This window comes from Clinocottus analis, unplaced genomic scaffold, assembly GCF_023055335.1.
Source record: "Clinocottus analis isolate CAN_PGR_092001 unplaced genomic scaffold, fCliAna1.0.p SCAF_4, whole genome shotgun sequence".
In the NCBI taxonomy this organism is placed as follows: domain Eukaryota; kingdom Metazoa; phylum Chordata; class Actinopteri; order Perciformes; family Cottidae; genus Clinocottus; species Clinocottus analis.
In genome coordinates this window covers 4,765,427-4,905,109 of record NW_027176153.1, presented here as the reverse complement: position 1 = coordinate 4,905,109, position 139,683 = coordinate 4,765,427, and the positions used below count along the sequence as shown (strand labels likewise).

Here is a 139,683-nt window from a genome sequence, read left to right as displayed (position 1 = left end):
AGAAAGTGTGTGTTCCTGTGTGGAAACAGTGCACTAAAATAACCACGGGAATGTGTGCGTCCTGGACCATCTGCTGTTGGAAGCAGCTCCGCTACCTCGGACCCTTCATGGGGAGCTGCGTCAGATATTTAGTGTTTATATTGATCTAACAGAGTGAGCTTCTTACAGTTTGCAGATATACAGAGGGCCTGCAGCAGCCAGGCTCTTATGTAACCCTGAGCTGATCACCTCACCATATGTGCACTGTTCCCACAACGCAGAGGCAGGGACTGGGAAGAGAGTTGAACATGAACAATTCAATAGGCCTAGTGTGTATGAGACGGCCATATAGAAGCCCGGAGAATTCCCCGCAGAGCAATCCATCACCAGAGTAGAAGCCTACAGTGCAAAAAGTCACAGTTAACTTGTTTTCTTTTTATGGAGAGTAAGAGGAGTGTCCTTGCACGTGACATCACACGAAACTTGAAACCGTCACTTTTAGCAGCCCTCCTACTCCCGGCCTGCTCCCACATTTGCTCCCCTCTCTTTAACCTCTCCCCGAGACACTGTGTGCTTCTCTGCAGGGCTCCAAAAACACGCCAGTGTGCCTATCCTCTGAGCCCAAACTACACCTCTGATCCCAGGATTCACCACACGGCTGCCCCTCTGCTTCAGCGTCTTGAGGGTCTGCTTCAGGAGGAACCGGTAAGTCCCTCACACCATTCTTAGGTGGAGCTGCTCTGCTGCCACGTGGGGTTGGCTACTTGAGGCAGATCTGCTCAGGAAGAGTGAGGACCCGAAGCAGAAGAGCAGAGCTCTGTTCAGCAGTGCTCAGAGGCTTCGGTTCTGAAAGTAGTTGGATACTCTGTTTCAACAGCTGTGCTCCAGATGTGGAACAATTCCAATAAGATCATAGTAACCCCACTCAAAGAAATGCACTTGAGAATGATTCAGAATGTTCTAATCCTTTAACAATTAATTACAATAAGTATTATTCTCCAAATGAATTATCAATGTACCTCTGGTACTGAAGTCAGAGATGCACTGCAGTAAAACTTTAATGCCATTTCAGCTTCTGACAGTTTCTAAGACTTTAAGTTATGAATGGTAAATGCCAGTTTCCATGAATAAATTATTTTAATATATATGTGTGTGTGTGTAAACTACTACACATAAAAGTAAAAAACAAAACAAAACAGGAGAAACACCCAAACATGAGCCTCAGCTGATGCTTGATGTCATACAGTAGAACTCCAATAGAGCACATGTTTTAAATGGACACATAAAAAAGGTGACAGTATTATATAAGATACACATCTACACAGTCCATGCTTGGAAAACAGGGCCGGGCCTAACTCAGGCACACATTGTACACTTTCTGTTCCCTCTGAGCTCGCTGTGTGACAGACTCTGTACCGTCCCGGTGAAGACTGTGTTTGTGTGCTGTGTTGTTGAAGGCTTGATTCTGTTTCTGCATTGTCACAAAGATTCATTATTTTCCCAAAAATTGTCTTAAAAGTCTTAATTTCAGAAAGGTGGGTTGAACAGAGAGAGTCCAACATGTTCCTTAAAGGAATTCAGCATTTGAGGAAACACGTATTTATTTTCTCTAGAACTGTGATATCCAGATGGATGTCACACTCACGAAACACAAATGGAAATGTGATAAACACAAAAGACATTAAAACATTACATTGTCGGGTACTATTAACTTTGGACAAATCCAGGCTATAAAGTTCATTCTGAACATCTGACTCTCAAAAAGAAAGCAAGGGTACTTTAAAAATGTCAAACTATTCCTTTGTGTCTTTGCCTACTCAACCTTTAGAATCTATTCAGCTCAGTGTATTTATGTCTGACGTGTGTTAAACCAGCTGGTTTCATAGTGGCTACGTTGGGTTAAACCCTCGTGTAGACGGTGTTGTAAGTCATACAGTTAGAATTCTACACTCACACACTCACAAGGTTTGGCCGTTTTTTTTTGTGTGTGGCATGAGTAAGACTTAACCGATGACCCAGTGTAAACACATGCAACACCACCAAGTCTAAAATAAAAGCTTCTGTTTACAACTGTAAATACATCTTTAGCCAAAAGAAATTGGCATCAAACTCTTTAATCTGATTGGTGCACAGGGTGGGTGGGTGTACCTGCATCACAATGAGGTGCATAGTATCAGGTGAGCATGTCACTTATCTGCTTAACTGTTTAGGACCTTTAAATTGGGATGTTTCCCTACATGGTTAAACTGATTGACTTATAAAAAGCAGGTTTAAACAACTTTTTGATCATGTGTGAATGTTGCTGAGCTACAAAAATGCATCACTCATCCAAGTTAATGATGTTGTGATGTGGTTGCAGTTCAAATTTAAGAACCTCGATCAGTGTCTTTATAACATATTGGAACACGTTTGAGAATTCTGCAAGAAGTGTCAAATTTAAACTTTTAAAGTAATGCTTTTGAGCACACAGACCTCATTCCAAAGTGAAGGTATCTAGAGGATGATGTGTTCTGATTGCCTTGTCACCTAAACTGTGAAACAACAGCGTGATACGTTCAAGCATATATCTTCGATTTCTATCTGTGAAACAAGAATACAAATATAATAATGCCAAAAGTGCATGCAAACATAAAATGTGTCTCTGTTTAGTGTCAGTATTTACAAATAGAGTCCATGTGACGACTACTGTACAAAATGTCAATGTCTGAGGAACCAGCGCTGCAGTGTTTGAACAGGAAGGTCATTCTCAGCTGTTATCAGTGTGTCTGTCGTTCATTAGGCCGACAGGGACGAGAGATCACAACTGGAACCGTTCAGACTTCACCCAGGCCACTTATCTTTAGAGACACGTTGCTTTCCACTGGGTATTAGGAAATACATTATTATTATAGATTATTATATAATATTGATTTTATGTTTATCTGACTTTTGTAAAATAACTAAATAGAAACCACTTGTTAATAATACAGTTTCCAGAAGTAGATTCCATACCAACTTTAGATTGAATAAAATCTTGTTAAAACACCAGGGCCAGGTTCATGCACCTGCTGCAGGTTTTTTGTACAGAAAGCTTATTACCAGGGGAAATATGGCCGGTACTCTACACATTGAAAGATTCAGTAACAGGGGACAGCATCTGCCGGCCAAAACCACGTACATCAATTACGATTGCATTTAGAGACTAGCTGGTTAAAATAGTGGAGCATTTAGCAGTTAGAGACAGATAGTTCCTCAGGAATTTGTGGAGACCAAAGTCAGAGCTAAACTAGAGAGATTTCTGGATTAACATTTATCAGGTGACACATATCCTAATGAATCATGGTGTAGCTTCATAATTGCCTTATGATGGCACTGATACTACAAACATCAGCAACTCTACCTACAGCTTCGAGTTATCTCTCGTGATTAGATTTGTATGTAAGGGGGCACAACAACAATGCTTAAAAAAACTAAACTAATAATAGTTCTACATTTGCTGGTCGAACAATAGACTAGGCAAGCTCAAATCGTGGCACCGCACTGGCATCTACGAGATGCGCTGGCATCTACGAGGCGATGCGCCGGCATCTGCGAGGAAATACCACGGCATCTGAGGTGGGAACTGGAATTAGGAGAGCAGGGCGTAGAAGTTATTCCTCTCTTCCATTGAAGAATCTGCAAGGTTCTTCTGCAGGTTAAAGTTGGCGGAGTACGGGGCAAGTTATCCACCAGTAGAGCAAGCTCAAATCAAGCTCAAATCGTGTCACCGGCACCTCATAGAGGCATATTCGGTTGTACGTCATGGCACATGCATCTCTGACATGCCTCGGCATCTGTAGTGGGAACCAGAAGTGCCGCTACGTAATTAGTGGCATCTGAGGTGACGTGCTGCGCCGTGCAATGAAGTGCAGGTGCCACGATTTGAGCTTGCTCTTACTGGCGGATAACTTCCCCCATACGCCAACTTTAACTTGCAGAAGCAAGATTCACAGAACTTGCGGATTCTTCAGTGGAAGAGAGGAACAACTTCTACGCCCTGCTCTCCTATTCAAGTCGACAAGTGCAGCAAGACCACAGCCTTTTAACAGAGATTATCTATTCTGTTCATTTTTTCCAAAGACAGTTTAAAACCAGTATGTCTCAAATGTATAGAGACCCTGGCAAATCCCAGTCTGGGTAGGCCAGGATTGGGTGGACTCATTAGCCTGTCAACCAGGCGAGACTCCACGGCACTGTGTTCCAGTCTCCACTGGACAAGTACTTTAATTGAAAGCTGACCACTATTGGTGGCCCTTGCCATGTTCTTGTTGGATTTCTGTTTGACTCTTTAGGACTCTCTATTAGCTGAAGAGAGCTCGGACCTAAACTCTGACATGAACCACTGGAGACGAGTAGGGTGACATGGATTTTTTCATCCGACCACAGCTGAACCACCGGTTCTGGACATATTTCTTTACCTCTTTGTACAAGGGCTTGGAAACTGAATTGTAGGATGTTTTGTCATTTAAAAAGAATATAAATTATCATTTATTAACCCCCTTGGGGAGATTGGTGTCTGCATTTAACCTATCCTAAGTAATGAAGGAGCAGTGTGCTGCCGTGAGGCACCAAGGGAGCAAGTGGGGGTTCAGGGTCTTGCTCAACGACACTGAGACATGCAAATTATGTGGAGACCAGGGATCGAACCGAATACCTTGTGGTTTCAGAACAACCACTCTTCCCATGAGCTACAGCCTCGCCACATTTAGATGGATTTTCAGGTGCAAGTTTGGAATGCAACTAATGTCCGAATAGTCCCTGGCAAAGACATCTGTTTCTTTGTACAACATGTCTCAGACTATCTTTTGTTCCTCCTCCTCCAGGTGTGACATATCAACAGGTGGGTGCCATCTCTGTTTGGACTCCCCTTTCACTCGTTCTCTCTGCTGAGTATGTGTTTACAGTAGGATGGGACATTAGCTCTGAACCACCTGGGAAACAGTTTACTGTCCTCTTTGTGAGACAGATATCTTGTTTAGGGGGGTTCCGAATAGGGATTTTATTTATTTATTTATTTGTGTGGACCCTCTATTCAATTAGTGGAACATCTACTAAAGCTGGAAACAGCTCAAACCCTTCAGCATTGTCCCGCCCCCTGGGCCATTTCATGACTCGACACCTCACCTCACAAATCTGCCCTGCAGGACTAGTTACACCTCTCTTTCCTGTCCGCATGGCATGATCACTTACAAGAACATGGCCACCATAATCATTTTTCTATAGCTTCTACAACGTTACGCACACACACACACACACACACACACACACACACACACACACATGATTGTTTGTTGCTTTCAGGTAGTATGCTTGTGATTGGATAACTATTTTGACTTATTGTTTTTTGTCTCTTCATTGGGACATCCAGACACGTGGCGTGCCCAAACACACTCTTCATGTGTCTGTTTGGCTCACATGTGAACTTTGATACTGATGACATGGGGTTGAATGTAGTAACAGGCAAACACCACAACAGGTTTGTTCCACAGGCCGTCAGACACATAATGTACAGAACAACCACTCTGTAAAAGCCCTGTTAAACTCAGTAAAATATATGTCATAATAATATAATATCCACTGTACCTGTAAATTCTCTTTATGTATATATATATATAATGCATGTAACATTAAATGTAAGGTGTACATGTACATATCATCACTGTCAAATATTAATCTAAACATATATTCGATTTACTCTTGTATGTCCAGATGAGTCCTCATTCTATTTATTCTTGCACCCTTTGCATGAACCGGAACACTATTGTCCGAGTACATTGTGTTTTTCTTTCTTTTACTTTTTATGAAATTGATACTTGTAGATAGTTGTGAAATGTTTTACCATTCTTTAGTTTTGTTGTACTTGTTTTTAACTGTAGGTCTATTTCTGTGTGTGCAGTGAGAGTAACAAAAACCAGAGACAGAGACCTTGAATTAATATATACTCTTTAGCAATAATATTCCATATCCAAATCAGGGAATGTAAGGATAGATGGTGTAATATATTCTACAGACTGTAAAGACCATCTCTTTGATTTCAGATTTCATGAAATAAAGTTGTCTTGACTTGAAATGGAACCTTCAGCATACGTTATAGTCAATAATGTTGGGTGTCTGGTTCTAGGTCCAGGTCTGGTTTTGACAAACACTAATTTAAACACGCCTATTATTTTTTCACTGTGGACCAAAACCAGAGTGGCTGAAAATAAACAGTAGCAGTCCCCACCCAGTCATGTATCACAAGGTTTTCAACTGTAGTGGCTGAACACGCGCAACACATTTTTTAGTTCCAGCTAAAGCTTTTGTTAAGCAGTTCACATGTTGATGAGGTCAGTTTTCTACAGTCAGTATGACACGAAACATTCTGCATGAGCTGCTTAACAAGATGCTTGAGTGACGCTTTGTTTCTTCTTTTGCAGATTTCCTCTTTCAATCCCCGTTCCTTCTTTAACAAAATGCCAACTATCTGACGGACTCAGTCCACCTATGTCCCTGTCATAAGTATGGAGCTGCAGAAGCTAACGAATGGAAATCACCACCATGACGCTGCTGGGCCTGTGGAGGGAGGGTATGCTTACTGACTCGCTGTGAACACTTGCTCACCCAACGATGTTCATATCACCTCAAGTTGTTTTTTGGTTTCTGATGGATATTACAGAGTCGCACCAGAGGAAGAAAAGTTCCTGCAGCAGAGTGATGGATCAAAGACTCCTCAGTTCACAGACGTGAGTACGAGGCCATGCATGAGTCCATTTACACAGTTGAATGCAGAAATGTCCTCTGTCCTCTGTCTTCTGTCTTCTGTGTTCTGTTCTCTGTCCTCTGCCCTCTGTCTATTGTCCTTCTGTCCTCTGTCCTCCATTTCTGCCAATTAATCGCCCGAAGTGTTACACAATGTTTATTTAAGAGTAGTTATCTTTTTCAATGAATTCAACTTTATTCAACCTTGTTCATATTGTAGTATGTGCTGTGTCATCAACATATCAAATAGTACATTTTGTAGTATTCTACGATCACCATATTTACCTAATATTCTGTGTTTAATTGTTAACTATGTGTTTGTTTTTCTACCATTCACATATTGCAGCAATAAGTCACCTTAACTGTTGTTTACATAATAATAATAATAATAATAATAATAATAATAATAATAATAATAATAATAATAATAATAAAACAGACAGCACTGATTACTCTTCAAAATAGAACAATAATATACAAGATGTGCATGTCAAAGAATGTTGTAGAGGACATTGTAGCAGGATTTATGTGTTTTCACTACACACTAATATACATGAATTGTGTTGTCAAAAATTGCATCGTTATTGTTTCTTAGAAGTCTTGCATCTTTTCCAGTTTGAGGGTAAAACCTCCATTGGGATGTCCGTCTTCAACCTGAGCAATGCCATCATGGGCAGCGGCATTCTGGGTCTGTCGTACGCCATGTCCAACACCGGCATCGTCCTTTTCCTGTAAGTACCGCAAATATACACACTTTGGGACAGAGAGTTCAACTGAACGTGGTGCACACACCCACACACATTCTGTAGCTTAGTGGTTCCCTGAGAATGTCTGTCAGTAGACAAACAGACACGAAAGGTGACATGGTCTATATGACGAAACTACGAGAACGAGAGGGTTGGATTTAAGGAGCTGAAAGAGGTTGAGGGAGGAAAGGATGTGGGGATGAAGGGATGTAGAGGAGCAGGAACAAGAAGGGTGGAAAGAGGAGTGCGATGAGAGACCGCTGGCGTCCGGTGACTAGAGGTTTTTGTGGGGGTGGAGACTCGTGGCTGGGGGCCGTCTCTTCAGTGGTGGTGTTTCTAAACGAATACAAATATGATTGATAACTTTGAATCCTGCACGCAAGATCTCTCCCTCGTGCTGCTTCTCTGGCCTTGTGTTTCTGACCTACGATGCACCAACATGCTGAAGATTCATTCCTGGAACTATTTAGAGCAAGAGACACTAAAAGAAAAGACTCTGAGGACAAGGACAACATTTCAGTCATGTAATAAAATAGGCTTATGTAGAAATATCTTAGGTCTAAAAATCGAAATTAAATTTAGATTTAAACGTCAAAAATGTGCTTCACAATCTTTCCTGTGGCTTCTCAAACTCTCAGCTGCTGAACAGTGCATAAATGTGTTGATCTAAATTTTATGTAACAATCTACAATTTGACAATTTATGTCAATCAACCTCTGATCCTCTGCTTGTAAGACGGACATGCAAACCATTGATCCACAGACGCAATTGATGTGAGCACTGATATTATTGCCTTGGAAGTTGTTAAACATGGATTACGTCATGAAAGTGGCGTCACAAACGTGTCACAAAGTAGAGAATCTGCAGAGGAGAGCCCAGGCAGATACACAGAGGGCTGATGTCTGAATCTTTGGTCTTTACGTTTCTAGGTAATTGTTGAAAGACCTTAAATCAGAGTTTATCATCTAAAAACCTTCACCAATGATTTAAACATAGAGAAACATTATCGTTAATTATGCGTCATTATTCTGGGATTTCACTGGTCCCGCCCACTTGAGATCAAAACGGGCAGCATGTGGCCCCTCCACTAAAAGCAGTTTAACACCCCTGTTCTACGAGATTAGTTGTAGACAGACATAGAATTGCACGCTCACTTGCATACTCACATGCACACATGAACAATGTTATTATCTCCTGGCAGAGATAATAAGCATGCTGCTCATTTCCAATGTGTGCTCCTATTGAAATGGCACCATGTTGATGGTTCAGGGCCGGTTCAGCCTTTAACTCCAAATGACGTTGCCTTTCAATTGGGGTGCAGAGAGAGAGAGAAACTAATGTATGAACGGTATTTGTATTACAGTGTATGGTATAACACTGTTTGTGTTATTCAGGATCCTGCTGACATGTATCGCCGGTCTGTCCTGTTATTCCGTCCATCTGCTGCTACGCAGCGCTGGAGTTGTGGGTGAGGCTTTATAAATGTGGAACATATTCAGAAATCCCCTCTCTTGCGTCAGAGGCCAAGTCCCCGAGCAGTGCTGTACATATGTCACAATGTCCGCAGTCAGTTAACAGGGTTCCTTGTTGCTCTCTTCAGGTATTCGAGCCTACGAGCAGCTTGGGATGAGAGCTTTTGGTCATCCAGGGAAGATCATAGCAGCTGTCATCATCACACTACATAACATTGGAGGTAAGACTCCTGTATATATGTAACTGTCATTGAGTAGGTGGGGATCAAACATCATAAGGGAACCAGATGTTGTTTTATTGGAGCATGTAAAGACATGTGGCCATGTGCACTATCAAACAGTCTTTCTTCAGGCTGTCTATGTTTTCCTCCCCTGCAGCCATGTCCAGCTACCTGTTCATAGTCAAGTCTGAGTTACCGCTGGTCATCCAAGCTTTTCTTGGCCAGTCGTCCAGCTCTGAGTGAGTACAGCTCAATTTTTTGAAATCAACAAATTGCATTCAATATCAGCTTCATCTGCGTGCGCCCATTCCAGACATCTGTTCAACAGAAAAGATGAAAGAGAAAAAACAACAATGTGCCCGTCTCTCTGTATGTTTTGTCAACCCTACTCACTCTCTCATATTTCACAAATATATAGTTTATAAAGTAAATTATGCATTTGTGGGGAACTATCTTTAGCAGCGGATTGCTCCACATTTGTTTCTATAATGACAAGTTCAGTCAGCCAACTTACATATAATCATAGACTATATGTAAGAAGTAGACGTAGTCACTGCTACATCACCCATTGGTTTGTGGACAATGGTTTGGAAGCTTTGAGTTTGGCCGTCACCATCTTTTCTTGCAACCAGAGGTGACAGAGGTACAACCCAACAATCATTACGAGATTTTTAGGCGACCAAAATGTTAAGATAAACTTTCATCTCGTGGAAACACACAAAGAATGGGTTAAATATCTCAAATAAAACATAATCCCAGACACCTCCCAGACTGGAGAAGACCTGTCAGTCACAAGGTAGCACCGCCCTAAAGCATCCCCTGCTGTTTGACTCTAAATGACCATAATTTACTAAATGCACATCATGCTGTACTGAAGAAGACTCAAAACTAGAGATTGAGACATAAACTCATGTGTACAATGTTTACTGAGGGAATAAATCAATAGAGAAGTAGAGTTGTGGCTCAGGAAGCACTATGAAGCGCAGCAGCAGGTGACGGCATACGTAGCTTTCAGGTGAGCGGTAAGTAGAGCGCCTCATGAGCAAAAGGGTGCTTTAAATATATATAGTTAGAGGAGAATGTCACGTGAACAGCAGCGGACTTGACTGTCGAGCTCACAGGCTTCCCCTCGCTTCCTGCAGCCGGATGGTGTATGAAGGACTGAGTCAACATACGCTACATTGTGTGTTCACGGGGTGAAGGATCCTGGCAGTGCAGCCACATAATGGAGTTATGTGCCGTAAGACGTAACAGGCTTTGATAGACACACAATACTTGTTAGTAGATACATTCATGGTGGCTTGAGTCTGAGCATGAGAGATCTTATTAACATATTACAGATTATCTTTAGCCTTATCCTTTAACATTTGTAGAAATAGATATTACATTCTGCAAGCATACAGTCTGAAGAACATCTCTGTGGGCCTAAAGACTGTGTGCAGCATCTCCTGCCCTTAGGGGAGACTTAGCTCATGTCACATGTATTTGAGGTGTACTCTGGAGCAACATAATTCTGAGATATAGATAGCTTGTAGCTCAACTTGTGTTGGACACCTTGTTGTTATCTCATCAGGAACAATACGGTGACCCTCTCCTGCATCTTGGGTTCTGAAAAATAATGCTAAACCTCAGTACTAAACTCAATGGACCAAAGAAGTATGTGAACAATGACTCTTGTGTATGACTTGGTGTATCACAACATCACAAGGCTGCACTTGACCTCTCAATGCAGTTTGAGTCTTTTTCACATGTTTGTTTTTCTGTGTGTGTGTGTGTGTGTGTGTGTGTGTGTGTGTGTGTGTGTGTGTGTGTGTGTGTGTGTGTGTGTGTGTGTGTGTGTGTGTGTGTGTGTGTGTGTGTGTGTGTGTGTGTCTTGTGGCCTTCCAGCGATTGGTTCATGAATGGAAACTACCTGATCATCATCGTCACTGTCTGCGTGATCCTCCCACTGGCCCTGATGAAACACCTGGGTATGATCATACTCAATATCTCCTCAGTTGTGCTTTTGACAAAGTCATTGATTATTTCAAGAGAACCTAACCCCTTTGTTCTCTGATGTAACCTAAACTTAACACAACCTTCACAACTTTGTCTTTGTCTGGATGTGCGTTGTGTCACTTTGTGGTGTGTTGCTGTGGCGTCTGGTGAACGAGAGCCCGTGTTCACGTGCGACGAAAACATACTTTATCAGAGTTATTATCCCGTTAACTGTCAAAATATTCTAAAATAAAATACTTTTATTGCATCACAGATTTGTTTTGTAGTGAACATTATTTTAGTTACAAACAAAAAAAACAATCATGAATAAAGAAATCGTAAATTCATGAAATAACGCGACAATAAAAAACTCCTAATGCGAGTTTTCTTTCATACATGACAATTTCTGTATTTTTAAATCATGCTCTATTTTCTACTTCTCTACCATTGGCACTGTCAAGATTATCACTTCACAATTAGTGTGGCCAAAATGATTCAAAAAATCACACAGCACATACATCAAATCTGTTTTTTGTAACAGATTGCCTAATCATTTAATTTATGTAGTATAGCCCAAATGTGCCTCAGAAGGACAGAAAAGGCTCCTCAAAAAACCCTTTGACAGGGAGAAAAGGGAAGAAGCCTTCAGGAGAGCAACAGAGGAGGATCTTCTATCAGGATGGGCAGAAGCAATGTCATGTGACCAGAATGTGTAGTCTCGGTGTGTCTGAGGTTGTCTTCTTGCGTCCTGCAGGGTATCTTGGTTATACCAGCGGCTTCTCTCTGTCCTGCATGGTCTTCTTCCTCTCGTCGGTGAGTCTGTGGGTCTCGCATTACTTTCTGGCCGTTGTCTCGGCACAGATGGTTCGAGAGAAATGTTCCGGGATCGTGTGTGGTTGTTGCCACCATCACTGTGACACTAAACCATTTATAACACTATATGTATCCTGTTAAAGTTATACTTCAATTCAATTCAGAACATTTTATACAGCCCAAAATCACAAAAACAAATTTGCCTCGTGAGGTCCTGGGACAACCCTGTCCCAGGACCAGGAAAAACTCCCCAAAGAATAGTACAAACCTTTCAGGGGACAAAAGAAAGAAGCCTCCAGGAGAGCAACAGAGGAGGATCCTTCTCCCCGGATGGACAGAAGCAATAGATGTCATGTGACCAGACGGAACAACGTTATTGTTAATACAAAATAATCATTTAATATATCATTATTCATTATTATTATCATTAATATTAATAATAAATGTACAAACCTTTAAATGTAATTCTGTGTATTATAACAATATTCACAAGTAGCTTTCTACCTGCTGAACAAATATTTCCCTCTCGAGTTGTTCATCCAAATTAATTGTTATTCTGTGAGCTGGATGCATAAAAAAAGGTTTGCTACTAAACAACAACTTCATGAAGGGAATCATTTCAAACACGTACTCAAATGCTTGTATAACTGATGTCTACTGATGTCCTTATCTAGAAAACTCACAATCGATCATTCAACTTTCAAGTTATTCTGTTGGAATACATTGTTTTGGAGAAAAATGAGACAATCCTGACAACTGTACAGTAATGGTGTCAGCTAGTCCTGCTGGCGGCTCCAGCTGTGGACAGCTGCTGCAGTGCTGCCTTTAGGAAGGCAAACAGTAGCTGCTGGAGACAGACACATGCAGAGAACAAAAGGAACTAAAGCAACATGTTTTGGAAAGATTCCAAAATAGATCTTGTTTTGAAGGAAGAGGTTTAACCAGCTTCAGGCTCTGGTCCGCGTTATGGAAGGCAGGAAAGGGAGCATTTGTTCTCCCTCCTCAATCTCTCTTTCTCTGTTCCATCAGGTTATCTACAAGAAATTCAACATTGCTTGCCCTCTGGAAGTGTTTGGGAACTACTCTGTGAATGCGGCCGTCTCAGAGGACTCGTGCACTACCAAATTGTTCACCATCAACCAAGAGGTCAGAGAGCAACTCCCTTCATGCACACACTTAAATTACCATTTGCATTTTAAGTGTTCATTTACGGCGGTGTGCCCTGAAGGAACTATTTGTGGGCACATCCTATTACGCATACACGGCTGGGCACGGCGCATGCGCTTCCTGGAAAGCCACCTAGTGATTTGACTCTGACTTGACTTGCAGACGGCGTACACCATCCCCATCCTGGCTTTTGCTTTTGTATGTCATCCTGAAGTGCTTCCCATCTACACTGAACTGAGCAAGTAAGACGCGCACATTGATACGTTCCACATTCCTCACAGACAGTACGCAGCACACTTACACAGCACCCGTGAAAAAACTTTCTTGACTGTAACATAAAGACAGAATGGAACTTTGGTGCTTGCCCATTCTTGCTTTATCACACAAAAAAACTAAAATATTACCCAAACTTGCCGCTTAAGTCGTATAATAAAAATATAATGAAATCTGGGAAAATGGCAACATTGCTAAAAAAAAAGTCAGATGGTTCCAGAAACACGAGCAGCAGTTTATCTAAACCAGTGAGAGTACTTCAAATCTCTAACTTGGGTGTTTGTTTCCCACCTTCCAACTGTATCTTTAAATATCACCCTCGAGAGAAAAAAAAAACCCCTGTAGCAATAGCCCTGCTTCTCTCTCTTGAATGTGTGTGCTGTATTGCTACAATCATCTGCCATCTTGTTTCCCAAAAGCCCAACCAAGAGAAGAATGCAGAATATTGGCAACGTGTCCATCCTGGGCATGTTCATCATGTACTCCTTCACCGCCACATTCGGCTATCTGACCTTCTACGGTGAGAGCAACGTCTCTTTAGGTCAGCTGTACGATGAAGTCCAGTCTAATGACAGTGAGGACTCACAGGTTGTGTGTGTGTGTGTGTGTGTGTGTGTGTGTGTGTGTGTGTGTGTGTGTGTGTGTGTGCAGAGAACACAGAAGCAGAGCTCCTCCATACCTACAGTAAGGTGGACCCTCTGGACTCTCTGATCCTGTGTGTGCGTCTGGCCGTCCTGGTGGCCGTCACCCTGACTGTTCCCGTGGTCTTGTTTCCTGTGAGCACACATTCAGCTGACATACTCTCTGACACCCACCTGAAAAGCCTGTGCCTTTTTTTTTTTTTTTTACATTACGTACAGAAGTGAGGTGTAATCCTCTCTTCTCAACCATGTAAAGGCTAGACTCTAAGGGAGGCCAGAACATTTAGAGGAGGTGGACATGATTCAGTATGATGTACATTTCAGCACTAATTCAGGGAGTACAACAACATGGATATGTCCACATCCATCAACCTTCCGGAGATGTTTCATATTTAAAGACTACCAGAAAAGGAAGGGAGTGTAGCCATTAAGCTGCTGGAAGGCTTTTAATGTGAAACATCTGTGCAGGAAGATACTGCTCTCGTTCACTAGAAGTGAATGCTTCATGTGTTGAAGCTGCATTTTCTCTTCAGACCATCAGGGAGCGACTCCTCTGGGTGTATAGAAGTCTGTGCTTTATGTGTTAAAGCTGCATTCTCTCTCGATACCACCAGGGAGCGACTCCTCTGGTTGTATAGAAGTCTGTGCTTTATGTGTTAAAGCTGCATTCTCTCTCGATACCACCAGGGAGCGACTCCTCTGGTTGTATAGAAGTCTATGCTTTATGTGTTAAAGCTGCATTCTCTCTCCAGACCACCAGGGAGCAACTCCTCTGGTTGTATAGAAGTCTATGCTTTATGTGTTAAAGCTGCATTCTCTCTCGATACCACCAGGGAGCAACTCCTCTGGTTGTGTAGAAGTCTATGATTCATGTGTTAAAGCTGCATTCTCTCTCCAGACCACTAGCGGGCGACTATATAAGTCGATATAAATGACTCTACTTCTCTCTTGATGTATTCCCTCAGTAAACATCGTAAACATGGGTTTATGTCTCAATCTCTAGTTTCAAGTCTTCTTCACTACAACATGTTGTTTATTTAGTAAATGATGGTCATTTAGAGTCAAACAGACCTTAAAGCAGGGTGTGCTTTAGAGCGGGGCTACAAGGTGATTGACAGGTCCCTACCATACCAGAGCGTACACGCTCTGTCACTCCGCAACTATTCACATACGGTCACTTCCGTTTGCTGTTTGCAAAAAAGCTAAGATGGTGGCGGCCAAAACGTTGAACTTAAGGCTTCAAAACGGCATTCCACAAACCAATGGGTCACCAGGACTATGTTTACTTCTTAAATAGGCTGTGATTTTGACATGGTAGAAAAGCACAGGTGTATTTAATAACATTGATGACAGTGGCATTCTACTTGGTCACTGGGATAGTTTACTGGGACACTTACGGGAACTGAGCCACCGTTAATGGTATTCATTTCAACTGCCTTTAAGGTGTAAAATCTGAAATCTAATTAAAGATTTGTTGCATTAAAGTAATATCAGAATCATTGTACAGCTAAAATACAAGATTTAAAAAATCTATTGAAATCTTTTGTTGTCATTAAGAGATAAGTCATAATTATGAGATTTGGAAGCCATAATTACAACAGCCTTATGTATTTATTTGGTGAATGGTATGCACTGGATTCTGCTGCTTGTATTACCAGCAACATGTCTAATAATCCTGATGACTCATCATGAGTGATATGTAATATTCCCCTGCGGTTGTACTGTTTGAGCAGCACTATGCGTCCTGACGTGTGTTTCCTTCAGATCCGGCGGGCCCTCCTGCAGCTGCTGTTTCCAGGGAAGCCCTTCCACTGGCTTCGTCACATTGCCATCGCCATGTGTCTGCTCTTCACCGTCAACCTGCTCGTCATCCTCGTTCCAAACATTCGAGACATCTTCGGCATCACTGGTGGGTTCTTGTCTGGCTTCTTTGGTTTAAAAACAACGAGTACACGAGTACGGAGTTAACCGTCAAGTGAGGATACATCATTTTTACTGATAGGTAAATGTAGAGGACTAATAAAGTCAGATACATAATTCAGTAATATCAGTCACACAGCAATAACTATCTGGAGTCTGCAAACAGCAGACATTAGCCTCCATAAGCTACTAGTCATACCTGACCAAGTAAGACTAGCAGGGTGTGTTTTATTTGTTGTAAGCAGAGAATTGTGTTATCTCTTCTTTCAAAAGAGATATAGTATCACTGTAAGTTAAAAGCCCAAAAGGCCAAACCGAGAACAAATCATTCCACAGTGGCCGGAGCACAGATTCACTTTGGCTCGCTCTTTACAGGCAACAGCTTTATCTGACATTAATTCGGTTTTGCAAGGAAATGATTTATTGTGCCTCCTCTGTGTCTAGGGGCAACCACTGCTCCCAGTCTGATCTTCATCCTTCCTGGACTCTTCTACATTCGCATCATCCCCACTGACCAGGAGCCCATGAGCTCAAGACCAAAGATTCAGGTAGGTGTAACCTCCCTCTGAGGGAGGAGGCGGGGAAGGGTGGTGGGGGGGGGGCAGCAACAATTAAGACGGAGGTTCTGGTTCCTGCACCTGGTGATGTGGTCCCAATAAGCAGAGCATCAGTCCTCTGTGCTGTCCACCTCAACCTGCCTTATCGGGGGAATAGTTCCTTTGTGGTTTGACCACATGTCGCTATAGACGGTCTCACATCACCCCCATACTCATGTCTCTATAAACGGTCTCACATCACCCCCATACTCATGTCTCTATAGACGGTCTCACATCACCCCATACTCATGTCTCTATAGACGGTCTCACATCACCCCCATACTCATGTCTCTATAGACGTCCTTACATCACCCCCATACTCATGTCTCTATAGACGGTCTCACATCACCCCATACTCATGTCTCTATAGACGTCCCTACATCACCCCCATAATCATGTCTCCATAGACAATCTATATTCATGCTCTATGCCTGCTTTTAATCTGCTTTTAACATGTGATATGAACACATTCCACCTACTTCCTGAAGAGAAGGAAAGGCTGAGTGGGCCTGATGGTTCTACGTTGACGGCTCTTCTTTGGGTTTTCAGGCTGCGTGTTTCACAGCGCTGGGCTTCATATTCATGACCATGAGCATGACGTTTATCGGACTTGACTGGATGAGTGGAGAAAAGCGAAATCTGGGCGGCCACTAAAGTGCCACCCCCAAAGCCCAGCAGCCCGATGCTGCCCCCCCCTCCTCCAGGCCTTTGGCCAGGAAGCAAGACCCCACCTCCTGCCAGAAGGCTCAGGGCCTTTGTTGGACTGCTTCTATACATTATACGGACACGCCAGTCCTCCAGTGATGAGAGGAGCCCGTCTCCGCCTGTGACCACCTGCAGGTTGACATATACAGCATCCGTCCCAGGTGGGGTTTAGCTGCTCTCCATGAAGAGCTGACACAATGTTAATCATGAAAGCCCTTTAATCATTAAAAACATCTTTAATTTCGACTGACATTTATTTGATACGTCCTTGAGGAAATTGCTATTCAAAAATAGATCCCATCCTAGTTTTATCATTGTAGTGCAATTAGTTCTGTTCATCTGACCGTATGAGGTTATTATGCAAATGGTTAATAGCAGTATTTGGCAAATTGTTAAAATGATTTTGGTTTCCATTAGCCATCGTCAGACATGATCTGTATGCAACTGTGAACCAATTTATTTTGAAATGAATTTGTGAATTTATTCTGGATAGCATATGTGGATATTGTTTAATAAAAATTCCCAAAGGATTTATTGTTTCATACTGTATATTGCTTCAATATCAGTATATTGTATTATAATGTTTGAACTGTATGATGGTAATCACATTGCATAGGATTTGAATATACATTAAAAAAATACATTTTGTTTCACATGCGTTCAAATTTAGAATTCTTTATCAGGTAGTATGGAATAATATTCCATGTCTCTACTCTGCTGGGTGTATCAGGGAACAACTGTTTCCTATTGCCATCACGACTTGTTGTGCTTGGCTCGTGAATGATTCACCCTGAGTCCTGCAGGCCTCGTGCACCAGAATGAGCCGTTAGCATGCCAATTTATTGGTGCGCCGTGTAAATTGCTACACCGAGGCAACTCGCTGTCTCTGGCTCCTCCCACTGTGCGGAACGTTCCATCCTGTCTCCTTTTCAACCGTTGGACCAAGTGGGTTCAAAATGGTGTCCGTGAAGACAGCGGTTTTGCTTGCCGTAGCCTAGACAAAGCGCTGTGATTGGTGTGATCCATGATCCCGTGCATTAGGCATGTGTACAGATTGATACAGTATGCAGCAGAACCTCACTTTCATCCTGAAGGATAGCGTTGTGCAACCCCATAGAACACTTTCTCCTCTGAGGAGTCCATTTTATCTGAACAAAACTCAAGGTTTAAGGCAGGGTGACCAGTTATTTGTGTCTTGGCCAAGCCCCACATGTAAAAGCCCGTGTCACTGACAGTAGGGGCTATTGACCTGGCTACATTTGATAGATTTTATAAGTTGAATATCACGGCACAAACTTCATTCCCCAGTGTGAGTTCCTTTTAGAGCATAGCTCCTGCCTTGTGAAGTTACACTGGGACAGTCGCCTTCTTCACTGGCATGTCTGGCAACCGGTAGTCATTATTTTTTCCCATCGTAAGTCATGAAACAAATGCTACAAATGTTATGAAAGACAACTTCAGGGTATGGATATAACCCCAGTTCTCTGAGGAGGAGCATGAGTCTCACCAAACTGCCCTCCTTGCTATGGAAGCGAGGAAGAGGTGAGCTGGCTTTGAATGAGAGCTGACACACACAATACATAAAATAATACTTTAATTTCATAAAGCACTTTTTTTTCATGCAGAAAGCCTTCCCATAGCAAGTCTCACTCATGTTTATATCCATAGCCTTAGGTATGAGGTGAGCTTGCCGTTTGAGGTAGAGCTGAGGGAGTGGTAGCAGAGGTTTACTACTCCCTCTGCCTCAATGCAATGGACAACAGTCACCTACCATATCCAAATCTGATGGAAACCTGACCAGCACGAACCCAGAGAAAGATAGATGGTTTTAAATGTTTGCAGAGGAGTGATTTCACTTGTGTGTGTCATTTCGGCGGCAGTTGCAGTGCAGTATTCCGATGCATTGCCCAAATAATGTGTTTCATTTTTGTGTGGGGCTGTCAAGTGCCTACACCTGTTTTGGGCCCATGTGGGAGGCGCTGAAGGAGAGGACTTTTTCTTCGTGTGCACAGTACAAACAGTCTCTGTTCTAAATGCTCACATCTGAGACGAGGTCTATTACAGTATCAGTATTTGCTTCTGGAGAGTGGAACTCATCCAGTTTATGAATGGCAAATACCAGTAAAACAGCAGATGTATACAACGTAGAAAAGCAATATGACACGTTTAGTGAGTTGGATAGCAACGGTCAGTCGAATTGTCCATGTCCATATCCAAGTCCATGTCGAATTGTTGCCCTCAAGTGAGACACTGAACCCCAAATTGCTCCCATTGGCCGGGCCAGCACCCTGCATGGCACACAATGCAACACATTCTAGACGCTCTTGGTCCACTCATGTCAGAAAGGTGCTGCTCCATTTCTAATCCAAGCATTTATCCATTTACCACTTGGTTCATGCTGCTAGAGAGGACAGACTGCTTGAGAAACACACCGGCATATGCCAATCGAACAGCGGCTTTCACCAGTGAATCAGAGAAAATGATATTCTTCAATACATTACAACCTAAATATTTGCAGACACCTAATTGGTGTTAAAAGTGCAACTGAGCATTGTGGTGTAGATGATGTCAAAAAGAGTCGGCCCTCTCACCATGACCAGCGTCTTAATGCGGACAAGAGCTGCTCTTCAAGTTTGTAAGGCATCTTTATTCAAGCTGGTACCAAATACACAACAATACTTTGCTGATGTGGCTGGACAACATTATTAATGGACTACATTCAAATGTCATTCACTCAACATATTCAGTTCAAATAGAATCATGACAACAAAGGAACTGCTAATGTATGAAAATGGTGGAATAATTGCCATAATAAAAATTCCTGAACAAAGATTTCAGTTTAATCAAGATATCTTATGAAAACATTTCAAACATCATATGAATGAATTTACATGAGAACAGAGGTCTGACAGCTCCCCCTGCTGGCCACCGAGGGCTTTCATCTGGGTACAGAGCATCAGACCAGTGCATAGACCCTCAGAGAGCAAGTCCAGCCGTAGAAATCAGTTTGAAATTAAACACTAGTCATCTTCATCCATTTATACAAGTTGTGCATTAAAATGCCAGGTTAGTTCCATGGTTCCAACATCAGCTAGCCTTTCTACAGAAAAGCAGGTCTTCAATGGCAACAGAGGGCGGTGTGTATGAACAGCGGTCTCTTCAGTGTGAAAACTGGAGAGCTGTTTCCATTCCCATTCACGTCCATAGGGATCCAGGTTCTTACCTCTACCTTGGCCTCAGAAGGCAAGCCAGGGCTTCTTCAGCCTTCTCTGACTTTGGCAGCGAGGGCAGAGTTCTCCTGTCGAATAGCCTTGTAGTCCTCCAGGATCCTCTCCAGGTTAGCCGCCGTTTTACTACCGTTTTCTGTATCGATCTGTGGAACATTCAAGATGCCAAAGATGAACGTACTTCCCTGAACAGTAAATCTCTGAACGTGCTGCTGCATAAAAAAAGAAAGAATACATTGTTTACATGTTTGGTCGAGCTTAGAATTCTGGTTTACAGTGGTTAAGAAATAGAATATGGAGAGGAAGGTGAAAGTTCACAGTTTGAATGGCTGATGGTTCCAAATTCAGATCTTTAATCACATGTTAAAACTATGAGCATGTGGGACAATAACTGAGTAGGATGGTTTTGAAAAAGAGATGAAGCCAGATTTTCCACAGTGATTGTGTTGGTAGAGTCATTTTAGTGTTTATCTAATGCCTTTGTAATAAAGTCAGAATCCTCCTTAGTGCTGAGTTTCCCCCTAACATCAGGTGCAGAGGGACTAGAGTATTGAAGAGTTGAAAGACGTGTTGTGCTGACATGAGACATTACACAGGAGGACATCTTCTTTAGCCTTTGTGCATCACAAGGAACAGTTTGGCTTTCACATTTTTCATAATTTTGGCTGTTAATAAATGAAATGAATGTTGGAAAGGGAGTGAGATTTATTTCATGTAATGCAAAACAAATACTAATCATTGTAATAACCCAGAATATACTTGTTTTGTATACAGTATACAAATATATATATATATATATATATATATATATATATATATATATATATATATATATATATATATAACATGCATTGTGTAAACAAACAAGTATGTAAAGGGATAATAATCTGGAAAACAATAAATATGTGTTAGATGTAATCAAAACAGAAGTTGGTCAAAAGATTCCATGAAAATGTTTTTGTAGTTTGTAGTTTGTAGCGCAGACATCTCTGGACATCAGAGCAGCTTGTTTTAGGAGGAAAAGGTTACGATCTCTTAGCAGCAACGGAGATAAAAGCTACTCTGAGACATTTGCTGGACGTTGTTGAAGACAACAAAGTGCTATGGAACGACTCATTTGTTCACGAGCTGTATGAAAAACGGACGGCTTATGAAACCAATCCCAAAGACCAACATCTTTGTAACAAGACAAGACAGCGTGGTACACTGCAACAACACGCATCTCATTTGTTCAATACACATGATATATATGTCAACACGATGGCATTTGAAGGGCCACTTCCAGTCTTTATGCTAAGCTAGGCTAACCACACCCTGCTCTCATTACAGTGTACAGAGAGATGAACTGAAAATCCTACCTGCTCCTCTAGATCTCGGATCTCTCTCAAGATTGTACCGGTGTCCTCGATGGTTTGGATTAACTGATTACAGTTCTATCAAAGAATGGAAGACGGAGAAATGACATGTCACATATTCTGATAGGAGCAACGGATAAGAAGAAATCCAAGACTCAGAAAAACATGATGACATACTTCATGCAGGGCAGCCAGGTACTTGTAAGATTTGCGGACGGATTCATCTTTTTTGGCGTCCTTCGAATGTCAAAAAATAAATGAATTAAAACAGGAAAAATTCAAGAATCCTCAGGTGTAAAGATGACACATACTGGTTCTTTTGTAATGAAGAAAATAGACTTCGCTACCTTGAAGACCAGCTCATCAGTGACAGCAAAGGTTCTGTCCAGTTTTCCTGTCAGGCTGTTGATCTCCTTCTGAAGCTCCTTTGTGTCTGACAAAATCTGCAAAGAAAGTGAGCAGAGTGGTGATGCGGGGCTGAACAGCTACAGATACGCACACAGCCTCTCCCTTACTCTTCTCACAGACCACGTCAATAACCATGGCTATGTCACAGCATTAAAGAAATCCTCATCTTTGCAAAGAAAACATAGATTTTAATGATTTATTTTTCCAAAAGAGGGGGCGAAAGTCTCAATAACCGCTGAAAGTTGAGTCTTGCTCTTTAGATGCCGAAGGTTACAGGATACACCTGACTATATTAGTGGATGCTAGCATGGAGCTAGTGGATTCAAAAAGGGGAAAAGCTTTTATTACAAAACCTATTTTTTCTCTGACAAAAGCAGTCAATGAATGGGGTCATCATTTTCACTTTTCATGCGTGTTTTTTTCTGATGATTCATTCTGGTGCGTCTGTGTCTCAAAATGATTTTGGTGATCCTAATGATGCTTGTTTTCAATATTGTGTTATCATCTGGCTCACTGACAGGAATGTCTTGAAGCCAGGATACGTCCCCTGGAAACATGAATTTGCTCTGTTTTTGATGGTCAATGCTTTCGTCTCGAGGAGACTTCAGGCTTTCAAACAATGTATTACATATGGAGATGGAGCGTTCCTGTGGCCGCATGAGGTCACGTGTAACAGAGCCACCTACATCCTCGCATGTGCGCTATCAAGCACAGCCAGTCTGCTACTTACAGATAGCAGAAATTTACAACTGTTCAATTTGTGGTATTACCACAAACATATAACAATGTGTATAACTGTAATACCCACTAATAATGCCAAATATAACTTTGACACCAAGTGGAGCGGATGCTTCAAATGTCCTTTTTGGAGTTCCACCTGGATCTTTTCATGAATATAATCCTGTAGAATGGTCCTACTTTGTCCCATCTAGTATCAGTGAGGCAGGTGCTCACTGACAGTGTAGTTACAGCCCTATACTGCCCTTTACCTGTACAAATACAGCCAAAGCCACTTATCTATACTGACAAGTCTTCATATTGCTGTGCAGAGGATTTGTGATTTTTTTTTCATTGACGACATAGAAATCAAAAGATGTCATATTACATCAAGTCCACTGTCTGCTTAGAAAGAGGATCTCTTCTAACCAACCAGCATTAGCTTGCTTACTTTATGCATTAGTTATTTCCGGTCATTTGTTATGAATTATACCTTGGTAATTTCCTCCTTCTGCTTCTTGATGTTGATGACGATCTCCAGGATCCTCTGAGTGTATGCTGACCGAGACACGTCCCGAGGAAGATTCTCCAACTCCGTTACCTGTGTCGGAAGAGAACAGAAACGATACAAACGGTCACAGACACATGTAGCACACGACTGATAAATACATGAATTAATGTTGAAACAAGCCTGTGTCAAAAATGGAAGAAATACACCTGTGCTAAAAAGATAAACAAAAAGTTATTGGCCAGCTTTCAAAAGCAAGTAAATTCAGTTCATTACCAGTTGTTTGTAGATTTCTTCCTTCTTCTTGGCCTCCTCTGTAGACACACGGATCTTATCATGCAGAGACTTGATTTCAGACAGCTTTCTGGATGACTCCAGCTAAGGAAAATAGAGACGAATGATCAGAAACCACAAGGTGTTTTAACTGGAGCAAATGAAGACACAAATCTGTTGAAAGGCACCACTTACATCTTGGTTGCTGCAGATTTCTTTGAGTCTGCGGTGCTCGTCGATGAGTGGAGCGCGGTGCTTCTCCCACTGAGAGGCCAGGTTCACCACCCGCTTGGCACTGGCCTCCACCAGAGCCTGGAGGAAGAAACATACAGGTTTCCACTCCATCCGAGTACCCTGCTGGGTTTGATAACTGCTCTTCAGTCAGCAGTTTTCAGAGGTCTCTCACAGCCCTCTTACCTGAAGCTTCAGCAGGTTGTCGTCTGCGTCTGGCAGCAAGTCGATTGTTTTCTTCTTCACCAGCATCTTGTCCTCGTTTTCAGAGTTCCCTAGATCTCTCTGCTTCAGCTCATCTAATACCTGGACATACAACACATCACATGTATGAGACAATAATCAAATCAGATAACCAGATAACCCACAGACCTTGTTGGGGGAGGAACTTTCATGGAGGAACTAGATTTGTGGATCAAAGTTTCTTCATGAAACAGTTTCAACCAATGTGTTCAAATGAATGCTCATATTCACGGTTGGAAGCCAGAAATCTTATCACCATGTGAAGCAGCATATCTAACATTGGCTGGTTTACACCAGCAAACGCACAAGTTCACAGCTGGGCCACATCAAGTCTAGGCTACGTCACTGGCCCTCTGTGTGCATTACCTGTGCATTGGTGACACTCATGTGCTTCATGTCTGCTGCTAGCTGTTCAACGTCACTGCAGAGCCGCTGGAAGTGCTCCTGGAGGGAAAGCTGCTCCTCCTGCTGGCGGAGCTGGATATCACTTTCTGACTGATGGCCGGCGGGGATGGAAGGGCTGGTTGCTGCTGCCGCCTGCTGCTGGACGGACGGACAGACATTTTGACAACTAACACTTGAAATGATGAAGGCACTTGCAAATGACAAAGTGTACACACACACACACACACACACACACACACACACACACCTGCGTGAAGGTGAAGTTCTGTGTGTGAGTGAAGTGGGTGCCCTTGGTCAGGATGTGGTCAGAGGGGGCAGAGCCTCTGAAGGCCTGCAGTATCTCAGACAGGTCAGAGGTGGATCGAGGACCCCCAAAGGCACTTTCAGCAGTTGGCAGTGCAGCAGAACGCAGCTGCTCCTCGATGCGTTTATGCAGCCGGGTCAGTTTCCTGGAGCCATACTCCTGTTCAACAATAAGACAAACTCATTCCATAAGGTTTGTAATAAATGTTACATCAACACGACAGCTTCTGCTAGGTATAGAGAATCTAACGTGCCAACATCATGTAGTTTCTACGGTACTAATCCCACAGGACTAACTGCATCACTTCTATGATCACAAAAACCTCTTCACACTTACTAGACTAATTAATACAAATGGAACCAAGAAACGAATAACATCAGCGCAGGGTTCCGGCACATCCCTCCCTACAAGACAGGTGTGTAAAAGAGATTGGATGGACACTGCAGTAAGTAAGAAAATCCGAAGGGACACAATAGGGCTACTCTCATCGTTGTTATCGTATATAGACTGTCAATCAACTTGAGAAAACAACCATTTCAGATGCATGTTCAGAGGGTCGAAAGCACAGCAGCACCAGACAGAACTGTGTGAAGTGTAAATGAGGATGTACCTGTGGTGTGAGACGAGACAAAAGTCCCTGACTGTTCCACTCGTTGTCCCACTCCTGAGCAGCACTCAGCTCAGCCGTGTGCTGCTCCAGTATGGACGCCACCACTGAAGCATGATGGGAAGGCTGGGCGGTCACAGGGGGAAGAATGTCTCGCTGGTAGTCATCCACCTCTGAAAGCACACAAGCGCTCATTAGTTTGTGGATGCCAGTTTGAAAGCCTCAAGTTCAGAATCAGGGGGCGACTCCTCTGGATGATTGATCCGGCTGATGATCGATCCGGTTGTTCATTTTAAAATGGGATCTATGGGGATTAATTTGCTTTTGGAGGTAGCCTCAAGTGACTAATTTTCAGGTTGGTGCCTGGGTGACACAGGGAACTGGAATCATGCAGCATGTGCTGATGTGCAGTAGGAGGCCTACCTTTTAGCTGACTCTTTCCTGGACCTTTAGAGCAGTGTGGCAAACTGAGAGGCTGGACGTGGAAGCTGTGCAATGCTCCTGGACTCTGAACAAGAAAACAATCAATTACATGTCAGGAAGCAACAGACTCTCTCTGGTCAGGTTACATGTTATAATAAACATGTTAATATCATGCATTCAGAGGACAGTCAAAATCAAGAAACAGTCATGGAACTATTAATAGGAACATCCCGACCTCAACTCAAGACATTTCCTACTGGTTATGTTCTGATAAGTTAAATCCAATGTTTAAATTTGACTTTATGTCTTACAGACTTCGACTGCATTAAGCCTTAGTCACCAATAAGAGTAAAATGTAGAAAAAATATATAACGAGCATGACAGCTTTCCATGGTTTTGTAACATATGTGTATTATGGAGTTGAGCAGATGTTTAATATCATAAATATGCAAAGTATTTTAACCGCTCTAAATTTCTATTCCAAAAATTCAGGATAATTATGTTACAGTGGAATTAGATTATTAAATGCCAGTTTGTATTTCAATAACATTTCTGAGAAATCATATTTTTTTCCCATCGGTTTGGTATGGCAGATGACTATCTGACTACAATACTCCATCAACCTCAGCCCCTCTCTCCTCTTGCTGATAGACTTGACACATCCCCACATTTTATGTATTTTTTTGTATGCATGTATGTATGTATGTAAATCACTTTTCAGAAATAAAAATGCAACTTTAAAGAGTTTACTTGTGTTTCACCGTGCAGTGGCAGTCTGCAGTTAGGAGGCAGCCAGGGAACGACCAACTGGGCTTTAATTGCAGCAGCGATGGCTCTCTGGAGGACTACAGATTTACCTACAGGAAGAGACGACAGCCTTGGATGACTCTTCAGTAAGTGGTAAGTCGTGGCAAAATGCTTCGTCATGCCTCTGAAGCGGACAACATTTCCTCATTTCTGCAGGACTGTGTTACTGATTCTAACTCTTTTTCTTCATGCGACAATGTTTTCTTTCAAACCTCCCAACATCAAACCGTGCCACTTTCTGTGGTGGGTTTTGATGAATGATTTATGATATGTGACCGACTGGTCACCCTCAAATCAACATATAGATTATGCTCGTTCTTATGCATTATGACATAGGACCCATAGATAGGGACCCATATATACACAGGGACCCATATATAGATCAAGACGCCATATCTTGATCCATGTCAATTATGTGTTGTTGACTCACCCAAAAAAGTGGTACTGTAACAAAAGCTGCTCACTTGACAAACACCAATCTTTGTTTTGGTAAAGAGGGATTAAATTCTACTTGAGGCTTATGGCTTATAGTCTAGTTGTTAAAAAACTTACTGAAACAACCATTAAGCTTAGATGCAGTTATTCTTGATGAAGGGTGCTTATTTATGTGAATCAAATGTAATCATTAGTGCATAAGTGTCATATTACATCATAGCTACAAACCAGGATTATAGTATGTATCTCAGGTTATGGCACAAATCCCAGCACATGTAACAATACACATAGTATATTTCTGTCTCTGTAAAGACAGGTGACATGAAACTGTGTAGAGGACATAGACTGGTGCTTCCCGTACCTGTCGGCTGGTCTGAGGCCTCTGCACTTTCTCTGGGTAGCTTCTCCACCAGGAACATAAGCAGGGACCGGATCTCTGGCTCGTTGCTGTATAGAAACGTCTGGTAGCCGATCTCTCCTTTATAACCAATGTCCTGCAAACCAATGGTTTGACGTATTAATAATACTGCTGAGGAACTACATGCATTGATTTGGGGATTCTATTGAGCTAGTATACTAGCTACAACAGACCGAACAGAAACAGTGCTGATAATGTCCACTTATGTTCTTGTTAAAGTGGATTTATTGAGCTAATGCAACCCATGAACGTCTCATAATTAAGGGCTCAAAAAGGTTTTCATTGAACATACTTTTAAAAGGTACAAACTTTATTTTAGGAGAACATTTCATTTAACAAAACTTTCAATTCAAGCTCCACTTAAAAGCTTATTACTAGGGTTTTCAACTGCACTTCATGGTCTTTCTCTGTTGATGTAATTTGCTCAGTTGGTCAGCTGTCATTTACAACTGACAACATAACATCTAATGACAAACACCATGAGATGTGGCTGAAAGCTCCTGAAAAACATAGTACATGGACTCCTTAGGGCAATGAATGACATCATGTCAGTCTACTTGCAAAGAACTATTTGTGTACACTGAAGCTTCTTATATCTGTTCACCACATATTGTATAGTAAACGTCCAAAGGTTGGCGTTGATTGTTATGTATTGTATCCTTCCAACCTGAATAAGTTTGGGCCATAACTCAGAGGGGTCTTACCTGACAGGCCTGTGCCAGACTCATGCCCACCCTGAAGCGGGCAGACATGCCTGGAGGGAGGGATGTGGGCAGCGGGCTGCCCAGGCCTGGATCGATCACCCGGATACATCTGACCACCGCCTCCACTATGAGCTCACTGCTGAACTGTTTGACACTGTGCGTCTCCTCGGCCACCTCTCTGTGGGTCACAAGTTCAACACGAGTTCCCCTCTGACAGTCATATTCACCGCCAGCTCACACCCTTGGCCTCCACCAGCCCGCCGGTCATGTGACGGGTTGTGTGACAGCGGGCTGTCACCAACACACTCAACAACACGTCAGTTCAACCACTCAGGCTCAGGCGGCATTGTACACAATTCATGAGACGCTGCTGATACTTACGTGCCGACTTGTTTGAGGGCATGAATCAAAATTTTGTCAACTTCTTCCATCGCTGAAGTTGTTCTGTAGAGATATCTATATCTATATGTATATAGATATATAGCTAGCAGGCTGGATGACGGCAGAGCCCCTGAGGCTGTGCATTAACGTCAAGTGAGCTAGTATTAGTGAGGGACTCCCATGGCAAGAAAATTAGCTTCCATCTTCTGTTAGCAAACTTAGGAACGAGCTACTAGTTATGCGCCAGGCTGCCACTCCTAACGGTCTTCACGGCGCATAGTAATGACGCAATGAACAGTTGTTCCGCGTGCCATACTAACCGACGCTGACCGTGGAGAGCTGCTACACACCTAACAAATCTGACACTTGTGTGGCTTCACTGGCTTGTTCATTGTGGAAATGAAGTAAAAAGGGAACTGAGCAAGGGTGTTCTGGGATATAGAGTTTCATTTCGAAAGGAACAAGTGGTAAACGAGCCATCTAGAAATACACTTCCCAGCATGCTCCAGCAAAGGCGATCTCATGACCGGAAAGGTGCTGGACAGCCGGATGGATGCTTGGTTGCCTGGTTGGGATCAGGATCGGACTGTCAAATGTGCTCATTTACATCGGCGGCTCTTATTTTCTTCTATAGAAACACTGTTTAGCAGCATGCAAAGTCACCACTATCACACAAGTTCTATATTCTGTTTCCAATTTTTCTTTAAAAAAAACTAGTTTAATGTCAACACTTGATGACATTTGTCTGAATTTGTAAGATTAATCTCCTGTCATTTTGATTATGAAAGTCTAAGCTCTCTGTGATGTAGACGGTTCATCCTCTGAAGTCCATTAGTATTAATTCAGTCAAACAAACCATCTTTAAAGTGGGTGGAATTATACATATTTCCTTATGCAGCAGTTGCGGCAAGGTTCTGGTGCCCACAAATATTTTTTTGGTTTGCAGGGATGATATTTTGTCCACGTTCAGGTCCTGTGTCTGTCAATGTGTTAAACTACAATAGTAGTAGATTGGAAGGGGAAAACAGGCAGCCAGGTCGAGTAAAAAGCAATGAGCTTGCAGATATGTTTAACCTTTTGGAAACCACGCAAAAATCCTCCCGCACCCATTCTAAGTCCCAGCATCCCCCAGACAATCTTTTGGCATTAAATATGTAATTTGTCCATTTTTGAACCCATCAACACAGTTTGTTTTGACTGAAACTCCTTCGTAACAGGCCAAGGCTTTGTTTTATTGTGATTTTTGTTGCAGATCCTGATTCTTTAGGTCACACTAACAGGCCGACCGCGGTCCGGATCCGGATGAAGGACGACATTTTGACTAATAGCCGCACACATTGTTATGTTGTCACCACGTTGTCCCAGGACGTTGATGATGGCACGGTGTACGATGATATTTCTGCCGCGGCCGCTTGTTTTTGTAAGGTTAAAACCTGCCTCGTCCACATATATTAGCTCAGGATTTACTGCATCTGCATTTAGCTCCATGACTCTCTGAAAGAAACAAGACATAACAATTTAGCACATTACGAAAAGATGGATCAGTCTATATGATGTAGCACCATACACTTCCAGATCCAGTACCAATGATAGGATAGTACAGCTTACCTGCACATATTCATATCTCAGTTATTTTACACGGTCTGTGTTTTTTTTTTCAAAAGGGACTCTGTACAGCTGCTTCATTCTAATCCTATTGCGTTTCAGTAGACGAGACAGTGCAGAGAGACTCACTCTGTTGACGTTTAGGAATATGGGGTTGTCTGCTAGTACTTGGGCCTTCAGTTCTCGGAGTCTGATGCAGTTATTTGCAATGATCATATCCTGCTCTGGGGTGAACAGTCGACCTCTTTTGTTTTGTTGCAGTTCTGTAAAAACATTTACGTAATGGTTTTAGTGATAGATTCTTTTCATTATGAAAGTACAGCACATATTACTGTACCAGTCAGTCTCCAGCACTCACAGGTACTTACCGGTTCTCATTTCAAAATATCCTGATGATACCTGCAACAGTATAGCGGCTCAGATTTGGTTGAACCCGTTGCCCAGCCTCCCTCATGGTCATCCCATGGTTGACAACATGGTCAACCGCAATCGCTCTGATCTCATCGGTTATTGTGTTCCTGACTCTCCGTCCTCTTCTTCTTCCCCGTCCTCTTTTTATCCCCCGTCCTACTTCATCTCTTCGTTCTCTTCCTGCCCCTCCTCTTCTTCCTCCTCTTCCTCCTACTCCTACTCCTTCTCCTCCTCCTACTCCTCCTCCCCCTCTTCCTCCTCCTCTTACTTCTTTACGTCCTTGTCCACCTCTAATTCTCACCCCTCTTACTCTCTGTCCAATATTGGCCTCCAATGTTGTCCAAACCAAATGTTTACCTGTGGCCTATTTATAGTGCTCAAGCTCTGATTTGCAAGTGAACTAATTATCTAAAAGTGTTTTTATATGTGTCAATGTGGAAAAGCAATTGATAAAATAGTGTAGTAATATAGATAGCTACCAATGTTGGCACTCTTGGTTAAGGCCTTGGCTAAAAGTGTTGATGGTTTCAGAAATCGTGCTTCAAGAATCACTGTTAGTGTTGAAGCATTCAGAAAAAACTGTAACACACACGTTACCTGACATGAACCCCAGCACGTTGCGTGGCCTCTGGAGTGACCAGCAGGGGGCGACAACGGACTGCCTGTAATACTTTAAGAATATTGACTGAGTCTCACTTTCACTGGAACTTTCATCTCATCATTTCATTTTGATATCTGCAATGACTCTCAAATGTTTCATTGCTCTATTTAGGCCGACAGTCTGTACCTGACAAAACTCTTTGAGCCGGACCTCTGTTGCAAAGTAAAAACACAAATGTATGGTGTAGTTATTTTCTATTTCTTTACTTTGTTATGCCTCTCCAGTGTTGAGTTATATTATGTTCATTTATAACTAAGCTACAGCAGTGTTATGAACATGATTCATTAATTAAGATCCCACATTGTTTCCCCCTTATATATAAAGGTCACATCTTGTTCCCTTGCACCTTCACGTATGTATCATTACCTTCTGTTCTGGTACACCATCAGTAAATATTACAAATGTTTATGAGTTCATTTGAATACAATTGGGAAGAATTATACTGCACATTGCTGGCTGTTCCTCCATTTTATTTATATCAACATGTAATATTACAAATATTAATACTTGCCAGTAATAACAGTTATACCCTTGAGTCAAATGGAAATTAAAAAGATGTTAAATATACATACATTTTGTCATACATTTAATTATATCAGAAATATTATGATATTGTTTCTAAAATAAGGACATATCTAGAAACATATTCAGTCAATAAACGGTATTAATACTGTACATACTGTATTCTATGTGACAAATGAAATACTTTAAAACCTTCAGAATGACTATTTCTTGTTAAGCCTGCCGTCAGTCTCCTTCTTGCTTTCTGAGCAGATGACACAGGTGCTGACAGCTTCCTGTGTGTGGGAGGAGCTTCCTGTGTGTGGGAGGAGCTTCCTGAACCCAGCAGCACAGAAGAAGCAGATGGAGACAAACTACGCCCACTGTGCTGGTGGGGACGGGACGGTCCTCGTCCTCTCGGCTGGTGGCGTCGTGGGGGAGGGGCAGGGAGGACCGGACTCACTGGGTCTCTGACTCTCTGGGGTGCTGAGAGGGTTCAGAGGTCTGCTGTGGGTCTGGGTCGTCCTGGGATGACGGGTTGGTTGACCTCCACCCTCAGCTGCCCCGAGAACGAGACCTGAGGAGGCCTGCCCTGTGACACACAAACACAAGAGATAAATACTTTTGAACTCAACTACACAAACTTTACATTGTTGTGTTAAATGGCCTCCAATGATGGAATCATATTTCTGATACTTCTGTACTCCTGGAGAGGGATTACTTACTCAGCCACTGGAAGAAAGGCGACCGCCGCTCTCCATCTGGTCCTGTCGTCCTCCATCCTTCTCATCTGCTCCGTCTTCAAGGAGACCCTGGATGCTGCTTCCTGTATCACGGCCATAGATACCTGAGTAAAAGAGACTTGGAAACTTTTCTCAACGTTAGTAGTTTTTACTGCACATCTGTCTGGTTCAGATTCACCTAACTATACAAATAAACAGAGACAGTAAAATGATGTTCCTGGGATTCTTGACTTTTCCAAACTCCCAAGTCCTAACTCCAAAGTACAGAACTGGGGGTGGAGCTTCTTCAGGACGTTCCGCACCAAAACCTCTGCTGCAGGGTGCTACCTATTGCCAACCCCGCCAGACGCGAGGGAAGGCTGTCTGGTGCTTTATCAGTCCTGCCAGACACAAAGGTTTTACAATCCTGCAGCAAACAGGCTGTCGGTCTCAGTCCGAGTCGCTGTCCTCATCCCTCTGCCAGTATCTTCTGAAGGATCCGAGGTCTGACATGGAGGGTGCAGACTCTTCTGACGTCTGGGGCACTAGTGGCACCGCGTCATCTTCATCTTCTTCTTCCTCCTGCTCTTCTACCACTTCTTCATCTTCTTCAGGTCCTCTTCTACCATTTCTTAATCTTCTTCTTCCTCTTCGTCCGCTTCCTCTTGTTTCGAGAAGGAGCCGTAAGTCCAAACTCCAAAGTACACAACTGGGGATGGAGCTTCTTCAGGACATTCCGCACCAAAACCTCTGCTGCAGGGTGCTACCTATTGCCAACCCCACCAGACGCTTTATCAGTCCTGCCAGACATAAAGGTTTTACAATCCTGCAGCAAACAGGCTGTCGGTCTCAGTCCGAGTCGCTGTCCTCATCCCTCTGCCAGTATCTTCTGAAGGATCCGAGGTCTGACATGGAGGGTGCAGACTCTTCTGACGTCTGGGGCACTAGTGGCACCGCGTCATCTTCATCTTCTTCTTCCTCCTGCTCTTCTACCACTTCTTCATCTTCTTCAGGTCCTCTTCTACCATTTCTTAATCTTCTTCTTCCTCTTCGTCCGCTTCCTCTTGTTTCGAGAAGGAGCCGTAAGTCCAAACTCCAAAGTACACAACTGGGGATGGAGCTTCTTCAGGACATTCCGCACCAAAACCTCTGCTGCAGGGTGCTACCTATTGCCAACCCCACCAGACGCTTTATCAGTCCTGCCAGACATAAAGGTTTTACAATCCTGCAGCAAACAGGCTGTCGGTCTCAGTCCGAGTCGCTGTCCTCATCCCTCTGCCAGTATCTTCTGAAGGATCCGAGGTCTGACATGGAGGGTGCAGACTCTTCTGACGTCTGGGGCACTAGTGGCACCGCGTCATCTTCATCTTCTTCTTCCTCCTGCTCTTCTACCACTTCTTCATCTTCTTCAGGTCCTCTTCTACCATTTCTTAATCTTCTTCTTCCTCTTCGTCCGCTTCCTCTTGTTTCGAGAAGGAGCCGTAAGTCCAAACTCCAAAGTACACAACTGGGGATGGAGCTTCTTCAGGACATTCCGCACCAAAACCTCTGCTGCAGGGTGCTACCTATTGCCAACCCCACCAGACGCTTTATCAGTCCTGCCAGACATAAAGGTTTTACAATCCTGCAGCAAACAGGCTGTCGGTCTCAGTCCGAGTCGCTGTCCTCATCCCTCTGCCAGTATCTTCTGAAGGATCCGAAGTGAGACTCCCCGTAGTCCTCTTCTCTGGTCCTCTTGGCGAAGGATCCGAGGCCCGATGAGGCGGGTGCAGACTCTTCGTCGTCGTCTTCTCTGGTCCTCTTGGCGGAGGATCCGAGGCCTGACGTGGAGGGTGCAGACTCTTCTGACCTCTGAGGAGCTGGGGGCGCCACGTCATCTTCATCTTCCTCCTGCTCTTCTACCACTTCTTCATCCTCTTCCTCCTCTTCGTCCGCTTCCTCTTGTTCCGAGAAGGAGCCGTATCCGGAATCTTCGCTCTCCCAGAGCGAAGACTCGTCTTCCTCGTTGTCCCACCAGTGTCCGTTATCGTCCTCTTGCTCGTGGTCCTCTTGCTCGTGGTCCTCTTGCTCGTGGTCCTCTTGCTCGTGGTCCTCTTGCTCGTGGTCCTGTTGGTGTTCACCAGGGAGGAGCTGACGGATGAACACCCCCTGTTGCCAAACACCAAACACCATCTCACCGTTCTCAAATGCAATGTCAAACTCACCTTCATTACCTTCATCATCAAATGCGATCCTGAAGGGGACGCTTGCAGGCTCCATGATGTCATTCACACCAGCTGAGAGGGGAAGGTTCAAATGTAAGCATTTCCCTTAACCTTAAATATTTTTGAATAACATTGCGCAATAATCAAAGTTTAAAATAGAAAAAAACGAGAGCAAGAAATTTATTCTGCACCCAACACTTGTTAGGACATCAGTGTGTGTGAACAAAACCGATCGATAGTTTGCAATAAACGGCGTGAAGGAATTTAATTTACATTGAGCGCGAGGGTCATGAAGCATAGTGAAACATGATGATATTAATCCAACATGACCACAGTCACCTCCTTCGTTTATAACTTATTATTCTCTCAGTTTATGAGATGCATATCACGCGCACATGCAGTCCCATAATTACTTAACAGATCGCTCTCTCGTCCCCGAAAACAAAGTATATCTCAACAACGAGCAAAGTGAATTTCAATGTTAAATGTTCAATAAATCGTTTATTTAATATGACAACGTAAAAGGAGCAGATGTTCGTACAATATGTCACGTTTCCACAGTCAAAACAAAACAACTCAGTCACCTGCAGGTCACGTGCCGCACGTATGTATTAAGAATTCCATAAAATTGGCTCAGGCGCCATTTTGTTTTGGACATTTTAATGATAAACTTAGACGTTTTGGTACCTTAAACATAAAATAACTGGGTTTTCGAACCTCTATCATAATTGTTTACACACTCTACACATCGCCTGCTATTGTTAAGAAAATCTGTCAATTAAATATGATTTAATTTGTATTATTATTTAAATCTTTTTAACCCTGAGACTTTTAACCTAGAAATTGTTGATTTCTAAACCGAGAACACTTTTAAGAATTTAAAGGGATACATTGGCAATAAAAAAAGATGTTTTTACATGTAAAAGTGGTCTTACCTGCACAGCTCTGGTCCTGCTCACAGCCGGGTCGCGTCAGCAGGGCTCTGTCTCTCTCTGGATGTTCAGACCGCTGAAGTCCTTCAGGGTCCTGTCGCTCTCGAGAGTAGAGTTCTGTTCGCCAACAAGTTTCCTTTCTCTCAAAGTCTCTCTCGAAGTTGTCTTTACAGTTTTGGGCTCACGGGAGGTTTTCAGCTGCTCGTGTCAAAGTCCAAAGTGTAAAGGGAAGATCCAGAACCGCCGCGGCCCTGAAGTAGCCTCGGTCCGGTTTCCATGACAATTACTGACAGGTTGCGTCCGTACGTGCGTGCGTGCATGCGTGCATGCATTTGATTGCGCAATACAGAAAGAGAGACATATTAATTATTTGTTGTCATATTTGTCAAATATATATATATATATATATATATATATATATATATATATATATATATATATATATATATATATATATATATATATATATGAGAGAGAGAGAGAGAGAGAGAGAGAGAGAGAGAGAGAGAGAGAGAGAGAGAGATACCTTTAATTACCTGCCGTGTTTAAACAGTTTTTCTTCTTTGTATTTATATTTTTAACTGCAACGTCTAAATTGTTTGATTCTTATCTTAAATTATCTTTATATATCTTTCTGATCAAAATGTTTACTGTTTGTATTTTTAAGTTAAACTTAAGCCTACTTACTTTTATTCATAAATCTTACTAATGCTCCTAATGGCTATGGATGGGTTAAATGCAGAGCATAAACTTCATGTATGTAGATAATGTAAAATGACGACGTAATAACGTTTATTTTACAATATTAACACACATATCGGAATTCTGATTGATCCTTACTTATTGTTTTGCCTCCGCAATGTAAACGTGTGATTGTCATGCCAATAAATTCCCTTTCAGTCACTGTGAAGCGGGTCCCTTTCCTCTGCTGCTGCACTGCAGCTCATCGTGAGTCTGAAGGTTACGATGCAGAGCCATAGCTTCATGCAGAGCAGACATTATAGGGAAGATTTGTTTTTTGAAAATATCATCACAATACTCTCATTAAATTATGACAAACAGCTGCTAATTAAAATAGACTTTTTTTTACCGTGCAATATTGTAGATAATGATAGTCCCGTTGTATTAATCACAACATTTGAAGCGTTGTGTGCTTTACTTTGTTGCACATTGTTCTAGCTTGTTGTTTTTTGTTCCTTCTCACATTGTTGAAACCATCATCTCCTCTCTTACTGAATTCGTTGACCAACTCCAAAACCACCAACATAAAAGCTAATTTCGATCAGGCAAATAAGGAAAGGATCATTGTTTATTGTTAACCGATGATACAGTCTCAGAGACTTTGGCGCTTAACTCTCCAGGAGATCTGTGACTGAGGGCCGTCTGCCCGATCGGCAACACCATGAATTCCGCGTGGAGTCCAGACCTGGAGGTGATGATGATGATGATGAGTCAGCAGAGTCCACCTGGTCCCAGATCAGCCAAAAAGCGAGCTTGCTGGTGGATTATGACTTGCTGGTGTTCTGATGACACCTTTCACACAGAGGATTACGGGAATGTGGTGAGTGAAATGCTGGCTTTGTAACTTTTTTTTTTAACATGTGCAGTCATATTTAATCATACACAGCGTTGCCGCTGATGTGCTGCTGTTGTGCTGTTGGGTCCGACCACAGCAGCTCTGCATGTGTGTGTGTGTGAGTGTGTGTGAGTGTGTGTGAGTGTGTGTGTGTGTGTGTGTGTGTGTGTGTGTGTGTGTGTGTGTGTGTGTGTGTGTGTGTGTGTGTGTGTGTGTTGGTGTTCGTTAGCTAAGGCAGTTCAAAACTAGTATGTCTCCATGTGTTCAGACGATTATTAAAATAGTATATAATAATATAATTATAATGTATATTATATAATCTCTATTTTTTAAATCCAGCCCATATTGTAATTTAAATGAGAGAAATGAGAGAGAAATCTTTATACACATGGGACTAAATCATAGCACAAGTTGAACATTATTGTGATGTACCGATCTTTGTATGAGGACAATTCCTCAAACTGGAGCTTGTTGAACATTAGTTTAATATCACTGCTTTAGGTCATAATCTTTCCAAAAGGGGTCTTATTGACCGCTCGAGGAGGTACTTTCGGAGAAATCTACCTTATATGATGCTGGATGTTCGTAGTCACGATCAAAATATCTTTTAAAAGTGATTTTTTATACAGATATATATATATAAATATATATATATATATAAATATATATATATATATATATATATATATATATATATATATATATATATATATATATATATATATATACATATATATATATTGGGAATTGGGGTTCCTAAAATAAGTCAAACACAGGGGAACACGGGGAAAAGGAGGTCTGGAGCCGAATTTGTTCCACAGTTTTACTGTGTTGGCACAAATACCATATTAACACCCAATATTTGAGCATTAATGGCGACTTTTTAAGGCAATAAATGACAATAAACACATGTATCTGCTACTTTTCAACAACTGCGTCTGATTTTGATTTCACCACTTTCCTTAACAGGAGCTGTCTGTCTTCAGGGAGACTAAAGGAGGACAGAAAGACTCCAGCAGTGGAACGACACGATGCTATAGTTCTACTGATGAAACAACACGTGACCCTCTTAGTCCTGTCATGATATACCGATGAATAGACGTGTGTGTGTGTGTGTGTGTGTGTGTGTGTGTGTGTGTGTGTGTGTGTGTGTGTGTGTGTGTGTGTGTGTGTGTGTTATAAGAAAGTGACTAAATAGGCTACATGTACTCAAGTACTGTACCTAGTACCATTTTTAGGTTCTTGAAAATGTAATATTTCCATTTTTTGCTACTTTAAACATTTACTTACACCTCAGAAAGAAATATTGTGTTTCATTCAATTATATGATTAAAGAGATTTAGTAGTTAGGCCACTAACTTTGAGATTGAGATTTTAAATAAAAATCACATAATCTGTTTAGCTTTGATTAAACTACGCAAATGAGTCACAATTAGCAGAATATTGGCCTGTTTCAATTGAAAATGCATCCTCATAGGCCTGACATATAAACAGCACTCACAGGACCCATTTTACTGTAATATGAAAACGTTTACTTTTATATTTAGGTATAGTTCTTCTGTACTTCATTTAAAGTTTTTGAATGCAGGACTTCAGATTAAACTACTCTTGGCATGGCTGCCTGCAGAGAGCTGTGATGATGTGAGGACACTCAACTACCTTTCTATATATATATGTATATATATATATATATATATATATATATATATATATATATATATATATATATATATATATATATATATATATATATATACACATATGTATCTATCTATATATATGTATATATATATATATACATATATAGTACATACTAGTTAAATGTTAATGTTTTAATGTTGATGCTTAGTTTCTGTGTTTTACTCTATCATCTTAAATTTTTTATATTTATCTTGTTTATTTGTTCGACGAGGGCAATGTGAAACTGGAGTCAAATTCCATGCATGCGTAAACACTCAATGCCAATAAAGCTGATTGTGATATGTCCAGTAGGGGGCGGTAATGCAGTAGTAAACCGTCTGTCGAATCAAAGCAGAAGAAGATCACGAAATAACAGAGCAGCTCAGCTAGTGCTACCCCCATCATGTTATTGATCACCATGTCGGTGTAGAAGGAAAACAACTCTCACGACAACCACCCGGTTCCGAAACGGAGGCTTTAAAATGGCAGGCGAGGAGGAAAGGGGGGTGGTTCGTGTCAAAGTCAAGGTAGGAGGATTCAGTCTGAGTAACAAATAGTCTGACAACGTCCGCTAGTTAGCTAGCAGCCCCCCGCGATGTTGTTTTTTGAATAGTATATTCAGTGTTTGTTAACACACGTACAAGTGCTAACCGTCGACATGAAGATAGCCAGGTCTGCAGAGCAGTGTGTTTGGACAGACAGCCTCCCTGCGGCGACCCACGTATGGATACATGTTGTTTATCGCCAGCATTTGTTGTCGCTCTATGCTGTTTATGACAGCTGGAATTTGAAATCTTTAATTATGTTTAACACAACAACTATTTGCACCTCAATTTGACCCTAGCGGCTAGTTACGACTGACAATGATCTATTTAAACACTGTATCAAGCGAATCGAAGGCTAGACCCAGTGAACCCATACAGACTTGCGCTGACGTCACCTGCCTGCCCAGCAAATGCGTGCGTGTATGCACTCGACAGCACGACGTGACGTCACATGATACCTGAAGAAGCATTTCTTGTGCTTTATTTTATTTAGTGCATGTTGCAAAATGGTACAGATTGATCTGAAATAAGATCATGATTTTTTCTTGATTTCGTCAGAATTATATTGTGATTATATTTACATATAATTTAATCAACTACACAATTGTGTGGTCTGTATGAAAAATGAAAGACAAGCCAGTAATTCTAAACCAACAAAATCAATGATGTTAGTTTTTGTGAAGGTTGTTGTCATGTACTTTTAAGCGCTTTGAGTTGTCTGAAGACTAGAGATGTGCGACCTCAATGCAAGTCCATATACATTTGTATCATCATAATATTTATTTCATCCATCACGCAGCCCTACTATAAACAGCCAGCATGTGTTAATAACATATACTTTAAATCTCAGCGTGCAGATTTAAAACAGCTCTATTTTGTTGAACGCTGTTGTCCACGGCAGTACATCAATTATTCTCTTCGCACCACCAAAATAGAATATTTTGTTGCCACCCCCCAACATTTTCTCCCTCAGAATCATAATTTTTTTTTCCGGGATATTTTGCTTCTCAGAAATGTGATGGGGGGCTTCCTGTGGAGTTCCGCTCCTTTGCTGTTGATCCTCAAATAACATCCCTGGAGGTCCTGCAGCACATTCTCATTAGAGCCTTTGATTTGAACGGGTAAGAATCATCACCTCAGTTAAACTGTTTCAAAGACACATGTGTGTCAGCATTTTCATCTTCTTTGTCTTTCAAACTAGGAAGCGGAATTTTGGGATCAGCTACCTGTCTCGAGATCGGACTGGTGCTGAAATGTTTCTGTCTCTGCTGTCTGACGGGGATTTGGATGTTGCATTTGTCAGTGCTGCCAAACCATATCTACAGCTCAAGATGGACGTAAAACCTTCAGAAGACAGTAAGAACGCCAGTGTATCCTTGAAGCAAACTTAAAGGGAAATATGCTAAACTGTATTATATTTTACCAAATACAAATCAAAGACTAATGCTTTTTCTTCTTCTAAGGATTTAACTTCTGTATTTTACGATGGCTTTTTGGAGAGAATGACAATAACCCTTTACTTTTATTAAGGTTCACAATTTTTCTCGTCTGGTGTCCATATGAACATTGAAACAACAGGTTTAGTTCACTGAAATATATCCTCATGTTCATACTTGCCATTAAGCAGTTCCCTCTTAATGCGTTTAATGTAAATGATGGATGACAAATCAACACAAAAATACGTTCCAAAGTTTATCTGTAGGCAATATTACACTATGTTCAAATTTGCGGGACGACCTACATCGACTCCCAAAGTCCTTGTTGAAGTGTTGCTCAAGCGTTTGTTGAGTAATCATTACAGTGTGCTTGAATAAAGAGCAGCAGGAATTCAATTCAATTTTTTTTTTATAGCCCAAAATCTCAAATTACAAATTGTCCTCATAAGGCTTTTTTATTGGCAATTAATGTTAATTCCAGTAGGTGTCAGGCACGACCACGGTCCAGATAAAACCACGATTCATGTGATCCTGTGAGGAGAGAAAGCCCAAAGACACTGGGGAAGAAGCAAAGTTAGTAATGTGCATAAATGGTGCATTCACCCAGAAGGAGGTAAAGAAGAGGAAAGGAGCTTAGTATATCCTAAGATGCTAACCTGAGCCAGAACTAATTAAAAGCGCTATCAAAGATAATATGGTACTGTGAGCTCTCTAGTGGGGTAATATGGTACTATGAGCTCTCTGGTGAGGTAATACGGTACTATAAGCAAAAATGCATCATTCTTGGAGCTCTCTAAAGCGTTGGATACCGACTAACAGCCTTTTATTTAGATGAAGTGAAGCCAGGGGAACACTGGCACTGCTGACGCCTCATATAATACACAGATAAACTTTGCAATACATTTTTCCTCAGAACAAGGACCATGGATTTTGTCCTCGGTTGTCTTGAGAAATGTAGAACCTATCTTTTAATTAGAAGTATAAGAAAGAGGTAGACCTGAATTAGAAGAATTAAGTCTGGTGTTTTTTCTTCAACTGCAGGTCCTGTTATGGAGGACTGGGACATCATAAGCCCCAAAGATGTGATTGGCTCTGAGCAGCTTCTCGCAGAGAGGACTCGGTCTTTGGCAAATGCAGCTCTTCCCTTCACCCAGTCTCTACTTTCCCAGGTTTCCTCACCTTCTTCAGCCATCATTATACAGTCTCTTTTACCTTCTATCCTCTGTCAGTCAAGGTCTTAGCTTACTGGCTTGTTTCACTTACTTAGGTGGGCCGGACCCTGTCAAAAGTCCAGCAAGCCTTCAGCTGGTCTTATGGGGAAGAGATCAAGCCATTCAAGCCCCCTCTGAGCGACGCAGAGTTTCACCATTACCTCAACGGACAGGGCCAGTTGACACGCCCTGAGGAACTCAGACTGCGCATCTACCATGGTGGTGTGGATCCTTCACTGCGCAAGGTAGAGTACCTGTGTTGTTTCAGCCGTGTTTCAGCTGTGTTGTTTCCCATGTTCTGCACAACCCCATACACAGGCTTGGCTGTTAAATTGAATTAATTTTGATTTTGATTCTGCTTGTCAATTCTGGTTCTCATTGAGTTCTAGTTTTGGTTCCTGGCATACAACTTCAGTAAGAAGAGAACCAAAATGTGTTGTAAGAAGAGAGCCCCTTTAATTTCAATCGACTTCGCCTGCTATTAATATTGTTTGTCATAAATGATGATATAACCTGGAATTATTGACAGGGTTTTTACCCTCTATACATCAAAGAAAAAAAGTTCCCAAAGTCTCTACCTGTGTCCATACACACACTTAATATGCGACTTGAACTTCTATTTAAAAATCATACATTTGACATATAACATTACATCATTTTTATTTTCTGACTGTTAACTGCTACATTGTTTGTTGTGGTAGGTTGTTTGGCGGTACCTCCTGAACGTCTACCCTGACGGACTGAGTGGACAGGAAAGAATGGACTACATGAAGAGGAAGACGAGGGAGTACGACCAACTGAAGAGAGAGTGGACGGCCCGGGTCAGCCGCGAGGACCTTGAATTTATTCGTGGCAATGTTCTTAAAGACGTCCTGAGGACAGACCGGGCTCATCCATACTATGCAGGGTCAGAAGACAGTCCACATTTGACCTCCCTCACAGACCTGCTCACCACTTTTGCCATCACACATCCACAGGTGTGTGGAGATGTTTCATTGTATTTTTTTCTAGAATCTGAATCTGCTTATTAAATTGTCCATGTGTATCCTTAATGTAGAGGTTTTGAAAGAGGCGCCTCACTGAGGGGAGGTTCTAAAAACATAGTTATATTTTGAGATTCACTGTGGCTTTCATTTTTTTCTGGATATCGGATGTCCATTGCAAATAAACTTCATAAAACAGATTCAAATCCTAACAAAAGAGGCTCTTCATAAAGTAATCCAGTAAGCTTGTACATCCAAGCGTACAAACAAGAACTACTAACACCTGATTCAACAAATAAATAACAAATGTCAGCTAAAACTGCTGTACTCTAGCTGTTGTTAATAGAGTAACCCACTGAATCCATGGCAACACTATGCTTCTTGACTACATCCCTCAAAGCATTATGGATGCTGTAGTTCACTTATATACGGATATTTACTTCATATTGAAATCCTATAAACATACCTAGAAAGACCCCAGCTGATACATATAGACTGATTCTGGCCTCAGGAACCTCTATGCATTATGGGAAACCTATTCTTCTAGTAGTAGAGTTACATTTCTGCTTATTATTACGTTCTATTTTGGTTTTCCAAAAACTTACATCGCAGACCATACTCTAATTGGGCCGAGAGAATCTGCACTAGCACATCACGAGACATCATGCACAGACCCGCCATCTTTTAGTGGCCATGCTCCTGACCAAGGACATTCCTCTGTTTGGTTGTGATTGAGGATTCAGCGAGAGAACACTGTTTGTGTCATGGCAGCTTCTCGTGGTGTTGCTATGACAATCAGCTAAGAATCGTGCCACATTAAGGGAGTACTATCTGCAGTGGAAAACCAAGTCAAGAAAAATACCAGGATTGGAATCGAGCACAGCAATAGTTTATCTGTCCATCCGTTATGATTGACAGCTGATTGTACCTGTATGTTTGGGTCAGAGGGGTTTTGTGGTCCTCGTGCAAATGTATGCACATTCCAAAGCAGAAGATGAGATTGATAAATGACAAACTTTGCATAGAAATGAGCTATGTTTTTCCTTGTAAACTGTAGACTAATGTAACTGTGTGGATGTGTTGTTTTTCAGATATCATACTGTCAAGGCATGAGTGATATTGCCTCCCCTATACTTGCGGTAATGGACAATGAGGCACACGCCTTTATTTGCTTCTGTGGCATCATGAAACGCCTGGAAGGGAACTTCCGGCCAGATGGCCAGCTCATGTCTGTTAAGTTCCAGCATCTAAAACTGCTCCTGCAGTACTCGGATCCCGAATTCTACTCCTACCTGGTGTCCCGAGGAGCTGACGACCTGTTCTTCTGTTACCGCTGGCTGCTTCTGGAGCTTAAGCGGGAGTTCGCGTTTGACGATGCTCTGAGGATGCTCGAGGTAACTTGGAGCTCTCTGCCCCCGGATCCTCCTGAAACCGCAGTGGAGCTTCAGGGACTACCAGTTGAAACTGATGAAACAACGTCGCGCGAAGACAACAACAAGACAGTTGAGAATTGCCTCGGAGAAGATAAGGAACAAAAAGAGAAGCATCGTAGACGACATATGCTGAGGCCGTCCAGAGAAGAACCAGATATGAACATCCATGCTGTCCTAGAAGGAAAAGACAGAAGAGATGTAGGTGCTGAAAACGGGAGCGTGAGAGGTGAATATGCTAATCCTCAAGTGAGCATGGAAAAGGCTGATATGCAGGCTCCTCCTGTTGAGAGGAAAACTAGTTTTGGGGAGTTTAAATACTATACTGCCCGAAATGAAGACAGCTTTCATATGGAGGATGCTGAGCAGCCACAGGGTGTGATGTCTTCAAAGTCCGTAACGATCATCCCACGGCGCCAGTCCACCGTTGAAAGTGAGGAGGACACAGAAGAGAGAACACCTCTCATAAAAAACTGTGACAATGGTTTCTCTCCAATGTCGTCGCCCCCTTTCTCTTCTAGTGGCCTACCAATCTGGAAACCCGACGCTTCAGTGTCCCCGACATCTCCAGCTTCATCCTCCAGCTGGCCAGAAGCCTCTCCAGACTCTCCTCCAAAATCCACATTCCTGTCCAATGAATGTGAGGCCTTCCCAAGAACTGTCCCAAAGGTATTTCCCACCTCTTCTGCCCAAATGCTCAGCAGCATAGGCATTAACTCGCCCACGACCCCCACTGTAAAAACATCAGTTGCGTCTCCAACCCACAATCGATCCCTGCTCTCTTCGCCCATTCTGTCCTTCGGGAGAGGCCCATCGCTGTCTGGCAGCAGGTCGACCCCGAGCACCACAGCTAACACTCCCAGTTCTTTGAAAGCTGAGACCACCAGCATCAAACCCTGTTCTCTGCCGCCTCCTCAAGAGTTCGGCAAAGGCAATCCCTTCATGCTGTTCCTGTGCCTGTCCATCCTGCTGGAGCACCGAGACCACATCATCAAGAACAGTTTGGACTACAATGAGCTGGCCATGCACTTTGATCGCCTCGTGCGACGCCACAACCTGAGCAGGGTGCTGCAGCGGGCCAAGGCATTATTTGCAGACTATTTGCAGAGTGAAGTGTGGGACTCAGAAGAAGGGGACGAGGTTAGCTCGGACTCCCCGACAACAGCTACCGCCGGTCAACACTCCCCGTCTCCAACCATCTCGAGCAGGCCCGTTTACAGCCCCTTAGCGTCGCCTCAGCCATCGTCTCCCAACTCAACCTATAACCTGGCCACCACCATACCCTCTCCCACAGCTCAAGTTTTCCTTTCTCCCAGTTCCTGATTGCATCATACGTCATTGGTTTCCCATCCTCAGTAGACTGTGGCCCGTTAGAGGTGTAGACCTTTTATAGACTGTCCTCCACATTGATTTAGGCTGTTAAGGTTCTTCTCATTCTGTGTATGCTTGAATACATATATACAGTATATATATATATATATTCCTTATGTCTATAATCCTAGTTATGTTTCCTTTTTTTCATCGGCTTTCAAGGTTAGCCATTTAGTTGTCTGTCCTTGAAGAGCTTAATTTCTCATATCTTGCTGATGCATGAAATGTTAGACCCTGTGATTCTGGTGTCTGACTGTCAGTTTGGCTGGTTTGCCAGAACCGACAAATGTTTAGCCGCTTTGTGCATTTCGCCTTTTTTGTCTTTTTGATGAACTTTGTTTACAAGTTCTCGTTCTGTCCAATAAGCCACACAAGTGTCTTAATTAAAGCACTCAAGTTACGTTAGTTCTATACAAATGGTAATATCCAGATTTATTGTCAGTCTGTCACAAGGTAAACTGTATACACTTGGAAACAAGACAAGGCCAGCACCCATACTGTACTAACCTTCCTGACCCAGCCTGTCACCATGAACCTTAAGGCTGAATCAACACTACGTTCACATCGTGAAACATAACGTAGACTGCTGAGGGCACCAATGGGGCGAGCGTCGCCCCAATAAGTGAGGTTTTGCCTTTGGCAGCAATATGAAACCTCTGCTGTGCAGTGCGACCTGATAGCTGGATAGCTGTGGTACTGTCTAAAAGCTTCACAGGGATGAGGCAGGAGACCTCTGGTCGAATGAGGAACTCTATTGACATGATGCTCACTTACAAACTGCATTAAGGTAAACACCAAATATTTAAAGGGAGCTTATGAATCTACTTCATAGACAAACAGGAAAATGAAAGCACTGGACTTCCTGGGTTCAGTCAGAGACTCATTCCCACAGATGTGATCCATGCATCCGTTGCTAGCTTACGGCTAACATTTGTATGTTCCTAAATTGGCCCAGCACTCAAACTCCTGCGAAGGACACAAGGCAAAACAGGTGCTTCATTTTCTATCTGCACACACATTCAGAACATAACCCTGACAATGCGAGGGTCACGTTCTCTTGAGTTCTCTCTGTTTGGAAACATGGAGACTACAGATGTATGAGGCCACCCTCATTAGAATCTGGGGTTACACAATGTATCTTGCTGGGAGGGTTGCATTATGGGAATTGATGGATTCAGTGTTTTTTTTGGAGCTTAACCCAGTTACTAAAAGTCTCTACTGTCTGCCTCTGCTGCTTCCATTTTAATAGTTCTTTTAAAAATGTCTCTCGCATGTCCCCTAATTTTATGACAAGTGCAATATAGACATAAATTCAACATGCATTGCCTCAAGCTGTTTGGGAACCATGTTGTCGGTTGGATTTGTCTTTGTACTGAATCTGGACTTGGTGGCATAATACCCAGACATATGGGTCAAAACAGAACAATGTTGCCGTGGCTCATATATTCCACCACTTCCACATTCATATTGTTTATGTTTTATGCTGGAGATGAGCCAAAATGAATTAATGTTTATCGTTTATCTTTAACCTGTCATTGTGTCGCTATGAGCTTGATATTCTTGAATTTCTGCTATCACCAAAACCAAACTTTCTAAAGGTTTAATGTTGCTTGAATGCTTTTCCTGATTACTGCTTTGGTAAGGAAGTGGTTCCATGATTGACATGTTTTTCCTTAAGATCACCATATTTAGGGTGAGGTAGAGATGACATGAGGGACGGAGGTCCACGTCACCATAGATTTGGGGTTAATTTTCTAACTTTGAATGTGACTCAGCCAATCACAACTGAGGACTGCCAACAGCAGTTTGGTGTAGTCCGACCCCGAGCCGACGAGGCTGTTGGTGAAGTAAAGAATCTGACATGTTCCACTAAGATGGATACGTGGATACAGTACCGTAGAGATCAGTCTGGAGTTGATCTCACGCGTACCTTTCTGGCAAGATAGCGTATGTGCTGGACTCATACATTCAAACTACAGCAGTAGTAAAGTAAGACCTGTACAGTATTTAATGCTTTGTTGTGTCATTATTCAGAGATGTATCATTTTAGCACTTTGTTTTTCCAAAGACTCTTCGTGTTCTGTTTTCTGTGTGGTGATTCAAAGACTTCATGGACGTGTTTCTGTCAATGAGGCTAATTTAGGTTTCACTAACTGGTGCTCTTTTTACTAGCTTTGCGTGGTTGCTGATGAGAAGGGACTGCTGTATAATTCATATCTTTACCATCATTTTTTTGTGTGACGGACCTCAAAAAAAAGGAATATGATGTGATGCCACTTGGGGGGAGGCGGGGCGGGGGAAAGCATGCAACGTTTTGGCAGAAAAGTGCCTCACTTGTTTAAAGCCTTGTTTGTATTTCCGTTGGTGCTCTTACCATCCGTCTGCAGAGAGTCACCGTGGGCTCACAGCCTGTTACCAGACTAACGGATGTTGGAGACCAATGATTGGTCAACGGGCTGTGGCTTGGCTCTGGCTGGCGGGCTGTGGCTAACCTCTGGAATTCAACAGGAGTGCGACTGTATTGTTTCACTGATTGTATGCTTAGTGTCCACGGCAAAGGAAAGGTTATTTTTAACCCGTAGTAAATATCAGTACATACGTTACCGTTACTACATGAATCAACATTTTTAAAAAGCCGATTTTCTGCTAGGAAGTCTGACAAAGTGGACGTGTCTATTTTTAAAAACAATTTCTAAGTAAAAACACTTAAGGCAATCAGTCAAAAGTATGACATACAAAGTCTAAAAGAACATGGATAGAGACAAAATTATAAGATACTACATCTAAGTGTGTGTGTGTGTGTGTGTGTGTGTGTGTGTGTGTGTGTGTGTGTGTGTGTGTGTGTGTGTGTGTGTGTGTGTGTGTGTGTGTGTGTGTGTGTGTGTGTGTGTGTGTGTGTGTGTGCGTGCGTGCGTGCGTGCGTGTGTGTAATTGACTAATGTAACACATTCATACCAATTAAACTTGCAACACAAGAGAGCCACCAGTCGGCAACGATATGCTCATGTTGAACAATAAGATTAGTTTTTGTTTATTTGTCTGTTTCTTTCCAAGGTATGAACATGTTGACAATGCTCAGCTAAGGTTGTAGCATCGCAGAGAGGATGGAAACGCATTCATAAACATGAATGAAGTGTTATTCCAGGTTGAGCTGCACCCCCTGGTTCAGTGATAGTCCCCATGGATCTCCCAGCTCATTGTAACATGGTGCACCAGAACAAAGTTAGGGAATGTATGTTAATATTGTCAAATTGCATTATTTGCTTTTCCCAGCATTGTTGACCTGTGAGACTGTATTTATGGTTTTAAACAGGAAGTGTGACGTTCCTCAATCTGGGAAACCCCTCTGACAAGTGCTTCTGTTTTAAGCAGGAACTGAAGTACTAGTCATGTCTTTGGAAAGACCCGTATGGATATTGCGGTTATTACTCTTACATTTGGTTTGGCCTCCTTTTGTTTATCAGTATTTAATAGCATATTTAAGAAGAACTGAAGTATCTGGACTATGAGCTAGCAACATGTGCATTTACAATACAATTTAAAACATAATTGTTTATCTCAAATGATATATGTGCACAAAAGTTAAACTTTTTAATCATACAACACACAACAATGTTATGGATTGTATATTGGACACAAATAAATAATCAATGCAAGCCATTGGGTGAAGGATGATTGTGTTTTTCAATTGACTGAAAAATGCTATGAAAGGCTGAGTAGTGTGTCATTTGGACATCGGAGAGGTGGGCATTCAGTCATTGGGACTTAGGAGTCTCTGTTTTGATGAATTGCAATTTGCAACTTGACATAAAATAAATGACTTGAGACATGATGACTTGTATGTGTTCATGACTACCCTGTCAGTCAAGCTCCTGCAGCGCTCCCTGATGGTCTGAGGATCAGATCAGACTAGAACCCGGAAGAGGAAGTCATCAATACAACGCTCTCTTGTTCAGTTCAGTCTGGTGTGACCTGTAGCTCACAGTGGCTCATGTTTGCTAATGTCACTTAAGATAGATATTACTGCATAGCTGATAATACTGAGTTTGTTCAGTCTTTCTTGCTCTTCACCACTTGTTCTACTACTACACTTGGTTTTGGCATTTCACATGTCCTAGTTCAAACTGTTCTCATCCAAGCCCCTCCCATGCTTCCTAAAGCAATGTGCTTTACTTCTTGCTAAACTCAAATCTGTCAAGGGGATCATGAATAGTGTTATATATACTTGTCTTGTACTGCAATTAGCCAGTTCTTGTGCAGACCTGAGCAAGAGCATGCTACACCAGGAACAGAAGTCAGTCTTCTGCAAAGCATGATGGAATATACTGACTAAAGACAGGTCAGTAGCCTTTCCATGTGTATTTAGTGTACTATGTTGACTGTTTCACCACATAGATCAATAAAAAACAATTGGATTGGCTTATCACATGATCTACACCACATTCCTCAGGGTACATTACTCTCGACCACCTCTTGGTGGCAGTAAATCATCCCTTTGACTTTGAGGAAATGAAGAAGAAGAAGAGAAGTTGAACTCCTGTTTCCGGTTCCGGGTCAGTACTATCCTTCACAAACAGGAGAAATGTTGACCCGACTTTCGCGGTTCGGGCCCGCTCTGCCCCGGTTACTTTTCAACGCACCGGCCCGGTTGGTCTCCCAGTCCAAACCGACCGGGGCCGTCGGTTCCATCGCGGTGACGGAGCTGAACCCAGCCGCGGACACCGCTGAGCACAGTGAGGTCAGCCCGTTTGTCAAGGTGAGTTCTCTCCGTCACTATCGAGCCTCATAAGCCTTTTACTAACCGAATCAAGTTTGTGTTTACGTCATGTCATGTATGACATGTTACGTCTTATCGAACATGGATGTCATGTTATGTCATGCTGTGTCATGTACGAAGACATGCAGACGAGGTTGTTACTAGACCGACAATGAAAAGATGTTGTTAAAAGTTGCTCTGAAATGCATAACCCGCAAAGATACGTATCAAAGTACATGGTATGTAACCTCTATATAGATATCTATATATCGATGCAGAGGTTCCATACTAGGTACATCAGTGTACAGTAGTGTACTTAAGTGTACAGTAGTCTACATCAGTGAACAGTAATCTACATCAGTATATATCATTGTACAACTGTGTACACTACTGTACATCAGTGTATGGTAGTGTACAGTAGTGTACTTCAATGTTCAGTGCAGAGCTGCTCTGGCTATTGACTCCTTCATTGTTGGTTGCTTGAGGCTTCAATTGGTCTACAACTATCACTGTGGAGGTTGTCTGTTCTTTTTGACACGCATATGAGTCGTACACTAATATCACATAATTACTAATTCATTTAGTTTAAAGCAGGCTAATCTTTTTTTGTCAAGATACTGAATCCAAACAAGCTGAGCCCAGTTTGTGATGCATTTTATTGTGAACAACACCACATGAAGCACACGCACTAAATTCAAACACAACATGACAAACATTTACATTAGAGATTTAAAATGACAGATGTCAGTTATGGTATGTAGCCTCTAAACATTATTAATCACTTTTACACCGTCACCATGATGTGCAATGGATTATGTGTAATCTTCCTCATTGAACGTAGCACTCGGTGTGCTTTAGTCCCGGCTCTCTGGAATGGACCTGTTTGAGCCAGAGTCTGTCCCTGTCGGGGACGCACAGACGTTCTTATGAAGTCATGATGCTCACACACACCGCATGCACCACGCAGATTCACAGAGGTATACATTTTCCCATGGATTTATGATTGCCTTTCTGCTAGACTGTCAATATTCAGCCCCTTGGAAATGTTCTTCTCTAATATTATTTGTCAGTAAACTTGTTTAGAATATTCCTTTGACGGTCTAATGACGTTTTGTCAGGAAGTTGACTAAGTTTCAGTCAGGTCTTTTAGATACAGCCGTGTTAAACCTAAAGCCGCTTGTCCCACCTTGATGACACTAAATTCACCGTCAGTCTACTTATTAATAAGGCTCTTCGGGGATCAAGGGCCACATTTTTCTTTTTTAGTGCGTCAGAGCTGAAGAGGTAAAACACTCATTTATTATGAAGGTCCGTACTTTATCTGGGGACCCAGTTGCAACCCAATTCACATCAGGCATTATTTATGAATCAGGGAAGAGGATGTGTGCATAAATGATTATTCTGTTTGTATAACTGAGAAGAAAAGAAAACTCTACCTAATGCATTCATGGTCTAATTTAGTATTTAAGATGTGTTTTCAATAGCACATGCTGAAAATGTGATTTATATGAGGTGATGTGAATAACGTTCAAGCTCCCTCTTGTGGCTCAAAGGTGTACGGCAGATGGCAATGTTAAATACAAGACATGTTAGTGACTGCTGAAGCTGATGCACCTCCTGTAATTGTCAGAATCCAGATTACCATGGCTTCTCCAGAGACCCCGTGGTGGATGAGTGGAATATGAGGGTGGCCTTCTTCTTCGGCATCTCAATGGCTCTCGTTGTTGGAGGAACATTTGTCCACTATTTACCGGACCACGGGTGAGTTCTCAGTTCTTCTCTCATCTGCTATAATTTTTGTTTTCAAATGTAAGAAGACGTCTTAGTTCTGCTGAGCCATGGTTTTCTGCTCAAGGACAGGGGGAAAGGGTCGTCTTCTTCTTTTTCATGTTTTTTTGCTTTTCCTTGACACAGAAAATACTTGAACATATCACCTGACTACATTTTTCATAAGCAGACTCGGCACTAATCCCATAGTCTTGATGAAGCAGATTACCTGTGGGTTTTTTAAAAACTTTTTAATGCATTGTACCTGAATGTGTTTCTTTTAAAACATTAAATTGTTGCTTCATTCATTCATGCTTTTCAGCTTTTTAGCATAGTCCTCAGCCCCAAGAGGCTCCCTACCCCCAGTCCATCTGAGGTTTATTATTATTGAGGTTTAACATTGAAGGTTTCTCTTCTGTTTCGGCCTCTCTCACTCCCTGCTTCTGTCTTTTCGTTGTCTTCTCGTGGTCTTGTTCATTCCAGCATGCGGCAGTGGGCCAGAAGAGAGGCAGAGCGTGTGATCCAGCTGAAGGAGAAGGAGGGTCTTCCTCTCATCGACGAGAACTACTATGACCCAAGCAAAATTATTCTGCCCACAGCTGGAGAGGAGTAGGATGTCCAACATCCACCTGCTCTATTTCATGATTAATGTATTTCACTCTGACAGAATAAATGATGAATTGTGTAATTATTCTGTGTGGACAGTGACTTCTTTAAACAACCGTTTGATTGTGTCTGAATATTTCCAACTAGATCCACTACTCCAGTCCATATGAAGAATGTTTTCACTTTCATTTATGTGTCCCCACACATTTCCAAGTATCATTTTAACAGGAAGAGAAGACTTATCAGGTCAACATCTTTATGAAATTAAATAATTATTAAATGAATACATTATTATTATTGGACACTTTTTAAAAACATTGTAATTCTTCCAATAGCTGACACATCAACACAATAAAGCAGGAGGTGAAGTAGAATCATTGTAGTTTTTCCTGCAGTGCTGCTGTTAGACCAGCTGATATTAATATGAGTAACTGAGTCCCAGCACACACAAGTATCCTGTGTGTTTCTGTCTGCTTCCGCCTTCTGGAGCGTTACACATGTTTGTATGTGCTTCTGGGTATTTGGCTGATGGGGCTTTTTAGTTGTTGGTGTTTTAATGTTTTCAAACAATAAAGTGAAAGCACGTATTTAGAAATTGGCCTTAATTCATCTATAAACAGGCTAACGCACACTTCTTTTTTTAAATATAAAAATATGCACTGGATGTGTCGTAAATGTCATCTCGCATACGGTCAGGCCTGTCGCACTGCCTGCCTGGGTCAAAACGGTGCTTATTATTCTGTGAGCATTGAACGCAGCAGAGGTACGTAGTCAAAACGCGCATGCGCAGAACGGTACTGAACTCTGCAAGCTGGCGCCAAACTCAGTCATGTACAGACTAGAGTCGAGCAGCACCGCTTCTCCGAGTGGACTGAGGAAGTCACCCGTGTGTGTCCGCTGACCTGCAGCCGCCATCGGCCTCACAAAGGTCGGCCTCGCTCGCGCAACGCTAGCTTGTCTGTTGCGGCTCGCGATGCCTTCACTAACCCTGAACGGAGTCACGGTAAACTTTCCATTTCCCCCATATGACTGTCAGAAGGACTACATGGCCAAAGTGCTGGAGTGTCTTCAGAAGGTAACGTGGGGTTCAGGTTGGTCTTTGTGCTGAATGTGGGCTCTGAGCTTCATGACAGTCCTCTGTGTGATGGGTGCCTTTTCCACTCAACACAGGATCACTAGTAATCTGATCTGTGATCTGTTTCTGGTTCTGGCAGAAGTTAACATCTGCTGATAAGCATGAACACACCCGAATTTGGCAGATCCCCTCTCCATATATGAACCTTTCTGTGTGCCTGTTTGTTTCAGAAGGCCAATGGGGTTCTGGAGAGTCCCACCGGTACTGGTAAGACTCTGTGCCTGCTGTGTGCCACCCTGGCCTGGAGAGAGCACTTCAGGGACACCATCTCTGCCCGCAAGATATCCGAGAAGTTAAATGGGGCGGAGATGTTCCCGAACACAACCGTGTCCTCCTGGGGCTCTGCTGCTACAGACGGTGCCACACCAAGTACGTTCCCGTCATGCCACAGCTCATGCAGTCATACGTGTGTCTGGAGGCTGATGCTCAGGACCCAGTGTTGGGTTCTACAAGGAAACCACATGCATCACTACTGCTGTCGTGCTTGAATGAATGACTAGGATTAACAAATGGCTCACCCGTGGTTACACACAGTGGGCTCCTAAGTAAGGGGTCCTAATACATGCTGCCTTTCAAACTCCAAAACAAGCAGCAACGTATGTAAGCAATACAACACGTCATACCATGTTACTAAGAGCAGAATGAAACGGTGAACGTGAAGCTGGGTGCATCCTCTGTAATGTCATGTAATCCTCCGGAGGCAGAAGCTCCATGTCTGTGTGCTGACTAACGGAACTACACAGCACCTCTGTTCTGGGTTCACATCTGCCTTTTATTGGGCGTCAACCTCACATCTTTGAGCATCTTCACAAAGAAATAGACTCGGTCTAAATAAACGCTTCAGGTCGGGGTTACGGCTGTGAGACGGAGGGGACTTGGTTGAGTCGCCTATAAGCAGTTGGTGATAAAACCCTTTGAGTGGAGCATTTCAGTGAACGCGCTGAGGAGCACGCACTGATCTCTGTCCACGTGACCGCGCGCAGCGCAGATGATTATGCACGTACACAAAATGGTCAACACTGGTCAAAGGAGTGGCTTTGCCCTCTGGTATTCCTGTAACTCTTGTAATTATGATGTGCTGATATTGTTTTCCCAGCCTACTACACGGATATTCCCAAGATCATATACGCTTCCAGGACCCACTCTCAGCTGGCACAGGTCATCAATGAGCTCAAGAACACCTCATACAGGTGAACCATGTGATTCACCTCATGCAAGTGACTACCGCGTTCTGATACAACACACTTGAGCCCAGTTTGCTAATGTCTCTATGCTGGTCCAGTCCTAAGGTGTGTGTGCTGGGGTCAAGAGAGCAGCTGTGTATCAACCCGGAAGTGATGCGACAGGAGAGCAACCAGGCCAAGGTGAGCAAACTGTTGAGATCCCAAGCGCGGTGAGCATATTGTGGGACCTTGTGGGGTCTCTGAGAAGACATGAAAGGTTGTGGTTCTGCCATTGCAGATAAAAGGGGGTATTGAACTCATGTGTATAGACTGAATATCTCGTTGTGATTCCATGCTATCACCTGTTTTTCAGGTCCATATGTGCAGAGGAAAAGTTTCCGCCAGGTCATGTAGCTTCTACAATAACGTGGAAGGTAATGTTATTACACTTTTAACAGGTTTGAACTGCATACAGTCGATATCAGAGAGCAACACGAAGGGGAGGACAACCACAGAGCGTAATGTAGATGTTAGACATTGCAACATTATTACATAATAGAAGAACAGCGCTAGGGGTTGGTTCTTTCCAGCAGTGATGAGGTTAATGTGTTTCCAACATCTGGTTTCCTCCTCCAGACAAGAGCACTGACAAAGATCTGGTGAAGTCCATCCTCGACGTTGAAGACTTGGTCAAATTCGGCAACAAACAGAGGTGTTGTTATTTGTGTCTTCATGTTCTCCTCCGCTTCACTAGCGTAGTCCAGTGAGGCAGCTGCTTCATGGTGTGTGAGTGTCGGACTGCAGTCAATGATCGTTTTCATAATCCTGTCTTTGCAGATTATTTTCAGTCTAGAATGTAGGAAATACTACAAATATATGTTTTTTAATTCACAATTGCAGCGTTATGAAACCTAACTACATTCATTGATGTCTTCTGATAATACAACGACGTCCAGAGACTCACTGTGACAGTCCCCTAACCCTAATGGCTCATTTGGAGCCAATCCCTACCAGCCACCTAAACACTCGTGACAGCATAGCAACCCCCTCAGATCATCCACTCTGAACTGGAACTGGTTTCAATAATTAGGTATTATATTTAGAGAAGAAACCAGAGGCTGTACTATGAAGCAGGGTTAGAGGTTATCGAGGTACGTTCAGGGTGACTCTGGGTTTTCAGTCCTGAGACGGAGGTTCACTCTTTACTGGGATGGATCACCATGGACTTGTATTAAAAGCCCCGCCTCCTGACCAATCAATGCTCAGCACGTGGGTTCTTAGATAATATTCCACAAGTGCGAATAAGTTATTCACATCAAATATTCACTTGTGTATGTCAGCATTTTAAGCTAGCTCGCTGTTGTAAATATGCTGCAGGTGCTCTTGAAGCTTTATTTAGTTGGTATGTCTTTGTGCTGCAGCTCATTGAACACGAGTAAGAAGACTGCTCGCTCTCCTAGCCTTTACACTCCGTACGTTTCATCTAAAAGCTGGCGTTCTCCTGCAGGGTCTGTCCTTACTACCTCTCCCGGACCTTGAAGCAGCAAGCAGACATCATCTTCATGCCTTACAACTACCTGCTGGATCCAAAGGTGCGCCGAGTCTCACGTGTGACTGCTGTGCATGGAGAGCGTGTGCCTCCTGGTCATAATGATGAATCATAATGAATTTTGTCCCACAGAGCCGCAGAACTCACAACATCGAGCTGAACGGAGCCGTGGTCATCTTCGATGAAGCGCACAACGTGGTGAGACTCTGTCCCGGACATTTGATCTGAACGGCCACACTGGGAGGCACACATGTATGTTGTTGAATTAGTCTCAAAGCTGCTCCATTTCCCACGGTGCCAATTATATGCACATGCATGGCACGGTATGGAAATAGGGGTGTGTGTGTGATCTCTCTGATGGAATCACAGGGTGAGTTTTCTGACTCTCCTTCTCCTGGCAGAGTCAGCCCTACAAATGATGGCATATGCAACCTGGAGCTCCTGAGCCTGTACGGGAATAACACTAATATTAATAGAGGTTGTCAAAGAGGCGAATATACAAGCAGGTGTTTCTGATGTTGCAGGAAAAGACCTGTGAAGAAGCCACATCCTTCGACCTCACTCCCTACGACGTGGCCTCAGCCATCAGCGCTGTGGACCGGCTGCTGGTGGAGCAGGCGAAAGACGCCGCCGTCACGGAAGACTTCAATGTCGAGGGCCTCAGCTCAGGTCAGCAGGCTTATGAGGTTGCACAATGTATTTGTATTCTTACATCATATATTGAAGCAGGTCATGTTTTCTTTTTGTTTCAGGTCTAAAAGTAAACATCGAAACCATTGCTAAGGTCAAGCGTAAGTATGGTTAAAGCTGTAAAGAAGCTTGATTTCAGCACTTGCATGATTATCTCATGAGCTGGATGAGTCACCGCTCTGGTGGTTTCGTGTGTGTTGACAGAGATACTGCTGGACCTGGAGGCTGTCGTCGATTCCTACGACGTTCCAAGTGAAAAAGGCATCACAAAACCTGGAATGTATGTGCGAGTGGTGGTAGATAGTGAGCTCCATTGGCGGCTTAGTGTGTCATTGGATCGTCCTTCTGTCGAACTATTATTTAAACGCACACGTTAAGTCAAACACTGCTTCTTTGTACACGGTAATAAAGAGACAGTCAGGGATTATGATGTAAAAGAAGTGAGACAGGCTCCATTTCACATTTCTTGGGGAGATTGCCGGGATGTTTGACATTATTTAACACCTCTGCTTCTAAAACAAGCGCCTTAGAATCCACCCGAGTCAGACTCCAGTGGACATCCCCTTTTGGACTTTCTACACAAGTGTCGTCTGTCTGTCTCAGCTTCATCTACGAGCTGTTGGAGAGAGTCCACCTGACCTTCAACAGCAAGACGGCCGTCTGTGAAGCTCTGGAGCAGATCATTGGACACCTTACAGGACGTCAGTATGGCTTCATCTCTTCTTATTTGTTGTGCTACAACACGTCAGAGCACACATACGCAGGAATGTAACCAACAGACATGTGTGGTAGTTTGTGTAAAGCGTGATGTGTGTTGCTCCTCAGAGCCAGGAATATTCCTGAACACGAGTGGACTGCAGAAGCTCGCTGACATCATACAGGTATGCTACAAGTCCACTCTTTACTCCTGAGAGTACGTACACTCAGGAACGGGTTAGCCTAGCTTAGCATGAAGACTGGAAGTAGGGGGAAGCAGCTCGCCTGGTTCTCTGTCTGTACAGATCAGCATCTCCAAAGGCCATGTTCATTTAATGTTTACACAAATGCCAAGAGAAACGTATGGATGATGGTTTTAGGGGAGATGCATGTTTGACATTATGTTTTGATGATCCTGCACCACAGCCAGACACATGAAGGCATTAGATTCATATTAATCAAAACCCCCAAAAAAGGTAGAAGATGCGATCCATTCAGTTCCTTTCTTTCCTTTCCTTGTAGCTGGTGTTCTGTGGTGACCCACCGGAGAAGGAGAGGCAGCAGTGGATGCAGACCAACACGGCTCAGTTTAAGGTGCATGTTTGTTAAAGTTGTGCGTGTGCGTCTCCACACACTTGTGTTCACAGTGATGTCAGTGTTCTTATCTGTCTGTCTGGCTCAGGTTCATATCCATCGGGACAAAAGCTATCACAAGAAGCCACAGAGCACTGATGTGTGGGCTTCCTCTTCCTCTTCATCAAAGAAACAAGGTGATGAGTCCCGGCCGGTCCCAGAGTCCCACCCGACGGCTCTTACTCTTACTGAAGTTAGATTTTAGAACGGATCGATCCAATCCAATGTATCCCAAAACTAAACCCTAAACATTGAACCCTCTATTTGATTTTAATGTTTTCAGCTGTTTGACTTGTCTAAATGAATGAATGAATGCATGATGTTGTCTCTGAGGAAACCTGGTTAACTGGTCCGTGTGTGTCTGTGTCTTTGCTGCTTGTAGGTAACGTGCTGAGTTACTGGTGCTTCTCTCCTGGCTTCAGCATGCAGGATCTGGTGGCTCAAGGTGTCCGCTGCATCATCCTGACCAGTGGGACGCTCTCCCCCCTCTCCTCATTCACCTGTGAGATGAGGATGTAAGTCACCTGTCGCTGCTCAAAGCTCGTTGGACCTCCAGAGGTGTTGTCGTATTTTGTATGTTGTATTTCCTCACCCCGGACATTAGTGGTCTGAGTGGTGGAACACTACAGCTGACCCTGAACTACTTCTGCAGTGTGTTATGAGACCAGGTGAGGTTCTCGCTGACCTGCGTTCTGAGGAATTTAAAGGTTTTCACCCTTTCCACCTCTGTCCTATGCAAAGGCATGTGTGCTACATCCTCTTCCTCCTTGGATCGACAATCATCTTCTTGGTCTTGTCTGCGTTTAAGGAGAGATTATTATCTCGTCACCAGGCCACAAGTTCCTCCACCTCTCTTCTGTACTTCTGAACATTGGTGCTTTTACAAAACATTTACACAATTTACCTATTTTATAAATATGTGTGTCGGTTATATAGGATAAAACTCTTTTTTTGAGTCTTTATTTATTACAACAAATCTTCACAACGGACACAAGTTCCTCTCAGCTGAAGAGCTTCATTACGCAACCTTTCATGTCTCGTTTCAGACTTTGAGAACTCGTCATTAGTCACGTTGTTAGGCCTTGATTGTGATCCCAGTGTGTTGCTGTGTGTCTGCTGCAGCCCGTTCTCAGTGAGTCTGGAGAACAGCCATGTGATTGAGCGGGACCAGATCTTTGTTGGCATCATAGAACGCGGCCCAGATGGAGTGCACTTGAGTTCAGCGTTTGATAGAAGGTTGGTATTCCTTCTACACTCCATCCTCTACTTTTATCATTACAGTACATTGGTGTGCCGCTCGGTGTGTGTCTCTCAAACACAAGGGAAGTCACACGACTCCCTCGCGGTTAATTTATGAGGCAGAGTTACTCCATTCTTTTTGTGTTCTGTCCTCCTTGTGAAGTAAAACATTCTGGCCTGAGCATCCAAAATAAATCTGTATTGTCCTCTTTGGATTTGTGTTGCTGAGCTTTCTGAACTCAGATTGCTGTCTTTCACAGAAATATCCATCTCAATACAGTTCATCAGATTTGAGTAATAGAATACTACTCTATGGATGCTTCACCATCTTGTTGAGACGATGTATATCATGTGATCATCTTTCCCTCTGACAGGTTTCTTCCTGAAAACATGGCATCTTTAGGCAACACTGTTGGTAAGGTCACACTACACAGACATTCTCACATGTTTCTGAAGACATGAACACTTTAGCCATCAACGGTACTTATTATTTCTGCCATTGTTTTGAATTGTGCCTCAGCCAACATGAGCCGTGTGGTTCCTGATGGTCTTTTAGTGTTTTTCCCCTCCTTCCCTTTAATGGAAAAAACCCTGGACTTCTGGAGAGTAAGTAGAACGTCTGCAGAACCACATCTAGGAAACGTCATTCTCATATTATATCTTATATTTGTGTGTGTGCGTCCAGACTAACGGACATGCAGCCCGCATTGACAGCATAAAGCCCCTGTTTGTTGAACCTAAAGGAAAAGGCACCTTTAATGAGGTGAGTTTATTTATTTAATATCTAGAGGAATTACTTTGAAAACCTCATGTAGGAACATTTCTAGGTTCCTTTTAAAGAACCTGCAACAAGGAACTCCACTGGTGACATTTGCTTTAGATGTGATCCTTCTGTCTGTCCTCAGGTTATTGACGGATATTACAACAAAGTCAAGGATCCAACATCCAAGGGGGGGACATTCTGTGCTGTGTGTCGAGGCAAGGTGAGCTCATGTGTGCCTTTTTTTTAGAGCTGGGAATAGCCCTAAAACCTTGTATCCAAAAGCTCAGATGGAGCATTTTAGATTATGGATAATTATGACATCCAGATGTATTTTTGCTTCCTTGCTGGAAGAAGTTTGCTTCATGTTTACTCTTCATCCAGCAATTGGAGATTAAGTAAGTAAATGAAGTGTCTGAGTTGTGGAAGTTAGTTGTAGTTCTCTTTGTCTACGTCCGTCCTATTGCCAGCATTGTCTCCTCTTCCCACAGTTCTAAATGTAGTGATCACTGCGGCAGTCACAGAGAACAGTGTAATATGTTTACACGGATGCCTTGTGTGTCTTCCTGGGCCAGGCAAGCGAGGGTCTGGATTTTGCAGACACCTTCGGTCGGGGCGTCATCATCACCGGCCTTCCGTTCCCTCCAAAGATGGACCCTCGAGTCATCCTGAAGATGCAGTTCTTGGATGAGATGAGTCGGAAGAAAGCTCCTGGGGTAAAGGTGAGCGGGAGTCACTGGAAAGGCTGCTGTGGTTCAAGTGGCTCAATCATGTCCTGCTGTGATTCTGTTGTTGCTGTGTGTGTGTGTGTCTGTGTGTGTGTGTGTGCTCAGTACCTGTCTGGACAGGAGTGGTACAAGCAGCAGGCTTTCAGAGCGGTGAACCAGGCCATCGGTAGAGTCATTCGGCACAAGGAGGACTATGGAGCCATCCTGCTGTGTGACCAGAGGTCAGACTTGTTCCTAGATACTTTGGGCCTCATGCCAGAACCACTCATGAGAACTGCTTTGTTCTTTTAAAGAGGCTGAATTTAATATTCAGAGCATTTATTTAGCATCTATGAAAACACATGAAATAATGATTGGCTACTGAAGTCAACTGATAAAAGAGTTAACTTTAGAAGAAAATCTGAAAAAGAAAATCATTTGACTCGTTAAATCTTCATGTTTTCTCCACTAAGGGCGTGGCTCGCTGGCATCCTGGTGAAGACACACACACACACACACACACACACACACACACGAGTGAACTTGCTGCTTCATGGCACAAGTGAATGATGACTGAAACCCATGGAGCCCGTTTTACAGCAGACAGTTGGGAGACAATGTAACCGATTGTCCCCTGTGTCTCAGTGGTAGACCAGGCTCTTCCTTCACTCAGAGGATCGGCGGTTCGACCCCCGGCTCCACTAGTCCATGTGCCCTTGGTCTAGACACTTAACCCTAAGTTGCTCCCGTAGCTGTTGTGTGACATCATCTGGGTTTGTGATCATGAAGGACAAAGGTGGTCTAGAATAACAAGACTTTTCCCGCAGGTTTAAGGGTCCAGGGGCCCGGGCTCAGCTTCCATCCTGGCTCCGGCCTTACGTGCGTCTGTATGAAAGCTTTGGGAACGTGATCCGGGACCTCGCTCAGTTCTTCAGGGTGGCTCAGAAGATGGTAGGTTCTCGTCTGGTTGAGGTTGATGTGGTAAGGCTGGTGGATGTAACACCAGTACTCTGTCCTCAGGAGGCCATGTTTGTTTTTGGTGCTAAAAGCGGGAAAATATATATTAATGTTTTGAAAAGAATCAACAGCAACATCTATTAGCAGAAAGTTGATGGACTTTCTTATGAAGTCAAGTCAAGTCAAGATTCAAGACTGTCGGGTTTCTCATGCCGTTGCTTAAGCATGAGCTCCAGTGTTGGAGAGCAGAAAAAAATGTCCTTGTGATGAATTAGAGACCACTGCAACAGGAAGAGTCTGTCCTACAGAGAAGTCTTACTTTTAAGTTATGTTCCACATAAAAAAGACTTTGTAGTACCTCCACCTGGAGAGGGAGAGAGGCGGGTGGAGATGGTGACGGGTGTACAGCTTGTTTGACTAAGATGTCTCTGTACGATGAGAGGCCTGTTCGTAGTAAATATATCTAAGTAATCAACCTCTGTGAAGTCTCTTATTTGTACGATCCTCCTTTTAGTGCATATGCAGTGAGCGACACCATAATGACACGTAAAGTGACGATGCGGCCTGTGTGTCTGTGGCACAATGTGTGTTGGCACTGCATTGTGTGTGGAAGTTCATCCCAGTTGAAGTCACCTGCTGGTACTCACTGACTGTGTGTTTGTGCCAGAGGCCTTTGGTGGAGAAGACGGCAGCAGCACAGAGCTGTGGGACCGTGTGCTCACCAGACACTCGGTCCTCGGCCGTCCCTTCCTGCTCGTCTTCCCAAAGCGTCCACCCACAGAAGGCCAAAAAGCTGGACACCCACCTTCCCAGCCTGAAGAGGAGGAGACTCAGTGAGTAGAAGGACCAAGGCAGGGTCTCTACACCATTTTGGATCCACAGGGGAAAGGTTAGTCCTTCCATTGATTGGTTAACTGTTGTCTGGTCTTGGTGGTCAGATGATCACTCTGGAGCCAATGGGATGGCCCGGCTCTGCATTGAGTACGAGTGTGAGGTGCAGGAGAGTCAGAAGAGACCAGTCAACTTGCTGGATGCTCTGGAGCGAGGGGACCACCGCGAGGAAGAGGACGACGATGCTGTCGTGGGAGAAGAGAAGGTAGGTTGACTCCTGTGAGCGAGCGGGGTCTGTCCCACTAGTTTGTAGACGTGTGCTGGGTCGTGCATGTGAAAAAGAGAACGCCTGTGTTTACTGTGGTCGAGATCTTATACAGTGCTAGCTTTGGTGAGACTCTACTGTGCATCATCAAGTTAGATGTTAGTGGGCCAGGTCCACTCTGGCTGATGCGTGTCATTTGAAGAGGACTGTGCTTAATTGTTCAATTCGTTGTTTTTCTTTTGAAGGCCAACCATTTGTCCACGCTGTCTCTTCAATGTGACAAGAGGATGGATGATGAAATGCGGGGAGGAAAACGTAAAATCAAATTGGTCCAAGAGCAGGTACATGTTGCATCAAACACAGCGGCAGGTTTTGAATGTGGTATAAATTTCAACGTGTAACGCCACTTTTAATATTCACAAAAATGTCAAATTACACAGTTAACACCTAACAACTGGCCAATCAAAGCTCCTCTGCTGCTTTGTGGGTTGGACTTGATACAAATACAGTGGAGGAAATAAGTATTTGATCCCTTGTCAATTTTGGAAGTTTGTCCACTTCAAATAAATGAACATCTATAATTATAATTATAATGGAAGGTTTATTTCAACACTGAGAGACAGACTATTAGAAAAAAATCCAGAAACTCATATGAAAGTTATACATTTCTTTGCATTTGATTATGTAAAATAGGTTTTTGATCCCATCGCTAAACTCAGACTCAGTACTTGATGGAGAAACCGCTGCTGGCAGCTCAGAGGTCAGTTTCTTGTCGTTGCTCACCAGGTTCTCAGGAGGGATGTGGTCTGCTCCTATTTCAGATTTACATCTGGTCCCTGGCACTCTTGGACAACTCTTCGGTCTTGCACATAGTCCATGGTGGAGTGGTCAGAATCTGATTGATTAATTATTTGGATTCTGTTAATTCTATGGACAGGTGTGTTTTATACAGGTTACAGTTTGGGATTTGCAGTCCTTTCTTAAAGCGAAGGAACTAATCTAACCAGTCTGTGGAAGCCAGAATTGTTGCAAGAGGATCAAATACTTCCAGCTCTGCACACTGTTTCTGCATCTTTATAGAATAGAGAGCCGACTTCTTGAAAGCTGTCACAATATGGAAACTATATTCAATTCAATATAGTTTGTATAACCCAAAATCACGAATTACAAATTTGCCTCAGACTAATTATGAAGTTATACAATTTATTAGATTATACGTCTAATTTAATATATTCAATTATATCATAGAATTTGATGTAAAGCACAAAACTACTAACTATTACGTCATCACCATGCATGCCACACTACACAGGAACCAGTTGGTAAACCATGTCCTGCTCTTGTTTTCATTTGCGTTCTGAATTAATACATCTATATGTTACATTTAGATGTTTATTTAGTCTTTGCAGATGATTTATATCAATGAATTTTGAAGTCATATTCATGGTGTTTCAGATTTGTTTTTTGTTTCAATCAAGTTTATTTGTTTGAATCATTGCAAATATCAGCAGTGAGTTTTTCTCCCTCCTTGTTGAAGAAGTCGTGCAGGTCTGAGGATGTCTCCGGCGACGGTTCCCCCAGCAGCAGGGCCAAGAGTTTCCTGGCAGAGATGAAGTCACTGAGCCGGATTAACTTCACCCGCATCATGCAGGCTCTGCAGAACTACAAGAAGGACGACCGGCTGGACGTCCTGCTCGCTGAGGCGGCCGTCCTCACCGAGGACGCCAACACCCACGCTCTGCTCCGAGGTGAGCCAGCAGGTCACTTCTTACTCTGCTCGGGGAGCTTAACGCGGGATGAGGAAGCGGCCGCTAAGAGGTGATGTTCAGCAGGGACCCGTCTCTCCTGAGAGTTTGTGTTCACCGTCTTTGGTTGGTTATTTTTTGTTATCTTATGGTATTAACATTTTGCGTTGATTTTAACAACTATGGGATGGATTGTCATGAAATTTGGTTTGAACATTTATGTTCCTCTCAGGATGAATTGTGATAACTTTGAGGTTCTGACTATTGATCTAGCTTAGCGCCCCCATCTGGTGACAATGTGAATGCTTGTTTTATGACCTGGTACCTGCTATAAACTCCTGGACTTCTGACAGGACGAATTGGATATATTTCAGGGTTAAGATGTTCTGCTTTACATCGCTGTTATGGAAACCCATGAGCAAGGCAGGATTAACGGTCCCGGGCCGTCCTTCTGTGGGGAGTTTGCACGTTCTCCCTGTAGCAGCGTGGGTTCCCTCCACGTTCTCCCTGTAGCAGCCTGGGTTCCCTCCACGTTCTCCCTGTAGCAGCGTGTGTTCCCTCCACGTTCTCCCTGTAGCAGCATGGGTTCCCTCCACGTTCTCCCGTAGCAGCGTGGGTTCCCTCCACGTTCTCCCTGGAGCAGATCGGTCATTCACAGCTTGGTCATTCACAGCTCGGTCTCCGCTCCACGAGCCTGACTCATTTGAAGAGCTGTTGGTTCATTCTGTATGTCTCTGTAGCCGTCAGAAGTAACCCCTCTGTGTCATAGGCCTCTACCACTTTCTTCGCCCGCATCACAAGAAGAGGTTTGATGAGAAATGCCAGCAGCTGACTGGACAGGGCTGCGGATACCAACCCAGTCACTCGCTGTCTGTGGACGAGAAGAAAGCCCTGGTGCTGCAGAGCGGTATGAAACCCCACACTGAGACACCTCCAACATATGAAGAAGCAATCTCAGCCACCACACGTGTTTATGATGATATTGGACATTCTATGGCATAAGGAACAGCACTGTGCTGAGGGACGCGGATAAATGCTCAAACTTTTGCTGTGTTCAAGTCGCCATGTCGACGAGTTGGCTAACTGTACGGTAGGAAAGAGAGTCAACATCTGTAGCGCTGCTGTTTCCTTTTCTTAAAGCTCCAGCCAGTCGGCCTGCTGCGGGTCTGACCTCCTCTACCTGCAGCCAGCTGAACACACAGCAACTGAACAAAGGAGGACCCCACCTAAACCAGCAGGGACTACGAGGACCTCAGACTGGTAGGACATCACATCCTTCTACCTTTTGGCTAATTGTCACTTTGTATATCTAGATCCTCATCTCCTGAGCGATGGTGATGTGTACTTATAGTACCCACAGACATAAAGCTCAGGCCATCCCACTTATTTCACAAATGAACTGAGTGAACTGGGATTTTTACCTTCATAACTAAATGTACATTTGAAATGACTGACGAGGCAAATAATCTTCAACTGTTTCTCCTGTGAGGAGAAGAAGAAGCTCCTTCACCCAACTGGTGGCTGCAATGGAGCCCAGCTCACTTGGAAACATCTCACCATCTTTTTTTAAAAGATAGTTTAGGATTTATTATGACTCAGAAACAGATACTTACTCATTTGGCCTACATAGTAATTTATTTAAGATGCATGTAAGTGAGTAAGTGTGATGTTTCCCAGGTAACGCTCATCTGCCTTAATAATGCTGTTTACACATTTTATATGATTCCCTTTTTTTAAAGCTACAGCCGGTCGGCCTGCTGCGGGTCTGACCTCCTCTACCTGCAGTCAGCTGAACACACAGCAGCTGAACAAAGGAGGACCCCACCTAAACCAGCAGGGACTACGAGAACCTGGTGGAACGTCTGGTAGGACATCACATCCTTTGACGTTTGTTTTCCTTCCCTAATAAAACATTGGGACTACAATCTAAATGTTGTGCAATGACCATTAAAAACCCTTGTGACCTCTTGTTAGTGCACTTGTCATCCCTCTAGATCTTTATCTTTGTGCTTGCTTCAGGTCTACTTGTGTGACCCATAGACTTAATGTAGCACTCTTACTGGTGGGGTACCAGCAGAAAGCCATCCCTCTGGTAACATGAACAGCTGTCCACTATCTAATGATATCACACAACTGAATAATCCATATAAATGGATATAAACAAGCAAGTTTGAGTGTATTTTGGTTTGCGAACAATGTAACCTGGTTATTCAGTGTGAAATAAATATCACTAATCTCTTCTCGTGTTAATCAGGTTCTGCTTCAAAGACTGACCTCCACACGGCCTTTCTGGCGGATGTGAAGAAAGCCATCGGAGCGGAGAAATCCGCTCTGCTCTTTCGGGCCATTAAGAGCTACAAGAAGACCGACGGCTATGACGAGCTGGTGACCACAGTGGTGAGCTTATTCACGGAGAGAGATGAGGACTTCAAGCTTCTAATCAGTAAGTTCTTTCAAATCACTTCAAATAGGTACAGTGCTGGAGTGGACGTTGTCTCTCTTCTCTCACTTTGGACCTTCTTCTCTCAGGATTTGGCCTGTTTATCCCCACTCGCCATAAGAAGCAGTACAAAGAGATGTTGGATGCTTTGATAGGTCAGTCCGTCTCTGCTGCTGAAGTTCCTGCTGCGAGTGAAGAGCAGCAAAGACAAGGTGAAGAACAACGGGATGTATATCAGTGTTTCCCCTATGTTAGGGGGGCGCTCCGCCTATAGCGCCAAATCACAACAGAAGTGATTTAAGGTTCCCTTTCCGAAAGAACCTTGTTCTTTTATTAAACAAACTAAACATACTTGTGTAGATAAGATCAATAATACAACGGCATGTCATTTCTGTCTCTCCATGGTCGCGTTAACACTTCTTCTCTGCTCTGTGTCGCGCATGGCGGAGGTCCGCCCCTTTTGCCAAAAGTCCAACTCCGTGTGTTCGACTTTTCTACTATTGCGTCTCTCAAAACAAAATACAGATCTCAGCTCAACATTGAGCATGAACCCCGTTTTAAAAAGGTGTGTCGAGGAAAGCAGCTCACTGCAGCCACTGATACGTGATGCTCACACACTGCACTCATTCTGTTTTGTTTTGCAAAAAAATATTTAGTAGTACCTAAATGTTACTTCTTTTTTGCACAGACAGAACTTTATTTGCATTGTTCTAACAAAGTGACTCTATCGTACTCCTCAGAGAAGGAAATAGACGGAGCCATTGAGCCCAGCGGTACTGAGCCCCTCTCAGAACTCAACGATACTGTAGAAAGACCACTGTAGAATTATTTGCGGTTCAAGTCATCTTTGAAATCATCTGCTGGGAGATCAGTGATGTGGAGCAGTGTGTTTGGGGTAGATATGTCAGGCGGTGTAGCAACCCTCATTTATTTCTGCCACTGTGTCTCCTTTCATAAATTATTTCATTATATTAATTTGTTGAAAGTGTCCTACTTATATTGTTTGCATTTCAACCGTCTATTGGATAAATATTAACATTAACACAATGAGACCTTGTTATGACTTCTTTTACTTGTTGTTTTTTCCAGTGTCATCATCACCGCCTCGACAAAGCAAGATTTCCAGCCAAAAAAAGTAGAACCTGAGTTCCAAAAACATTGTGTATGCATTTAAAATATCTCCAAAGTTCAGCTGATATCATGACGGAGCTGCTCTGCCTGGAGGCAGTGTTCTTTGTAAAGTAACTGTACATGAGCCCAACAGCCTGTTCACTATTCAATTGTTCTTTTTTTAACTGTCTTAAAAATGTAATATGGATGTTTTAATATTTATTTTAGCTAATTAAATTCATGAAAGTACAGATGTGTCCCTGATTCCGTAATGTAGGATTGTTTTTCTCGTCACACCTGGCATACGTGTGTTTGTACACGTCCCTTTAGAACCAGTTTTAATGTTGGACATAATAGGCTTGTTAGAGATGAGCCAGTTCTGTGCAGAATCGATCACAGCGCAATGCATGCTGGGTAGATTTGAGACTTGGTACCGACTTGCTCTGACATGCACACGTGGTCAACGATACTCTCACCACAGGCACGCAGCAGCAGTAGATCTTCACTGACTGCGTGGCCCAGTGCATGATGGGATATACCTGCTGTCGCCATATCAGAGAGCTGATTAATCTGTAACGCTCGGTGGTTGACACTTAGTCACATGTTTAATCTAAAAATAGTGTGGTTAACAATAATAATAATAATAATAATAATAATAATAATAATAAAGCGTATTTATAACGCATGAAAACGAATTACACAGGCAAGAACATGGATGCAACGACACACATGTCTACATAAATATTATTTATAAACGCATAAGAATAAATCCAAACGTGATCTGCAAACTACAAGTAGCCTAAAGAACTAACAGGAAGTCCTTTTTCTGTGACTTCCTGTGTATACTTTGAAGGCAGCTGAAAACTGTCTGACTTGACCACAGTTTATTGTCATTGCCTCCTGCTGCTGCCGCTGCTCTCTCTGGATTGCAGGCGAGAAGCGGCTCTTTGAACGAGCCTATCGGTCCGTGGACATCACGTGGTGCCCCTGTCGGTATCGCGATACTAGCAGCTGCACAGTACTTCCATCATGGCAGGCAGTAAGTTGGTGCTAGAAGGTAGAGTAAGTATACAGACATTTATTTTAGGGCTCAGCGTGCTTGTAATCCCATTGATCAGAACGTGGTTTGGACATTTCGACTGGGTCTTTGATTATCTGACGGAAACTTCTGGGAAAATAGTGATTTGTCTCCACATTGCGGTGATCAACGGCCTCCTGCTCCTCGTATACAAGGGACCTCTGTACAAGGTAAGCGCTGCTGCTGGCTTCCTGCTGCTATTCTGGGCTCTCCTGTGGAGGGAAGCGCTTCCCGCTCTGGCTGTTCGCGATATCGTGCTCCGTCTCCACCTCGCTAATGCTACTGCTAATGCTAGCTAACACGACTAATCTCCTTAACTGGAGAGGACCCGGACAGCTGACGTGCCCCGAGCGCCTCAGGAGCCGCCTGACAGCTTATGTCCCGCGGACACACTGACACTATCAGACCCCGACAGGGCTTCTTCTCTGCTTGCCTCCACAACACAACTTCCGGCTGCTGCTACTAGTTCACTGACGACACCAGCATGACTGCCTCAGGTTGACCTCAACTTTTAGAGTTGGTCTGAATTTGAAGTATGTGGGGGGAAACAACCGATTTTCAGAGTGTACTCTCTGGTAAAATATCTCCATAATAGTAAAGTATGTGGTTTATTGACATATTTTGGTTCTGCTCACCCAGAAGATACCAAACCCAGTCATCCTTACAGGAACGATATAGCGGAGAGGAAACCGATTTAATGACCACATGAAACACATTTCTGAGAATATTTTCTAAATACTACTCTATAGCCAAATGTTACACATATGGATGATGTGCATCCTGAACGCCATTGTTCATTCTTATCCATACTGCAACTAATAATGAAATTACTTTGAAATGGCCAAATAGACCAAAAAAGAATATTTACATTTTATTTTGTTTTATTTACTGATATACAAACATTCTTTAAGAATACATTTTACTAATGTAATACATTTGACATTGTCTGAACAGAACATTTTGATAAAAAAATGTCATCAGCTAATTCAATTGAGCAACTCATTCCTATTTTTCTTGTGACAAATACGTCACACTGGTACGTCACAGCCATTTTGGAAGTGATGTCATGTTACACATTAACTCGCTGTCACATGACCTCACCAGAATGTTCAGTATGTCACTTCGAAACGTCAAGTTAGAATCAAGGTTAAAACTGTATGAGGAACTTTCCAGGATATTTAAAGTGTGTGTGACGACTGTGTCATGCGTTGTAAAGGTTTAGGGTCTGATCCGGGATAATCATGTGTCCTTCATTGTTCCAGGTCGCCGTGAGAGCCTGTTTCCTGGGAGTTACTTTTGGCTGTGGCTTAATTATAAGCTTCTCTGAAACCACTTGGACACATTTTGGCTGGTACGTATTTAGTATAATCTGTTTATTATCTTACTTCACATGATGCTGTGTAGAAATGTGTTGTATTGTTGTTTTTTTATAAATTGATATTAAGTATTTTTTTGATGTGTTTAACCTTGTGTCCATGTATTTGCAATCCATATTTATCCAATCCAAATGTATAAGCACATTTATAAACAAAAGTTGGGTAAAGTGTTCTATGGGGAATGAGGAAAATAATATCTAATGGCATAGTGAATTAAAAGCCAGAGAATACAAATTGGGTTTTAAAACAGGATTTGAAAACAGGGCGTATAGAGGCCAGCCTCCTATGAAGAGTAAAGTGAACCCCCCAAAGTAAAGTTTGGGGGGTTCATTGGCAAAGGCCTGGTCTCCACTGGGCTGCAGTGATCTCGGGACAACGAAGAACGACAGTGATCAGCTGACCTGAGTGACCTTGATGGGATATATGCTTGTAAAAGGTCATATAGATGAAGCTGACCCATTTAAGAATTAGTTAACAACCAAGTAACTCCAACATAAAGGGAAGTACGCTAGTCAAGTATGTTCAAGATAAAAGCATTCTAGAATTCTCATAAAATCTCAAAATAATAAAAAGGACTTAACCTGAATTACTGATGTGGAAAAAGTTAGATTCGATCACATTTATCAGCTATTAAATTCATTAATAGCTGATAAATTAAAATGAATGGGATCCAATTGGGAAAATCTTCAAATCTTCAACTTTAACAGCTTACAGCTTACTTCTGCATACATTCAGCAAAAAACACCATTTAACTTTTAAAAATGTTGACAAAACCTTCAGCAATCTTTCTATAATTTCAGATTTTTTAAATATTTTATACTGTTTAAACCGTCTGCGTTTTAGTGTTATGTTTTTTTGCCGCCTTTTTTTTCTTTTACATTGGTGTGTATTGCGCAGCTCAGAGTGCGTGATGTCATACTCAGAGTGCAGAGCGACGTCAGAGCTTGTGGAATTTTTTTTTTTAATTTGCCGTTAACTCCGTACCGTATACTCTTTGGGCATAATTTATAGCTCAAAACGTTGAAAATCTTGTCTTGTCATAAACTGCGGTCGATAAGAATCCAACAGATTCAGACGTCTTGAAATCGGACTGAATGTGAGAGCAAGTCCACCTCGCTCTGCCATCCGCCACCATGTTAAATCTCCCTCCAAAGCCACGTCTCCCCTGAAGCTCATACCTGATTTGTAAATCGCCCGTACAGACACATGTTTTATTGTACAGACTCACCAGTCACAGTATCTGTTAATCAAGTCTTCCTAACGCTCTATATGCGATATCTAAGCAATAGGGGCAAGTATAAGTATCTTTTTTTGAAATAGTTTGACAGGAGTTCCCCAGTATTAAGGTCTATCATAAGCTCTGTGTAAGGCAGTCCCTTTGAAGTCATCACTATGGCAACCTTTGATCTAGCAACCCACAGGTGTTCTTGTTAGGGCAGTTTGACAGACACTTATAAACGCACACACAACGCAAATGACTTCTGTCTCTCTCTAAGTCTGTCCATCTGTCAGTCGGTCTGTCTGTCTGTCTGTCTTCCCTTTCAAAATAAAAGCCCCATACACTAACTGTATCTTAACATAAAGCTCAAATAAGGATTTTTTAAATTAGATATTTAATGCTCGTACTAATACTCTGACTACTGCTGCTAATATTTTGACAATTACAACTACTGCTAATCATACAACTACTAATACTACTGCTAGTATTATGAATCTCTCTCTCTCTCTCTCTCTCTCTCTCTCTCTCTCTCTCTCTCTCTAAGACGATGCAGTTTTCCATTTAACTTTTCCAATTCTACATTTAAACAACAAGGATTTTCAGCAGTTCAGTCAAATGCTTTTGGGCTTCGTTTTCATCAAGTTTTCTATATGTTCAGCTATATTTAGCTTTCCTTTAGCTATATTCAATTATTTTCAGCTGTATTCGGCTATTCTGTTATTTTCGAATATATTCAGCTTTTTTCATATATGTTCAGCTGTTTTGTTATTTTCAAATATATTTATCTGTATTCACCTTTTTGCATATATATTCAGCTACTCTGTTATATTCGGCTTTATTCAGCTTTTTTTATATATATATTCAGCTATTCTCTTATTTTTAAATATATTCAGTTTTTTCAGCTACTTTAAGCTATATTGCACTATGTTCAGCTATATTCAGCTTTTTTTTTCAAACATTTCAGCTTTAAACTTCAGCTTTTTGCATTCCAACGCATTTTCCACAGGAAATGCTCTTTCTAGTTTTCATTTTCTGTTTTTCTTATTACATTTACGCAATTGACTCACATTTGACTGAAAACCATACTTTTGTTAATTCCTTGGATAATCAACGATTTTATAGTGAAACAGTGAACCAGGACATTTAAGCATTTCACACTCATTTGAATTACAAGAAAAGTTCTACAACTGTGGCTCAGTGGTGAGCAGGGTCGTCTTTCAATCAGAAGTTTGATTTCCCGGCCCCGCCAGTACATGTGTCCTTGGGCCAGACGCTTAACCCAAAAGTATGTAGTATTAAAGAGCTTTGAGTCAGAAGAATAGAAAAGAGAAAAACAAGTAGAGTTTATTGGTCATTAGAAGAATAGAAAAGAGAAAAACAAGTACAGTTTATTGGTCATTACTACATTTAGACAACAGGATGAGTATTCTGTAAACCAGGCCACAATGAACACGTAACGTGTCTCTCTGCAGGTACATGTGCTCCTTGTCCTTCTTCCATTACTCCGAGTACCTGGTAACGGCAATCATCAACCCTCACAGCCTGTCGCTGGACTCGTTCCTGCTCAACCACAGTGTGGAGTACACGCTGGCTGCTGTCTCGTCATGGGTGGAGTTCACTATAGAGAAGCTGACCGTTCCAGGTGGGTGTGGCTTTACATGGTGATTGACAGATTGCTACCACGCCGTTAGCTAGACTGGAGTCGGGTGTCTGTCTCCATCTTAGATCTTTAACCCTTTCAATGTGGCTTTTAACTTCATTGTAAAATGTCTTAAACACTTGGCTCCATCCCATTGTGTCATTCCTGGTTGCAGAAATTAACATTTTAAGTCCACAAACCAACGGGTGACGTCACGGTGACGACGTCCATTCCTACAGTCCATGGTGCATCGCTTGCTTTGTTACAGTGCAAGTATAAAAGCTCACAAACGAGACATACGAGCAGAGAAGAGTGAAAAGTGTGTTCCTGACCTTGGAACCGGTTCTTGAAACTGAAATGAATTTGATTCAAGTTGAACAGAATCCTCAGTCCTTCAGGGTGCTTTAGAAGGATCCATGACTCATCCGTCCTTCATCTGTCCGTCCTCTCCCTCAGAGCTGAAGCAGCTGAACTGGCTGAGCGTCGTGGGCCTGCTCCTGGTGATGTTTGGCGACTGCCTGCGGAAGGCGGCCATGTTGACGGCCGGCTCCAACTTCAACCACATTGTCCAGAATGAGAAGGCCCACAGCCACGTGCTGGTCACCAGCGGGGTCTACTCCTACTTCAGACACCCCTCCTATGTGGGCTGGTTCTACTGGAGCGCAGGGACTCAGGTGAGATCAACTCATTCATGACCAATAAAAGAATTCTGATCTTCGACTTCAACCTCGTCTGTGGCCTGTCTGTCGCATTCTCTATGTCCAATGTTCCTCTCTCGTAACGCTGACACCTTTTCAGACGCAATGATAGGCGTGGTCTTAATTAGTGAAACATCCAATAATAATTTCTAAAGTTTAGCATGGCACACAATTGTGGTGCTATTTGAATGTAATAGTGAGATAACAGGAACAATGTGTCCCAGTGCTTCCTGTTAGCGCCTCCAAGTCGATGCAACATGGTGTCATCTAGAGAGAGCGTTGGTGCGATACAGTGAGTGCAATGTAAAACTCAGATTCCAGAGAGTATCCGTGCCGACCCTGCGCTGCCGATAGCATCCCTCTTACGGCGGACATGGGTCGTTGTTGTGGTTGGCAAGATGTCTTCCTGCTTCCTCTAGATGGCACAGCAGAATCTCAGCCCAGGGTTACACTGGCTCACATTGAGTTAAGATCTCAGCGAGGCATGTGGACACAACCCGCACCTTCATCAAACCCCCAGAGGAGATCCTTTACCAAAGAGATAGGAAGACAACTGGAGCCTTAGACCTGCTTTACAACATTTAATGATTTAATTGCTTTAAATAAAAGCTTTTAAATGACAAATAAGGGGGACGTTAAAGGTAATGAAATGGATTAGCGGAGCTTTGTTAGCAGCTATTCTTGATTACATGAAAAAGAAAAGGGGAACTTATATTGCGGAACATCTTTAGGACATTAAATGTGTTTATTCACTGTTTTAGAGAAGCTCCTTTTGACCACAAAATGTATCTGATCGAAGTGTGAACAGACCTGATCCGACTCAGCCGATGAGAATCAAAAAGACGGAACCACAGCCTTGGATGATTTGGGTCACAGAAGCATCTAAACATGTGTATAATCCAACACTGTTGCTGCTGCTCGGGCCTTAGTGATCAATAAAATGATGATGGTGGTTTGTTCTGTGTAGTTAACTGATCAGACTGTTGCATGTTGCAGGTCATGCTGTGTAACCCGGTGTGTATTTTGGGCTACACGATAGCCAGCTGGCGGTTCTTCCGGGAGCGGATCGAGGAGGAGGAGCTCTCCCTTATCCATTTCTTTGCCGAGGACTATGTGGAATACAAGAAGAGGGTTCCCACCGGGCTGCCCTTCATCTCAGGCATCCGTGTCAACTAGTCCCAGCAGCTGGAAGCAGGACGTGACAGACTTAAAGCACTGAGGCAGGTCAGGCCTGGTGGGTGTTTGCCGTCTGCCGCGGCGGCGGCCCTCCAGAGGGAAACCCGGCAGCTGGTTGCCTGTAGCTCACAGACATAGATCCTGACAGCTGGGATGGCGGCAGGCAGCTGGGCTGCTGTTTTTCTACCAACTTCCAGACCACACAACCTCCACTGTACTACGTGTAGTCCAATAACACCCGCTCCGTCTGTTTCTGTTTGCATGCTTTCACCATGCTTCATGTTTCCACTGATGACCTGTTGTCTTTTACTTATGATAATCAATATTATCAAGAATTGGCCACCACTATATGTCCTACTGTGTTTGAATCCTCTGGGCCATTTTGGAACTAGTTTAGTTTTTGTAATGACCTCAGAGAGAATCTAGACCCCAGACATTGTGCTGGAGGCCCTTGAAATGAAACCAATCAACAAATAGCTCCATTAAATTTAAAAAGTTTCAAATGGTAGAGCAGTCGCAATGCGCATATATAACCATATGTAGAATTAAAATACTTTGCACTAGAATATCATGCACCAACACTACTAAGTACCCATATACATTGTTTTTATGTGGAAAAAGTGGTTTTCCGGTTTAGTTGCTCCTTAAGCTGGTCAGGTTTGTGAAGTGAAACCTCTTCCCTGTCGTCTTTGAAGGCGTCTCTATTAGGCCGGACTCCTTTTTTAGAGAGGGTGCGTGCTGCAGTCATCGAGTCTCAATAGTTACCCAGAAGAAATGAGCCAAATATTCATAGAAACTTATTGAATAATCCACTGCTCCGAGTTTCTCGTCACCAGGGCTGAATGCACTTCTTCATGTCATGCCATCACATCACCTCGTAGCTCCAAAGCTCCGCCACGAGTTCTGGCTTTAAGGTGGGGGTTGATCGAAAGAACCGTTGAACATACAATTCCAAATATTGTCAGTAGTGTGTCTTATTTATATGTATATTTTTAGAATAGACCATGGACATGAAGCTGTCCGGTGTATACAAACAGTGGTGATGGGAACAATAGTTTTTTTTTTTTTTGTTTGTTGTTTTTTTAAAGAATTTATTGTCCAAAGCACTATTTAATAATAATAATAATAGAATAAATACAAAGTGTAAAGAAAGATGAGTTTCTATCAGGTTTTAGGGACTGTTTAAATGTCATTTACATTAGTGTCCTCTGGCTAAAATACAAATCACATCATCAGTTTAAATGAAATTTTGTCAGGTTGTTCATGAAAGAGTTTATTTATGAAGCTGCAGAAAGTGTCATTTATTTGTTATGTCTCTGTTATTTAGTTGAGACGTGTTTTTGTACATTTGTGTCAAAGTCCGCATCCTGAACAGTATTTATTACTATCATTTCATCACTGTCATGCTCCCTTTGTGTTAGAAACCAACCAATTGACTGAGTTGTATATTGAGCTTGATCTGTCTGAGTATCTTCACAGTGCTGCTATCTGCTCTCCACACACGGATCTCATTGTGTGTTTGGGAAATTGGTAAAAAATAAAATTAAAGAAAAAGTCAATGAAGATTTTGGGGAGCAAAGATGCTTTGTAGGGAAAGCAATTTTAAAAACGAGAGTTTTTGACCATTAGTGGTGCTGAATGGCCACGTTTGAATGACTGTGTGGCTTCACTAAGCAATGTTCAAGAAAATAAATCATCCTATTCCAAATGTTTAGTTACACGCCATGTTTTTGGAAGACTGTCCCATTGCTTAACATCAACATTACAGTTATTCTTATCCAGGGACGAACAAAACTGTATAATCAGAGGTATATGATATCATTCCCATAGAGAAATAAATGGTCGGATGGTGGATAACCAAGTGTCTGAGATATGTTACGATGGTTTCGGATATTCTTCCTCTTCTGGAACATCTTAAATATTTTATTTTGACAGAACAGTATAGAAATGGGGAGAGAGAGAGGTATGACATGCAACAAATGTCCCACGTCTGGAATCAAACCCACAACATTGCAGTTCAGGTTATGTTCTGCAACAATGTGCCAACGCTATGAATCTGATTTGACGACTTGCCTTACCCTCCTTGATTCAACAGGCTAGAGACTTTCCACCTTGGAGACCTGCTGCAGATGTGGTTATGTCTTTATTGCATGTCTTCCTTCATCACTCGTCAATACTCGACTATAGTGGCAGTCCATCATGCCAAACAGTATTGAAAAGAACTCGCATAAGAACTGGAGTTACATCCAGTTAACTATTATTTCTACTTCCTATATGCTGCGTCTAAAATGGTTTGGTTAGTTAAAACCTAAGATGGAGACCGTAGAGATGAGATGTACTTCCAGCTGGGCCCAAACCAACACGGGTCCCAACCTCACCGTAAATAACAGAAATCAGTCCGGGCACCGATTTCGTGATAGTCTCGAACCAAGCAGCTGTCCAAGTACACACAGGAGTCGGAGACGATCTCCACTGGCCACTAGCATCTCCATGCCCAAGCATGGTTGTGCTCTGAGCCAAGTGGCTCTAACGTCTAGTTAACCAGTCTGACATGAATACCCTACTAGCCACTGAGGCATAATGTGGGGGTCTTGTGGGTGTAGAGGAACCCGAGGAAGAGCCGACATCACGCATAGTCTTCCCTTCACTCACTTTACCAAAGTAGAGGGGGCTTTCTCCTCTGACCCAGTTAGAAAACCTCTGTTGACTATCCTTTACGGACAATATCGCATAACTCACATCTGATCAACCTTTTAAACAATATATGTAGTGCCAGAAAAACACTCTTGGAGGGCACTTATAATGTATGCCCTTTTTGATGGTGGCTGCTGATTGCTGCCGCCTCCAATAGACGCAGCAGCATAAAAAGGCCCGCCACCCTATTGAGAGCGCTAGCTGCTCGGCTCGGAGACCTTGTAGGTGGTCTTCAGCTTCTGGATCCGTGCCTGTATATTAGGGCTGAAGAGTACGTCTGTGTAGAGAGTGGCTTTTTAGGTGGAGGTGTTCATTTTCCTTAAGGGAGGAGAGGTCCAGTTGGAGATGTTTGTGGCCCGGCTGAGCAGGACACATGACACCTCCACCATTAACCACACAGCCTGCAACATGCGGAGAAGAGCGGCGGACATCGTCTCAGTCAACTCAGTTCTCTGGTGTGCTGGCTGTTGACGGGCTGGTCCTGGAGCTCGTCTTCATTTAGGAACTAGCTGAGGTCAGAGTATAGTACCCTGAGGTCAGAGCATAGAACCCTGAGGGCAGAGCATATAACCTGGAGATCAGAGAACCGAACATAGAACGCAGAGTTGAGATCAGAGAACCGAACATAGAACGCAGAGTTGAGATCATAGAACCTTTATGTCAGAGCACAGAACCCTGGGAGCATAGAACCCTGAGGCCCGAGCATAGAACCCAGAATTCAGAACATAGAACCTTTATGTCAGAGCACAGAACCCTGGGAGCATAGGACCCTGAGGTCCGAGCAGAGAACCCAGAGTTCACAGCATAGAACCTTTTAAAAATCTCTTTGGTAGGATGGCTCTTTGCTTACGGCCATACCACCCTGAACACGTCTGATCTCGGAGGCTAAGCAGTGTTGGATCTGGTCAGTACTTGGATGGGAGACTGCCTGAGAACACCAGGTGCTGTAAGCTCTACCATCAGTCTAAAAAAACACTGCGTATGTATCCCAGCACAGAGCAGGAGGTCCTCGGGTTCAACCTCAACTGTGCACTTCATCTGCAGGCGAAATATACAGTATCCACTTGGTTCTCGACATTTGTCTGAGGGAGCTGACATATCATCTGATAGTCACAGTTGACAGGGAAGATATAGTCAGCCAGATGGAGGAAGGCCCGGATGCTGCAGACTCCCCACACATCTATATCTCGGTGAAAAGAAGGCCAAAGGCAACTTCTGGAGCTCTGAGGAAGCAAGACAAGTGCAAAAGATGAGAGCTCTTGGCAAGAGTTGATGACCAAGAGCACAACATGGATGCTGAGAAGAAGGAAGGATAAACACACTTGTACCCAGTCGGCTGAAGCGTCATTTCTGGCTTAACTTTAGAGGTAGGAATGGCTTCCTCAAAGTCTATTAATTTCATCTTAAGGGGCTGATCCTGCAAATAAACAAAGATAACATTTTCAAGTTTGATAACTATATGCAGGATACCGAGACCCTCGAGGGCATCCAAGGCCACCAAAAGCTGCAAGAAGATACATTTGGGATTGAGTTTTCCATGTGCTATCGTATTTTTTTTATGTTCATTGATTAGTAATTGCTATATAGAATAATACACAATTGGTTCCATACAACAATAATACATACCAGCTTTGTGATTGAGCAGATCTCGTTCGGAGCAAGTGGTTTCTCAATCTCCAACCATGCCATAAAGACTCATTTCTAGAATCTCAAATGCCAGACAAGTCTGTCCCTTATGTTCAAAGCGCTCAAAGAACTTGACCACGTTGATGTGATCTTCCTCCATTATAATGTAGACTACAATAATAAGAAATAATACAGTTATGTTAGAATAGCAACGACAGTATTACTCAGACACTTAGTGCAGTGTATTCTGAAGCCCAACAGATGGCACTCCATCCCCACACATAGTCACCATAAGACTTGAATTATTACAAAATGGGGAGATCCATTGAAAACTTGCAGTATATGAAATAGTATAGTATGCCATGAAAAGTGTACCAGCACTGTGTCTTGTTAAGAAATGTGTTTGTCGATACAACTGTGGAGAAATGTTGAAAGAATGTCAGATCGCTCTCCAGGGAGCCAAGGAATTAATGTTCTGTGAATTTAATGTGATGGCTTTCTTTATTCCACCACTCCATCCTCATGAACCTCTCATGTCGAAGTGTCCTTGAGCAACACACTGAACCCTTAATTGCTTTTCAGCAGCCCACTGCTCCTAAATTGCTTTAGATGGGTTGAATGCAAATTTCATGTAAAAAGTATGTAATATGACAAATAAAGTTTCTTTTTTCTTCGTCTTCTGACTGAAGGGGATTCCTTCACATTTGCGACTTACATCCACTTACACTCAAGGCTGAACTGATCAGAAGTTGATGTTCAAAGGTCAAAGTCTCTGTGACCTCACAAAACACGCTTTTAGCATGACTTAAGAATTCATCACAGCAATTTTACACAAATGTCTAATATGAAATAAAATGATGACATCTTGAAATGACTAACATGACTACTTGGCAGTGGTATACTAGCATCAAGTATTTCTAGTTTATGACATTTTTTTAATGATATTTTGATTTAGCATACAATGATCCTTTTATGTAGTACTGAACTGTGACATTTTAATAACATTCAATTAAATTCATGACATCGGACATGGATCGTGATTATCTGGATCGTGGTCCATGTCTACTCCTCATATGAATCATTTCTGACATATTCATGTAATGTGCTGTAACTCTGTTACATTGCTCATTCTGGTCACATGACATCTACAGCTTCTGTCCATCCGGAGAGAGAAATCCTCCTCGGTTGCTCGCCTGAAGGTTTCTTCCTTTTCTGTTTTTTAGGTTTGAGTTTTTCCTGATCCAATGTGAGGTCCTGGTACAGGGATGTTGTATGTGAAGATTGAAGAGCCCTACAAGGCAAATTTGTAATTTTGGCTATACAAAATAACCTGAATTAAATTGAACGGGGATACCTGTAAATATGTGTGTAGTGTGTATGCACATATAAGTTCTAGCAGCATATATATATATATATATATATATATATATATATATATATATATATATATATATATATATATATATATATATATATATATATATATATATATATATATATATACGTTATAGCAGGGACCAGATAAAAAACAAAAAGGTAAAAGTGTGAACACAATTCAGTTGTTAATCAATCCCAGATGCATGGATTCAATCCATAGTTTGGCGTTTGATTATTACATGTTACGCATGCGCACAGCCTCTTCTCCCTTTCCGCTAGCTTCTCCGCCATGGCGCCTATTGTAAGTAAAGTCGCGTGTTAACAAATCGACTAGAATAGATAAAATAGATGTAGATTTCCGTTGTTAAAACCAGAGAAAACGAGCGGGGTTAGACGACAGTTCGGGGGAAACACATGGTCCACATGCAGGGTTCGTGTTGGGGTTTGAAGGTTTTTATGAGCACACAGGTCTTGTTTTGCGGCCTACAGCTGCCTCCTGCTCGCGGTAGCCGCACAGGGTGGATCGGTCCTAGACCGTCAGCCTCCACGGTGGTAGCCGCTAGCTTGGTGGCTACATGACAGCAGTTTAGTCGAATAAGTTGAACAAAGGCTATGGCTGATACCCGACGTCATTGAGATGATGCAACGGTTAGCACCAGCACGTTTACGCCAGGTCTAGGACCTGTATTCAAGTTAGATCCAACTTATGCTTGCTTTCATCATGAAGTCAACGCACACAGAGCTCGGAACGAATACATTGGTTTATTATTATGGAAGTTCTTCATTAGGGTTGTTGACTTCCTGTAACGTCACAGCTTGTTATCAACCCCTGAAAACACGTTGTTGTCTTTAGAGACTGGTTCTGTTTTTTTGACGAGGCAGCCTTCCTGTCTATAAGGCGCCATGTTGTTTTATAGCAGACCCCTTTATGGTAAATGTGTTATAGCTGACCCCTGTATCGTAAATGTGTTATAGCTGACCCCTGTATAGTAAATGTGTTATAGCTGACCCCTGTATAGTAAATGTGTTGTTATAGCTGACCCATGTTTAGTGAATGTGTTCCTATAGCTGACCCCCTGTATAGTAATGTGTTGTTATAGCTGACCCCGAGTAAATGTGTTGTTTCGTTAGCAGAAGAAGCAGAACACCAGTAAAGGTGGTAAGAAGAAGAAGCAGGTCCTGAAGTTCACGCTGGACTGCACACATCCTGTTGAAGATGGCATCATGGACGCTGCCAACTTCGTAAGTCCACTCATCGGAGTTCCTCAATTAGCAGCTAGTTTGGTCTGTTTACGAGATGAAAACATAATAATTATTGCTGATTTCCGCACAGAAATGACAATCCATCCTATTTAGACTTAACTGTTGCTGGTATGAATATTTGCCACAAATTGTCGATATTGAATCTGAACATTGTGATTTTTAGTGGTGTGTGATGTTTCCATAAACATGTCGTTTCCAGGAGCAGTTTCTTCAGGAGCGCATCAAGGTGAACGGGAAAGCCGGCAACCTGGGTAACGGCGTGGTCTCCATCGAGAGGAGCAAGAGCAAGATCACAGTCTCCTCTGAGGTGCCCTTCTCTAAAAGGTCAGTCACACACTTCATCACCTGCTTATGTGCTTTACTGGGCCATAGACCTCTTTAAACTGAACACAGCTTTCCAAGTCTGAGACATGCAGCCTTGTGATTTTATAGAAGTACTTTATCAATCCCTCATTGGAGCATTTTACACTATTATGTATTACTCACATGCACACACAGCGATCTGTGGAGCTATGTCAGAGGGATGGGGCTGCCATAAAGTAAAGCTTAGTTTTACACTTTAGCCTCAACAGATGGCACGCCAGCTTCCAGCATGAATATGTTAATCACGCTGTTCATTGCATTATTGTCCAAAGAGCGAGAGAGTGTATAAACAAAATGTACTGTGAAGAGGGCGCGTGCAACCAGCGGACATCATAAACCAGCCTCCAAAATGCCGAGGAGGGCACGTAATTATCTGTAAGCTCATATCTCATATTCATGGCCTCCTTTATTAACCTTTGTACAAGATAGATCTGTAAAGAAACAAGTAAAGTATTTTATGCATTATAGAAAAAAAGGTTGATTTGGCAGCAAAATATTTACTGAAATGCGCTCACATAAATACATGACTAAGCGCCGGCACCACTTCGAGCCTCCATGCAGGTCGTGATTCTGTCCTTCTCCCTTTTACTATGTAGACCACACACTAGGCTTCATGGGTTCAGTGCCTTTCCATAAGGCTGCATTTACACTAATGTTGCTGTAATATAGCGCAGTGTGTGTCACTGAATAGCTGACGTGTTGTGTTCCCTCTGCTTGGGTTGTACAGCTCTGGATCTCTGATGACATGACTAGCAGCATGACGTCGGGTTTCTACAAACTTCAATTCTGAATTTGATGTTTTCACCATAAGCTTCTGTGTTGTTGTTGTTTCTTTTTTGCTGCCTCCTGCGGTCCCAACCATGCAGGTTGAACACACGAATTACATTCAAATGAATGGAGGACTAGAACTGTGTCTGCCGGGTCTGATATGGTATGAATGCAGTATATAAGAACTGGAACCCAGTCCATAATCTGCTAGACTGGGCCAAGTCCCAAGAGAGGTTTTGGAGTCTTTGGGGGACACTAGTGCATCCATGTTGGCCTGCACAATCCCACAATATGCTTGTCCTGAGCCCAAAGAGCCCCGCCTGGGACTGACATGCAATCTGTGTCCAGATAGCCGATAGAAACTCCTGTTAATGCAGGTAAATGCAGCAGAAGACATAATTCGGGCTGCAACTAATGACTATTTTAATAATCCATTAATGTTTCCAGTAATACTAGTAGTAATTCACTAATGACAAAGAAACCTGGGCTGGCAGCTCAGTGATCCATCACAAAAACGACAGAGGTCGATTTCGTCTGTTTCATTTATTTGTGAATTAGAACCTGTGATCATGAGTTTGCCTTTGTCTTCTGTCTTGAATTGTTAGTCTCTGCTATTTCAATTCAAGGGTGCTGTATTGGCCTTCTGCAACACAGGGATGCACAAAGAAATACAGTTGGAGACCATCTGTAACACACAACAAACAAGAAAACCAAAGTAGTAGTAGGAGTAGTAGTAGTAGTAGTAGTAGTTTTCTTTCCCTGTAACCGAACATCAGACAGCCAGCTGAATGCTGGGTAGTGGAGTAGCCTGAGGACATAGCTGTGTTAGCATATAGCTTTTATCTGGGGTCTCCTCTCTGGTATGGCTTGGTGGCATTTGGTCCACCAGGTCTGACTGGTTGGCGTAGACTTCATTTAAAAAAGCTCCTAGCTGTTATCTTTTCATTTATTAGTTAATTTGATGCTGTTAAATATAAACAAACAGGCTTTAGTTTTCTGTTCTCAATCCTTTTAGAGATCATTGTAACTGATAATAATAATAATAATAATGTCACATTGTGATTTTCTGTTACTGCAGAGATCAACGTTAATGTTTTAGTTTTTTACTTCCCCAGTTGGAACAGTGACTTGCTAGATTTAGTAGCCCGGCGTGGAATTTGACTTGCCCTACCTGCAGTGTGGCGTGAGGCCGTAGGCATTAGCAGTGTTCAGAATGAGGCAGAGAGATATGAGCTACTCCACTTCAGCCATAGTGCAGGTTGCACTGTCTGTGTGGCTGCCATCGGACACACACAAACGAGAGAGGAATGCTCATGAGTGAGCAGTTGCTAGTTTCCAACATGTTTCCCAAACTATTCTTTTGAAATAAGTCTCACTGAGAAGAAAATCAATCCCAAAGTCCAGTGTGCCTGAGCTGTGTGCTTCTCTCTGCATACCGCTGTCAAGTAGAAAGTAGTTTTTAGTTTCCGCCGCAAACTAAAAACTCACCTTTTTCGACTATACCTTGAATAAAGACAATGACGGAAGCACTTAGGCAGCACTTTGATGGCTCCTACTGATAGCACTTAGCAGTTTGACTTTATTTGAGAAATTGTTCTATCTTGATTCTTATTGTTCCTACGTCGTACTTACGGTTGAAATGCACTTATTGTAAGTCGCTTTGGATAAAAGCGTCAGCTTCATGACCTGTAATGTAATGTAAAAAGTAGAAACTAGGTGTTTTTAGGTTTTAGAACGTTATCGGGCAAAACCTCAACGAAATGATTCTTTGACAGATGGATCAATGAGGAAAAGAATGGAGTAATCAGAGTGGGATTTGTTAAACTGCTGCTTCATATTGGATTGCACTAAGCTGTTCGAGAGGTGTAAATCACTGAGAACCAAAGATGAAACTACTTGCTGAAGCTTCAGTATTTGTAGTATCTAGTTGTCTTGGATGTGACACTGTTTATCTGTTTTACAGATATCTGAAGTATCTGACCAAGAAGTACCTGAAGAAGAACAATCTTCGTGACTGGCTGCGCGTGGTGGCCAACACCAAGGAGAGCTACGAGCTCCGCTACTTCCAGATCAACCAGGATGAAGAGGAGGAGGAAGATGAAGATTAAATTGACAATTCATCAGATTTTGTACATTTAAATAAATGTTGTTTTACAGTACAGAATGGGTGTCCCAGTGTTTTCTTTTCTGTCAGGGTGTGACGGAGCTTCAGGACTGCCACAGACCAACGAGGTTCACATAAGAACCCAAATGTCACACGTTGGTGCGTAAAGGTTTTATCAGAAACATGTTTAAGATGGCCATAAAGAAAAGCCTGCAGGAGTACAGATACTGTCCCACTCAAGTCAACTGTTGAAGTCCAGTATGAGAAATGTGAATTTTCCGTCTTGGGTGCTAAAAAGACGTCTGAATAAAAGCATTCATTAAAAAGTGAAAGTAACTGATGTTGCAGCTGAGACGCTGCAAATACTGAGCCAGAGCAAAGCAATTCAAACGTGACGAGACATAAATGATGACCATCAGAGTAAGAGGCTGCATGGTACATGGATTAAATGTTGTTAAATTAATCATGGTCATGTTATCAGTCTGCTGATGAAGATAATGACATGTGGGTGAAAGCTCTGGGCTTTTGAGTTGGGCTTCAATTGACGCATGAGTGAATGAATTGGGCCTGCGATAGTCCGGAGACATGATGGATGAAATGACAGTTGGACGATGTCACAGACTGCTCAGCGATTCTAGTTTGAGGTAAATAAAGCACTCAGAGCTGTGACCCGACAAGACTCAACACAACTTGGTGGCTGAACACTGGTACAAAGATTATAATGACTTCTTGGTGGGGCAAATCCCCGCCTCTAGTCCACGTTTTTGGTTTAGACACTTAACTCTAAGTTGCTCCCTTAGCTGTGCCTCCAGTGTGCTGTGCCTCCACCTGGGCAGGTGAGACACCATGCACCTTGAGGGCTTTGAGTGGGTGGAAGACTAGAAATACGAGTAGTTTATTTGCAGCTTGTGAAGTTAAGACTAAAGGGAGAGAGCACATTGTGTCAGAAGTGAGGACAATAAAAAAAATAAATCAATATCAATTCACATGAATCTTTATTTAACCATTTCAATGAAAAAAAAAACAAGTAACCCAGAGAAATTTCACCATAAAAAAGAAAGCAGTACAGGTAGGAGGAAAACACCTCTGCCGTTTTTAAAACAAGAACATGCCTTCACTTCCAGCACACCTTGCTATATTTAGAGACAGTGCATTTATCGGTTCAAAAGGTTCTGACTTGCTTGTGAAACCGCTTTTAGCGTTGGAATAGTTAATAATAGCAAAGACGAGATCTAGCAGACCCTGTGGTCTTGGAAGGACTGAGGTGTGCATACTGGATGCAAACACTGAAGAAGATAAAAGGAATGTAACCGTCAAGTGCACCAACTAAGAACATCACGTTCAAATCCTGATTGTAATCCGTGGCAGCAGCACGCACCAGCTCAGACTGCCATACCCACTGAAGCTGAGGCGTCAGCTGACCCTCTGAACGACAAACAACACTTCCATATCCTGAACATACACGTAGAAAAAGGCACAGATATGGAGCATTGGTCTTTGAAAAACCCTCAGTAGGAAAAGACCGAGGGTCCTGTCATAGCACCCGTAAATGTGACAAACGCTATTTTATATACTGCAACAAAGAAAAACAACAGAACAAGACATGAATGTTTGGCTGTATTATAAAATGGAACGGGGTTTTTGGGAAGCACACCTCTACTAGGTGTGAAGTGCTTGGAGCAAACTGTTGCAGGTTCACTCAAGGTGGGAAGTGGAGATATCTTGACCATTCATTGTGAGAGCTGGACCATCCAGAGACTGTCGTCTCCGGTCCCATTTTCTCTGATTACACTGTCCAAATCGTTAGAGCCCGTTTGCTGGTTGTTGAGATGTGTGGAAATCCTTCGGCCTTGTGAGCGCCTCCCCCCTGAACTCAACCATCCCGCTATGACACCAGCAGTGACTAAACAGGCCAGGTGTTCCTGATGAGCGTCGCTGGTCTCTGCTCCGGTGAAAAGGGGTTGAGGTGTTGCTGTCGGAGGCCCGATCAGATTGTTCGGGGGTTGTACTCCGGCAGCTTTTTCAGTCTCTCTTGTTCCTGCTCAGTGTCCTGTCTGGCAATCACCAGAGAGTGACAGTAGCCCATCACCACCTGCAAAAACACCAAGTGTCACTCCATCTTTCCCCAGAGGGCAGTGCACCTCAAACAAGCGCAGAGCAGACAGAATAGACAGCATTGCATCGGACAAGACACAGACATCCCTTGTAAACCAATGTCTTAACTCATCGCTGCTCAAGTCTGAACCAAACTCAAAGTGAAGTTCAGATGTGTGACAGCAAAGAGACAGTGTGGAAGTCCTAAGTGGTGTATGATATGTTGATCTTTTCCTCTATTAGACACTGACCAGAACTTTTGACTGGTGTCTATTTACCTGCTCAACGTAGATGCCATCCAAGGTCTTGACCTCCTGGGCAGTGGTGGAGGATTTGGGTTTGTTATCTCCATATCCCTGAAGGACAAAAGAAAACACTCAGCTCCTGGCTCCATCCCCACTGACAGAGTTCAGCAACTATGAACTGTGTATCATGTACACGGTAGAGGCCTCAGGTCTTACCAACTCTCCAAATGTGGGCGAGGGGCCCCAGCTGATCGTACTCTCATCTGCAGCAACAATGATGCTGCTCTTCCTGTTAAACACAAAACACACTCAGTCAGCTAAAACCACTGCACATCAATGTAGAGCAAGAGAGGAGCCACGGCATATCAGATTGTCCAACTGTGTGCTGAGGGCTTCAGAGGCACTCAGGGTAAAATATCGCTTTAAACACTCAGAGGGAGGACTGAAGGGTCAGGCAGCACTCACCCACATGACAGACTGCGGACCTTCCACCCACACAGGTCCTGCACAGCTTTGGGGTACATGGTTGACTCTCTGGAAGTGTTTGTCACCCCCCAGAAAAACAGCCCCCCTGCAAATATAACAGTGGTCAGACAGCTTCAGTACAGCAGCACACCACCTGTTTACTTGATCACTTTCACCTGACTCCACAGGAACTCAGCATCTAGAGCCTTATCCTGAAAAATAAACCATAGCGAGTGGGACTGCATCCACAGGGTTTCTTAAACCACAATCTTTTCTTACCCATCTCACTGACAGCGAAGGAACACTGGTAGCCTGAACAGATCTGACTGGCGCCGCGCCCAGGAAAGTCAAACAGCTTGACCAGTCGAGGAACCATCTCGTCCTTCTGCTCCGTGTGACCCAGACGCCCGTAACCCCCAAACCCCCAGCTGAACACTCGCTTCTGAGAGTCCAGCACCAGCTGAAAGTGTGAAGACAATGGCATTAGTTTGTGAACTATGGAAAGACCGCTGTTTAATACGATTGGGTTCAGATGAAAGTAATATATGTAGCTTCTCACCGTGTGGTTGGACCCGCAGGCCACATCTCGGACCACCACGTTGGGGACGGGCATGACCTGGCCATCCTTTGACTTCTCAATGAAGATGGCGACACGGCGAGCGATGAGTTCACAATCAAACTCGATGCGCTGGGCGCGAGCTATGAACTTGCCGTCACTGTTGTGACCTGCAATGGGAGAGCGATTGAGTTATACAGAATAAGCCACGCAAACGTTAAGGTCGTAGAGGAGTTTTAAAATATAAGGAAATACTTAACAAAAACAGTGTGAAAAATGAACTTCTCAGTGCTTTCTGGTGGACAAACTGACACTTTCTAAATGACCTCAGATGTCTGACATGTTCCTACAGCTGACAGGCGGTGCTGATGTAAAGCATTGGTTTGGACTTGCATCATTCATCAGCTGAAAGCAAAAACCTCCTCCATCGCCACGTTACTCTAACACACCAACACAGCGGTCACAGTAACAACGGGTGCGTCTGCACATCCTGAGCGTACCCAGCTGTCCGTACTCCGGGCAGCCGAAGGAGTACAGGTTTCCTTTGCAGTCCACCACCATGCTGAATTCAGCACCACAAGCCACCTTCACCAGGGGCTGGCCGTTGTAGGAAATCTAAAGGGAGGAAGAGAGGAGGACCATTCCTATCAATTACTATAGTCTATTTTTGTGTTCACTCAATCTATTTTTGCATACTCTCTGGTCCGTAATAGGGATGTAATGGTTCATGCATTCATAGCAATACTGATGGAGTCTGGGATTCAACAGTGGTTGTGGATTGCGGCACGTAGCACAAAAATATAAATTATACGCTCGCTTTGCACTTGAAAGCGTCTCGCTCCAGGCTGGTGGGTCTAGAGTTCAAAAAGCTGATTGGCGTATTTGGAACAAACTTTGGAGACCCGAGCTGGAAGACCTGACTGCAGGTTCCCAGTCAACTACAGAGAGGAGAGGGGGTGTAAGACAAGGACGGGGATGTTAACAGAAACACATCAACCCCATCACCCAGATGTGTTGATCACCAGGAGGATAACTGGGATGCTTAATAACTCATCGGTTGCATCACATTTAATTTAATCTTACGAAGCCTTCTATGCCACTGACTTCCTGTCTAGAGTAGCCGAAGCTTTACTAAAACCAGAGCTGCAGCCACGTTTTAAGAGTCTTTTACAAACAGGCGCTTGCCCCAAAGTTGATGACAACGTAGGTCGATGCTCACTTAAGGCGGACCAGCGCCATTCTCATTTTAGTGCAAGTCTTTGAGTACAATGGAGCTCTGCTCCGTCAGCAAAAGGCTTCATGGTGAGTAGTGCTGATAAGTATACGTGTTTTTACACATGGCTCCGACTGCAGTTCATCCTCTGATGCACACCGTCTGTGTTCATCTAAATATCATTATTTTCTGTCCATAAAATATAGATTATATCACTGAGCTGAAATAAGCAGCAGCAGTATGGATCACATATCTGTGTGAGCCCATACGCTCCCGGGCTCTGCGGCGTGTACCCAGTGTGACAGTGAGCGCTTACCGGTGCTGGGCTGAGGACTGCATCAGTCTGGTTGCCTTGGCCGAGCTGGCCCAGCTTGTTCTCGCCAAAAGAGTATGCAGTGCCATCCTCTGAGGAGGAGGAACAATGATGTCAGCAAACACAGCCGCATGTAGCAACTAACATTCACTCCGGTTTGATCCAAAGCTCCAAATCATTCTCAATACAATCATACTAATTCTGTGTCTAATTACCACAATCGGTTTTTACTCCAACCAAAACACAACAGAGAACACACATCACGGGTCCGTCTACCTGTTAGGGCCAGAGTGTGATTGCGTCCACAGGCTGCAGCAACAATCGTATGCTCTGCGAGGGCCTCGATCAACTTGGGGGCCTCCAGACGCTTGGTGTCTCCGTGACCCAGTTGACCTTTGTCATTACGACCTGCGGAAGTCAGAAACCAAGAACTCAGTGATGGAGCACTCAAAACCCCGGCACACAGATCCACGTCCTGAAAGCGGTATTTACTCCAGCTTTGTTTGGTGTGGCTGACAATACTTTGAGCAGGAAGATCATTTGCAGCATGCTACTTACCCCAGCTCCACAGCTTGCCCTCAGTGGTCATGAGGAGACTGTGTGCAGCACAGGGCCCAGCCACCACACAGCTGACCTGGACATCATTCAGACAGCCGTAGCGATGAGGACCCCACAGATTTTGGCCCAGGTTGCGGAAAGCAACTGGAAAGACACAAACCAACACTTTATAATATCCACACACACAAATGAACTGATCTAACGTTATTGTATTTATCCCATTTTCTCTGTATGAGAAGAGAGAACACTACATGAAGCTTGTATAATATAAAGCATCTTCATAAATTAAGTCTGGCCTCATAATCACCACTAAGGGTTTATATAAAAACATGTCACTTTAACGGGCATCAACTCTCTGCACTCTTCCTCTAAGCAGTACAATGATGAGTGTCATTGGGAAATCTTTGGCACTAAATTAGTCAGTAAAACAATTAAATTAAAATCACAAGACAGTTTCTATGTATTTTTGATGGAGGCGGTTCAAGACTAGACAAACTGCTGCTTCACTTCCACAAGAAGTGCTAAAAATACCCAACGAAACCCTTTCATATCTAAGTGAAGTACAAAAGAAGGATTTGAATGGGGTTTGGTGGTGTGGTGCGCAGCCTCTCGCCCATCTAGAGATGGTCTTTGTCTATGCAGCTGCTCCTGCTGACACCCCCCAACCCCCTTCAGTCTCAACAAAGCAGATTTATCAGTGTGTACCAGAGAAGAGAGGCAAAGATGGAACAAGGCAGAGTACAGCCTGCCTCAGGCCTCAGTGGGCTGCTGCAGGGGGGCAGCACAGAACATGCATACTTATGAATAGACATTACTGTCACAATCAATTAATGGAATCTCACTGGCTTTAATCCGTATTTGGCTTGTGAATTCTAAACAAAGAAACGCATGTACGCCGAACATGTGGTCGTCATTTCATTCTCTACTGCGAGAACCCGATCAATTCGTTATTGATTCTGTCTTTCTGGCTGTACAACCTCCCACACGTCAGCTGTACTTCACAGTGAGGAGTCAGGTACCATACATCACACAGAAACCCTCACATCCAATGTGTCCGAGAACATCTTATAGGATTTACCAAATATTACCAACATTGGGAGCTTACAGGGGCTGATAAATGTTGCGTCACAGCTGTGAAGGGGTGTCTAACACGGTAACATGGTCATTGAGGCTCATCCTGCTCCAGGTTTTATTAAAGCTGAGAGACAGATGGATATTAACATTGTCATTTGAGTTTTAAGCACACAACTGGAGTCCAGACATGGTTAGCTTAGCATAAAGACTGGCGGCAAAGGGAAACTGCTTACCTGGATCTGTCCACAGTTCAAAAATACACACAACAACTCTCTAAAGTTCACTACTGAACACATATTGTTTGTTGAATCTATTAATCATCAGAACAGTAAAAATGTGTAAGTTCAGATACTAGCTGATTGTCCATTGTCAAAGTACTTCTGTAAGTGTCTCCAGTAAGCAACCATGTTGGTCTGTACAGGGACGATGGGACAACACTCCAGGACGCTGCACACAGCCATGGCTGTGACCGTCAACAACTAGCTCCAGTGAGTAAGTCCTTGTAACAGACCATGTAACAGACCTGGAACAGGGCCCATAACAGACCCTGTACACCAACTGATCTCCAGAAAACAGGACCACTACACTCACTTTAGTAAAGGTTCAAAGTGCTAAAAAAATAAATAGACATTTCTCTCACTGAAAATATATCAAAGTACAATGACTTTTATATGATAGGTATTGATTCATGGCATACATCACAGCCACAGGGACTTGTAGACTTGATCCAGCTATTTTATATTCTAAAAAGATCAAATGATAGTCTACCTTGTTGTTTGGGCACCTCCTTTCTTCCAATCAAATCCCAGTTGGTTGCTCCAAAGATGAGCAGTTGACCTTTAACCTTTGAGCACTCAAGTTTCTGTAGAAAGGACACAATAAGGTTAATGACAAAAAAGTAACGTTGACGCTTGGACTCACAATGAAAATAAGTTCAACAACTGGATCAACCAGCATGTGATTCGGGTTCATGGTCATGCTGGAATTAGGGTAATAACACTTTGATTATCCTGATTATAAAGTTAGGCCCGTTTGGTTTATTTTCCTCAATTTTAAACTAGTAACTGATGAACTGTACAATAAGGTTGTTTTATTCAATATAATGCAAGTTACTATTTTTCTGTAATCTTATATAAACAATCCATCCTTGTAGACCCCATGGACATAAATAAGCTTCTTGAAGACACTGCAAGTACATGAGAAAACCCTTCCTAAAGATGATATGTCCTGTCATCAGTGATAAAGATGTTAATGAAACCAAATGCCATGACTGTTGTACACAAAAGGGGAAAACATGACTCCTAAAAGACAAATACATCTGCAGATTGTTATGTTTTACTAATTTTACATTCTGACTTCTTGTGTCAAATGTTTAAAAAACATTACATTCCCAATCAGCTTATTTTCCTGGCAGGAATGCCCATACACAGAATGAAGCAAAAAGATTGGTGAAAGAACCGTTTGAGCCGAGAAATATACTTCTGGTAGTCTTCTAGAAATAGCTTCTACTACAGTGTATCAAACTCAAACCCAAACCCACTATTTTCTCCTTGACGTCGTCGGCCACAGTGACTGGCTGCAGGCCAGACTTGGCAGCCGGCTTGCCGGGTTTCTTGTTGTTCTCTTGTTCATAGTCAAACTCGTCATCGCTGCTGAAGTCCCTCTCTTTCCTTTTGCCACTGGCCCTCTTCTTCTTCACCCCACCGTTCCCTGAGACATCGGTCACCTTCTTGCGTGGCATTTTCAAATCCTAAGCTGTTCATGGGAAAGAGGCAGTGGTCAGTTTACAGACAGTCACCATCATAGTTCAGACTGGGACTGACTTCTAAGAGCTATTGGCCACAGCGAGGGAAATATTAGCATCAAGGAAAACGGATAGAAATTTGATCAATGTTAAATTTATGTGACAAAAACACAATTTGAGAATTGTCAAAGTCGTACTGCATGTCTACAAATGATGACTCACAGAAGCATTCACGGTTAATAATGCTGATGACAAGCAATGTGAAAATGTTCCGCTGGAGTTCTTCCAAATACTACGAACCCTCAACGAGTGAGCCCCTGACGGAGATGTGACGGACGGCTGTTGTTAAAGAAGCATTGTTACACTTCTGCTCACCGTTAAATTAACTTTCCGAACTTTAAGAGAACAGTCCAGACTGGACCGTACACGCACACACACACACACACACACACACACACACACACACACACACACACACACACACACACTTTAAATAGACCGCCGTAACCGGGACGCTAAAGTAACATTAAGTTTTCCTCTCTGGTCACGGAGCCACCATTGACCCAGAACATGTGGCCTGTTGTCTCCAGTTGCCCCTGACCACAGCCGCCGGACCAATAACCGGTGAAAACTAGCGCTGGGGACCGACAGCCAGCAGCCCGTTGAGTGACCGGGCTCCGTCGGGTACTCGCGTTAGCTGCTAGCTGCACTCGGCTAGCCGCTCTTTGTTCACATGACGGTAACAAGCTAGTCGACGTGTAACAGACAAACATGAGAGCTGGTGTGCCGCCACACGACCGAGGAGGCATATTTAGTACGTTACTGGACCAGCGAGTCCTTCGGAACCCGGACTCCAGTGGACTGGTTTAAGATTAGCAGAATAGCTCGTGGGTTCATTAAGCTAACGCTCCTGGAAGCTAGCAGGCACTCGGAATAAAGACATGGAAACTACGCGACATGAAAGGATGCTACGAACAAAACTTTTCACATATTTTCTCCACTGGACACCTTCTAACTTTAGCATACGTACAATCGCTCTGATTTCAAAAACATGTTATTTGTAATTTCATCAAGCGAAGAAACAAAACTGTACCGGTGATTTCCTGATTCAGCGGCTCTCTGCCCGTCTCCGGTTTGATTGATTTGAACAAAAGAAGCTGCAGTCTGCTTTCACACCACGTGGTTGACATTAAGTATTCATACAGGAAACCGAGCACTCACCAGATCCATACAGCTGCCGGGACATGAGGCCGTGACGCCCAGCAGGGCGACGCGCAGCCCGGCTCGTTGGACTGGTGGCCCGAACACGAGCTCTCTGGAGGAGACAACGCGGAGAGACCGACACCTGGGACAAAGACAGTGTTTGACTGCGCACGTACAGGCAAAACTATAAAGAAAATGTGTATGAAATACATTGAAACTTGTGTAAGAAAAGTGTGGTTTTATGTATTTGTTAGGGTTTGGGCATTTCAATGGAATTACTTAGGACAGTTTTTACTCATTCTTTTGATTTTCCATAATGGGGTAAGCATGAGGAGATCATATTCTAATGGTGCTTCACATTCTCCGCCGTTCATCCCAAAAGAACACAAATAAGTGACGAAACAAGAGCTGGTCAAAGTCACATTATATATTAATATAAACTTGAATTTTTTTTTCTTTTATTATATATTAATATAAACTTGAAATTGATATAATACTCAAAGACACTTCCATATTTTCAGGAAGATATTTGATGTAAATACAGTGTTGAAATGTATTCTAAACACTGAAGTCTACTTTTTTATACAATTAGCTATATTTATCTGACAAATAAAAAAAAATTGATAAACCTACAAATCCCAATGTTTTGTTTAAGATCAAAACTTTGTGTTCTATCATGTCCAGGCCCAGTTTAAATGTCTGTCCAGGCACATACGATATGAATAATTTGAAGGAATTTAATAAAAGGCATTGGGTGTGTTTTTTTGGGCAAATAGATCATCACTATATTGACATATCATTCCAGTGGATCATTTGTTACTTTAATATATTAAAAAAAAAGAGTCCTGCACATTATCCATCCTTGTGCTCAATTTATTAATGTGACGTTACAGAAATAGGCTTTTATCAGATAAAAGCTTTGCATGGAAATTAAGGTCAATGCATGACTGAATTAACTTTATTTATACCCCCTTTCATGCACAGAATGCAGCATGTGCTTTTTAATTCAGCAACAAAAACACAAGTTAAATAAAAACATAGTTACAAAAGGAGGAGGGAAGAAAATGAGAATTTCTATTATCTGAAAACTACAAAATACATTCTGAAAATCATAGCCAAAACAAAAAGGCGCTGAAATCTATCTAAAAATTGACTAATATTCACAGTATTTCAAAGGCATTCATATTTACACAAACAAATATACTACATAGTCTGCTCAAAGGATTTAGAATTTGCTGCTCTCTGCTGGATAACACTGCAAATCAACATGGCATGAAACAACTATTCATTCAAGATAAATCATTATCATTTATCATCCATAATTCATAAGCATGTGAGGAAGAAGAGTTGTGTGACATGATATTGCACAATATTTAGCTACGATAGACTTGTCATGGTTTGAGTTTTCTGTTTCCTGTTTTATTTTGTAGTCTTGTGTCCTGTGTGTCTCTACACTTCCTGCCCTGATGATTGTCCGTCTACCTGGTTCCTGATTGTGTATTCCCTTCACCTAGATGTACCAGTGATGCTTTGGGTGGTTCGATCCCTCCTGTCCTGCACCGAGAACATCACGCCAGGTTTCATGCTCGCAGGCAGGATGCTCTGGATTGCTCCTCGGTCAAAGTTAGGAAGAACTTGGCATGGAAAGTTTGCTACATAGTTTTTACAATTTAGTTTCATACATTCTAACTAAACATATAGATGGCAGCTGCTTTTAGTAAAAGTCTAATACATAACAGAAGTGCAGCATCCTACAAAAGTCACACTTTCATCAAGTAAGAACAATGTATTTATACTTCACATTTAGGACACAGTTCTTCACAGTGAATAAAAAGAAACGGAATACACACAAATAGGCATATAAGGTGAGTCATATCAGGTGAGTCATTTTGAAACCAAACATTCTCGTAGAGATTCTACAACTCAAATGTTTAAAAATTTAAGAAGCAAAAAGTGAAAAGTAATCACATTATTCTGCCGTTATTACACTATCTACTACACTCTGCTGGCTGGCTGGGTACAGGGCTGTCATTGCTGCTCCTCCGCTGGCTGGGTAGAGGGCTCTCATCCCCCCCCTGCAGACCCCCAATCATGGAGCCCAGGGTCCCGTAGCTGCCGCCGCAAGGCTCCATCTGAGCTGCTACGCTCAGGCCAGGCTTGTCTGTCCGGGGCCGAGGGGGGATGGGGGTCAGCACTGAGGAGGGAAGGGAGACTGGGGTGGTGGCGTTCTCACTGAGGCTCTGCACGGTCACGGATGACTGGCACAGAGGTACGTATGTAAGGATCATTCATGACATATACAGACAGTGCCCTCCAGAATCATTGGCACCCTTAGTAAACATGAGCAAAGCAGGCTATGAAAAAATATCTTTACGTTAAGTCAAATTATTGAAAGAAACATTTTTCTTTGACAATAAAACCATATTCTTCTCCTAAACATGTGCCACAATTATTGGCTACCCGAGAAAATCTCATGATTAAAATGTAACTGACCTATAATTCCAGTCATATTTCACATTTTTAAATTCACTCAATCAACAACTAACTAAAGTGCCTACAGTTGCCAAACGCCACTGGGACTTCAATGGCAGCGTGTTATATGGTCACATGAGAACAAAACAGAGTTTTTTGGCAACAAACATCAAAGGTGGGTTTGGCGTAGACAGAGATAACCATCCAGAGAAGTACCTCATACTCACTGAAGTATGGTGGTGGATCTTTGATGTTGCGGGGCTGTTTTTCTTCCAAAGGCCCCAGACATCTTGTTAGGATACATGGTATCATGGACTCCATCAAATACCAGCAGATATTAAATGAAAACCAAACAGACACTGCCAGGAAGCTTATTAAAGTGGGCCATGGTTGGACCTTTCAGCAGGACAATGATCCGAAGCACACCTCAATATCTACACAGAAATGGTTCACTGACCACAGAATAAAGGTTTTGCCATGGCCATCACAATCCCCCCGACCTAAACCCCATGGAACATCTGTGGAATGAGCTGAAGAGGAGAGTCCACAAGCGTCGACCTCGGAATCTGAAGGATGTGGAGAGATTCTGCATGGGGGGAATGGTCTCAGATCCTTTGCCAACTGTTCACCAACCTCATCACGCTCATAGGAGAAGACTCAGAGCTCTTATCTTGGCAAAGGAAGGCTGCACAAAATATTAATTGAAGGGGTTCCAATAATTGTGGCACATATATTTTTGCGAAAAACATTTGTTTCATGATAATAGTTTCATGATTCTTTCAATTATGTTACTTCTGTTGTTTTTTTCGCATCTCGTTTTCCTCATTTTTTTACTAAGTGGTGCCAATAATTCTGGTTGGAATTTCCCTCAGTGAAACCCCAGAACACAACTCTGTGCAAAGGAATATTTTATATATTTCATATGAATATCTCAAATACAACAGAAAAAGGGAAAGTGGACCAAAGCATTCACAGAAAATGAATATGCAATACAAGGAAAATAACCAAAATAGGGGGAGAGTGGAAGATTTGAAACACACAAGAGAGGATGAAGGGGATGAAGAGAATGAAGGGAATGAACAGCAGCTAACAGAAAACAGCATCTCTAAAGGTCGTCTCAACCAGTTGAACTCACATTGGCCACAGAGACATCACTGCCGGCCACTGTCTTCTTCTTTCTGGCCATGTTGGGATTCCAGTGGCAAACTAGACTGTCATTTTGCACACTGTAGTTCTTATGGCCAACCAGCCAGTATGTGTTCATCTTGCCTTTACCCTGGCAGGAGGAGGAACAGTGACACTGGGCGGTTAGTGTGAATGAGAAATCCAAATGAAAGGGTTTGTTCATCCAAATGACAAAACACGATGGGTAAGCCATCCAAATAGTTTTGCCGAGGTTTCAGAAATATCCTCTACCCATCCCAATACTAAACCTAAAGCTATAGCTATATGTAAATGTAGACAGTACTTGTGGACTGTGTGGGAAGGTGTAATATATATATATATATATATATATATATATATATATATATATATATATATATATATATATATATATATATATATATATATATAAAGAGTGTCCAGGTTCATATAAATCTTGAAATGACATGAGTCTCCCAAGAGGGAGCGGTTACCTTAACTTCAATCTCTCCGCGCAGCTGCAGCTCGTAGGCGTTGTCTTTGATCAGAGCCAAGTAGGTTTCAGAGCTGGTGTGGATTTTCTGAGCTGACACACAAACAATAACACAACTGGGCTTTAGCGAAACATAGTATTAGCACCATGGAATTAAATGGGATGCATTGTTCAAGGATGTTCATGCAACACAAGGCTATCTATTAAAGCACTTATGTTCAGAACTTGTAGAAAAGCACTGCTGTTTGCCCAGGGACCCTTTTTTTGGAGAGGGTGTGTGTGTGTGTGTGTGTGTGTGTGTGTGTGTGTGTGTGTGTGTGTGTGTGTGAGTGTGTGTGTGTGTGTGTGTGCGTGCGTGCGTGTGTCCGGCTCCACATACGCAGGCTGGTTGACTCCATTCTGGAGGCCGTGTTGACAGTATCTCCAAACAGACAGTATCTTGGCATCTTGTAGCCCACTATTCCCGCCACACATGGACCTAAAGAACCAGGAGAAACACAACTGTGTTTATAGAGATACAATGAGAAAAGAACAGGCATCCAGTAAATATGATAATTAAAAAAAATACTAAAACTCTACACAGCAACCCTCGCAGCTCTGTGAGACTGTACGTTAGCACAGCAGTACCTTTAGCTAAACATGCTGATGTTTAGTATTTATGCAATGTTAGCATAATAACACTTGCTAACATCTGCTTATTTGCAGGAAACACAACTAAGGCTGATGTCATTTGGTCATAAAACAAACCAAATGAATAACAACTGATGATGGTGCAGGAATCAAAGTTAAAATGTTGTGGTCACAAAAATCGAGAGTTAGTTTAGTCAAGTTAAATTAATCTTCAATTCTTCCTGAGAATTGAAGATTTGCAATAACACGTCTGACACATTTGCGGTCGTGACAGGAAATGTGCTTTTACTTGTAAACTACAGCATCATTCTGCTCAGTGTAGTTCTGATGGCAAAGGGTCAGGTCGCTTTATCAGAGACAGGAGACCAGTGATGTGATTGGCTGAAAGTGTATCTATGAAGCAATGATTATGTTCATAAATACACAGGGTCAGTGGCCCTACGTGTTAGGGACGGCATGTCAGCACCTGTTAAAAGAAAAGTGTCTTTTCAAAATAAACTTCCAACATAGATTTATAGTTTTTAAGTTTGGTTTAGGGAACTTAAGCTTCCTTAGGCTTCCTTAGGCTTAAGAAAAGATCGAGATTTGGGGTCAAATAAGCATTTGTAACTAATCTTATGTATTCGCTGCGTAAGTTAACTTAAGTTACGCAACAAAAGTAAAGTAAAACGTTGACGTAGTTTCACACAAGACATAAACAACGTTTTGCTGGGTGAAAGTCTGTGTTTGTTTACCCTACCTTCTCCCTGAACTATACTATTATGTTATTTACATGACATGACATGAACCTGTACTTGTATTTTAGACATAAATGTGTGTGCTCCGACTGATACTGATGCAGATGGGTTTACATTGGAGTTATTGAAAGCTGCCGGTATTTGACGAGTTGAGAGTGATAACGTGTTGAGAGGAAAGGTCAAGGGGTCATCACAATTACAATTAATAATTGTGTGGTTCTAAGTATTGGATGGCACCCACAACCAGCACCTGACTCCCTGCACCCATCAACCCCTGCACATATGATCATTTTGAGTTGTACAGACCTGAGCTGCCCTCGTGGGACGCTGCTCTCACCTGTGTGGATGCCGGCTCGGAGCTGCAGCCTGTGGTTGGGCATGTGAGGGATGGAGACCTGTCTGACGGCGGCGACCAGATCCAGCGACATCTTGGCAATCTCATCAGCATGTCTATCCCCGTTCCTCTCAGGCAGACCGCTCACAACCATGTACGCATCCCCGATCGTCTCCACCTGACAAGATTTTGGCCAAACACAATGGAAGACTGTAACCAACAACTGAGTCATTACAAGATGATGGCTGGAGCAAAGGGTTCGACTTTGAGAGTGACATGACCCATACAAATATATTAAACGTGATTTGTAATTTATCAGCTTTCAGTTTTACATTTTGAAGTAAAGAACAAACCAGATCAAAGACAGCATAGCAAGTGTCGCATGATAGTACTTTGCTGCACATTCGTCCCGAGCCGATTCCTTCAGGGCTTTTCCTCAGACGCCACTATGGTAAGATTCCTTTTTGATGATGAACGTGTTGTACATAGAATCTATTAGCTCACTTTCCCAGGATGGAGTTTCTGTTCTCTTGTACACTGTTTGGGCTTCAGTGTATTCAGTGTATCACAATGTAGGCACATGCCAGTCATGACCATATATTCAGTTGTGCTGCAACATGGAGTGAAAGTAGTCCAACCATGGATACCAGGTGTCAGTGCCGGTGTGTATTAACAATCCAATCTGATAAAACTTTTATAACCCTGAGAGACATAAATGTCAAAACAGCAGTGTTTGGTAGGAGGAGCTACTGGCTGCATCTACTTCCTGATCAGTGAACGCTCACGTGTTGATCTGCAGAGTAGTTTGAGCTCTGTCATGATACAAACTTTATGTGAAATAGATTCATGTTTAATTTGTGGTAATAATATCAATTTATCAATGGCTGAACACTGTTGCATACCCAAGAGAACCCAACAGAAGTAACTGTTTTTATTAGGTTATGTGTGTAATGTATTAAATAGCCAGTAGGTGTCGCCATCTCACCACGGGCATGTGTCGCTTCACACACTAATATGTATGTATGTATGTATGTACGTATGTATGTATGTATGTATGTATGTATGTATGTATGTATGCATATATATATATATATATATATATATATATATATATATATATATATATATATATATATATATATATATATATATATATATATATGTGTATATATATATATATATATATTCACAATACAATACATATATATCAATCAATCATTTGAATATATATATATATATATATATATATATATATATATATATATATATAAATATATATAATTAAAAGTTAGTTTTTTTATAATGTAATTGTTTTTCACAAATACACTACATGTGTCATAATATTTGTTCCCTATTAACTTATTTTCTCATTGCACAGCTGCCTTCATCTGTCCCTCTGCTCCTTCAGGCTTCTTGCGACCTGTTTAACCGCATTTTTTGTCTAATCACATTTCACTTCTTGTTATGGTTAGCCTGGTTAAAATACATGGAAGAGCCTTCGAGAAGACCCTGGACGTGTGATTGGTCACAGGGCCCGCGTGATCATTAACATGTGCTGTGTTTGGTTAGTGAAACTAGCGTCTCACCTAGAAACTACAATCTCAGGATTTACCGATGACCCCTTGACCACAGAGGTTTATGTGAGTCTGGTGAGTGAAATGCTGATTATGTTTTTTTTTACATTTACAGTTGTATTTAATCCTAAACTAGTCACAGTGCTGCTGTTGCTGCTGCACCTGGGGGTGCTGGTGCTTCTACCCGAGGCCTCGCCTTGGCGCGTTAAGAGGTTGTCGCCGGCGCAGCTGTGCTGCAATGTTATGTCTGTGCACGACAGGTTGTGCTCTCCCCTTGCTGTGCTGGCCCTCGTCGGGTGCATTTCCTCCACTTTAGGTCGGCTTGGAAAGGCTCGGGCCGAAGGTGGCACATCGGCTCCGGTCGCTTGCTTTAGAGCACTCGTGCCCGGACCTCGCCACTTCCCGTGGCTGTGGATTATGTGCTTGCTGTGACTTCTCTCCCCGCCGGGGAGGGACGCAGTGCCCTGCTCCCGGCACTGTTGACCACTGTTGTCCTTAGTGCCGTGTTGCGTCACCAGGGCGGGGATCGGCCAACGTAAAGGGCGTCAGGGGTCTGCGGCGATGCCGGCAACTCACCCACCCGTCTTGACCCGTGTCTCGTCATGTGGAGCGGCTCCGCGGGTCAGTCGCCTCGCCCCGTATGTTTGTGGTGGAGCCGTGTGGCAGAGCGGACTGTATGAGTGTCTCGGTCTGTGACACATTTTTTTGCTGCGATCACAGCTGGCCTAATGGCCAACACCACAGACCGTATGTATCAGTGGTAGGCCGTCAGGGTCTGGTCAGACTTCTCTGCTGGCCTAAACAAAATCATAAAGTTATAGCTATTTTGTAATGTAATTGTTTTTTACAAATACACTACTTGTATTATAATCATTTTTCCGCTCTTATCTTTCTCTGTTGCTGTGCCTTTTTGGACTTCGACAAATCAGATCTTTAGTTTGACAAGCTGGGTGTATTCTTTGACGTGCCTGCGAAATGGCGTAGACCTATATGATTGGTCAGTGGCCCAGCGTGATAATAAACATGCGCTGTGATTGGTCAGTGCAGTTTAAGAACAGGCTCCTACATGCATTTCCCCCAGTGGAATTTACTGCCTGTGCTGGAAAGGGTGAGGAAAGGGTCTGTCCCTGTTTCTGGGACCCTCAGTGGCCGGGAAATTATGTTATGCTGTGATAACCTGTCAGGCCCTGGCAGCTTCATCTCTGTCGGGACTTCCTCTCTGAACCAGGAGGGGATATGGTCCATTTGTGGCCAGTACTGTGGCGGCTGCATGCTTATCTCTTGAGATGTCCATTTTTACAGCAATGGATCTGCCCAAAGTGTTGTGGCAACGATCCAGATTGAGAGAGCATCATGCACCATGGCCTGGTAAATGCTGGGCGTTTGAGCACCGGTGTCTGGACTGAAATTTACTAAGATGTTTTGCTCCTTCTGCTCAGAGCAAAGGCTTGTTGAAATAGTAGATTTCTCACCGGATTGTGGAGGCTATCTATATCTCCGCTGCGCCCAACAGCAAAGGTCTTCTATTGCCTCACAATGGTAGAGAGCATTCAACCAGGGGTTTTATCAAAGAGGTATCTGTAAGTAATATTTGTGCCACATCACTGCACACCTTTTCTCAGTTTGGATGTAGAACCCCTGTTGTGGTTCATTTTGTCCTTTTGGGGCATGAATATATGTCCCGAGTGTTGTAACGAGTAACTATAACTTCTGTTCCAGTGGTGGAATGTAACAAAGTATTTTTACTTTGTTACTGTACTTAAGTACATTTTTACATATCTGTACTTTACTTAAGTAAAAATAATAGTGCATACTTTTTACTTTTTCTCTGTTACATTTTGCAGCTATTATCTATACTTTTACTCCACTACATTTCTACGATATGTGTTGTTATTTGTTACATTTTATGAACACAGTTTCGCCAAAATGTTGCCTACACAAAAATATAAATTGCGTTGCTGTTTTGGAAGTTTAAACCAATCAGGTGGCTCTATTAGCTCCAATGACAGCACAGTGTGCATTTGGCAGCAGCACTAGCGGTAGCCTTGCCTGTTTTGCCTTAACATTGGACAGACAGCCTGACTAACAAACAACTTTTCAACATGGATCCAGAGTTAGCCTCATCTGAGCCCTCGGATATGAGCAACCCTTACCGCAGAATTGTAAGATAGAGTGTGAAAAGTATCACAGAGGGTAAGCACAATAAGTACACCAACCTTTTAATAAACAAATGTTGTTGCTTATAATTATTACGAGCAGTGACTTCTGTAGAAGCATAAGTATTACCAGTAGCTATATCTGCATTCTTTATCAAAATGGTACAGCCCTAGACATTGAGAGACAACCCATTGCGTGAGTACATTTACTTTTAATGCTTAAAGTCAATTTAAAAGTAAGTACTTTTTACTTTTACTTAAGTAGTTGATGTAGTACTTTTACTTTTATTTTTCTGGGTACTTGTACTTTTACTTCCACCACTGTTCTGTTCCCTGAAATAGAAGAACGAGATACAACACCTGCTTGGCCCATGCACCGTTGTGCTCGGTGAAGAGTGGCTATCAAACAGAGAGCCGTTGTCGTGAGGCTGGAACTGCAGGTACGCAACACTGAGCTACTGAGCTAACGCATGTTCACTCATTATTTACTTGTGGCCGTTGTACAGGGCTGTCAATCATGACATCAGCTCGTCTCCTCCATCCAATAAGCACAACGAAACAACGACATGGTTCGCCTCTTATCTTGCTGCTGTCTCTTTTAAATATGACAATCATGTTGCTGTTACGCACCCCTCCACCCAGTCTTCATCAGATCCATCAGCTTCATCAAGTCATCATTCTTTCAGCCTCGCACCACCACCACTAGGTCTGGAGTACAGGGAGGGGGGGGGGGTTATCATGCTGATGATCGGGGCAGACGGCCCTCCATTACAAATCCCTCTGTAGAGTCCAAACCAAAGACTCTGAGACATCATCATCACATATCATCTGTTAATAATAAACAATTATCCTTTTTTTATCGGACTGGTCTCTCCTGAAGGAACTGTTTTCTCCTAACTTTTTGGGCATGCATGTGACTCTTCATTGTTACCTTGTAGACATTGTAGGAGTCTATGCGTGTGTCAAAGCACATATAGAGGTTGTTGAGCATCTCCACCACTTGAAGAGGACCACAGGACGCAGAGATAGAGGTGAAGCCCACGATGTCGGAGAAAAAAATAGTCACCTGGAAGAAATTGGAGAGAGGTGACTTAATCGTGTGCAAACGTATTGGTTGTTCTGGACAAAAACTGGGCAAACATACAGTTTATTCTTACACAATATAAACACATAATATAAAGGTCTTTCTATTATTTTGTCCACCATTTATATCAATGAGGGTAGTTTACACAAGTATTATTATAAGTAGTTTTATAAGTAGTATATTGCCCATTTATACTGCCATTTTAGCCTCTTAATTAAAAAAGCTATTTTTTGTGGGAAACGATTTAATCTGACAAAGTGTCCACAGACAAAAAGACCAAAAAAGGACAAAAGTGTCAATAGAACAAGTGGAAAAAATGGTCAGGACATGTAAATGTTGATTTTTTTTTCACGATACAAGCAGAATAAATGGAGGTCTATCCTCAAAGTATTGCTCGTCACTTAGGGTTAGGGTTAACATACAGATCTTCAAAACTTGTTTGACGAAACAGATTTTTTTTTTTAGATCTGTTTGAAAATAAGCCTATGGTCCTATTTAGTACACACACACACACACACACACACACACACACACACACACACGCACACACACACACACACACACACACACACACACACACACACACACACACACACACACACACACACACACACACAGGCAGAGTGCTTTTGGTACAGCTGCTTCCAGCCTCTTCAATAAGCCAGACGCAATTTTCACCCAAATAACTTGTTTTATCTCCTGATGAATATGGAACAGGGCAATTATAGGTAATTACGGCAACAATAGCAACAAAGGCAGCAAACACGCACAACCATTCATCGTGGTTGCAGATCTTGCAGTGGTAGCTGCTCTTCGCAGCGGCACACCACAACCCTCGCGACGTTATTAGCTCTGTATTCGTTTGGTTGAATGTTAGAAGTGAAGGAGAGAAACGTGGAGAGGAAGATTATTTTCCTATCTGTCTTTAACAGGGTTGTCTGTTTCTATTTGCTTTTAAGGTTTGCACATGTATTGCAGTTTTTTGATCATGCCTTGTTGCAGGATGAGTTTCCCTCATGGTCTTCTTTTAACTATCACTTTAACACATAGTTCCATTAACAATAACTCTTTTTTATTCATGGGGAGAACGAAAGAGCCATCACAGTGAAAAGTTGTTTTCCAAGTCACAAGTAAGTTTCAAGTCTTGGCTAGGAAATCCAGATTAAAGTATCAAGACAGAGCCGATAAGTCCCAAGAGCAACAGATCAAGTCCCAAAGTCAACACCAACAAGTGCAAAATCAATTCAAAAGTCTAAAACAACAAGTCTCATAGCAAGTCCCAAAGTCAATTAACAAGTCCCAACCAACAAGTCCCAGGTCGATTCCCAAAATCCAAACCAACAAGTCCCAGATCAAGTCTTAAGCCCAGATCATGGAGTCCTAAGTCGACTCCCAAAGTCAAACCAAAAAGTCCTGATCACTGTAGTGCAGCGTGAATGGTAAGGAGTAGTTTACCGGTGATGCATTGGCCAGCTATCACCACTCTCTGCAGTGTTTTCCGATACCATACTGAGATGCAACTGGTAAGCTGGTGAGCCTTCATGTTGAAGTGTTGAGCAATTAAGCAGTGCCTCTCGTTCAGACGCAGAACCCCGGCGAGATCCACATCCTGACTGACCCACCTGACCAGCCCAACTCCGTCAGCCTACCTGGAAGTTCCCTGCATCAACGTGAACCACACTAGTTATAATATGACAAAACAATCCATGAAAAAAAACCAGCACGCAATACAACAGCACAGCAGATGAGAAAACACAAAAAGCAGTTAACTTACTTACCAGACGCTGTTCAAGTCCATCCGCCTCTCCTAACAAAAAGTTCAGCAACGCGGCTGTACAGTTTATTGGTATGCTCCAGTTCCAGCAACACGTGGGCGGAATACACCTCCACACGTTCTAGGGCAGAAAATATCCGCTTGACGGCGGCAGTCGACACTGGGGTCATAACCGCAAACATGCGTTGTCACTAAATCCGCCACCAGGTCTACCACCGAGCGCTAAAACAAGTCTCGCTACAATCAATCTCCCACTGAGCTCCGCCCTGTTGACAAATTGACCAATCACTGTGCATTTTAATGGTCACGCTGGGCCACCGACCCATCACACGTCCACGCCATTTCGTAAGTGCTGTATGTCAAAGAATGCACCCAGCTTTTCAAACTAAAGATCTGACTTGTTGAAGTCCATGACAATCAACCACAACGTCCACTCCCTGTGTACTTTAATCTGCAAAGGCTTAAACTGCTTTGCTTCCATAGAGAAACAGGAGAGAAAAAATGTAATTGGATAAGAGGCTTCTCCTTCAAACCAGCTGCAGTAAAAGCAGCTCTGCAGGCTGAAGGCTGAAGGCAGAGCAACAGAGGAAGACAGGAGCTGTGCAATGAGAAAATGAGCTAATAGGGAAAAATAATTAAAATACATGTAGTGTATTTGTGAAAAACAATTACATTATAAAATAGCTATACCTTTGTGATTCTGTTTAGGCCAGCAGAGAAGGCTTATGAAGCCCTGACGGCCCACCACTGGTGGTGTTACTGCAGCCTATGGACTTCCATAAGTCCACAATAGAGTGCTGCAGGGATGGACAGGGAGTAGGTTGCTAACTAACTGAAACTCCTGCTGACGTGAGCTCTTCTCCATCTATGTGTTCGATGTCTCGGACCAGAAGCAAGTAAGTTACGTGTTTAGCTTTCCTCATTCTCTGTTATTTTTGCTGATCCGTGGTGGATTTAAAAGCCATTGTTGCCCCAAGCGCTTGCTATTTCTTCACGCTGCTGGAGAAAGAACCAGATTACATTTTACAAGATCAGTCCTTTCAACAAGGTCTCAGCACCTGAGCAACAGGAAGTTGACTAATCAGACCCCCCCCCCCCCCCCTCCCCTCGTTGCTGTCTTTTGCAGAACTATTAACACTAAAAGTTAAAGATAAGCAACAAAACATGATTCTTTAACAGCATTACCAGCATCTACAATTTATTTTGAGCTGATTTTGGTAAATAGATCGAGAAAATTGACGTTTTATTTGGAATAAAGGGAGTAGCACATTGGCCCATTAAGGTGTAGAAAGTTTTAGCAGTGTCAACCATCTAGTTTTGAACCTGTAATTTAGCCATACACAACAATACAATAAATAAATTCACTCTTTGCGATTGCACCAACCTTTTCATAGCTCTCTGCCTCAACATGTTTATGCTGACGGAGCTGTTTGGCGACTGACTTGGGCAGCATCTGGTGCAGCAGATCCTCAGCCAACTGCCTTTGGCGCTTCAGGTCCTCTGTCTTCTCCTTCAAGCTCTGGGCGTAGTTCTGTATCCACTCGGTCATCTGCTTAAATGAGACCATCACTACTGGGTAGATGAGGCAGGCTATAGACAGCAGGCAAACCCTCATACTGAGGCCCGAAGACATGGATCGAGACGCCAATCTGAGAGCCGGCACAGCACGATCAAACAAGCACTTCTGAGTGTATGTCAGAGCCTGAATTCCAGTGTGAGACCCAGACAAAAGCTCTGTCCCGGCTCCAGCAATCAGCCAAAGACTTGGGTCAAAAACATGAGAATGTTTTACATGCTGGCTTGAGTTTAACTTGAGGTCTATGTTCTCTACCCAGCAGTCATTCAGTTGTTCCGTCATAACTCTGGCAAAGCCAAGGTAGTTGGAAACATAAGTCCACTTGTACTGGAAGTCACGGTGAGTTGCTACGTGGGGAAAGTCCATCAACTGATGGTTGAGCTCTATGAATTCTATCAGTACTCTTGCAGACAGTACATCTCTCCAGTTCGAATTATGTTTGACTTTGATTAAAGTATCTTCTACTGTACCCCAGATGTCAAGAAGTCTTTCGATGGCCAGGGAGAAAGCAGAGGTACCATTTTCACTTGTGCCATTTGTATCCAGAGAAGTATTTTGAAATCCTTGAACGCTCCACCTCAACTCTTGGCAAAATCCAGACAACTCAACAGTACAAGGGATCCCATGGTCATTGCTGTGAGCCGCCATTTCACCACAGAGATGAGCGAACAAAGGAAATGCCATGTCTGAAAAACGTTCGTCCAATGTCTCATTGCCCATGTCTTTGGTAAATAAATGTCTCATCTTTTGAAGCTTATTGATGAGTTGTAGGATAGCTATCGTCCTGCATGAAGTAAGCTCATCGTAAGCCGCCTCTGTGGTGTGCAGCAGGTCAAAGTTGGAGCTCAGGTCTATGGATACAGAGCCGAGCAGGGCCAGGAAAGAGAGGATGCAGGCTGTCAAAATCCGCCGAACAGAGCGACTACTGCCAGACTGGGAAGATATGGAACACCTGGAAAAACAGGAATATAACAAATTAATTGAAGTAGGCTTAAGAGTTCAGTGAGCTTCAAACAAACTATTTTGTACAAAATATCGTCCAAATATCGAAAGACAAAACTGCATACTTTCTCACCTTCACACTCGACAAACTACGGCATGAAGTGGGTCGCTTTGTTGGTTTTAAAAAAAAGAAGTCAGATGCATTTCCACAATGCCAACGTGGAACATGTGTGTTATTAACGATGGACTATAAAAATGGGAGCATAAACGGACGACGAATGTGCATGTGATTCCAAATGCGTTCACATCTGTGGAGATGGTGTGATCGAGCCACAACTAAAGTTAGCTCGGTCATACATTTTGGGCTGCACACGTTTAGACCGAGGTAACCCTCACAGACATGAGCAGATGACGACACACGGACAGATAATTTGTGCTTGGAGAGAGCAATTTAGTAAGAATTGGTTGGCCAATGATCGGCTTCTTTTTGCAAAAGCAGACATGGCCTATTTCCCCTAAGATCATGAAACACAGATAAGGAATGACAAGAGCTCGCTATCTTTACATATATATTTGTAAATTGTCACAGACAAGGTAAAAGTGTAAATTAATCTTTTTTTTTTTTTAAATCATGATGATGTCTTAATCATCTTTTTCCTCTTCTCTTGTTTACGAGAGCTGTAATGATTAATTGATTAATTAAACAATTGATTAATCAAAACAACATAAAATTAATTGACGGGCATCTTTCCCTTTTCTTACTTTTATGCGACTAGACCATGAATAAACCCTATTTTAGACATGTGTAGTACAAAATAATCAATAGTTACAGCACTCAAACATTTGTTTAATCAGAAATGCACAATATCTTAACATGAATGTGTGTATTAATTCAGTATATTGTTCTTTTAAAAGACAATTCCCGTATATCATTGGACAATTGCATCTCCTGAATGTGACTTAAAGCCATGTCAGAAGGGCATGACCCTGACATGAGCAGAATGTCTATGTGAACCATCAAAGTGCATTTAGTCAAATCAAAGCTCAGCCAGCAGCTGGAACACTGGATTAGGTGGGTTCGAACTTTCTGGGACAGATGTGTGTCTCACCTGCACAGCTGACATTCACTGTCCGCATCCCGCTGCGCCCAGGGAGCGACCCTCCTCTTCTTCAGGAACCTTCTTTTGAGGGAGGCCGAGGACAGGGTCCCAGATGCCACACACTCTTTGGTCATCAAGTCCAGCGATGACATGAGACTGTCTCTGGTGGTGGCCTCACCGGACAGTCATGACGAGGGCTCCAGTTTATAGATGTCAGTAGCGGGACCAAGTCCGCGGCAGCGTCTTCTCAACTTCCGGTTGCAAATTTCAAAATAAACGTTTGAAAATTAATCATAAGAACAGTTTTCATTCATTAACATTGCTCTAAATGTGTTAGATACTGATGGTAGTTTTAAAGAGTGTACACTATAATCTTATTTAATATTCAGATGTTGGCACTGTGTCTAAGGTGTGGTTATTGATCTTTAAATTGCTTTTCAATAGTGGGTTTTTTGAACATACTGTGATTTCTTTTGTTGCATAAAAATAATATAATGGGGTTTCATAATACATATTTTACATTTGACAGCTCCAGCTCAAGGGGACTTATTAAGGTATTATTTCGCCTCTCGAGCAGGGGGACAGTCCTCTTACTTTACGCCTCTCCCGTTGTCCCGACACAGACAGACCCGATGATTCCACTCACGAGGCCTCGTGACTGCTACTACTACTATAGTTTAGTATAAATAGTGTTAATGGAGTCAGTCCGCGTCCGGAGCCGCGATAAGACCAGACCACAACCGAGCCTTCACAATAAAGGTATGACACTGGACGGGACATAAACCAGGTCCGTCTTCAAGTCTACGGAGCCGCTTACTGCCTTTTATATCCGAAGCTTTCAGTCACATGATAACTCCCACTTCCGTCCAGTTCAATTGTTTAAGTGGTCATTGTTTCAAAGTAAGTTCTAATAACCTTCATTATGCTATTTCAAATTGGTGCAATCAATCAATCAATGTAGTTATGTATATAAGCTTTAACTCTGAAGGTTGTTGCCGGAAATCCTTCCAGTGAACCACACGCGCACGCGACGAGAGCGTTGTTGTGTCTGCTGCTCGAGTAAGCAGAAAGACGAAACTCTGCCGATGTGAGTCCGCGCTAACTCTGCGTGTTCTCGTGCAAGTTGACCCGCGGCTCGGTGAGCTGCTCGCCCGGCAGCGGGACTAGTGGCGGGCCGGCTCCTCGCCGTGTGGCGGCGGGAGGGAGGGAGGGAGGGAGAGTGAATGAAAGCGTTGCTGGAGCCGTTAAACAAAGAGCGGCTCTCCCCTCTAACGTGACCATTGTTACCCAGCGGACCTACGGGAGGCGGCCCGTCTGGAAAAGTAAGCAAAAGACTCTGAAGTTGCTCTTTTTTCTTTCTTTTTTTTTTTTACAAAGAGGCACGAAGCCGTGGACTCTAGTGCGATGTAGAGAGTTAGTTTAATTATTCTCGCATTCAACCAGCGACTCCCACTACGCACTGGGCCACCTGGACGTGATGCCCGGCTAGCTGCGGTCAGTTCCCGGTGCCGGTGGCAGTTAACCAGCTTGTGTTGTGAACAGCCGCCTTTCCTCGTTCAGTAGTCACAGCGTCAGCAACACGTCCAGGGATCCGGTCTGAGAGTCCTCTTTATCGGCCCGTTTCAGGGTCCGACTCGGAGAAAGACCCGCCAGACTGCCCGGGTCATTTAGAGTGGGACCCCGCTGTCTGCTCGCGTTGGAACCGGGACAACACGGTCACCATGACGCAGTGCTAGAAGACCACCTGTTGCAAGTGAAAGTCAGCAACAAGACATTTAACCATTTTTAACCACTTTCTTAGGGATAAAATAACACCGGTTATATGTCAAGCAAACTGATACTAACACATTTGCCAAAACACAAACGTGTTCGCATTGCATTGTTTGTGTATTTGACCTGTAGCTCGTAGGAGTCTGGTTCCAGGTCTCTGGCTTGACAAGTTTGGTGCTGCTTGTGTTGACAGGTGAGGGGCGGCCTGCTCCAGTCATGACCTCTGGGAATGGAAACACTAACAGCAACAACAGCCAACACAATGGAGAGAACAAACCCGCCCAGGCCCTAGTCCAGTCCCCCGTCCTCACCCATCTGATAGAAGGCTTCGTTATCCAGGAAGGGGCTGAGCCTTTCCCTGTGAGTACCAGAGCCCGCCACCTGACCTTCTGCCATGTCACAAATACACAGAATAGGACCATTAAAGACACTCCTGGTGGAGACCGATTCACATTACAACCTCTCTGGGCTGCTGACTGCTTATGTTGGCGGCCACCGTGTTAGTCATGTTACAGTATTGTAGCGTGTAACTTGGTGAATACAGTGTTATTAGAAATAGAAATAATACCTTTACATTGCCTAAATCTTCATGGTTCTTCAACCACAAATGCAAACATGATTTGATAATGACTTAATCATTTTAGAGACATACTTTTTTACACATATTGAACCAACACACCGTCATTTACTGTTCAACTGTGACGTGGTGAATGAATGCAGAGGAAACATGCAGAGGTGGAGCAGTAGACTGCAAAATAATTCCCATGAAATGTATGGTTCATTATGTATTCAGGCACTGAGAGGACCGCATATTGAAACAATCAGAAAATGAACTTTAGTTTCTCTCATGACAGTTTTTGAGTGAGAAATGTAAAGTGCTGCCATCTCTGCCCTAATGGTTCCTGAGTCATCAATTAGGTTCCCCACTCACAAAGTATGATCACACCTTCATTATGGAAGCAGCGTACCAATCAACACACTGTTTAAAGTTAGTATGAAGGAGTTTTTCAAAACCTTTTACCAGAAACCTCATGTGAGAGACAGCAGCTCGTAAGCTAGAAATGATAAGGTCAACCTACGAGTACTGAGTCCCAAAACGGATGACTGGATTAAACAGAAAAAAACATGGCTCATAAAAAACAATACAGGAATAAGTAAGTATTTATTTATCCGAATATCTGTGGAATTGCTTTTTTCACTGACAAGGTAAAGACATGAGAACGTGGTGAAACCCATCTGTCCACACAGCTGGCACCGGGTCACACACTGAAGCTCTGAACACATCAAACTGATCCCGAAGGCTTCACTCGCATTCTAACAAACCTTTAGCACTCATTCCTTTCCTGTTTTGTGCCGTTAAAGACACAAGATCCACTTTTCATGGCAACCTATTCGTGAGCTTTTGGACATTTTGGTTTGTTTCTATCTCCATCATGACGTTGCTTGGAAACCTGTCTAAAACCCTGTTTATGAAGTATCTCCAGAAGCTGTGAAACCAAAGAACTAAACTATGGACCAAAACTGGATTTAAAGTTTGAGTTGCACATTCCTATTAGTGTTTCTAGCTAATATGAAGATGAGGAACCTCATTTGTGTTGCTTTGTCTTCACTGTGGGGAGCTCTGACGTTGGAGCGGATGGAATGAACGGACGACTCCAAAGATCAGTGTTTAGTGGTCATTTAATGAGCATTTAATCTCATGAAACATTACAAGAAATGGCCAGCTCTCCTCCTGCTATTCATTCTAGTGTCACATTGTGCTTTCACTGTATAAATAAAGCAGAACCCAAGATGCAGCAGCATCAATGTTTGTGTTGGACCAATCAGAAAGCTCCATCCAGATGCCTGTAGACTCTGGCTTCTGAGCTGGAATCCAACTCCTATTAACAAAACCGACTCAAACAGCTGTAGAATCTCTGGACCACCTATTCAAGGAGCATTCATTGACAAAGTCTTTGCGCGCCTTCAGTCATTCTATACTATTATATATCAAATATAGAAATAAATAATTATCTGACCATCCATAGTCAGTTACCCAATTCAAGCAAGAACACAAATCATATTTGTACATAGTATTTTCATTGCTGGGATTAATTTAAGTCTTGTGCATCAGTGTCAGCTGCTATAAGTCTGCTGTATGTTCTGTCTGCAGGTCGAACATCCATCTTTCTCCATTGAGAGCCTAAGGAGACCCACTGCAGACTCAAAGATGGACGGCCTCTCAGCAAAAGGTAAAGTTGTATAGCTATAAAGTGCAGACCAGCGGCACGGCTTCTCTGCTTTTTTCTCAGAGTATGGTCACACTGGGGGCTGACGTTTGTCTTCTCCATGTACAAATGTGATACAATATAAAACAATGTTTTCACAGAGGGTCACTTTTTTCCCAGTATCAATACGTGGCTCTGCGCCTGCATGGGAGCAAATAACTATATGATCTATATTTGTTATTCAAATGGGAGACCTCCACTGCACATATACAAACTGTTGTTAAGCTATAGACATGAAATAAAGTATGCCTACCATTTTAACACTCAAGGGAGCTATTTCTGAACATGAGTTCATTAAACCTCTTAATCATGCTCTCTATCTCAGTAAGCTGCTCTTTTGCAGTTAACATTGTAATTGTGTTCTCTCTCTCTCTCTCTCTCTCTCTCACTTTTTCTCTCTCTCTCACTTTTTCTCTGTGTATGTATATGACATCGACCACGTTATCTGCCCTGATAATTGTTTTTGTTGCTGATGTTTACATTCCTTATGATGTAAATTAAATTTAAGTTTTTGTTTGTCGTGTAAAAAATGGGCTGCAGCTGTGTTGCATAATGACGAAAAAAATGAACCTTCAATCTTTGAATCCTATACACCAGTGACAAAATTAGTTGTATGAAAAGAGAGCTAAGAAAGAAGGACAAACCCCGCTCTCTACCTGCTATTAGACGATTGCACTCATTTTGTCGTTTTGCATACGCAATTTCGTTCTTCTTGAGATGCATGCTGGGATGGAAATCAGCCAGTAAGCAAGAGTTTTGCTTTCAGGCTCAGCTCTGTCTTCTCCATGACAGTCCTGTACAATGTCTGCATCCCAGCTACAGTGTGTTATGTCCTGCACCACGTAGTCCTTATCTCTACGAGGTAGATGGTACTATTAGTGTCGTTTGGCTGTGTTCCCTCAGAGCTGAAGACGCAGAAGGAGCCCATGCTGACCTGTGAGCTGTGTGGGAAGGTGGACTTCGCTTACGTCTTCAAAAGGTCCAAGAGGTTCTGTTCTACAGTGTGCGCCAAACGGTAAGGCAAGGCAGTGGTTTCCACAGTTCACCTTGTGGGGGAAACTGTGTCCCCGGTCAAGTTTTCTTTCCCCAATCCTGACCATAGTCTTTTTAATATTGCATATCTGCAAATAGTCCAAAAGGATGCTTTCATTTCTCTAAATGTCGATGATATATCCAGAGATATTTTATGTTACAGGCTACTTCATCAAAATACTGAAGGGCCGAGTTTAAAATGACCACGTTGATCATCTTGAGTTATTGATATGATCTGAATAACAGTTGAGAGGAGAATGTGACTGTTGAGACTACAAAACAGTCCATGCTCCAGTGTTCAGCAGTCGTACTTTTCCTCGACTTCAGTTTATTTAAAGCGCACATCGCCCAGGTAATCTCTGCACACTTTACGAGTTGAAGCACATGCATGAGGCTTCACATGCAGAGCGACACCCACACATACGGGGAATAGCGTTAATATCACAAATTCAAAATAACGATTATATAGCAACAACAGAAAAACTTCCTCTTACAGAAGAAAGCAGATGATAATTTCCCAGCCAGTGAAACATTATTGTTTGGAAAAGTATGGAATAAGGCAGGTCACCAAATTCTTGCCATTACAGGGCTTTATGCTTCGTGAGATTAAAAGCTTTCAACACCACACTCTGATGCAAGAAACTGCTGTAAATGAGTTCATTAACAGCAGGCTCAACATTACATTTTAAAAGCGGCTGTCAGGAATCAGCTTTTGGTTTGCAAAACTGCAAATATGGTTGCCCTTTTTTGTCACCTTCAACTTTGACCAATTGAAATACTCTTTATTTATATGTCACCTTAATAATGAATATGTGACATGTCCACAGGTAATGTGTTGGTTGTGCTTGCTTTGCGTGATCATTTTTATTCCAGCGGATTCCTTTCTATTTTTTCTCCAGGTTCTTTGTCAGTTACGTCAATTTTTTTGGATGTCATTTAAAGATGGGGTCAACACATATCCTGTGGTTGGTGTGGAGCCACTGAGTGCTTGTCAAATTTTCTGAATGTCAGCAAAAAAGGCAGCAAACTGATTGCATGCCCAGGTGGATTGAAGCGTAGCAGTTACCGACACCGGAAGGTTTGTTAGCCTGTCCACGGTAGCAAATAAGGCGCATGTATTGTTATTGTTTTGGTTATGAGGTCAGAAAAGGAGGACTGCCTTGCATTTCTAACTTCCAAATGATAATTGCGAAGTCTCTCTTTATAAATACTACAGTGAACCTGGAGGTTAGTTTTTTGCAACAGCTTTCCGACACTCTTTTCTCTCATCACACCAGCGTGGTATTTCTCCAAGGGGATCTTTTCTGACCTTCACCTTGGTGGTGCAATGGCATCAATAACATTTTTAACTTTAGAATTGAAGCCATCCACAAGCTCATTGACTGAGATGCAAGAGAGGGCTGGCGTGGAGGAGAACTTCTAAATGAATAGTTCACTGGTGTTTTCAATGATTTAACGCTTTGTCACAACCTCGGTTTGGACGTTTGAGTCCGATCACAGTGATTAAGAACACCACGTAGCTCTAGAGACCCTGTGTCTTGGGGATTATCAACATGGATTTAAAATCACCTACAATGACAACACAATCCAAATCAATACAGATGATAGACAGCAGTTCAGTAAACCCATCAAAGAAGGTTGCATCGTATTTAGGCGGCCCGTAAATGTTGAGGAATTAAACTCGAGTGAAAAACTTGGGTCGGAATTTAGCCTTCCGAAGTGTCCTTAAGAAACACAGACGTTTAAGATCTTTTCTCACCCGGATGGAGATGTGAGAACCACGTCAGGTTGTCTCTGATGATGATTCTCAGAAACGTTATGCTGCTGACTTGCTCCATTGATGTCGGGAGCTAGACACTGAACCCCAGCTACTAAAGTCAGAATGCTATGTTGATCAAAGGGGTTCATGAGGGAGATTGTGTTGAAGGCTGAACTGAGATCAACAAACAACATTCTGATGTAGGTGGTGTTATTATGACAGAGGTACAGACCTGTACATAATGTAAATGTGTTCCAACTGGTTGTGAACATATCAATAATGAAGAAAACCCAGCTTAGTTTAATTTTCAGGCTGTGGGCTCTAAGAATGAGTTCCAGCTTACCATGTTAACCTTTGTTTTGCAGCTATAATGTGGGGTGCACAAAGAGAATGGGTCTCTTCCCAAACCGCCAAACCACCCTGGAGAACATGAAGAAACAAAGGGCACAGAATGGAAACCACAAAAATGTCAGTTTAGAGTGTAAAAAGAAGGTGAGACAAAAGTGAGCTGTTGACATTTTGTTTGTCATGTTGTTTTGTGATGTTTCTGACAGTAAAAGAGAAGTGCACTCTGTGCTCACATTTATGTATATATATTATATCTCTTATCTCTACATTATGACAGAGGCCAATGCAATGACACGTGTCTGACTCCCTCTGATTAGAAGCCTGCTGCTGCTCTGTCCACTGGTCACTCGGTGTACCCTGCACAGGGAGAGTCCAGCCAATGTTCGGACTTGTCCGGCTACGAAAGACCCCCATGCCCCCTGTCGGCCTCTCAGCCACACAGCTTCCTGCCCAGCGATCCCGGCCAGTGGAACATCGAGGACGTCTACGAGTTCATCTCCTCTCTGCCAGGTGGGCGATGCCTCAAGTCTTTCAGGGTTCTTTGTTGTCTCTGCCCCCTTTTGATAGTGACTGTGTACAGGCGGTGGAGGAGGGGCCATAGGGGGGGTTTACTCTCAGCAATGAATACATTTCTTTGCCGAAGTTTAAGCCGTTTTGCTTATTTCACCCAAGTGATTTCTGGATGAGTGTTTTTGTCTGAGCTTCTCTCTGATTGGTTTAAATTTACTTTCACGCACCGATCCAAATCTTAAGCTAGTCGTTGTGTTTGAACTCTAAGTTTGATCATTGATTATATTCAGTCATGAAAGGAAATACTTTGGATTTTAAATCAGTAATCCAAAATTTTCACCGTTGTAAGCAGCATTTGTAACCTTCATTATTACTGTGTAACCAGCATTAATTACTGTGTAACCAGCATTAATTACTGTGTAACCAGCATTAATTACTATGTAACCAGCATTAATTACTGTGTAACCAGCATTAATTAAAAAGGCCTGGAGGGTGTCATGCTGGGGGAAAAAAACTAAAGTGTGTGTGCACAATTACTTTTATACTGTGCCCTCAAATTAATATAGCATAAAAAGTCTTGTAATATTTAGTATTTTTGTGCAGGTTCAAACTATCGTGGTACATGGTCTGACTTCCCCGCTCTCAGCTCTCAGCCCATTGGTTCCTACCAAAAACTCAAACATTTTATAACCCCTTCACAAGTATATAGTTTTATTTTTATTCTAAAGCAGTTGGCACCGGTCACTGTAGATTTTATAAAGCATTACTCATTCAGCTTGAAATACTGCATTTATCTGGGACTATTTTTAGCGCGGATGAATCTCTAATGAGTATTTCGACAGTATTGCTGGAACAATGTAGCGTCACAGCTGTTTGAAAGTGCTGAGAGGGCGAGGACGCATGGAATAAGTGCGACAACCTAACGATTTTATTATAAAGGAATTGAGTTGGGGATAAGTGTAGTCATTTACACATTGTGTAAATCTGATGAGTCTTAATAGAAAAATTCTCATCACTGAATCAAGAGCCTTTTGAACATCTGTTTATCAAGATGTTCAATAAGGTGTGGGGTCTTTATCTATTATCTCAATTGAATTTAAAAGTTTTCTGAGCTAACTGTTGTCCTCTGAAGAAGCTTTGCAGAACCCATTATGTTGTGCTTGCGATAAAGCTGGAGTCCCTCTGCTCTAAGTGTAGCACTCTTAGAGACATCCTAGTTCCATGTTTCCGTTGGGCTGTTTGAGCCCAGGGTGGTCTGACAGACGCTATGGAGATATTAATCACTGATCATTTCTTTTACAGGAGTGGTTCTGATATATCGCCGAAGACTTTTATAAACTATTTTAGGCATTGAAAGTAAAGACAGATGAATCAAACTGTACTTGCTTATAGTAGAGATTATTGTAATGGCAGCCATGTAAAGAGCGTTAGTGGCCTCATGGGACATGTTGCTGCTTTGTGGCTGCAGGTTGTCTGGAGATTGCCGAGGAGTTCCGTTGTCAGGAGATCGACGGACAGGCCCTGCTGCTGCTGAAGGAGGACCATCTCATGGGGACCATGAACATCAAACTGGGCCCTGCACTCAAGATCTTTGCCCAGATTAGCACGCTTAAAGACTCGTAGCCCATCTCACCCTTCACCCCCAAAACCTCCCCCCCCCTCCCACACACACACACACACACACTGATGTCAAACCATGTGCTCAGGATCCCACATGTGGACTCACATGTGAGTTGAGTTCAGGTACCAGACCTCGTCATTGTCATGCCTGCTGAACACGAGGACATCAGCTGACTGTTGGTCTCACCTCTGATGGCTTCACTCTGGCACTACATCAGGAGAACTTAGTTTGACAGGACTGTTGTTAGGTAGGCGTGTGTCATTGAGAACATATTGTTCTCAGAATGTACTACTGTCCCCTGTGTTCCTGCAGGAGAGCTTGAAGGTTAGCAATGGATCTGTTTTTGTATTCCTCTCGGCAGCATGAATGAATATTTCAGCCCGACGCAAAGCGCATCTTTCACACACTGATTGGAGGAGCTTCCATGTGAGGTACCACCTGCCCACCAGGACTCAACCCCACTGGTGTATGAATGGGTAAAGTGTCTGACCCAAGGACACATCGGCATGGACGAGCTGAGTTGGGGGGATTGAACCGTCGTTTTTCTGATTTAAGGACGACCCTGCTCACCACTGAGCCACATTCGGCCTTAAAAAAACAAACTCAGTGGTCCGTAGCAATCTTTTTTGGCAACGTAAAACTAGTAAAATGGCAAGGAACTCTTTGATTAAAGTCAAGCAAGAGGAAGAACGTAAAGGAAGAGGACGAGGGAAAACAACAGCAACATCCCTCAAAACCACTTAAAGCTTTATCTAAAACCTGGGCTCTGGAATGATGACGATGAAGCGGTAGTTCAGCAGTAATTAGTTTGTGCCAATTGGTCTGACCTTTCCGTCTGATGGTGAAGGATTTAGCGCCGGGTAGTCCTGAATAAAATGATCTACTTCCTGTGGACACAGAAGAAAAGAACAGAATGGATTCATGTTCTTTTTTTGCAGCCTCAAATCGTTGTAGACGCACGAAAGGCGTGCTCCATCGAGAGAGCGACTGCATCCCAAAAAACCCGAGGGCGGAGCCCCCAGAACCCGAGGGCGGAGCCCCGAGGAACAAGTTCAATATCGGAGCTGGCAGATATCTTTTCTTTCTTCTTGAAATAAAGTCTACGGTTGAGAGGTCAGAAAATGAAGCAGGAAAGCTCCTGCTCTGGAATCCTGTTATCTGTTTAGCCCGTGAGGCTTACTGCTAACTTCATCGGCATCCCAGCACAGGTTTTTAGTTGCTTAGTAACGGCGGCTCAGCTGGTGTTTTCCACGTTTTTAGGTGCAACGTGTGAACTTCAGCAGTATCGCGGCATAATCTCTTCCAACCACCAGGGGCAGCACTGAGCTCACTGCTGCTGAGGGAAAGAAACCACTCGGCTTGTTTATGGCTGAGGTTGCATCCGTCCTGATCCAGGTATCTGGGCTCTGGGTACCAAGACCATCACACGTGTTGATGCACTGTATGCTCCATGTGTGGCAGAGACTGGGATCAGGAATTACAGTTCAAGTGTAAATGTTTTAAATGCACCAACAAACTGGTCAAACTTAACAGAAATCAAAGTGTATTCTGAATACAGTAAACAAACGGAACAGACCGGCCCCCTTGTCACCGATAACCGCTCCAGCTGTTTGAGTCAGCATCAGTGCCTCGCTCGTGATGTCATCATTGTTTGTTTGGTACTTTGTGTAGTTTGACAGTCCTGGATCAGGACGCAGGTATAGCGGTCTAGAATGTGATTAGACGAACTGGAGGCAGGGAAACCGCCAAGCTGACTAGGAACACGAGAAGCTTAGTGAATTCTTTCAATATCCGACTTGTCATTATCAGACATTTTCTTAATTGTAGTAATTTAACAACCATTGGGCTGAAATGAGATGGTGATGATTTATAGCGCTGTGACTCAATGAAGCTGTTGTTTCCAGGGTGGGTCAGCGTGTCATGACTCCATAACCAACATGGAAGGCGATCCACCCGGAGCTCTTTGGATCTGCTCCTCAGTACCGTTTGAACCGTTTGTTGGCTTTTGACGTTACAGTATTCCCGAAACGACGGCCATCAGTTCCTGTGGGACAACGTGACGCAGAGCTGGGAAAGCTAAGGATTGATTGTGACACGTCTGCTATTTGTTATTTATGAGCCTCGTGACGTCAAAGTGCCTCCCCTCCCTCCACAGCATTGAGACGGCCTGTGGGAGACATCGGGGTGTAGTATATTGCCCGGACTGCAGCTCTGAACCACAGCCACGTGCTCTTAAATATTTGAAAAGTTGCATTCCAAAGTGTAGTATTCAGTTTGTTTTATAGAAAATAAAGCTACTTCCTGAACATCGTACATGTCATTATAATTGCCCCGTCGTCTTATTTAGTAGTGGCATTACAAAATGTCCCAAATCTGTAATTTACTGCATCATATCTGGGACTCGACCAGAGACATGACACATGAAGAAGAAAAGCATTCTGGGCCGTTAGTTACTGGCCTCTGAACTAGTGAACATTTGGCTTTCTTTTAAATGCAGAAAACCAAATGTTTACGCTCTAAAATCAAACCATTGACGAGTTCTTTTAACTGAATATGATTACCCCTATTTACAAATTAACTGCATATGATCACGCCTGTTTACATATTTACTGCATATGATCACTCCTATTTACCATTGGCGGGCCGTAAATTTAAGACCTCGGCCTTCAATGAGTGCCGTATAGTCCACATCACGTAACTTCCCGGCAGGGAGAGAAGTCACAGCAAGCACATAGTCCACGGCCCCGGGAAGCGGCGCTCTAAAGCAGGCGGCCGGAGCCGACGTGACCCCTTCGGCCCGAGCCTTTCCAAGCCGATCTTGAGCCGATTGTGGCGCACAACAGTGGAGGAAATGCGCCGGGCGAGGGCCAGCGCAGCAAGGGGAGGGCAGAACCCAGTCGGGGCAACAAAAATGCATGTTGTCCAAATCCATCCAACAAAACCAAGACACTGACCCTGCACAGTGCAGACATGACATTGCAGCACAGCTGCGCCGGCGACAACCTCTCCCGGCTTGACGCGGGCGGGTAGAAGCACCAGCACCCCCAGGTGCAGCAGCAACAACCGCGCTGTGACTTATTAATGATTAAATATGACTGTACATGTAAAAAGAACTGTAACATAATCAGCATTTCACTCACATGAACCTCTGTGGGAAAGGGCTCATCAGTAAATCCTGAAAGTCTAGTTTCTCGGTTAGACGCTAGCTTTACCGACCAATCACAGCACGTGTTAATGGTCACGCGGGCCCTGTGACCAATCACACGTCCAGGGTCTCGAGAAGACTCTTCTATGTATTTTGACCAGGCTAATCTTACATAGATGAGAAGAAGTGAAATGTGATTGGATAAATAATGCTGTTAAACAGTTCTAAGGGGCCATAGAAGAGGCCTGAAGGAGCAGAGAGACAGATGAAGGCAGCTGTGCAATGAGAAAATAAACTATTAGGCAAAAATAATTCTAATACATGTACTGCATTTGTGAAAAACAATTACATTATAAAAAAAAAATAACTTTTAATTATGTGATGTAAAACCAAAGCTGAGTTGTGCAGCAAGTCCTGTGCTAGACGCAGCCTCCAGAAGAGATTGCTGTTCTAAACCTGAAAATATTTGGAACAAATTGTTACACGACGTTCAGAATTTTGTTCACAGTAATTCACTGATTTATTCTCACAAATGTAAAACAGAATTGACATTTTTTTGAACAACTTTACATGATTACAAACCATTCAAGTACAATCCAATGTGATAACGTAGCCACGAGCTCAATACATGAACTAGATTCTCTGTAAGGCACTCAGTAGTCCATGAAGTAGAGTAAACCATCAGACAACATGATCATCATACTCAGACATGTTGAGGAAAAAACCCTAACACAGTGCTTGTGCCTTATCCATATTTATTACACTCTTAGAATTATGTTGCATAATCACATTGACTTGATCTGTCAGAGAGGAACAACCAATCAGAGCCCACACAGCAAACCTTGTGTATAAATGTATTCAAAAGAATTGACAGTGATCCTTTAGTTCAGAATTTAAATGTATTTAGGAAAAGAAAAGTTTTTCTCCTTTAAACAAGTTGGTTGATCATCTCTCTGCTCATGAGTGAAGAGGAGTCATGACCTTCACAGAGGAGTCATGACCTTCACAGTGCCACACAATATGGCCACACGGTGTGGAAGTAAATGTTTTATCTTGAGTCAAAATAACTCCTAACTGGCCGACCGTCACCGATGATTTGGGACTCCCATTGCTGTTACCATGGTAACACAACTCCTAGTTTTACCAACCTTTACAATAAGTGGACAGAAAGCAACAGGATGGAAGTTGGTGTCGCACTGGTTCCCTTCACAACCAGCCACTGGGATTGTTTTATATATATATATATATATATATATATATATATATATATATATATATATATATATATATATATATATATAGAGAGAGAGAGAGAGAGATATAGATATATATATATAGATATATATATAGATATAGATATATAATAGATATAGATATATAATATATATCTATATATATATATATCTTCTAGCTCAGGATTACAGACCGCAATGTAGAGTTAGAGAGACGGGGTCTCACCAGGCTATCCTTCTAAAACACGTCCTGACCCTGGAGCGCCCTGGGTTACGTTGCATTGTGGGTATTGAAGGCCCCAGGTTTTGACCATACGGAATAGTGAGTGGAACGACACGAGATCTCTCGTTCTGCTGCATTGACTTGAAACCTTTTGTCTTTAACCCTGAGTAACGAGTTACAGGAGAGCAATGATGAAGTGATGTCTTCAACAGAAGCCATACAGAACTCCCTGTGGCCGAGTCTGGAGTTCTGCCACATGTTGGGATCGTCTTGCTGATTCAACGCTTCCTTCAAATGCTGCTCAACAGAAAATGTATCTGCACTTTAATAGGATTTTAGATATTTGTTTTAAACTTTTTTTGAAAGCTAAAACATAAAACATTTAGTTTCCTACATGTTTTTTAGTCCGAACATCTTCCGTCAGACACACACCAACATGTAAGTGTCCCGTGTAGATGGGATGGGCTTTTGTAATGATTTTCTGACATAAAGACAAGTCAACAATAATTCTGAGGCGATGAATCAATATTGCCAATAATGGTAAGTTATGGTAATAACTATTTAGTTTTACAGTAGATCTGTGTAGGGAGTCAGCAGAGACTTGTTGTGTGTCTCTTCGCATCACTTATTAATACAGAGCAGCAGAAGCAGCCGATGACATGTTAATGCTCTCATGCTGCCAACATGTTGAATGTGTGCAGAGCAGCGCTCAAGCAGCGATCCTGGTGTCACTGCAGCCATCGACCTGGTGGAATCAGAGGGCAGCGTTAGACCGGAGAGAGGGAACAACAGACATTCTGGGGAAGAGAGACTGTGATGGAGGACAGCAGGGTGAGACCGGTCAGTAGTGAAGAGCCAAAGCCAACCCATAGATTTATTGTTCATTTAATTGAGTGATTCAATAAAAAACATCATCAAAACGCAGGAGAAAAGGAAGAGTAGAGAAAGACTCGGTCCATGCCGATAGACATGTTACTGAGACAAGGAGCCGCTCTACAGGAGCTCCAGCACCGCCTCACTACGCACCCTTACAACTCAGCCTTCTTCATTTGCAGGAGGAGTTTTTCTTTGGGTCGATCATGACAATCAGCTCACTAAAAGGACACGGAAGAGTCACTCCAACGTGGGATCGATTTATCGTAGCTTTGGACGGATCCAAAAACACAAGCAGTCAGATGATCAGACGGGTTAGAAACGAGCTTTACCCAAAACAGCTGATGTAATCTGAGATACTTGAATACAAAGCACTAATAGTACTGACAGTACTAAAAGTACTGATACTACTGACAGTACTGATAGTATGAATACTACTGACAGTACCAATAGTACTGACAGTAGTATTAGTACTGATACAACTGACAGTACTGATACTACTAACAGTACTAATACTACCGACAGTACTGATACTACTAACAGTACTAATACTACTAACAGTGCTAATACTACTGACAGTACTAATAGTACTAATACTACTGACAGTACTAATAGTTATGCCGCCCGGAGCCACGGAAATTACACTCAAGCTGCAATAAAGTTTTTTTCCCCCCAAAAGAATCATTTTACAGGACCGTACCTTCACGAAGAATCATTTAGCACTAATCATGTCCATGTGGCTTAACTGCAAACCTTTAGTTAGAGAAGAGGAATCGAGTGACTACACTTGTCCGAGTGAGGTCATGAATCACTGCCCTTCTTCTTCGCTGCTTCCTCAGAAACATTCAGGGTTTCTACATGTCTTTACGTTGTGATACTGAACTACATGAAGCTCACAGGCTTCCACTGGAATGGTTTACTAACTCAAACAAGAAAGAATACTCTTGGATTTCTTGAGCAAAGACCAACAACATTTGAAAGACTAAAAACCTATTTGACTAAAGACACTGGTACGGTCCCTTGACAATGCTCAGTCGGAACAAAGTGAATGCAGTATAAATACACTTAAACAATAACCTCCTAATTTGGAACTGTGTGCTTTCCCCCATTGCAATTCAACAATGCTTTAGGATCCACGAGGACAGTGACGTGGAACAGGTGGCGAGCCAGAACGAGGAAACTGGCCAAACGGTTCATCGAGACTTGAGGTGTGCGGTCTTGAATGGAGGCTCCTATTCTACTGGTGCTTTTACTGGAACTGAGCTCCCAGTCTCCGAGGAGACGGCTGTCTGGTGAATCCCCTTCTGTGAGAGGGGAGGTGTGGAAGGCATCATGCCAACACACTCCCAACATGGACCACGTGAGAGGAGAATAAGATCAGAAGTGAGAAACCAACCGGCAGAGCGTCGTAGAGAGGAAATCGTTGCCACCACAAGCACAAGTAAAAAATAAAAAAAAGGAGCAGAGCAAATCAGTTTGCGGGATTTTTTTGTTTCCAGTTATGTTCGATCATCGCTGTTTATACCTTGCTCCTGAAGAGGGGCTTGGCGCCGGGGCCACAGTACTCGTTGTAGATGAGCTTGAAGAGGAACAGGTGGAAGAGCGTTATGAGCGACGCCACGCTGAACCAGAAGAGGAAGGGCAGGCCTGGGTACCTGTTGGCCATGTGCTCCTCGTGGGCCAGGATGGACTTGAGGTGCAGGGTGTGGCGGAGATCCTGCAGGTGGCGCAGGTCTATGGAGATGTACAAGAGCGGCGTGATGGGCTGCGTCACCATCACGGGGAAGGTGTGACCTTTGAGCTCAGACGTCAGCTCCACAGGCTCGTTCAGGCAGCCGGCCTCGCAGGCGTACAACTTCACCGGCTTCTCCTGCGGCTTCACGGACACGTGGAGGAAAGGCTTTCCCTCGCCGTCCAGCAGCACTGCCAGGTTAATGAGGTCCTGGTTGTAGTGGATCCCTCTCAGGGCGTAGCTGTTGTGCAGCACGTCCGGGTCAGCCTGGAACTGAAGGTGGTTCTCCGTGAACTGGAGGCCGCCGAAGCTGAGCACCATGCCCTGCATGGTGCCGTGGGCCCCGGCCGCCACCAACACCTTGCATCCTCTCTTCTGCAGGGTCAGAGTCCACAGCGTGACCAGCTGCAGGATCTGAGCTGCATTGCTCACCCGCTCGGGCCACAGGTTCTCCGCGTGCATGGTGGCGTGGCCGCTGAAGCAGTGGTCTGCGTACTTGAGGCTGGACTCCAGACGGATGCGCTCCTCGCCGATCAGTCTCCGATCCAGCAGCGGAGCCATGGAGGAGGACAGGATGTAGTAGAGGGTGGTGTTCACTGTGCGGCTGGACGGCGTATGGGCGTCTGTGATTTTCCTCATTTCAACACCTGAAAGAACACAGAAGCAAAAGCACAGCTTCACAAAAACCTGGCATGTATCCAAGGATTGGTTGCTTTCACCATCAAATATTATTCAAGCGTTTCTCATGGTCGACTTGCTAGCTTTTGACCTTGATTACTTTATTATAAAAACATTGTGTTTGGGCAAGTTGCTCCCGTAGCTGTGTTTACAGTTTATGAATGTGACATACTCCTGATGGACAGGTGGTACCTTCATAGTAGCTCCTCCCATCAGTGTGTGAATGTTAGTTAGTCGTGATAGACAGGTGGTACCTTCATGGTAGCTCCTCCCATCAGTGTATGGATGGATGTGAATGGGTCAATGATGTTAGAGAGCTTTGAGAGGTCGGAAGACTACAAAAGATCTCGAAAAGCTTTGGAGTCATTTCAGCACTGAGAAACCCCAGAGCGGAGCAGAGGAAAAGATGACAAGGGGCTTTCACAGGGCAGGTGAATTCATGTGGTGAGTGCTTCATTCCCTGTCAGATGTTTGAAACCAGCCTCATAGAATGGCACAGAGCGAGGAAGGAGTGAGGGATAGGAAGCTGAAGGTAAAAATGGAGGAAGGGTGCATTCCAAGTCTCAAAATTGCATCCCCGCTTTCCTCACTTGCGTACTTTCCTTGCGTCTTAGTCCCGCCCACCAGGGATGCATGGAGAGACGCAAGGAAACTACGCGAGAAGAGAAAACACAACGAAATATGTTTTAACAGCCATGAGACGTCCTTTCCTCTGAAGCGTCACGTGAGCGTCACTTGACGGCCTTCGGGACGGCCGTCAAGATGGCAGCGCAGAACCAATTCTGGTTTAATCAAGGATCGAGGAAATGACAATTTAGAGACTTGGGATGTACCCAGAAAAACATGTAGAAAGTTAAGAAGGTGCAACAGATTCAAAATGTAAAGGAAAGAGATGTAGGAGGAAAAGAGGGCGAGTCTGATTAGCAGCCAAGAGTCAGCTGATGGGAAGACATATCTCCATGAATTACTGCGCTTAAATGTTTTAGAAATGTGTAATCTGGAATCCAAAAGTAATCAAACTGCCAGGATCAAATGATTAACACATCTTTACTGCCACACAGTGATCACAACAAGAACGGTATAGAAATGATTGATGTTTTCAGGGGCATCCTCAATGCTGTAAACACAGCCGTAAGTTAGTCAGTGAGATTCTTTGAGTTGTGTTGAAAAGGCACACATTGCTTATAATGCTTTAATCTGTAAGTCAAACTGATCGTTCAGAGGATGTGCCTTCACGTTTAGAATTCAGCCAGTTCTGTTGCTTTCATGTGTATATATTCCCAAAATGCTTTATCGATTCTATTTTAGTATTTTTTTTTGGTATTTCATATTTTTCTTTTTGCCTGATTCAGCCCTAAGCTGAGGTTCAGCACATGTCCACAGACTCTGGTGTCAGAAGCAAAAACACACATCTTTACAGGCCAAGCAATGATTACAACCGACCTGACCTGCCCCTGACCGAACCGGCGAGCACCAGAGTTTACGAGTAGATGGAAATAAAGTGCATTGTTTCAACACTGCTACAGCATTGCTTTCAATAAATCAATCTGGATCAAAGTATTTTCCAGCCCTTTTCAAAGTTTAGCCGGTATGAAATAGGATCTGATCTTATGACCTTTGACCTTCAAAAGCACACATCTGTGCCTTGGTGTGTCAATTAGTTGGTCACTTCAACTGTCCTGTGATAAGTGGAAGTGTGTGTGTTCTTCCTCGCATTTCAGGCGGCAACAACCCAACATGCTCCTTTAGAGCCCAGAGCCAGTTGCCACTACGACCTTCACTCACCTGAACTGAAGAGGTCCATCCAGGCCTGCTGGTGATCTACAACCAGCTCATCCACATTTGTCCTCAGCAGCTCCCCCAGCTCCTTTTTGGCTCCATCTCTGAGGGTGCTGAAGGTCTCCTCCAGCTTGGAGGGCTCGATGGGCTCTGAGGTCCACACCACTGACAGGATGTTGTCTTTGTGCTCTCCTTTAGCGGGGACCTGGAGCCTGACATTCACCTTCTTGGACACCACCACCACCAGCACCATCCGGTTGTTCTCCACAGGCACTCTGCCAGAGGAGAGAACTATCTCTTTGTCCTCCAGTTTCTCCACACTGGTGGAGAACTTGCTACCAAAGGCAGGGTTATCGTAGAAGACGTCCAAGGAGGCTGCCTTGTCGGACGGGTTGCTGATGTGGATTCGCTGCAGATAGACGTTGGGTCTGCTCCTGTGCGCGATGAACTCCTCTCGGATGGTGACACAGGCGGACTGCAGGGCGGCTGGTGAAGCACAGCGGACAGACAGCACGCTTCCCTTCCGGAACCACAGCATGGTACCCTGAGCCTCGACACGCTTCCCCTCGAGGTGGACACCGACTCTCGGGGAGTATTCTGTCTGGTGGACCGGAGCCGAGCCGGGCTGTGAGGACGACGCTACCCACAGTTTGTTTGAGTCAATGTCAATAAGAATATGGCCGTTACCCGATACGAAAGGTGTATCTAGTTGTTCCTGAGGTGTGCTGTATATCCCCTCTCCCCGGTCCACGAGAGACTTCCACCTGTGGATCTCCGCCAGTAGGCATTGTCCCGCCGCTCCGCCGGGCATGACCGAGCCGCTGAAGAACCTCCCTCTGCGCTCCGCTCCCAGGTACCAGTAGAAGATGAGGAAGAGCAGCAGTCCTATAAGGAGTCTTCTCGCCCAGCTGCTCGATAACAAGCCCGGTAGCCCCTTTAGTCTCTGCTGTAGCCACATTGTGTGTTATAATGCGTGTACACGGTGGGAAATGGCAGTCTGTCACATCGAACTCAAAACATGAGCTCCTGGCTATCTTAGGTTAGCTAGGAAACGCTAGCTAGCGCGGAGAACGACAACTATTGGCAGTGTGCTCTTGTTTGTCGCATCGTGCTTCTCGTCGTATTCTTGCGGTGCTGCGTCCTATCTCAGGTCATTTCGGTTCTTGTTCGCCTTCAGGCTGAAAACATCACCTGACTTTCCAAATAACTCTGCAGCCAGCAGGGAGACCTCAGGTTTGTCACAACTACCGTAAACCAAAACTACGTAAAAGCGACCGGAAATGTCGCAAACATGTCTGACTTGTGTGTATGTTTGTTTACGTTTGTGTGGATGTATTTCTGGTAATTTAATTTAAATAATTTAATTCCATACTTTAATATTTAAACCGAATGCATGTTTGTTGATGTCATTACCAAAAGCTAGTTATATTGTCGTATTTTTTTCTGAACATTCAGTCGTCACATGAAAGTCATTGTATAATAAACAGTTCCCTACAACCTGCGATACTCAGCTCTCCCAGATGTTTAGGTACACCCAGTTAAAACGACCCTCATTGATAGAGATATGTGAATGAAAATAGACGACATATCCTCATCTTCTTGTTTCAATTGTAATACGATACAATTTCATCTAACATTTACTGTTTGTGAATTTTAACATCTTATAATGACCGTAGGAAAACATAAATACATTAGTGGTGGCTACGTGCAAGTGCTCATGTCCACGGAACAGCTGGCTCATCGTTTCCAGCTTCTCCTGTCCATTCCGGAAGTGGGCGTTGCGGATTGATGCAAACACATGAGCCTACTGTGGAAGAGAGAGAGAGACCATAGAAGGGGTAGAGAGATGGGGGGGGGGGGGGGGGTGGAGAGAGAGAGAGAGAGAGAGAGAGAGAGAGAGAGAGAGAGAGAGAGAGAGAGAGGGAGGGAGGGGGGGCATAGAGAGAGGGAGGGTGGAGAGGGAGAGAGAGAGAGAGAGAGAGAGAGAGAGAGAGAGAGAGAGAGAGAGAGAGAGACGTGGACGGAGGGGGAGGAAGGGGCAGACTCTGGAGAGGTTGCTGAGCTTCTCTGACTCTTCCCCGTACTGCGAAAGGGTTCAGCTCGGTTTTACGCCAGAACTCGTGCAAACAACTCAACTTTAACTTGTCAAAAATGGGACTTTCACTCCTGCTGTTGTTTCCAGGGATTTTTGTCTGGTCCCTTTTGCCTCTGACAAACGGTGAAGAGCAGCGAATCCCTGAAGGTAAGCCCGGAATGCTGCCCCGGTACTCACCACCGTTACCGCTGTGCCGTGCACCCGTGTGTAACGTGGCTCCTGACGGCGCGTGTGAAGTCCAACCCATCCCCGTCTGCTGCGTTTGGACTGGGGAGTCTCCTCGGCTCATTTGGTGCCGGCTGAAGGAAGCCCTCCAGCCAAATGCGACTCTGGCATGGCCGCGTCTGTCCATAGAACTTTCTGGACACGTTACAACTTTACAGTAAATACGCCTCATAGTAAAAAAAGAAGACAACAACAACAAAACAGCGGCACTGTGTATTATGCGCGAGCTGCAAGAACAGGCGAGTCCGTTAGAAAAGCTGAGATTTAATTTAGTTTGTGTCCCTCGTATAAGTTGTGTCCCTTGTATTAGTTGTGTCCCTTGTATTAGTTGTGTCCCTCGTATAGGTTGTGTCCCTTGTATTAGTTGTGTACGTGGGTTAGTTGTGTCTCTTGGATTAGTTGTGTTAGTCTTGTTGAATAGTTGTGTTATGCCAACTCTTCAACAAGAGGCAGCAGCACGGAGAGGCTGAGGACGACGTGGACAGACGGCAGGCTGAACTTTCGCTCACTGGAATGCACAGCTGTCCAGATGATGGAGGATGAAAGTCCGTTATGACCATCAAGAACACAAGCCATATATTTACACATAACCTGGCACTGCTGAACCAATCCGGATTCCAGTTGACGTCACTATACGGTCTCATAAAGAATACATTTTTGAAGAATTGTGCTGCAGATCAGAACCACATTGTGACTATGACGGTTCATAGTGAACTCACACTCTTGGTTGGATTCAGTATATAAAGCATAACTAATCCAAATCTGATATTGTAGTTATAACATGAAAAAAAAATTAAGAAGATCACAAATTCTATTTATAAACCTTATTATAAAAATGTTATACTGTTACTATAATGAATATTAAGAGAACTTTACTTTTTTTTATTGGCTCATTTGGGCCTCTGTAGCATTGATGGCCCTCAGCAATAGGGCCCTATGATAACAGAGGTGTGTCAAATAAATTAAAATTACACATTTTGGTCTATTTATGTGTTTGTTAGACGACAAGAAACGAGAGAGAGAGAGAAAGAGTGAGAGATCATTTTCAGATAACTTCGGCATATCTGTCATCAAGGCTGCATAACCATGCGCAGCTGTTAACTTTGCATTTGCTCATTTGGTTAGGCCGTATTGTAAATTTCTTGCTGCACAATAACAACAAACGTGAACACTGCATCTTATTTAGTGTATTTTAGTGTTTTTTTTAGTGTTATTTAGTGTATTCAAGTCAGTTGTGGCAGATCCACTGGCTTGCTTCATGCTTAAGGAAAAAGCAAAAAAGAAGGCTGTGTATTATTTTTGTAGATTCCTCTGTAATGTGGTGTCTTCCAGAGAAACTTCTAGTTGTGACTGTTGCAACCAAAGAGACGGATGGCTTCAAGCGCTTCTTTCGCTCAGCTGAACATTTTAACTACACTGTAAAGGTAGGAACCTCTAACAAAGTTGCTTTCCTGCTGTCTATGGAAGCCTCTCTGTCTATTCTGTACACGCAAACTAATCCCTAATTTGGTTAGTTATAGTTTTGTCTTCAATGCTATCATTGTTTTTACATTGAACAGAAAAAAGTCAGTGTTCATCAAAAATAAAGTGAAACTTATTTTAGTGGCATAAAAGGATACATATATTTAAATTCCTATCTTCAAAATGCAGTAAATGTATGTTTGTCTGTATGTTTTAAGATTCTTGGTGAGGGTGAGAAATGGAAGTCAGGCGACTACATGTCGGCTCCAGGAGGAGGCCAGAAAGTACGACTCCTTAAAGCAGCTCTGGAGGAGATGAAGGGCGAGGACCAAATCATCCTTTTCATTGACAGGTAGAGTGTCAGATTTGGAGGCAGAAGTGATGGCCAGATTAACACCCTGCTGCCACATGGAATACCATGGTCCCACACTTCTCATACACTTCTCATACCGTCTGTCTGAATTTTCACCCTCAGTCTGAAACACTCTATTTGAATTCAGTTTCAATTCAGTTTATTTTGTACAGCCCAAAATCACAAATTTGCCTCGGAGGGCTTTACAATCTGTACACATAACATCCCTGTCCCGGGACCTCACATCGGATCAGGAACAACTCCCCCAAATAAAGATAGTAAAAACCCTTTCTCAGCGAAAAAAAGGAAGAAACCTTCAGGAGAGCAACAGAGGAGGATCCCTCTCCCCGGATGGACAGAACAATAGATGTCATGTGTACAGACTGAACAACGTAACAGAGTCACAGCACATTACATTAATATGACAGCCATTATTCATATAATGAGTAGTAGGCCTTCTTATATATTCTCAGACTATCCCGCCAAACCAGCTCGGACTCCTCCAGACCGCTGGAACGCCATATGACTTCAAGCTTCTGTGACGCTTGCTTCTATATGCTGGTCTGATGGTTATACCATGGAGCGAGCCTCCTTTGTTTAATGAGCCTCTTTTTTATTCAATTACATTTCAATTCAGTGTATTTTATATAGCCCAAAATCACAAATACAAATTGTCCTCACAGGGCTTTACACATAACATCCCTGTCCCGGGACCTCACATCGGATCAGGAATTTTAGAGGGACTATCAAGTCCAGAGTCACTCTCAGTGAGCCTGTAGCAACAAGACAAGATGATCAATCTGAGACGGACTAAAGTTAGCACAGGTGTTATATTGAGACGTGGTAATGAATCAAACACAGAAGGAATGGCTTCCTTAAATCTAGCAACAGCACTGTCAGTTAGACATCTGGTGTAGAAACCTTTACCCAACGTCCTACACTCGGCAGGATAAACTCAAAAGCTCTCAGGCAATTGTCTGATGAAAGAGGGTTCTGTGGAAACACCATTACATGTTCTACGTTAATGCCATATGTGAGAACAAGGTCAAGGGTTAAAGAAGTGAGTCGTTCCTGTACTCTCTGACAGAAGCCAATCCAACGATAAAGATAAATGCAGCACTAAGGCTATCAATGCTAACATCCACATGAATATTAAAATCACCTACAATAAGATAAGGGTCCCTGATAAGGTTATTACAAGATTAAGTTATTACTAGATAAGGTGTAGACTGATAAAGTTATTACCTTATCAGTCGTAAGAACTTGATAGAAACTCAGAATATGGATCAGGTGCCCGGTACACTACAACAAACAGAATGGGCTGTACTGTTTTCCAGGCTGCATGTGAAAGACTAAGAACAAGACTTTCAAATGAGTTGTAGTTGAATCCAGGTTCAGGACTCATTAACTGGCCCGAGTCAGACATGGCAGCTACTCCGCCTCCTCGGCCGATGCCTCGAGGAATGTGAGTATTAATATGACTTGGAGGAGTAGATTCATTTAGGCTGACATATCGTCATGTCTCAGCCAGGTTTCAGTGAGACAGAACAAATCAATGAGGTTGTCTGATCTTAATTAATTTACTAATACAGCTTTAGAAGACAAAGATCTAGTATTTAATTTAATTTTCTTATTGTGTTGCACTCTTGCAATAGTGGTGTTGACCTTCAGGAGATTATTTTCTAAAACTCTACCAATCATATTTGCGGAAAGGAGATCCGCTCCATCCAAAGTGGGATGAATGCACTATCAACATCATTGTATTGCTCGGCAACAGCTTGGGTCCATGTTTACTTCCTGTCCGCTGATGTCATCCACGTACACACACACATTTAGAAGGTTACAACTCTGGATATGGGCTGTGTGTATTCTTCCATGGATTTATAGAGCATTTATATTACCTCTAAAGCTCACTGAGCTACATGCTGGAGCAGGAAGTGTCTCTGGATATATTGTGAGCACAGGTCCTTACACACATTGTTACATTTATGCGTGTACAGATTAAACAAACGGATACAACATGTGTATCAGCGAGCTTTGAAGTTGTTGGTAGGTGAATATTTGAACTTGGCATGTCAAGATAGAAATAGAAAATGCTTTATAATCTGGCAGAATTCTTAAAAAGGGTACAGTAACACAACATATAACACCTAGACAGTACACATTAAAAGACATAAACATGTTTGTATTCAAGCTAAATAGCACAGCAGCCTCCTATTTGCAACAGTCATCACGTGGTGGTTGTTGCTTGTTGATAGTTTTTCCGTCTTTCAATAAGGTCGCAGTGTGAAGCCGCTGCTGAGCCACACAGCAACGTTCTCTTTGTTTCACACAGCTATGATGTCATTTTCGCCTCGGGCCCCAAAGAGCTGCTCAAGAAGTTCCAGCAGGCCAGACACAAGGTGGTGTTCTCCTCCGAGAGCCTGATCTGGCCCGACAGACACCTGGAGGACAAACACCCCCACGTCGTCGAGGGCAACAGGTTCCTCGGCTCAGGAGGTAAGTCCCCCGCTGGGGAAGGCCACATGGCTCCGACATTGGGATGAAATTCATGTTTCCGACCATGTCGCCTTTTTGAATTAGTCCTATCAGGAGGTATTTACTGACGACGTCAAGTCAATTTTATTGATGCAGCCAAATATCACAAATCTGCCTCCAGGGGCTTTACAGTCAGTGCAGCGTATGTCCTGGACCGTGATCGTCCCATGCCAGGTTTCATGCTCGCAGTCAGGATGCTGTCTGTTGCTCCTCGGTCAAGAGGAAATGAGATGTCCCAAGGCCTTGTCTCCCAGTGCAAGAGTTGCACACTTTGTCTTTTGTACTGCGGGCTGTGCGCTGGTGTTGGCGGGCCACTTTCTTTCAAATCTGGACCACTTCTTGGTGGTGAATACGGAGATAATATTCTTTGTTTACAAGATAAAAACACGTAAAGCTGCTATCAATTCTCAAACAGAGCTATCAGAAACTTCTGTCACATTCATATCTCATCCCTCAGTCCACAATTATGAGCAGTCAGATGAAAAACACGTTCCACATCGACCTCCCACTTTAAATTTCAAGTTTGAGTTTACTAGAATTTCATTCCAGATATTGATGAAAGCACGGATGATGTTAAAATGAAACAACAACATGTTTAGCTAGTTCATGGCTATAATGTAGGTAGCTCTCTCTTCTATTTTTACATCTTCCTCATGTAGACGACATATGAAGTGACTTAACATGAAGACCCTTACACCATCCTCACACAAATAAATGCACATCTTCTAACACTCCCGTGTGACTGTAGACTTTTAATCCAGGAACTAGCATGGCCTCTTCTTTTTATAGCAGAGAAACCACAGGTCAGCAGTCAGCGCCGGGCTGAGGCCATAAAAACTGAGCCTGGCAGGAGTTGTTAAGGCAATTACAACCAGGAGGCTAAGTGTGTCTGAATGCAGGCACTATACGACAGTGTTTATATACATGGAGATGGAAGTGAATAATATGTTACTTCTCCCATCTTTTCCCTTTTCCGTCCGTGTCCTCAGGTTTCATTGGCTACCTTCCCAACATCAAAGCAATGGTTTCTGACTGGACAGGAGAAGACAATGACAGTGACCAGCTGTTCTTCACCAAGATTTACATTGATCCAGTTAAAAGGGTAAGATGTGTTTTTGTTATGGATCTGTATTTTCATTTATTCCATGCCAAAGTCACATTGAGTGCAATACATACTAGACCTACTGCTAATAACAATAACAACAGCTTTCTTTTCAGTTTGGCATGTAATTCATCTGTGATATTGTATTATGCAACAGCTTTTATTTGAGACTTGACAGCATTTGTTATGTTTCTTATGTTCCCTAATTATTTCATCATATTTTAGTCGAAGCCTCTTTTCTCATCTGCTCCTGTTCTCATTTGCAAATTCAACACTTCCTCCATGTTTATGTGATTTGCTGAGTTTCGTTCAAGGTACATTTCCAACACACAAATTCACAAATATGCTTAGATAGTCCCACGTGGCAATTTCCTTTGTGTGCTGTTAATGAGACTCAGCACTTTCTGCAAAGAAGCCTTCCAGAGTCTCAGCTAATCACGCCGGGTGCTGCAACAGTAGTCTTTTAAGTTGAAACATCTGCAGGAAGTGTTGTGTTTAATGATGGTAATCTAACAGGAGAAGTGACTGGAATGAATTAGTGATTAAAGTGTTTTAATGAGAGGATGCCATGACTCTGTAGTATTGATAATATGAGGGCTGATATTGCTTACACGTCTTATTCGATTGATCCACAAAACCTGCAGCTATATTTCAGATTAATTTTTCAATACTGGCTTTAATTTGTAAATGTGTGTTCATGTTTCAGAAATCCACAAATATGACTCTGGACAGCAAATGCAGATTGTTCCAGAACCTCCATGGAGCCCTCGGTGAGTTTTGCAAAGTGCTGTGTTGACGTTTGGATTAGGTTGATGTTGACTTAAAGGACCAGTGTGTAGGATTTAAATGTATGGGTAGGAATGGAATTAAATATGTAAAAGTATGTTGTCATTAGTGTATTTGGAGACTAAATCAACATATGCTTAAAACTCTTAAAACCACTAAAATACTGAAAACATTTAACCTTCTGCTTTGTGAAGAATCAATTATTTTGATTGCATTACAGATGTTTTTTAGGGAACTTCTTCATTCAGAAAATCATATAGTCATA

At 43.0% G+C, this 139,683-nt stretch overlaps 12 protein-coding genes and 1 pseudogene across 22 annotated transcripts in view; 9 read left to right on the top strand and 4 right to left on the bottom strand.

Annotated features, from left to right (window-relative positions):
- The first annotated feature begins 548 nt into the window (after positions 1–548).
- On the top strand, positions 549–17,788 carry slc38a5b (solute carrier family 38 member 5b). The gene is made up of 16 exons (XM_068597127.1): positions 549–684; positions 6,414–6,562; positions 6,653–6,719; positions 7,351–7,466; positions 8,876–8,949; positions 9,082–9,174; positions 9,332–9,413; positions 11,062–11,144; positions 11,906–11,964; positions 12,994–13,110; positions 13,294–13,373; positions 13,824–13,924; positions 14,056–14,180; positions 15,810–15,954; positions 16,410–16,513; positions 17,111–17,788. Exons 2-16 carry the CDS (start codon positions 6,498–6,500, stop codon positions 17,213–17,215), a joined length of 1,416 nt encoding a protein of 471 aa, XP_068453228.1. The 5' UTR covers positions 549–684; positions 6,414–6,497; the 3' UTR covers positions 17,216–17,788.
- A 2,099-nt stretch (positions 17,789–19,887) lies between these two features.
- Positions 19,888–29,096, bottom strand: ccdc22 (coiled-coil domain containing 22). Of its 2 annotated transcripts, none has more exons than XM_068597119.1 (16): positions 28,713–29,096; positions 28,332–28,509; positions 27,571–27,703; positions 26,718–26,824; positions 25,968–26,052; positions 25,548–25,717; positions 24,881–25,096; positions 24,595–24,771; positions 24,172–24,291; positions 23,950–24,066; positions 23,758–23,859; positions 23,467–23,574; positions 22,196–22,291; positions 22,026–22,085; positions 21,852–21,926; positions 19,888–20,639 (listed from the first exon to the last, which is right to left on the bottom strand). In XM_068597119.1, exons 1-16 carry the CDS (start codon positions 28,760–28,762, stop codon positions 20,526–20,528), a joined length of 1,908 nt encoding a protein of 635 aa, XP_068453220.1. In that variant the 5' UTR covers positions 28,763–29,096; the 3' UTR covers positions 19,888–20,525. The 2 variants fall into 2 exon arrangements, with proteins under 2 accessions (XP_068453220.1, XP_068453221.1); XM_068597120.1 differs by having other exon boundaries at positions 24,595–24,768.
- Positions 29,097–39,354: 10,258 nt separating this feature from the next.
- On the top strand, positions 39,355–46,397 carry tbc1d25 (TBC1 domain family, member 25). Its single transcript, XM_068597115.1, has 7 exons — positions 39,355–39,531; positions 40,561–40,670; positions 40,751–40,905; positions 42,027–42,154; positions 42,253–42,441; positions 42,898–43,173; positions 44,271–46,397. The coding sequence occupies exons 1-7, from the start codon at positions 39,487–39,489 to the stop codon at positions 45,930–45,932; spliced, it is 2,565 nt and encodes an 854-aa protein (XP_068453216.1). The 5' UTR covers positions 39,355–39,486; the 3' UTR covers positions 45,933–46,397.
- Positions 46,398–50,509: 4,112 nt separating this feature from the next.
- ndufb11 (NADH:ubiquinone oxidoreductase subunit B11) lies at positions 50,510–53,194 on the top strand. The gene is made up of 3 exons (XM_068597135.1): positions 50,510–50,736; positions 52,367–52,497; positions 52,987–53,194. Exons 1-3 carry the CDS (start codon positions 50,563–50,565, stop codon positions 53,114–53,116), a joined length of 435 nt encoding a protein of 144 aa, XP_068453236.1. The 5' UTR covers positions 50,510–50,562; the 3' UTR covers positions 53,117–53,194.
- A 747-nt stretch (positions 53,195–53,941) lies between these two features.
- On the top strand, positions 53,942–69,234 carry rtel1 (regulator of telomere elongation helicase 1). Of its 3 annotated transcripts, XM_068597111.1 has the most exons (34): positions 53,942–54,184; positions 54,415–54,613; positions 55,341–55,434; positions 55,527–55,608; positions 55,781–55,841; positions 56,044–56,119; positions 56,915–56,999; positions 57,089–57,154; positions 57,481–57,625; positions 57,709–57,747; positions 57,851–57,926; positions 58,250–58,347; positions 58,472–58,527; positions 58,865–58,936; positions 59,025–59,112; positions 59,358–59,490; positions 60,098–60,211; positions 60,589–60,629; positions 60,735–60,820; positions 60,900–60,977; positions 61,120–61,197; positions 61,550–61,696; positions 61,808–61,923; positions 62,509–62,632; positions 63,306–63,471; positions 63,577–63,734; positions 63,980–64,075; positions 65,272–65,482; positions 66,249–66,386; positions 66,620–66,739; positions 67,219–67,344; positions 67,734–67,922; positions 68,009–68,131; positions 69,009–69,234. In XM_068597111.1, the coding sequence occupies exons 1-34, from the start codon at positions 54,083–54,085 to the stop codon at positions 69,056–69,058; spliced, it is 3,633 nt and encodes a 1,210-aa protein (XP_068453212.1). In that variant the 5' UTR covers positions 53,942–54,082; the 3' UTR covers positions 69,059–69,234. The 3 variants fall into 3 exon arrangements, with proteins under 3 accessions (XP_068453212.1, XP_068453211.1, XP_068453213.1); XM_068597110.1 differs by having other exon boundaries at positions 61,550–61,923; XM_068597112.1 differs by lacking the exons at positions 53,942–54,184; positions 54,415–54,613; positions 55,341–55,434; positions 55,527–55,608; positions 55,781–55,841 and having other exon boundaries at positions 56,078–56,121; positions 61,550–61,923.
- Positions 69,235–70,058: 824 nt separating this feature from the next.
- On the top strand, positions 70,059–78,024 carry icmt (isoprenylcysteine carboxyl methyltransferase). The gene is made up of 5 exons (XM_068597130.1): positions 70,059–70,277; positions 71,370–71,458; positions 74,175–74,344; positions 74,798–75,015; positions 76,036–78,024. Exons 1-5 carry the CDS (start codon positions 70,059–70,061, stop codon positions 76,213–76,215), a joined length of 876 nt encoding a protein of 291 aa, XP_068453231.1. The 3' UTR covers positions 76,216–78,024.
- A 1,729-nt stretch (positions 78,025–79,753) lies between these two features.
- On the top strand, positions 79,754–79,862 carry LOC137801228 (5S ribosomal RNA; annotated as a pseudogene).
- A 2,291-nt stretch (positions 79,863–82,153) lies between these two features.
- LOC137800110 (large ribosomal subunit protein eL22) lies at positions 82,154–86,470 on the top strand. Of its 2 annotated transcripts, none has more exons than XM_068597137.1 (4): positions 82,154–82,213; positions 83,044–83,154; positions 83,375–83,499; positions 86,270–86,470. In XM_068597137.1, exons 1-4 carry the CDS (start codon positions 82,202–82,204, stop codon positions 86,412–86,414), a joined length of 393 nt encoding a protein of 130 aa, XP_068453238.1. In that variant the 5' UTR covers positions 82,154–82,201; the 3' UTR covers positions 86,415–86,470. The 2 variants fall into 2 exon arrangements, with proteins under 2 accessions (XP_068453238.1, XP_068453239.1); XM_068597138.1 differs by having other exon boundaries at positions 82,174–82,213; positions 83,047–83,154.
- A 918-nt stretch (positions 86,471–87,388) lies between these two features.
- Positions 87,389–96,022, bottom strand: rcc2 (regulator of chromosome condensation 2). 4 transcript variants are annotated; one of them, XM_068597123.1, is made up of 13 exons: positions 95,894–96,022; positions 94,469–94,683; positions 93,697–93,790; positions 91,855–91,998; positions 91,573–91,704; positions 91,300–91,388; positions 90,271–90,385; positions 89,774–89,940; positions 89,494–89,674; positions 89,215–89,320; positions 88,966–89,038; positions 88,783–88,860; positions 87,389–88,502 (listed from the first exon to the last, which is right to left on the bottom strand). In XM_068597123.1, the coding sequence occupies exons 2-13, from the start codon at positions 94,667–94,669 to the stop codon at positions 88,398–88,400; spliced, it is 1,485 nt and encodes a 494-aa protein (XP_068453224.1). In that variant the 5' UTR covers positions 94,670–94,683; positions 95,894–96,022; the 3' UTR covers positions 87,389–88,397. The 4 variants fall into 4 exon arrangements, with proteins under 4 accessions (XP_068453224.1, XP_068453223.1, XP_068453226.1 ...); XM_068597122.1 differs by lacking the exon at positions 95,894–96,022 and adding an exon at positions 95,766–95,880; XM_068597125.1 differs by lacking the exon at positions 95,894–96,022 and adding an exon at positions 95,048–95,412.
- A 790-nt stretch (positions 96,023–96,812) lies between these two features.
- On the bottom strand, positions 96,813–112,024 carry LOC137800659 (atrial natriuretic peptide receptor 1-like). Its single transcript, XM_068597940.1, has 8 exons — positions 111,900–112,024; positions 109,657–109,921; positions 106,346–106,480; positions 101,688–101,862; positions 100,363–100,461; positions 99,985–100,076; positions 99,483–99,623; positions 96,813–98,133 (listed from the first exon to the last, which is right to left on the bottom strand). The coding sequence occupies exons 1-8, from the start codon at positions 112,022–112,024 to the stop codon at positions 97,864–97,866; spliced, it is 1,302 nt and encodes a 433-aa protein (XP_068454041.1). The 3' UTR covers positions 96,813–97,863.
- Positions 112,025–113,110: 1,086 nt separating this feature from the next.
- LOC137800105 (polyhomeotic-like protein 2) lies at positions 113,111–123,517 on the top strand. Of its 3 annotated transcripts, none has more exons than XR_011079505.1 (8): positions 113,111–113,212; positions 113,854–114,020; positions 115,813–115,891; positions 116,831–116,942; positions 119,084–119,210; positions 119,384–119,576; positions 121,045–121,444; positions 121,559–123,517. XR_011079505.1 is itself a non-coding variant. In XM_068597133.1 (8 exons), the coding sequence occupies exons 3-8, from the start codon at positions 113,877–113,879 to the stop codon at positions 121,197–121,199; spliced, it is 810 nt and encodes a 269-aa protein (XP_068453234.1). In that variant the 5' UTR covers positions 113,115–113,212; positions 113,517–113,649; positions 113,854–113,876; the 3' UTR covers positions 121,200–123,517. The 3 variants fall into 3 exon arrangements, 2 of the variants coding, with proteins under 2 accessions (XP_068453233.1, XP_068453234.1); XM_068597133.1 differs by adding an exon at positions 113,517–113,649 and having other exon boundaries at positions 113,115–113,212; positions 121,045–123,517; XM_068597132.1 differs by having other exon boundaries at positions 121,045–123,517.
- Positions 123,518–125,753: 2,236 nt separating this feature from the next.
- Positions 125,754–132,232, bottom strand: kiaa2013 (KIAA2013 ortholog). The gene is made up of 2 exons (XM_068597121.1): positions 130,866–132,232; positions 125,754–129,049 (listed from the first exon to the last, which is right to left on the bottom strand). Exons 1-2 carry the CDS (start codon positions 131,815–131,817, stop codon positions 128,190–128,192), a joined length of 1,812 nt encoding a protein of 603 aa, XP_068453222.1. The 5' UTR covers positions 131,818–132,232; the 3' UTR covers positions 125,754–128,189.
- A 655-nt stretch (positions 132,233–132,887) lies between these two features.
- plod1a (procollagen-lysine, 2-oxoglutarate 5-dioxygenase 1a) overlaps positions 132,888–139,683 on the top strand; it is a 17,594-nt gene continuing 10,798 nt past the window's right edge. For both annotated transcript variants that reach the window (XR_011079502.1, XM_068597116.1), the window contains exons 1-6: positions 132,888–133,101; positions 134,512–134,603; positions 134,859–134,992; positions 137,328–137,491; positions 138,520–138,632; positions 139,339–139,402. Coding sequence is in view for 1 of the 2 variants with exons in the window: in XM_068597116.1 (XP_068453217.1) it covers positions 133,011–133,101; positions 134,512–134,603; positions 134,859–134,992; positions 137,328–137,491; positions 138,520–138,632; positions 139,339–139,402 (658 nt within the window). In the remaining variant the exon portion in view is untranslated. The remainder of the gene's footprint in view (positions 133,102–134,511; positions 134,604–134,858; positions 134,993–137,327; positions 137,492–138,519; positions 138,633–139,338; positions 139,403–139,683) is intronic.

What these genes read in the sequence shown, in the direction of transcription:
- slc38a5b (XM_068597127.1), top strand. Translation starts at nt 6,498, where the DNA reads ATGGAGCTGCAGAAGCTAACGAATGGAAATCACCACCATGACGCTGCT. An exon ending in CACACTACATAACATTGGAG is followed by an intron (nt 9,175 to 9,331) that starts GTAAGACTCCTG and finishes CCTCCCCTGCAG; the next exon opens with CCATGTCCAGCTACCTGTTC. An exon ending in GGCCAGTCGTCCAGCTCTGA is followed by an intron (nt 9,414 to 11,061) that starts GTGAGTACAGCT and finishes GTGGCCTTCCAG; the next exon opens with CGATTGGTTCATGAATGGAA.
- ccdc22 (XM_068597119.1), bottom strand. Translation starts at nt 28,762, where the DNA reads ATGGAAGAAGTTGACAAAATTTTGATTCATGCCCTCAAACAAGTCGGC. An exon ending in ACCTGGCTGCCCTGCATGAA is followed by an intron (nt 21,927 to 22,025) that starts GTATGTCATCAT and finishes ATTCTTTGATAG; the next exon opens with AACTGTAATCAGTTAATCCA. An exon ending in TCCGAGATCTAGAGGAGCAG is followed by an intron (nt 20,640 to 21,851) that starts GTAGGATTTTCA and finishes AATGTTCCACAG; the next exon opens with ATCGATACAGAAAACGGTAG.
- tbc1d25 (XM_068597115.1), top strand. Translation starts at nt 39,487, where the DNA reads ATGGCAGGCGAGGAGGAAAGGGGGGTGGTTCGTGTCAAAGTCAAG. An exon ending in TGGTTCGTGTCAAAGTCAAG is followed by an intron (nt 39,532 to 40,560) that starts GTAGGAGGATTC and finishes TTTGCTTCTCAG; the next exon opens with AAATGTGATGGGGGGCTTCC. An exon ending in AGAGCCTTTGATTTGAACGG is followed by an intron (nt 40,671 to 40,750) that starts GTAAGAATCATC and finishes CTTTCAAACTAG; the next exon opens with GAAGCGGAATTTTGGGATCA.
- ndufb11 (XM_068597135.1), top strand. Translation starts at nt 50,563, where the DNA reads ATGTTGACCCGACTTTCGCGGTTCGGGCCCGCTCTGCCCCGGTTACTT. An exon ending in AGGTCAGCCCGTTTGTCAAG is followed by an intron (nt 50,737 to 52,366) that starts GTGAGTTCTCTC and finishes TGTAATTGTCAG; the next exon opens with AATCCAGATTACCATGGCTT. An exon ending in CACTATTTACCGGACCACGG is followed by an intron (nt 52,498 to 52,986) that starts GTGAGTTCTCAG and finishes TGTTCATTCCAG; the next exon opens with CATGCGGCAGTGGGCCAGAA.
- rtel1 (XM_068597110.1), top strand. Translation starts at nt 54,083, where the DNA reads ATGCCTTCACTAACCCTGAACGGAGTCACGGTAAACTTTCCATTTCCC. An exon ending in GGCATCACAAAACCTGGAAT is followed by an intron (nt 57,927 to 58,249) that starts GTATGTGCGAGT and finishes TGTCTGTCTCAG; the next exon opens with CTTCATCTACGAGCTGTTGG. An exon ending in AGCTCGCTGACATCATACAG is followed by an intron (nt 58,528 to 58,864) that starts GTATGCTACAAG and finishes CTTTCCTTGTAG; the next exon opens with CTGGTGTTCTGTGGTGACCC.
- icmt (XM_068597130.1), top strand. Translation starts at nt 70,059, where the DNA reads ATGGCAGGCAGTAAGTTGGTGCTAGAAGGTAGAGTAAGTATACAGACA. An exon ending in ACAAGGGACCTCTGTACAAG is followed by an intron (nt 70,278 to 71,369) that starts GTAAGCGCTGCT and finishes TCATTGTTCCAG; the next exon opens with GTCGCCGTGAGAGCCTGTTT. An exon ending in ACTTGGACACATTTTGGCTG is followed by an intron (nt 71,459 to 74,174) that starts GTACGTATTTAG and finishes GTCTCTCTGCAG; the next exon opens with GTACATGTGCTCCTTGTCCT.
- LOC137800110 (XM_068597137.1), top strand. An exon ending in TCATGGACGCTGCCAACTTC is followed by an intron (nt 83,155 to 83,374) that starts GTAAGTCCACTC and finishes TGTCGTTTCCAG; the next exon opens with GAGCAGTTTCTTCAGGAGCG. An exon ending in GAGGTGCCCTTCTCTAAAAG is followed by an intron (nt 83,500 to 86,269) that starts GTCAGTCACACA and finishes TCTGTTTTACAG; the next exon opens with ATATCTGAAGTATCTGACCA.
- rcc2 (XM_068597123.1), bottom strand. Translation starts at nt 94,669, where the DNA reads ATGCCACGCAAGAAGGTGACCGATGTCTCAGGGAACGGTGGGGTGAAG. An exon ending in GGAGGTGCCCAAACAACAAG is followed by an intron (nt 91,999 to 93,696) that starts GTAGACTATCAT and finishes GTGTCTTTCCAG; the next exon opens with TTGCTTTCCGCAACCTGGGC. An exon ending in ATGGCATCTACGTTGAGCAG is followed by an intron (nt 88,503 to 88,782) that starts GTAAATAGACAC and finishes GTGTTTTTGCAG; the next exon opens with GTGGTGATGGGCTACTGTCA.
- LOC137800659 (XM_068597940.1), bottom strand. Translation starts at nt 112,024, where the DNA reads ATGACCAAAGAGTGTGTGGCATCTGGGACCCTGTCCTCGGCCTCCCTC. An exon ending in AATGGAGTCAACCAGCCTGC is followed by an intron (nt 100,077 to 100,362) that starts GTATGTGGAGCC and finishes TTTGTGTGTCAG; the next exon opens with CTCAGAAAATCCACACCAGC. An exon ending in GCGGAGAGATTGAAGTTAAG is followed by an intron (nt 99,624 to 99,984) that starts GTAACCGCTCCC and finishes TCCTCCTGCCAG; the next exon opens with GGTAAAGGCAAGATGAACAC.
- LOC137800105 (XM_068597132.1), top strand. Translation starts at nt 113,877, where the DNA reads ATGACCTCTGGGAATGGAAACACTAACAGCAACAACAGCCAACACAAT. An exon ending in AAGGGGCTGAGCCTTTCCCT is followed by an intron (nt 114,021 to 115,812) that starts GTGAGTACCAGA and finishes TTCTGTCTGCAG; the next exon opens with GTCGAACATCCATCTTTCTC. An exon ending in GGACGGCCTCTCAGCAAAAG is followed by an intron (nt 115,892 to 116,830) that starts GTAAAGTTGTAT and finishes GTGTTCCCTCAG; the next exon opens with AGCTGAAGACGCAGAAGGAG.
- kiaa2013 (XM_068597121.1), bottom strand. Translation starts at nt 131,817, where the DNA reads ATGTGGCTACAGCAGAGACTAAAGGGGCTACCGGGCTTGTTATCGAGC. An exon ending in GATGGACCTCTTCAGTTCAG is followed by an intron (nt 129,050 to 130,865) that starts GTGAGTGAAGGT and finishes GTGTTCTTTCAG; the next exon opens with GTGTTGAAATGAGGAAAATC.